General features: G+C 35.0%; 10 protein-coding genes across 13 annotated transcripts; 6 read left to right on the top strand and 4 right to left on the bottom strand.

The window, feature by feature from the left end:
- The first annotated feature begins 47 nt into the window (after nucleotides 1-47).
- On the top strand, nucleotides 48-1,701 carry LOC131647173 (UDP-rhamnose/UDP-galactose transporter 1-like). Its single transcript, XM_058917087.1, has 3 exons — nucleotides 48-582; nucleotides 770-931; nucleotides 1,015-1,701. Exons 1-3 carry the CDS (start codon nucleotides 301-303, stop codon nucleotides 1,375-1,377), a joined length of 807 nt encoding a protein of 268 aa, XP_058773070.1. The 5' UTR covers nucleotides 48-300; the 3' UTR covers nucleotides 1,378-1,701.
- Nucleotides 1,702-4,804: 3,103 nt separating this feature from the next.
- On the top strand, nucleotides 4,805-9,146 carry LOC131652653 (synaptonemal complex protein ZIP1-like). The gene is made up of 3 exons (XM_058922584.1): nucleotides 4,805-5,864; nucleotides 7,154-7,840; nucleotides 8,510-9,146. The coding sequence occupies exons 1-3, from the start codon at nucleotides 4,884-4,886 to the stop codon at nucleotides 9,083-9,085; spliced, it is 2,244 nt and encodes a 747-aa protein (XP_058778567.1). The 5' UTR covers nucleotides 4,805-4,883; the 3' UTR covers nucleotides 9,086-9,146.
- A 6,042-nt stretch (nucleotides 9,147-15,188) lies between these two features.
- On the bottom strand, nucleotides 15,189-18,531 carry LOC131652652 (histone deacetylase 19-like). Its single transcript, XM_058922583.1, has 8 exons — nucleotides 18,377-18,531; nucleotides 17,748-18,285; nucleotides 17,176-17,616; nucleotides 16,419-16,649; nucleotides 16,110-16,174; nucleotides 15,976-16,033; nucleotides 15,654-15,725; nucleotides 15,189-15,569 (listed from the first exon to the last, which is right to left on the bottom strand). Exons 2-8 carry the CDS (start codon nucleotides 18,273-18,275, stop codon nucleotides 15,471-15,473), a joined length of 1,494 nt encoding a protein of 497 aa, XP_058778566.1. The 5' UTR covers nucleotides 18,276-18,285; nucleotides 18,377-18,531; the 3' UTR covers nucleotides 15,189-15,470.
- Nucleotides 18,532-31,425: 12,894 nt separating this feature from the next.
- LOC131652651 (tetratricopeptide repeat protein SKI3-like) lies at nucleotides 31,426-47,306 on the top strand. Of its 3 annotated transcripts, XM_058922580.1 has the most exons (22): nucleotides 31,439-31,534; nucleotides 31,623-31,688; nucleotides 31,780-31,989; nucleotides 32,072-32,194; nucleotides 34,230-34,313; nucleotides 34,391-34,441; nucleotides 34,534-34,626; nucleotides 35,801-35,941; nucleotides 36,043-36,123; nucleotides 36,320-36,567; nucleotides 36,644-36,815; nucleotides 39,942-40,057; nucleotides 40,162-40,222; nucleotides 40,466-40,531; nucleotides 41,418-41,630; nucleotides 41,715-41,766; nucleotides 42,108-42,481; nucleotides 42,592-42,683; nucleotides 43,816-44,058; nucleotides 44,295-44,938; nucleotides 45,854-46,057; nucleotides 46,364-47,306. In XM_058922580.1, the coding sequence occupies exons 1-22, from the start codon at nucleotides 31,514-31,516 to the stop codon at nucleotides 46,543-46,545; spliced, it is 3,537 nt and encodes a 1,178-aa protein (XP_058778563.1). In that variant the 5' UTR covers nucleotides 31,439-31,513; the 3' UTR covers nucleotides 46,546-47,306. The 3 variants fall into 3 exon arrangements, 2 of the variants coding, with proteins under 2 accessions (XP_058778564.1, XP_058778563.1); XR_009298749.1 differs by lacking the exon at nucleotides 46,364-47,306 and having other exon boundaries at nucleotides 31,438-31,534; nucleotides 44,295-45,147; nucleotides 45,854-45,987; XM_058922581.1 differs by lacking the exons at nucleotides 44,295-44,938; nucleotides 45,854-46,057; nucleotides 46,364-47,306 and having other exon boundaries at nucleotides 31,426-31,534; nucleotides 43,766-44,004.
- A 10,144-nt stretch (nucleotides 47,307-57,450) lies between these two features.
- LOC131652650 (presequence protease 1, chloroplastic/mitochondrial-like) lies at nucleotides 57,451-65,034 on the top strand. Its single transcript, XM_058922579.1, has 18 exons — nucleotides 57,451-57,803; nucleotides 57,888-58,080; nucleotides 58,162-58,469; nucleotides 58,561-58,631; nucleotides 59,029-59,112; nucleotides 59,390-59,480; nucleotides 60,323-60,840; nucleotides 60,924-61,088; nucleotides 61,188-61,406; nucleotides 61,494-61,621; nucleotides 62,065-62,254; nucleotides 62,383-62,466; nucleotides 62,568-62,665; nucleotides 62,970-63,237; nucleotides 63,663-63,825; nucleotides 63,915-64,095; nucleotides 64,234-64,305; nucleotides 64,694-65,034. Exons 1-18 carry the CDS (start codon nucleotides 57,575-57,577, stop codon nucleotides 64,833-64,835), a joined length of 3,204 nt encoding a protein of 1,067 aa, XP_058778562.1. The 5' UTR covers nucleotides 57,451-57,574; the 3' UTR covers nucleotides 64,836-65,034.
- Nucleotides 65,035-66,475: 1,441 nt separating this feature from the next.
- LOC131652648 (protein CHROMATIN REMODELING 25-like) lies at nucleotides 66,476-82,644 on the bottom strand. Its single transcript, XM_058922578.1, has 19 exons — nucleotides 81,240-82,644; nucleotides 81,058-81,144; nucleotides 80,617-80,983; nucleotides 80,479-80,535; nucleotides 80,289-80,375; nucleotides 79,909-80,004; nucleotides 79,629-79,679; nucleotides 73,880-73,954; nucleotides 73,695-73,781; nucleotides 73,287-73,378; nucleotides 73,077-73,209; nucleotides 71,049-71,168; nucleotides 70,831-70,944; nucleotides 70,652-70,735; nucleotides 70,458-70,535; nucleotides 69,973-70,031; nucleotides 67,300-67,477; nucleotides 67,071-67,169; nucleotides 66,476-66,925 (listed from the first exon to the last, which is right to left on the bottom strand). The coding sequence occupies exons 1-19, from the start codon at nucleotides 81,767-81,769 to the stop codon at nucleotides 66,539-66,541; spliced, it is 2,781 nt and encodes a 926-aa protein (XP_058778561.1). The 5' UTR covers nucleotides 81,770-82,644; the 3' UTR covers nucleotides 66,476-66,538.
- Nucleotides 82,645-91,689: 9,045 nt separating this feature from the next.
- LOC131652647 (wax ester synthase/diacylglycerol acyltransferase 11-like) lies at nucleotides 91,690-95,180 on the top strand. Its single transcript, XM_058922577.1, has 6 exons — nucleotides 91,690-92,603; nucleotides 93,957-94,029; nucleotides 94,131-94,198; nucleotides 94,291-94,506; nucleotides 94,591-94,728; nucleotides 94,819-95,180. The coding sequence occupies exons 1-6, from the start codon at nucleotides 91,884-91,886 to the stop codon at nucleotides 94,966-94,968; spliced, it is 1,365 nt and encodes a 454-aa protein (XP_058778560.1). The 5' UTR covers nucleotides 91,690-91,883; the 3' UTR covers nucleotides 94,969-95,180.
- A 5,824-nt stretch (nucleotides 95,181-101,004) lies between these two features.
- Nucleotides 101,005-102,809, top strand: LOC131647172 (protein SRC2 homolog). Its single transcript, XM_058917086.1, has 6 exons — nucleotides 101,005-101,350; nucleotides 101,438-101,564; nucleotides 101,650-101,721; nucleotides 101,970-102,027; nucleotides 102,116-102,482; nucleotides 102,580-102,809. Exons 1-6 carry the CDS (start codon nucleotides 101,194-101,196, stop codon nucleotides 102,603-102,605), a joined length of 807 nt encoding a protein of 268 aa, XP_058773069.1. The 5' UTR covers nucleotides 101,005-101,193; the 3' UTR covers nucleotides 102,606-102,809.
- A 5,680-nt stretch (nucleotides 102,810-108,489) lies between these two features.
- On the bottom strand, nucleotides 108,490-120,074 carry LOC131652646 (uncharacterized). 2 transcript variants are annotated; one of them, XM_058922576.1, is made up of 14 exons: nucleotides 119,749-120,073; nucleotides 119,054-119,671; nucleotides 118,729-118,968; nucleotides 118,305-118,616; nucleotides 116,788-116,912; nucleotides 115,469-116,614; nucleotides 114,255-114,396; nucleotides 113,991-114,150; nucleotides 113,589-113,752; nucleotides 112,347-112,432; nucleotides 111,909-112,008; nucleotides 110,662-110,723; nucleotides 110,388-110,547; nucleotides 108,490-109,735 (listed from the first exon to the last, which is right to left on the bottom strand). In XM_058922576.1, the coding sequence occupies exons 1-14, from the start codon at nucleotides 119,917-119,919 to the stop codon at nucleotides 109,568-109,570; spliced, it is 3,654 nt and encodes a 1,217-aa protein (XP_058778559.1). In that variant the 5' UTR covers nucleotides 119,920-120,073; the 3' UTR covers nucleotides 108,490-109,567. The 2 variants fall into 2 exon arrangements, 1 of the variants encoding a protein (XP_058778559.1); XR_009298748.1 differs by lacking the exons at nucleotides 108,490-109,735; nucleotides 110,388-110,547; nucleotides 110,662-110,723 and adding an exon at nucleotides 112,160-112,277 and having other exon boundaries at nucleotides 111,913-112,008; nucleotides 119,749-120,074.
- A 3,269-nt stretch (nucleotides 120,075-123,343) lies between these two features.
- On the bottom strand, nucleotides 123,344-127,092 carry LOC131647171 (RNA pseudouridine synthase 4, mitochondrial-like). The gene is made up of 8 exons (XM_058917085.1): nucleotides 126,525-127,092; nucleotides 126,377-126,424; nucleotides 126,136-126,216; nucleotides 125,799-125,912; nucleotides 125,614-125,712; nucleotides 124,969-125,080; nucleotides 124,265-124,311; nucleotides 123,344-124,138 (listed from the first exon to the last, which is right to left on the bottom strand). The coding sequence occupies exons 1-8, from the start codon at nucleotides 127,053-127,055 to the stop codon at nucleotides 123,776-123,778; spliced, it is 1,395 nt and encodes a 464-aa protein (XP_058773068.1). The 5' UTR covers nucleotides 127,056-127,092; the 3' UTR covers nucleotides 123,344-123,775.
- Between the last annotated feature and the right edge of the window lie 16,399 nt (nucleotides 127,093-143,491).

Below are 143,491 nucleotides of genomic sequence, written 5' to 3'. Positions count from 1 at the left end.
GTTCCTATGTAATGAATGAGATGGATTTCAGCATTTATAAGATTTCGTTTGGTTATGGGTAAGAGCGGTACTGTTGGGAGTGCTTATGAGCCTTTATATGTTGTCTGTAAAGACCTTCCTACTCTCAGATGACGAACCATAGAATATAGACCATCACTTGTCCCTTTGTCTCTCCCCTTCCATGTCTGTCCCTTTCCATGTCTATCCATTTGATAAATGACAATTTGTCTCACTCTCTTTGTTTTCAGACTTGTATGTACATTCCTGTGACTCACTTATAATGTGTTTCCTAATATATAAATGTTAGTCAGATACTCATGTCTTCACTTTTCATCGCTTCTGCTTTTCACTTGTCAAATTTTACGTCATGTGTGTTCACAGATATCAAAATTAAGCATGATTCCTGTGGTTTGTGTTATGGAATGGATTCTTCACAACAAACACTACTCAAGGGAAGTGAAATTTTCAGTGGTGGTTGTGGTTATTGGTGTTGGTGTTTGTACTGTAACTGATGTAAAAGTTAACCTGAAAGGTTTCACATGTGCCGCTATAGCAGTTTTATCAACATCTTTACAACAGATTGTAAGTATTATGAATCACAATGAAAGCATTATTATTTTTTTTTATCTTTTAATCTTCATTACTAAATGATGAATATGAGAACTTAAACTCTACTGTTAAAGTTACATTTGTTAGATGATTGTATTCGTGATGATTTTGACATTGATTCTTTTCTATTATTGATTTTTTATTCACTTTTGTGCTGCAGTCGATAGGTTCTCTTCAAAAGAAATACTCAGTTGGATCTTTTGAACTGCTGAGTAAGACTGCTCCCATTCAAGCTCTCTTTCTTCTTATTCTTGGTCCAGTTGTTGATTACTACCTTAGTGGAAAATTGATAACCAACTATAAGATGTCTTATGGTGCCTTTGTAAGTTCCTTTTCCCTTTGTTAACTCTACTCGGTTATATGTTCTATTATGTATTCATTTAATATTTTCTTTAACCGCTGCAGTTGTGCATTCTTCTTTCATGCTCGCTAGCTGTATTTTGCAATGTGAGCCAGTACCTTTGCATTGGGCGCTTTTCAGCTGTTTCTTTCCAAGTTTTAGGGCACATGAAAACAGTATGTGTCCTAACACTGGGATGGCTGCTATTTGATTCAGAGCTAACTGTCAAGAATATCATGGGAATGGCCATTGCAGTAATTGGCATGATAATTTACAGTTGGGCAGTGGAGGCTGAAAAAAAGTCAAATGAAAAAACCTCTCATCACGCGAAAAATAGCCTTACCGAAGAAGAAATTAGATTATTGACGGCTGGAATAGACAAGATTCCTTTGAAAGATGTTGAAGTGGGTGAACATCAAGAAGATTGAATAACAATATGATGATGAAATTTGATGAAATGAGTGCAGACAATTATAATGTGCATATTACTTTATTTGTGTCTTGTCTAGTCGAAATGGTAGTAAAAGTTGCATCTCCTTGCACTCACAGATCCATTTTTAGTTTTGCTCATGTTAATAGAAATGTTTCGTTACTAGTTTGATTTATAATAGTTTTGAGTTTATTCATTTGGCCTGCAAAGAGATTTACGGTTATGATGACAGCCATTAGGATGTATAATGTGTACGCTAAAGGAAAGCGATAAAAAGTTCAATTATAGAATATATCAGCAAATAATATGTTTTGTAATTAAAGTCTTTTCATGTTGTCAAGTGAACACTATTTATATGAAGATATGAATGAACAAACATCTGCTGAGAATTGGCAATGGAGCAGGGTTGGGTTTTTGGCTGCCTTCATGTGTAAAGATGATAAAACAGAAACATTTGAAACGAATACCCGAGTAGTTGCTGCATATCTCATCATATCTCAGTCAGTGAATTTAGTTATTTAAGTGAGAAGTGGCAAAGGAGATGTCTTAAGCAATTGGCTTGTATGGTGTGCTCGATAAAAGTGATGGCTCCAAGGTATTCTTGATGTTTTGGAGAAAATTGATTATAACTTAAAATTTTTGAAATAGGAAAAGTCATACTTGAAGAAGAATTGGTCTTTGATGAAGTGTATTTGGGGTTTATAGCATAGTAGTAATGATCCCTGAAAAAGAGTTGGTCTTTTTGATGAAGTGCATTTGGGGTTTATAGCAAAGCAGTAAATGTAATGATCCTTAAAACAAATAGAAGGTTGTCTATTTGTAGGAGGTAATTGTAACTCCTCCTTAGTTATGGCTTTCTCTTCACTGTCCAAAATCTCCTTTTTTCCATATTTCCTTCTTCAATTATGTTAGGTTTATGGTTTGATGGATTCTCTCATGTTTCATAAATGTTTATCTCTTTATTATTGGAATTTGAAGGGATTTCATTATCATGAACAACATTAGGTTCTACTTGAAGATTAGGAGTGTGAATTAACATCTTCTATTGAAGGATCTTTCGTTTCTCCTTATTAGCTAAAGGCATTGATTTTTCTTCTACTTGATTTGAATATGTATGCAGATTTATATGATTCTCAATACTATTGATTGTTGGTTGTATCATATTGTCTCAAGACATATGGAACTGTATGTTCATAAAACACAACATCCCTTTATGCGGTAAAAGTGTATTTGTCTTGATTATATAATTTCAATCCTTTTTGTCATTGAGGATAACCAACAAACATGCATTTTTCTACTCTTTCTCCAAATTTGTTAGGTTTTTTGGATGAATTTTTCATGTAACACATGCATCCAAAGACTCTCAAGTGTTCGTAACTAGGCTCTTTCTTGAAAAGCATACCATACTTTATTAGCTATAATGGAAGTTCTATTAATGAGATGTGATGTAATGAGTACACATTCTCCCCCAAAATTATAATGGAAGATTAGATTGGAAACTTAATCGCGCAACATTCAATATATGTCTGTGTTTTTTCTTCACACGTCCATTACGTCCATTTTAATGTAGAGTAGCTACACAAAATGTCTCATAAATAATTCCTTCTAGTTGAACGTAGGCTTGAAAACTAAAGTTAGTAAATTTTATCTTATTATCAATGTGATTCTTACTGCCTTTTGATCATGTTGCAGAAACTAACGATGTTGTCTAATGTTTCAGTTTTGTGTTTTATAAGGTAGACTCGTGTTCCTCGAGTGTAGTCATCAACTATGGCGAGGAAATAATATGAACCATTGTGAGATATGTTGCGTTTGAAGCAAGAGTAATTTTAAAATTATCATATCCATAGGTCGTAATATGCTCATCTACTCATCTATTAATATTATCACCTATTGCTCTCATTTGTATGTCCTTTTAGTCTCAACGTCGTGAGATTAATGTATTACCTAATAGTCTGATAAATCGACCATTAACCAATGCAGAACAATAAGTTTCAACAGTTATAAAATAGTAAGATTCCTCACTGATCCATACTACAATATGTATGGGTATTGAACATAACCCTATCTTTAAGCTCCTCACCGATCCATACTACAATATGTATGGGTATTGAACATAATTGTATCTTTAAGCGTTAGTATCTAGTAGATGTCGGAGGTGACTTTAGTAGCAAGCAAGACTTTGATGATCGTGAAAGCATGCTTACATGGATTCGTAGGAATGCAACTAACATTGGTTTTGGTGTGGTAATAGGAAGATCGGATAATGGTACGGCAAAAAGAAACCCATTTGTAACAATGTTGTGCGAAAGAAGCGGGAAATACCATCCTCCTCTAAAGAATTTTAAAAGAGACGACACGGGTACTAGAAAATGCGAGTGTCCATTTAAAATCCGTTGTTACATGGCTAGCAAGAAGTGAGAGAGAGAGAGAGAGAGAGAGAGAGAGAGAGAGAGAGAGAGAGAGAGAGAGAGAGAGAGAGAGAGAGAGAGAGAGAGAGAGGATGACCATAAGCTTGTCCGTCATGAACTTAATGAAGAGTCGATGAACCATAAAGACTCGTACACGCGGGTATTTGGAGACGAATCTATATTTGAATCGGTTCACGAAAGGCTTCTATAAAGTTGGGGTTTCTAGGGTTGCATTACACACAAACACAAAAATAGCTCACATAAGACCATGTTCAAGGCAGCGAACATCATCCAAGCGTACCGATCCTGAACCGCTTTATCTCAGAAGGGATGAGCATGTTGTTTTCTCTCCCGTCAAAGTTAAATTTTGGAACATCCATTCCTTCGACCAACTCAAGAGGACTCTGATGTCTTTTTTAGAGGGGGGTACAAACCCAGCGAAGTCATCAGAAAGATTCAGAGGCTTAGAACACAGGTTTCGTTTGAGATTGGAGAAAAGGAACGTTGGTGGGATGATGAGGAAGGCGACGTTGATTCCGTTCTAATGATGCATGAATCAGATGACATCGTTTTAACTGTTGTAATTTCTTAGATCTCTTAGTTTTCTTAATTTTCTGTTGGAAATTTCGATGTATCTTTTAATCAATGTCGATTTTAATCAATGAACGGATCTTTTATCGTTATAAATATTGTTGTTCTGGTGTTCTGAGTATGAGTTTGTTCCGTAGATGCATCTACTGAAATATTCTCTATGTCCATCTACTGAACAAAACAACGTTAAATAAAAAAAATGTTTTCGGAGATACATCTATGAAAGTACGAGGACAATTTAGTCAATTCGATGATGCGTAAGAGACTCATAGAGTGAGATGAATTGTCTTATTTTTTAATATTAAAATTTTAGAAATACGAATATAATAATAAAATAATTTATGAATTATATAAGAAAAAAATAAATAAATATTATTGCCTGTTTAAACTTTAATATATTGTTAATTATTTTATAGTTATGCACTGCATCTGTAAGAAGTGTGGAATAGAAATCAGTGAGAGGTGAAGACAGAGAGAATTGGGGGAAGTAGCCAGTCCAACAATGGAAGGTGGAGATATGGATTCACTCTTTGAAGGGATGGTATTATTCAATCCTACCCAAACAGAAGACACCAACAATCATGCTGATGGTAATAATTCTCAAGCAACAGATGAACCACCAGTATCATCGAGTTCGCAACCCCTTGACGAAGATATCTTCTCTGACCTCACTCTCGTCGTCGATCCCGACGACGACGATCTTCAATCTCAACCTTCCCAACATCAGCAACACTCATCATCTTCCTCTTCCTCCAGAAGAAGAAAACGCCCCGCCTTGAGAATTGGATACGGCAGACACACTGTCGATGCGGATCCTTCTCCGCCTCCTGCGTTCCCTGCCTCTCCCCTTGATGATTCCATGTTTGTAGCTGATACTCGTGATGTTAGTGTTGCTAATGAATCGATCACTTCTGATGCTGCTGCTGATGTCAGTGTTGCTGGTGAATCGATCAATTCTGATGATGCTGCTGTTAGTGTTGCTACTGAATCGATCAATGCTGATGTTGATGTTGCTACTACTGCTGTTAGTAGTGTTAGTGTTGTTACCCAACCATCCGATGAATCGGAGAGTAGACAATCAGTAGAAGTTGAAACTTTTTCCGAGGAAGGGTTTCGGAAAATTAAGGATACAATTCATGAGAAGCTTAATCATGCTCGTCAACTGGTCAGTTCTGCGTCTTCTGCTCGAAAGGATGCGGTCAGGAGTAGAAGAAAGGCTCTAGAGAATGCGAATCTTGCTTCTCTCAAATACATGGAACTTGAAAATCAATTGGAAGAAGCCTGTGAAGCGGAGGATTTTGAAAGGGCTGAAAAGGTTAGCGAAGACCTTTCTGTCGCGGAGAAGGAGAAACAAGTCTTTGCTAGTTTGTTGAAAGAAGCGGATGCCTTTCTGGGTGATTTAGATTTGAAATTGCAGCATGCCCTCGAATCTCATATAGGTGCTGAGGAAGAATGTGCAATTTTACTCCAAAATTATGCAATGGTTAGTGAAAAACACCCAATAAAGTTACTAACTGGATGTAGAGTTACACTTTTTACACTTGTTAGTCCTATTTAATCGCCCACGACTAGTTTGCTCTTATCTAAAACACACACACACATTCGTATTGTCTATTCTTGTAAGAAATCTATCTATGTCTATTCTAGCCTTGTGTGTCAAGGGTGTGCTAGGAGTCGCACATTGGATAATGGTATGGTTTCAACCGTAACATGTGCTAGAATTTAGGGGTTGAGCATCAAAGTCTATGTTAGATTTGTTGTTGGATTGTCCATGCTTCAAACCCGATGGGTCTCGGAGTGATGGGTGTGTTGGAAAATTCGCCTTAATTACAGCCACTCTTGCAGTCTGTTACTCTGGTAGTTTTTCAGCCTTAGTTGCTTTGTTTAGTGGGCAGGCTTAGTCATGTATTTTGCTTATAAGGCTTGACCAGTCCTCACTTTTCGAGCCTAATTTCTAAGAAAAACCCAGTGAAGATACTTTGACTTAAGTTCATGATGTTCTCTAAACTATAATGCAAGCTAATGTGGAATCTTTGGATTAAAGGAACAAAATGCAGATGATGATCCTTAATTTCTTCATCGATCTGTTGCTTCCAGATGGGGAAACTGTTGTCATTTAAACCAAACAATGATGAAATGAGATAAGGTAACTGGTGTTGATGCAGACACTGAGGGTGGTAATGAAAGGGTTTGGACGAGGAACTATTGATACCATAATAGCAGGAAAATGTGGGAAATTGCTGAAAAATATTAGTAGAGGAATTGGATATCAATCTTTCTGTTTTTACACAATGATAACAGACTGTCTAACAGTCTGCAAAGGGATCTAACTAACTCTAACAGTTGACCGTAGCAGTTCTGTGATAATTATAGCACATGTTGAAACATCTTAACAAAACAGAGACTAGATTGCTCTCTAACAATTGTGACAATTCTGTAAAAGTTATATCACATTAGAAATATCGTAACAGAACAGATACATTAAACACATGTATGTTCCAATGATCATTTGAATGTAAACAATTAAAATCAAATTAACATAGAGATAATTACATTCCATTTCGTTGATCGGAGTTTAAATTATACTGCTAACTCCCCTTATTCTAAAACCTACAATCACTGTTCATGATAAGTTAATATGTATTAGTCCATAATCAAGTGTGTTATGACATTTTTTTGTATAATTTTGCTTCTATTTGCTGACTTATTTCTTAAGGCTCCTCGTTCAAGTTATAGTTGGAATTTCTAACATGTTTTTATTCCCTTTTCTAGAATGCTGTAAATAATGCAGATTTTTCCATGAAGAAAGCAACATCAGTGCATTCAAAAGAAATGGAACAATGGCTTTCATCATCAGAAGCCTTGGAGGTTAAAAGGATGGAGTTGGAAATTGAATCACATTTTATAAGTGAAGCTCATACAGAACTTAATAACAATATTGAGCATTCAATCGAGGATGATAAAAAAGAAAAAGAGATCCTTTGTAAAAGAAAGAGCGTGCTAATGGGCGAATTGGAAAATCTTCTTGCTTTAGTAAAACAGAAAGAAAAAGAGATCGCTGACAATGATTCTGATTTAAAAGCAGTAGAGTATAAGATAAATAATGTTGTCTCTGGATTTAAAGAGATTCAGTCAACCATTGATGTGAAGAATGATGAATTGCAATCTGTCCTTGCTCAAGTGAAATTAGAGACTGAAACATTGTCACTGAAGAAAGACGAAATTGATAACTTTCTCGTTCGGGAAGAAGGAATGGGAGCAAAACTTAGGGAATTTGCTAGGCTTTCTGAGGAGGAAGCTAAAGGATACATGGAAATAGTCAAATTAAGAAGAAGTTTGATGTCATATATATTGAAGTCTGGAGAGGATAAACTGAGACTTACAAACAATGAGGAAAAGCTTTCTGGAGAAGTGAAATTGTTTCAACAGGAGGTTTCTGCTGCCAGAGCTTCCTTGCAGGTTAATTCTTGTACTTATTTTTGTGTTTGGCTTGCAGGTTACCTCTTACACTTATTTTTATGTGTTTTGAATTGTGAGATTGGCTAAAATATGATGAATTATCACAAAAGACTCTCTACCTTTAATTTCATGTTATATCCAAGCTAAGTTAGGTGAATATAGGTTGAGAGAATGCATCACATACGATCAAATGCAAATAGCTTATTTTTGTGTTTTTATTAAACAAGCAAATGTTTTTTGATGTTTCTTTTTTCTCTGAATATTCTTTTGGTCGTTATCTCTAGATGTAATGGAACTGTCTAAACTCAGAACACATGTCGAGGGGTGAGAAATTTTTTTACCGCCCACGACGGCATTTCTTCTACTTCTATTTTTATTTACCACTGTATATAAAACTTTGTAATTTATTATATATAAAAAGCGGTCACATGTCTAACACTTTTTCATTTTTTCAATGTGTTTTTACACGATTGTGATTTCTTTCAGACCTGTGCTTAAGCACAGGTAAACACAACTAGTTTTTTTGTAAAAAAAACCCTCTTAGTGACAGTTTTGTAGTTTTCATCAAATATGTAGACACTCAAATTTAATTGTGCCTGTGTTTTTCTTTCTATGCAAAAATACAGGCTGATTCTAGTTTGTTCATGAATGTCATTATATTGTTTTTAGGAACTATCTTCAAGAAAGTCAAGCATCCAACAAGATATAGCATCCTTCAAGCAGAGGATTACTTTCATAGATAAGAGACTCCCAGAACTTGAAGCAGAAAAGAAAGTTGCCACTGCTGCAAGAAATTTCAAGGAGGCTGCCCGAATAGCTACTGAGGCTAAATCACTGAGTGTTGAAAAGGAGGATATCCAAACAGAAATGGATACGGCGACTTCAAATCTTGAAAAGCTTGAGGAAGAAATTAAAGGCACATTTGATAAATTGCAGGAGACTGAGGGAATGATCTTATTGAAGGAGAAAGAGTTAGCAATGGCTAAATATCAAAAGCTACTTTTGACAGCTGCTACTGCTAGAGCTGAAAAAAAGGCTGCCCAAGAAATGGGTGATGCAGAAGAAGCTAATCTCCTTCTTGCAGAAGCTGAGGCAGCTGACCGTGAAGCTGAGAGAATTCGATCAACATACGATTTCAAAGCGGAAGACGTTTCAAATTTACCAAAAGATTTGATTTCAATGGACCTTGTATCAATTATTGATCAAAAACAATTGGAAAAATTAGCTATCACTTCATCTGTTTAGCTGATTATCTAAACAAGATTTTAGTTGATTTACTGTAATCAAGATACGGCTGTTCTTAGAAGTTACTGAAGTGCAGCATAAATGACCAACTTTTGAGATATGTGTAATGCATCTATACATTTTAAAAAATACAGAGCAGCATAAATGAAGGAATAAGATAACTTGAACAGGTGGAGGAAGATTGATATTTTTTCATTCAATTATTACGTACAATATCCAATAGAATGATAATTACCAATTGAGATCGTGTTGTTCATATAGGTTAGGCCACAATTGAATACTAGAAAACAAACTGTTCTGAAAACTAAAAATATATTTTAAACAGAATAAAAATTAATAAAAAATTGTAAATGCAGCAATCCTAAACACAGTAGGTAGCACTTCAACTTAGTTTGCGAGAAATTTAACTGTCACCTCTACAGTTATACCTGCCACCTTCAAAGTGTATGAAAAGACCAAAATAATCTAATCTAAGTATTTCACCATTTCACATAATTTTTAGTAAATTATCGAAAATTTCAAATTTCAGGGGTGATACCAAAAATTTCACATGATATTACAAATTTTCGGTGATTTTGAAAATTTTACGGTTGAAAATCACGAAAAATTCAATAAATTTTGGGGATTTCTTACAGGAAAATTTTAAAATTTCTTGTGCTTGAGCAACATTTTGTACTGGAAATTTCAATTTCCGATAGTTCAATTTTTTTCCGAAAATCAATGTATTTATATTATCCATTGGTGAGATAGATAGAGGGTTTGCATTGATTTTAGTTCAATTTTTTATTTATTTAAATTATATTATCCATTGGTGAGATAGATAGAGGGTTTGCATTGATTTTAGTTCAATTTTTTATTTATTTAAATTATTTTTGCTCATTTAATTAAAATCATATCTGACCCATAAAAAGAACATTTGTGTGAGTTTCATAGTTAGAGGTGAAAACAAAGAAAAATGGAGTGCATAAAGATAAAGAGTCCAACACAAGGTCCAACTAGCGCAAATATGCTGAAAAAGAAGGATCTAATCGATTAGCATCTTTTGCTAGCCGATTAGTAAAGATCCAAAAACATATTTTCAGAACAAATCAAAGCTCAGCTTGCTCGCCAAGCGAAGCAAGTCCCAGCAATTATGAAGACCCAAAATAGAAAGTTTGAAGAATACAATCTACACATCAAAACCCTTCAATACACACGCTCAAACAGTCCATAAGGCTCGCTATAAATAGGTATTATACTTTCACTATCTTTTCATCCCACTCTTATTTTTCTTCTTGTGTAAATGTTGCGGCTATAAACTTCATCATGAAATCCCCAAACCAGATACCCAAAATACCTCAACAAAAGATAGATGACATCCTAGCTTCTATAAGAAACAAGTATGAAGAAGATAGAAAGATGATCATGAAAAAGAAAATCTTAAAACTTTGGTATGTGGAAGAAACCTTCATGGGAGGATTCAAACCTTACTCACATCTGTCAAGCCTCTTTAAGAGAATTCTTCACAAAAACACCTGATAGAATATACCCAAATTTAGTATGACAATTCTACACAAATCAACTCATTGTAGGAAAACCCCATGTATCATCAGTGAAAAATGTGAAAATAGTAATTCACGAGAACGTTTCGGAAAAATCTTTGAGTTACCCTTCCTATAAACTTCTTACAAAACAGAGAAACCCACCGAAATTAAAAACTTCAAATGAAGTGTAGCCCTAAACTCCCTAATAACAAATCCCATGGAAGGGAGAAAACTTCCCTTTATAACGACTCTCCTAAAATCAAAAGTTAGAATCCTTCATTACCTCCTAACAAGAATCTTGCTCCCAAAGAACTCAAACAACAACCATGTCATCAAAAGTGAAATTCCTCCTCTTTAGCTTTTAGCACAAAACATACCAACAAATTGGGTAGAAGAAATGTTTTATCACATGACCTTTCCAAAAGAAGAATCATCAACAGACTTACGATATAGAGCAATGATCACCACAATCCTAAGAGTCTTCAAAGTTGGCCTTACAGGGGAAAAGCCAATTTTATCCAACAACATGATAAACTACACCAACCTCAGACATATGATCAAGTGTTCTAAACTCAAAGATGACTAAGTAGATGAAGGAGAAGAAACTGAGGAAAGTGAAAACATAAACTTAAAGAAAGTTTGGGAAATTTTCCAAAACATACCCAAAGATGTAAAAGAGATTAAACCAAAAATTGAAAAATGACTCGTATAGCAAGAGATTTATTTTCTATGTGTTTGTTTTTGTAATATTTCCCTTTGTAATTCAAATTCAGTAATTTCTTTCTTGTATCTTAAAAATTCAATAATATAAGTGTGATGTTTTTCCTTTCCTAAAATGCTTAAACTGTTCTTGTTTTGCATATCTTTAAAAATATCAAACTACCCATGCTTGCATATTTACTTTCTCGCAAATGGCCTTTTTACCCACCTTTTTTATTTTGACAAAGGGGGAGAAGTACACTCTCAAGGGGAGGGTATATTTTCTATCTAACTCGGGGGGAGTGTCATAACTCCAAAATATATATTATTTTGTTTTCTTTTATCAACTTCCCTGAGAGATGCATTGTCAGCATCAAAAGGCGGGAGAATGTAGAACCTTATTTTGCAGGTAATATATCTTTAACCAACACATTGTCTTTTGATAATGACAACTGTAAAGACAAATGTAAAAGCATATATAAATGTCAATCATAAAAGTCAACCATAAAAATAATTGATGTAAGTCAAGCATAGAACTTAAATGGTTAAGGGTACAAACTCAAGGTATATGGTTGTGATGAATTTAAGATGGCAAATAAAGTTCTCTATCTAAATCCTCAAGAGATCTCAAGTAGTGCCATCACAGAAGATAACATCTAGCAAAGGGCTTGTAGTAGGAGTTAATCTTCTAAGTTAGTAAGTGAGTGACCTTCTGTAAAATCAAATGGTTTTTCGTAAATGTATATGGCTATAAGCGCGCACACACACACAGAAACTTTTAATCAAATACCTTAACCAAGAGAAAACATTTTCAAAAATTTATTTAAGTTGCGCCTAATAACTTAGGAGCAGTGGATATAGATAAAGGAAAATATTTTATCAATATAATCGATTAGGCCTTTATGCTAATTGATTATATCAATTAAAACTTAAGCCCTAAGTTATTTAGATAGCGCCTCAATGACGTGCAATGGCTAGAAATATCTTATTTCATTTTTGAATGACCAACAACAGTTTTTTAATGATCTAATCGATTAGGCCACAGAGCTAATCCATTAGACAACAGTCAAAATGATTAAATGAGAATTATGTTTTTGGACATTCCTCTTGCCTATAAATGGATGTCTCATTTCTCATTTCAAATCATCTAAAAATGTGTTTTGACACTTCTCTCTCTCTCTCTCTCTCTCTCTCTCTCTCTCTCTCTCTCTCTCTCTCTCACACACACACACACACACACACACACACACACACACAAAGGAAATGTTGTTTATATCCCTTGGTTGAGTACAGTTTATTTAGGGATAAAATATGTGGTTCAAAGCTAAACCCGATAAAAGCTTTGGTTGGGGATTGTGTGACCAATTCCTATATAGTTTAAAGATTATCTAGCTTTGATAATATTCCCTTGGTTCTTGGTTAGCCAATAAAACCAAGATTGGTCGAAGACTATTTGATATTAAAAATCTTCCTAGGTTTCATATCAGTCCGGTTAAAATTTTGGAGGTTATTTGGTTATCCTGTTAAACCAAAATTGAGCTCAGATATTTGGAACTTGAAAACTAACCGCCACAAGATATTTGTTTGTGAAAAGGATATTAACCACTTCAATCCACAGTTGGGAAGGGAGAATAGTCACTTCACTCTCATCAATTTTTTGGAGAAAAGACGCAAATGCCCATATCCATCGTCTTTTAAAATTAGTTGAAGATCAACCACCGTTTCCTTGTATAAGGGGGTTCGTGAGCCTTTCCTACTAAAAGCTCTCAAGTATTATTGGAAACTTGCAAGACCATGTTTTGGGAAGAGATGTGGGACCTTTAGTTTTGACCAAACCTCTATAGTTCTCGGTGTCCTCCTTCTTCCCTTATCTTTTATTTTATGCTATTTATTTCCCGCTGCTTAATATTTGAAAATAATTTTAAAACTCTGATTTAAGTTAATTTGCCAAAAAAAATCAAAACCACAAAATTCCCCTCCCTCCTCTTGTGTGTGAAGTCTCAAGTCCAACCATTTTCAGATCAAACAATCGATGCAGATGGTGACTTCATAGAAGAAGTAATGATGATGGCTGAATCAAAACCAATTTATTTGGATCAAGTCATGAATGACACATGTTGGTTAACAACCATGCAAGAAGAACTCAAAACGATCAAGAAGAACAAGACACGTGTGCTTTTCGAAAAGTCTATTAAGAAGCTAAGTGATTTGAAGTGGATCAATAAGTTAAAACTAAGGTCAAGTGGAGAAATTGCCAAGTATAAGACAATACTGGTGGCAAGAGGTTTTCTACAAAAGTCTGGCATCGACTTCAATGAAGTTTGTGCATATGTTGTGAGGTTAGAAACCACCAAGGTTGTTGTATTAACTACAACTTACAAAGGATGGAAGATACGTCAACTAGATGTAAAGTGAGAATCTCATAATGGACCTTTGAAAGAAGAGGTTTATGTCACACAACAATCAGGATTCAAAATCAAAGGGCAGGAGTTGAAGGTGTACAGGTTAAGGAAGGCTCTTTATGATTTGAAGCAAGCCCCAAGGGCTTGGAACAAGAGAATATATAGCTTTTGATCAAGGCAGGTTTCACAAAGTGTGTCTCAGAACATGTAGTGTATGTCAATGATGCAGATAAGGCTAGTTGAATCATTCTATGTTTGTATGTGGATGACTTGTTGATTACAGGTGCAGATGAAGCAGGAAAAAAAGGTCAAAACAAAACTGATGCAAGAATTTGAAATGTTTGGCATGGGAACTTGTCATGCAAGCATCAAAATCACATGTCTTTATAAATTACGATACATAAAAGGTAATATCGATCATGGTGTTTTGATGCCAAGGAAGAAGAAAATCAGCAGAGATGTAGAGGTACATGACAATATTGATTCAGATTTCAGAAGCGATCAAGACGAGAAAAAGAGTATTGTATGTTTCATATTCATGATTGGAGGTGATCCAATCTCTTGGAGCTTAAGAAAGCAAAGCATTTGTAGCTTTGTCATCTTATGAAACTGAGTACGTTGCTACATCGTATGCAGCATGTCAAGCAGTATGGATAGAGATGCTGCTAGAAGAGCTCAAATCATGGAACCTATAAAAATGAAGTTGTTTGTCGATAACTAGTCAGCTATCGACCTAGCAAATCATCTTGTGTGTCATGGTTGAAGTAAACACATAGAGAGAAGGTAACATTTTCTCAGTGATCAAGTAAATAAAGAAAAGTTTGAGCTTGAGCATTGTAAGACATTATGGCAACTAGCTGATATACTCACCAAACCTCGGAAGAAAGTCAGATTTAATGAGTTGAAGAGAAGCATTGAGATGAAAAGTTCTAAAGACGGGAATTAAGGGGTGTGTTAGAAGCTAGTAATTTATTGTTTCAGTAAGAAATTCTATGTTCGACAAGGTTGTGTTCGACCTAGTCGAAATAGGCTATGTAGCAATAAGGTGTATTTGACTCTATCGAATACAACATATGTGTCAAAGTGTGTCAATAAGTATTTGACCGAGTCAAATACTGCATTTTATGCTTTATATATTTTGGTTGCCTATATACTATGAAATAAATATATACAACAACTATATAATAAGATTTTCCCTCTTCTCAATAATACTTTTTCTCTGCTCTCTTTTTCTTCTTCATTCAATAATGACAACATTTCAAAGTATTGTTGAAAGAGACATATTTGAAGGCTTTGAAACTCTCCACGTGATCAATGAGGTATGTTTTATCTTGACAAATTTTCTAAAAATTCATTTCATTGTGAAGAGCAACAGAAGCATTTAGTAGACTGCAATTGTTTTGTTTAAAAGAAAAAAAAATCTCCACACTTTTACATTCTTCACTTTTACAGGATAATACATTCTTCATCCTAAAGATATCCAACAAAGAGCTCCTCACTTTTACAGGATAATTTAATAATGTCTTACAGCTAACAAAGCTCAAGAAAAGGAAGAAAACCAAGCATCACCATTAGAGATGATATCTCAGTTTAATCTTACAGTTATAATGACATCAAAAGCTATACCAAGTTTGACCAATATCAGTTTCCAGATGAAGCAAAATTTTGAAACCCAATAACATCAATGAATGCCGCCATACAGCTTGTAAGAGGGAACTATAATTTATAATTTACACGCCGACAGACACTAGTTCTCATGCTTCATCTTGGCTTGTAATCGGAATGCTCGGCTAATTTATCTTGCTCTTCTTTTATGAACGGTTCATCCACTGCCATTGAATCTACGCGAGACCCTGTCACCTGAAATGAAAACATGTAGTTTTAACAACACCGGACTGGTCCTATAGATACAAATTTTTGTTTAATTAAGGACAAAACATCAACCTTGGAGCATGCAATATCCTTGAAAGCCGTAACGGTGTCTCTTCTACTGTCTAGATGATTATGATAGCTTTCCTGAAAACAAAACAAGTTCTAACTTTGTTAGCCAAAAAATGATTAATTTATAGAAAGTAGCCTTTGATCAAAAATCCACTAGTATTCGGAAGAATCTTTCATGGCTGAAAATTCTAAACTTTGGCAACAAAGTCATCAGGAAAAGCATTAAAATGAAATATTCCTCTCATTATATTCACTATATTGTACTCGTTACGTATTAGATTTGATGCTATCATATCATGACAAGATGATTCAGGTTGGGACATACCGCGTCTTTATGCTCAGCTTCAGCATATTCACTTTTCACCCTTCCTGGAAGAGAATTGCTGCAAAGAGAAAACTGTTAAGAACCTTGATTGACAGACTACTAAGATGGGACTCCAGAAACACAAGAGAATGTACCTATCGACATCCATGTCAAAATCAGGATCCCATCTTTCATCTCTATCTTCGTCGTCTTCATCTCTCTAAAGTAAACATTAAAAATTGTAACAAGTTCTCCATTATTAACACAATCCTATTCTTTCAATTCAATAATTGTAAATGCCAAAAATCAAACCTAATTGTAGATGAACAAGAGTTTTCACTTTTAGAAATACAATGTATAATTCTCAAGACACATTTCAGTGTGAGACCTAATATGCATGGAATCTACCCAAGGGCAATGGAGTATTAAAAGTGTAAAAATAATAATATATATACAAAATCAACCTCTTGAAGTTCGGTATTTGGTGGTCGCTCCTGGAATGGTACACTTGGTGCGTGTTGAAGCCGAGATAAATTCTCAAGAAGTTTTGATCTTATATCATCCAATAAAGGTCGAGAGTTTTTGTTTTCCATGTTACTGGGAGCAACGTGAAGAGCATAGTCAGGACCAAAATATTCATAATACTCATGTTGGGGCATCTTATCATCTAGTTCAATCCCAAGAGCAACGCCTGTCTGATCAACATTCAATAGAGTTAATATAAAACGGTTGCCTGCATAAAAAAATAGAATATTGCATTTTGCACGCATATCAAATATAAAGCAAACCAACACTCAACAGTGCGGCAAATTGGTTCTAATCTATTAGATTTTAAAAGGACTGCTAAAAGTTTGAAAACACATGAAGGCATTAGTCCATTTGTAACTCTTTGCTATGTTAGTTAGATGTTTTTGTCAATAAGGAATTCTCCTATTATATCATTCCAAATTATTGTCGTGATTTTGTGTTTACTATGATTCCTATTACTTGCTGAATAAATGCAAGCTATGTTGTCAATAGTGTGTGATAGTGCCGCTATAGCGGCTTAGCGTGGCGGAGCAGCCCCTCACTGTCGCTTCACTTATCTGCTACCCGCCTTACAGAGACACGGCAATAATGGTCAAATAGCACCTTGATGACCACTATTAAGGATCATAAACAAACTAGGAAAAGTGAAATTTATCAACAATAAAGTAGGAGAAGTGCAGGACTGCAAAATACCTCATAACACCAACATCGTGCGACATTTCTTATCGTATATCCCCCTCCACCAAGCAACAGAAGAGGAACATTAAAGGATCTCATATATTTGACACACTCCGCATGGCCTTTGATTGAAAGATTGAAACAACCTAACCTGTCTCCGGATAAAGAGTCAGCACCACATTGCAATACCACGGCACCTGGTTTAAAAATCTCCATCACCTTTCCCATTATCGGCTTAAACAATGAATGGTAGGTCTCATCATCAATTCCATCATCTAACGGAACATTGAGCGAATAATATTTCCCAGTACCATATCCAATATCACGAACATCTCCTGTTCCCGGAAAGTAATCCCCAAACTTATGAAACGAAACAGTCATAACCCTATCCGTAGCATAAAAGGCCTCCTCGACACCATCACCATGGTGGATATCAATGTCCACATATAAAACACGCTGCCCAATCACAAAGGAAAATCAATCAAGACAATATTTCAAGCCTTAGAATTTACGCAAATGTTAGTAAAGGAAAGAATAAAATATCAATAAATGAACACAAGATAACGATAATGAACACGATAACGAACCTCGTGTATCTTAAGAAGTTCCAAAATAGCGAGCACAATATCATTCACATAGCAAAACCCCGAAGCCTCGCATTTTTTGGCATGATGCAATCCACCAGCCCAATTAATAGCAATATCAGAAACACCTTGGTTCAATCTAAGAGCACCACCAACAGAACCACCAGCATACGTCTGACAAAAAGAGTACAGACCATCAAAGACAGGACAGTCTTCACCAACATTAAACCTCTTCAACTGTCTGAGCTGATCCTGCTGTGTCTCTGGGGTGATACCCCTCAAAAAAGCGACATAATCATCGGCGTGAAACTTGCAGAGATCCCGGTCTTTCGCGGCGGTGGGTTTAATGACTTGCATATGTTGAAGCAAGCCATAATGGGCTAAAAGAGCATGTGTCATTCTAATACGATGTGGTTTCATAGGATGACCCTGTCCGTAGTAATAGTTACCAACTTCTGGGTCGTAGAAATATGAAATCTTTCTCTTGACACCATCTGGACCTGATGGAAGGGAGTTACCTCCACTTTCCATTGTATCTAACCTAATAATGATAATATTAAACAATAATAGTCTTAGAAGATGCAACTGATAAAGAGAGAAAAAACAGTAGTCGAATGAAATCGAAAGGTAACCTGAGATGTGAAGGGAAAGGTGTGTAATGTATGTGAAGTAAGTCTCTTGTCTTGCTCCTGTTTTTTTTTCTTCTTCGATCTCTCTAGATGCGTCTTGTCTTGTGTTTGTGTTTCAATGTTTGTGTTGTGTTTTTGTTGAGGGTTTGAAATGTTGCTTCTTAGTAATTTATTTCTGGCTGTCGTCAACTTGGAAAATCTTCAATTTTTTTAGAAAATCATTTTATTGGGCTCTTAAATTGGGCCTATCCCTAATGCTAACCAAAACTTTAGGGGCTGCTTTGGGGTTGCTTTATACACCTTAAAAAGGTTTCTCAACCCCAGTGAAAAAATCAAAATTATTTTTAGAATTTAGATAGGTATCTTCAGACGCATCTCATTCACATTTGTTTTTTAAGTCAGGCTCTAATACGAAGATGAATCTCCGTATGCTATTTTAATCAAATATGCGCTAGAGTTTCTTCTCCTTCCTCACTTCTAAAATACTCTCAAAATTCCAGACTTTTAAAACTCTCAAAACCTCACAACTTTCAAACTCTCTCGACTCACAAACTATCGAACTCATTCAACATACTTCCAAGTTTCTACCATTAATATTCAATCGATCAAAGATCTCAACATCAAACTCACATTTAGTAAGTTTATGATTTCTCTATACTATTTTATCTCTATATACATTTGTAAAAATTGAGCATTAGGTTATGTAATATGGAGTTTAAATATGTTATTTAAATGAGCAATGTGTTTGGTAGGTAGTATTAACAATCAATGCATTTTTTATGTTCGATTGGACTGTATTTTTGCCATTTTTTTCATCAATGAGTTGTAGAAAATTACGAAAATGCATCTCCATATTTGTTCAACGATTTGATTTCCAAAATCTTAAGTTGCATTTTCGAATTTTTCTATTTGTATTGTTTGGCTTCATTTCAATGAGTTTTGTTTGTATAATGTGTGTGTGGTTTAATTATAAGTATTATGGATGATAACCAAGCTAGATTTAGGCACGACAGAGTTGCGCATCATGTCTCGGTTCAGAGGGAAAGTGCTTAATCATTGTAGGCATATGTGTGCTCTAGTTCAGTTGATGCATAGTCGTTAACTTCTAGAGCTTATGCATATCCTCCTTCGTCTTCCCGTACGAGGAAGGTGTCACCTAGTAATGCTCCAAAAGCCCTAGCAATACATGTTGATACACCTGAGGTACCCAAGCCATCCAAGGCGGCGCTTTAGACACCCGAGGTGTTTGGAGAAGGAACGTTCGACTTACCGTTGTTGCCTCTATATCTAGGCCATGTTGTCAGACATGTGAGGGAATGGTAGGTAAAATTCAATTGTATTCATTATATGAAATTATTTGAAACACATTTTTTTTATAATATTTCAAGTTTCTGAAGATGATTTATTTTCCTGCAGGACTATGATACTTTAAAATGCATCAACAATGGTTGGAAGATTGTTGGTGTGTCGCAATTTACTAAGTAGTAGTTTCAGTATGTTATGCAACTATCTGGGCTCCGAGACTTGTGTTGGACCAGTTATGTTACGATTAATCATGGTATGTTGTTTTCGTTTGCATAAAGATGGCACTCGGTGACCACGTATTTTTATCTTCCACATGGTAAGATGTCCTTCACACTAGACGATGTCTCATGCCTGATGCATCTTCCAATCATGGAAAGAATGTTATACCACGCTAGGATTGACAAAGATGATGTAGTGGAGATAATGGTGGATTATTTGGGAGGTGACACAATGGATTCCTTACAAGAGTTAGAAGCCACTCGAGGGTGTTATGCTAGGTTTCGATTCCTGGAGAGGTTGTATGCACATAAGGTGCATGCAACAAAGCAGGTCGCTGATGATGATGAGCATGTTATGCACCATAGAGCATACGCATTGAGAGCATTGTTCTTGTAGAACAATATTGATAACCACCCCGATGCGGGTTGGGAGAGGATGCAGAGAAGTAATGTGTTTCTCATTTTTAGATTGCTTGCCTCTCTATGGGAGAGGATGGCTCTACTTATGTTGTCTTCCCATTATGGTATAATTCCCGTCCTTTATGACCATGAATGTCATGTTTCATTGGTGATCGTTGGCATTCAATGTCGTTCAATGGGGTCATAATTGATTTGATTAAGGGTGGTGCTCACAGGTGGCGACCTGGGGTGCGGTCTGGTAGTCACCCTATGGGCGACCTCTAAGGGGAACCTTTGAGTGCCCTGACTAGACGCCCTTGGGGAGGTTCCCCTTCAAGCAAGGCCCGCAGCGGGTCCATGTTTATTCCATTCCAGATATTTTCACCCTATGCTTGAGTTCAAGTCGTCCCTAGTCTTCTAGAAGTACATGGCCCCCAAGCGCGGGGCGTAGAAGGGCAGAAAGGGCGTAGAAGGTTGTATGCACATACGGAAGTACACACATACTTGTTGTACTTGGTTGGCACGTCCATTTTTTTGGACAGATTGTCGTTTATGTAGATGTGGTTTACCTGAGATACTTCGCTGACTTGGAGAAAATCCATGAGTACAAATGGGGTCGCTTTTTGGTCTACCTATACTCCAAGTTAATTAAAGGTTGTATTTGGAATACCAGATAGATGAAAGGCACTTGCACACTTTCATAACACTTGACCATTAATAGTGATTCATATGTACCATTTTTAGGCTTGGATCCTTCAACACTTTCCACGCATATTCGGCTAGTCATATGTTATGACCTGCACTAAAAATATGCCACATGCTCATGCATTCGCACCGCTCAGAAGGAATCAAGCGAAAAAGCCATCCATAGTGTATATAGACCGCTTAGCAGTAGAGGATATATACTTTCAGACGTACATCGATCACCATTAGACGCATCCCTTGGACGACATAACCTCCTGCTCTAAATGGTTGACTTATGAGTCACGTTTGATGTGTCTACATCTTCCTGAGCACGTAATGCAACAATTTGGCTACATGCAGTTTGCTCCTAAAGACTCATTTGATTATGCTCCTCGCTATATGGCACACAGAGATATAAATGCCATGTATGATGTTTTTCTTAATCATTTGGTACCGAATGAGACACGAGATACCCTAGCTTCTAAAGATTAGAGTGTTCCATACGACTATATCTAATGGTATTTATGGGTGTCACATGGACGTTTTAGAATATCCACTTAGGCCATTTCATATGGAAATACTCGGTAAGGAATTGGTTAGGGCATACCATGTTGTTGATGTGTTGTCTAGATGTCAACATATCATGGATATTACGCAGGCGGTTATAGACAGATGAGTCTTTCCGAAAGGCTATAAAGGGAGTGACGTTGTAAATGATATCCTTGACGAGGCACCATTGACACTACGGTATATGAGACAACATAGGAATAGGGGCCACAGGTACAACGTACCCGATAGTATATAGTATTTGTATTAGGAGCATTATTATCATCTGTATTTTATTTAGACTTCATGGTAGATTATGGATTTATTTATTTATATATGTCATTTCCATATTATTCGATAAATGTATGGTTTAATTTATATAAAATTTAATATGATAGTATAGTTATAATACATCATCAATTACATCAGTGTATCTCTAAAACAAAGTCAAAATTTACTGTTAGGTGTGAATATGAAAATACGTGTTCGTATTCTACTTAGGATGGATTCAGAGATGCATATTCAGATCCATTTATCTCAAAATGAATGTGGCTTAGTTAGAAATGCATGGGGTGCGTATAGGATAGATCCAAAAATGCGTCTCCAGACTAAATTTTGGAGGAAATAGGGTGAGACTCACTTTATGACGTGTTTTGGTGTGAGAATGGTGCGTCCAAAAATGTACATCCAGAATCTAAAGAGCAATTTTGGATTTCCATATGGTACTTTTCCACCACTTAGGATGGGATAAGCAATACTCATTGCTTATTGAACTCTAGTGGTGTTTATGCACCCTTGTGAAAAACCAAAAATGCTCTTATTATACGGATATGCATTTTCAGACGCATCTTATCCACACTCGTCCATTCGTAAGTGAGTCACACCCTCATTTTGCAAAAAATTAGTACAGAGATACATGTTCATAAAAAATACAGAAATATACATTCAAGCAAATTTTTAGCCTAATACGCGAAAGACCTTCCCCCTTCCTCGTTTCCAGCAAAACTTTCTAAGTCACTTCTTAAGTCAAAAGCGAAAGATGTGTGTGAGAATCCCAAATCCACCATTTTTCAACTTTGCTCAAATTTTATACTGCATTGCGCCTAATCTATCAATCACTTTTCAAGTCCCTTCAATCTAATTGTTTCTAGTACTCCCATTTGATAAAAAATTTCATTTCGCTCTTTTCTATTTGTGATGCATGCATTATTAAATAGGTAGACTATGTTGTTTAAGGTACATTGTTGAATAAGTAGTTACTCTCATAGTTATAAGGTTTATTTAGGCATGTGTTATCTGTCATTTTGTGTTTTGTGTGTTTTCTGCCATTTTTGCTTTTTCATGTTTCAGTAAAATACAAAAGTGCAATTTTGAATTTTGTCTGAATTTGATTTTCTAGAAATATGGAAGTGAATTTGTGTATGATGCTTGCATTATTTGATTTTGACTGCCTTTCATATGGGTTTGATTTATTATGTTTTGTCTGCTTTGTTTGGTTTAATTATATGTAAAATGGATGACAACCAAGAACGACTAAGGCACGATAGAGTGTCTGAACATGCATTTGTTCATAAGAAGAGAGCTCGGCCCTCGTGACCACTAGTTGGTGCCAGCTCATTTGATGCGGGAGCATCCACTTCTAGAGTTCACGTGTCTTCCACTTTGTCTTTTCATAGGCAAATGTCACATGTAACTTCCCCTGAAGCCCTACCACTCCATGTTGATGCACCTGTTACCGATGTTGTCGTGCCTAAGGTTTTTGTATGAGGCCCTTATGACATGTCATTACTGCCTTAGTAGGTAAACCATGTTGCTAGGCACATGTGGGACGGAGAGGTGAAATTTATTTATATTTATTGTTTGAAACACATGTGTTGTAATATTTAATATTTGAACTTTCTAACGATGATGTGTTTTTTTGTAGTATTGTGATGCTTTAAAATGCATCAACCATGTATTACTGCAACAACAATATATAATGAAGGAATACACTAAGTATTCTGATTTAGTTGCAGCCTTTCTAGTGGTAGAACAAAATAACGAGCTCCTTATAAAAAACCACCAGGCACGACCCATAAGAACAATGTCATATCCTGAAACTAATGCCACGACCTTTAATCGTTGGCGAGGTGGCTTTAATCGTCTTAAGATACGTGGTGGTCATATTCGTTTTGATGGTAATAATTGTCATGCTCATTTTGATGGTTACAATCAAGGAGGATATCATGGTTGAAACCTTTTTCATGGTCGAAACCATTTTCGTGGTAGAGGATGTGGACGAGGTCATATGAATAATTATAGATCCCCCATATATGTCCAAAATAATTGGAATCGCAAAGGAAAGGGTAAGTATATCTGAGAAGGTCCCTCAAGAAATGCGGAAAGAAAGGTCACTGGTCTAAGGTGTGTAGAACACCAGAACATTTGTGTAAAAGACAAATGACATATGTTTAAGAAAAGGGAAAGGAAGTTAATTTTAATGATATTGAACCCAAAAATGATAATACATATTTTGAGACTGTCGATTTTGTTGGAGGTGAAACAGATTAAGTAACTATTTAAAAATATGTATTTGAATAATGTTTGGTGTGCTTGTTTTATATTTGAAATATGTATCAACTTAAGAATTTGTATGTTATTAAGGTGTATCTTATGTTTGCATGAAATAATAATGTTAAATGTGTTGTTAATTTACTCTGTTTAATCTTATTTCAATTTTAAGAAGGTTAGACATGAAAAATGTCAAAGACATTTGCATTCCAGACAGTGGAACTACACACACATTCCTCAAAAGTGGAAAATATTTTACTAAAAATAAATCTCACTAAAGGTATAATAAATACAATCTCAGGTCCTGCAGATTTAATTGAAGGAACAAGTAATGCTATGTTCATATTATCAAATGGGACCAAATTTGTCATTAATAATGCTTTAAACTCTCCAAAATCAAAGAGAAATATGTTGAGTTTTAATGACATATATTGTCAAGGATATGATACTGAAACTGCAATTGAAGGTAATATGAAATACATTAATATTAATTATAATATTTTGAGAAAAAAGAAAATTTTAGAAAAACTACCAAATTTGCCTTCTAGATTACATTACACATATATATGTGAAATTGAATGCAACTTTGTAGTAAAAGAAGATCCCAAAATTATGACTTTATGGCATGACCGTTTAGGTCACCCTGGTTCAACAACGATGCGTAAAATAGTTGAAAGTACACATGGTCATCCATTGAAAAGTTAAAAACTTACAAAAGAAGATAGACCACGTGGAGCTTGCTCTTTTGGCAAACTAATAACAAAGCATTCATCGGGCAAGTTTAAAACAAAATCACCTTCATTTGTTGAAAGAATTCAAGGAGACATATGTGGACCTATCCATCCACTGTCAGGACCATTCATCTATTTTATGGTATTGATTGATACATCTAGTAGATGGTCACATGTATGCTTACTGTCAAGTCGTGATATGACATTTGCAAAATTTCTTGCACAAATAATTAAACTTAGAGCTCAATTTCCTGATTATACTCTAAAGAAAATTAGACTTGACGATGCCAGTGAATTTACATCTGAATCATTTAATAATTATTGCATATCAATTGGTATTACTATTGAACATCTTATTCCTCATGTACATACACAAAATGGTTTAGTTGAGTCATTAACCAAACATCTTCAATATATTTCTAGACCATTAATAATGAGAACTAAACTACCAGTTATTGCTTGGGGTCATGAAATTTTACATGCAACACTTATCTGTCTAAGGCCAAGTGCTGATCATAAACACACCCCTTATTAACTTGCAACTGGTAAGGAACCAAATATTCCTCATTTAAAGATAGTTGGTTGTGCAGTATGTCTCAATATCACCACCACAAATAACAAAGACGAGACCTCAAAGTAGGTTAGGTATATATGAGGGGTATGAATCACGTCTATTATTAGATATCTTGAACATTTAACAAGTGATGTTTTTCAGGCAAGATTTGTTGATTGTCATTTTGACGAAACAATATTTCCAACTCTAGGGAGAAGAGAATAAAAAACTAGAAAATGATATAACATGGTATGTACCTCATTTATTATATTTGGAACCATATAATATATCGTGGGAAGAAAATGTAAAGAAAATAGTCCACTTACAAGATTTAGCAAATCAATTGCCATATTCATTTATTGATTTGAAAAGAGTAATAAAGTCACATGCACCAGCTATAAATGTCTCAGCTAGGATTGAGATTTCAAATCAAAATAATGTAGCAAGTACATCTAAGGCACAATTGAAGCGTGACCGACCTATGAGATCAAAAGTAAAAAATCCCCGAAAAAAGAAAGGGAATAGAAAAGGTGAATTTGATTGAAAGTGATCTTGAAAAGACACTAGATAATGATAAATCCACAATTGAAAAGCGTGTTCTCAAAGAAGCACAATATGATGAAAATGAGATCATTGATAATGAAACTGAAAATAAGAATGATCTCGAGATTTCAATTAATTATGTTGATACATAAATTTTGTGGAACCGAAAAGGTATGAATATAAATGACATATCTTCTTTCTCCATTACATGTAAACAACATCAATTCTCTGTTATCACCAAACTTGGGGAACCTTAACGTCTTATTAAAATAATTAATATGAACATAGTTGAACTCCAACCAATTCATACTAAGAATCGCGTCGATTTGGGGCAAGGGTAGACACACCAAATCCATCACAGAACTCTTATCAAATATAGTCAAAGGACATCCCTTACAAACAAAAGTAGTAGTAACATAACCACTAGCCGGAGTATCTATTACAATACTACCATTCATAGAAGACAGTTGCAATCCCAACATAGTAGCACAATCAAGTGAAATAAACGAATGAGTAGCACCAGTATCAATAATAGCAACTACAGATGTTCAAAACCAAACCGGCCCAGTAGAAAACTACAAACCAAACCAAACCGAAACCACAAAAAACCGCATTTAGTTCGGATTTGTTTGGGACATTTTATAACAAAACTGCACGATTCGGTTTTCGGTTTGTATTTTACAAACCGAATCAAACCGAATTAAACTGCATTATGTAACAACTAAAACTTCACTTATCCCACATCCAACCCAAACTAAAATCTATTATACCTTAGCCTTCGAATTACAAATGATTTTTCTTCCTCGCACTTAACGTTTCAATTTAAGTCTTATCAAATCTCTCTTATCGGTATCGCGCCTTTTGCCCGTCTTCTTTTCCATGTACATCCCGCATATTCTTCTTTAGTATCTCATATCTTATGTTCTTTATTTTTCATCTTCTTATTTTTATTCTACCGTTCTCTCTTCCAATTACGTTTTTATTGCATATTTTCTTCTCTGATCTCTCCTCTCTCTTGTTCTTTCTTTTTCATCTTCTCAAATATTTATCTGCTCTGTTTTTCTGTTTAATTTTAATATTTTCGATATTGTTTTATGCTACTATATTATGTTTTTATTCCACTTTTCTCTAATCTTACTTTTACATATTAAATGAAAAGTTTTTGTCCAATTGTCCAAATACGATGCATTTTGTTGTTATTTGATAAGCATAAATGACTAAAGACAAAGCTATATTGTCATCTATATGTGTATGTATGGTTCAATATTATTTTTTTTGTAAAAAACTGAACCAATTCAAACCGCATTGGTTTGGTTTGGTTTCCATAAGCCAACTGAACCGCACACTTTTTTCTCTTGCGCTTCAGATGATTTTTAAAGTCAAAACCGCTCAAACCGCACCGCGAACACCCCTAATAGCAACCAACCACCATACCTATAACATTGGACAGAAGCAAGAGCTCCTCCCTCACTTGTCTTCTTCCCATCGGAAACCTTCTGTTTCCCTTTCTCAGCAGGAGCATCACAAGGCTTCTTACGATCATGATGGGGTTTTCCTCTATTCTCCTCTAGACTCTTGTAGTGAGCCGAATGAGCAATATTCTCTTCATAAATTCAACAATTGTTCACCAATTCCGTAAACTTACGGATCTGCTGATATCCAATCGTCCGTTTGATCTTTGGACGTAACCCATTCTCAAACTTGATACACTTCGAAAACGCATTCGTCTCCGTACTATAGTGCGAATAAAACTTCACAAGCTCCACAAACTTAGCAACATACTCAATGACTGTTTAATTCCCTTGTTTCAACGCAAGGAACTCCATCTCTTTCTTTCCTCAGACATCTTTGGGAAAATACTTCCTCAAGAACTCTCTCGTGAACACAACCTAAATAGTCACTTCACCAATAGCTTACAATCTCTGACGTGTGCCAACCCACCAGTCATCAGCTTCTCCATCCAGCATATGAGTATCATAACGTACCTTCTGCGCCGCATAATAGTCCATCGCCTTGAAGATCCTCTTGATCTCCTTAAGCCACTCTTGCGCCCCATCAGGATCATACTTACCCTTGAAGGTAGGCGAATTCTCCCTCTGGAACGTACCCAGGCTACATGATTCATCAATCCCTCCAGCATTATGCTAATTTTGCATGGCCTGAGCAACATCCTCCAAAGCAGCAGCAATCACAACATCATTTCTTCCAGCCATACTCTATTCACACTAAAATTAACATAAAGGTTAGAAATAATCTAACGACAGTAATCCAAATGTCACACTACATACTCAATGATCTGGTCGGACCAAACGACCTGATCTGATACCACTAATGTAACACCCTTCTAACCCACAAAGAATATTCGCAATATAATACGAATTAACATCAAATAAAACCACCAACAAGGGTGTCACATCGTCATAAAAGCTTCACAAACAATAGTACTACTCCGTAACACGAGTTCTCAAAAATTAATTTCAAAATTATATCTCATTCATCATCATAAATCAAAGCATGTTATCTCACAACGATTCATGAGTTACAACTCAAAGCATCAACATCAAAATGTAATTCAACTCAAATAGTCAAAGAGAACATAATAGTTCCAAAACATAACGACCCCATCCCTGATGCTACGTATCAGAGCAAGACTCCCTTCAATCTAAACAACAGTAAAAGGACACCATGAAGCTATCCTCAAACCTCAACGGACTACTCCTGAATACCTGCGCGTTACCCACGTGGAGGCAACATTCAAACAGAAAGGGTGAGTATTTCATAATCATTATGTAAGACATAAGGAATATATATAGTAGTCGTAAAAAATTGACCAACCATACATATACTGATACAACGTATCCACCATGTACGCATACTTACCCACACCTGCACATCATCACCTATTTACAACATCACCTTACGGTTCAATCATAATTATCACGTTGGTATTTCACATTACAAATAATCAATATCATCAAATCATACATCATCACAATAGTGCAATGCAACAACAACATACTCATGCATGTGGTACCAATTCATCACTGATGACTCCGTCATCATTCTCCAAATATCCCCACCATAAGATTGATTTCTGCTTGGAACCGTAACACATTACAAGGTTGCACTCAATCCGCACAATGGGATTAAAGGCCGTCATTGGATCAAGGTCCTACAACATCACTAGACTTTCGTCCTACAATTATGCTGTGAATGCATGATGCTTAACGTCACAAAATCAACGACCAGGACTAGTCAAAATGGAATCGTCATAAAGTCATTATTCAAACATACAACTTCACAACATCTTGCTCAACTCAACTTCACAACAACATTCACTAAAGTTAAGTATATAAACACAAAGATTTACCAAACAGAGTTAATACAAAATGCCTCATAAACCTACCTAAACATGCATAATAAATTCCGGAAAATTCTCTGAAATTGTAATAAAATATAAGCTTCCATGTTCTAAAATCATTTTTAAAAAATATTAACTTTCAATTCAGGCACCCACGCTAAGCTCACCTTGTACCATGCTAAGCGCGATACCTACTGTAATCAGACCCATTTTATTTCCAAGAGCATGCTAAGTGGGTTCTGCAATTTTGCAAAAAATTCATGCGCGACCTACATCAGACCAGGCCCAAACTTTTGGCCAAAAACCTGTTTTAACATGTATTCATCATTGCCAGCTTAAAAGCACAATTATCCATTTATATCCCAAGATTCATTATGAACCTTAAACCTTCAAATCCTCAACAATGGTGGATTTGATTCTAAAACATGTTATCATATACCAATACAACAAACAACAACATCATACATCACATAAATCAGGCAAACCAAAGTAATTCATCATGGTAGTTCATCAACATCATCAAATTCATCATAAAATTCCAACGCAAAGCCAACATACAATTATCAATCCCTTAAACCAAACATAATAACCCCTCACCTTAGATTATTAGCCGAATTAATTCCCTTTTCGAATTCCTACGGTTGACCTTCTCTCTCCTTCTCCTTTTCTTGCCTTAACTCTCTCTTCTTTCACGTTTTCTCCAATTCTACGTCGAAGGGATAATTCTCCTATTTTTCTCCTTTTTACCTAGTCAACATTAGGGCCCTCATTATGAACTTCCTCATTTTGCCCTTACTAACTTATCTCACAATATATCTTATTTTATTTAATTAAATAATAACAATGCTAATTAGATTATTTTATATTATTATTCTAATCAACACCTTAATCCAACTACCCCACACACATCAACATGAATATCATTAATAAATCACCCTGACTCATATAATCACATCAAAACATCAAATAATAATTTAAATAATTAAATCAAAATATCGGGTGTTACAAAAAAACTCGGGTGCATGTGGTACAATAGACTAAGTGAATATTTATTTAAAGAAGGCTATGAGAATAATCCTATTTGTCCTTGTGTTTTTATAAGAAAAACAATATCCGGATTTGTAATAATTGATGTTTATGTTGATGATTTAAATATCATTGGGACTACTAAAGAAATCAAAGAAGCGGAAAATTATTTAAGGAAAGAATTTGAAATGAAAGATTTAGAAAAAACCAGATTCTGCCTTGGTTTACATATTGAGTATACTAAAAATGGTATATTAGTACATCAATCAAATTATACAGAAAGAGTATTGAAAATGTTCAACATGAACAAGACAAATCCTTTGAGTAGTCCAATGATGGATAAAACACTTAATATTGAAAAAGATCCTTCTAGGACTAAGGAAAAGAATGAAGAGGATCTTGTCTCGGATGTGCCATACTTAGTGCCATTGAGGCACTCATGTACCTTGCTAACTATACAAGACCCGATATAGTTTTTGCTTGATTATACATATGCATGATATTAGTCAGATCCACATAATGCTAAATCACAAACTGTATATATATATATATATATATATATATATATATATATATATATATATATATATATATATATATATATATATATATATGGTAACACTGCAATATTATGGAGATCGCAAAAGCAAACACTTGTAGCAACTTCTTCAAATCATGTTGAAGTAATTACCCTTCATGAAGCAAGCAAATAATGTAGATGGTTACGATCGGTAACTCGACATATCCAAGGAGCACATGATTTACCAATTGATAATAATCCAACAATTTTGTACAAAGAGAATGCTACATGTGTTACTCAGATGAAAGAAGATTACATAAAAAGTGACCGAACCAGGCATATCCCTTCGAAGTTTGTCTCATTCACACAAGAACTTGAAAGAAACAAAGAGGTTATTTATGTTATGTTGAGGGGAGCATAATATTGTACTAACTTGCACTATTACCTCTACAATGCTATAAATAACATACTATGAGTTTATGTAAAAATGCAACAATTATCCAAGTAAAATAAATTACTCCCACACTCTCTACAACATCTCTATTTTTATAGCTTCGGATTTTTCTTAACAAAATTTACTTAATTTAATTTAAAAAAAAAAGCTCAAAAAAATACTATTAAGATGTGAAAAGGTGATCTTGATATTACTTGTATGTTGGGTTTAAAGCTCAGTGTTCTCCAGTCAAGACCTAAGCCCTCTTACCATGGCCTCTCAAACCCCCACAGTACGTTCCCACTTCTTCTATCATTACACTTCTTCCTCTTTCTGCGGTGCAATGTCTCCACCTCTCTCACCAATCGTTCTTCTTGCAGGATGAAGAAGATCTCTTCCGACGCTTGCAGGATTCCCCAGACGACGCCTCTCTGCATTTCGACATTGTCTGCATTTCACCCCTTCTTTACTTTTCTTTTCTCCCGTTAATTCACTTCTAATCAATTATATTAACATACATGATGGATGATGATTTAGGGTTTACTGTTATGGAATAAAGAACATGAAGAAGATGCAAAGGAAAAAGCTACTCAGCATTTTATTCTATCGGCCAAATTAAACCCTAAAAACGGTGAATCTTTCAAATATCTCGGCCATTATTATCGATGTGTTTCGCTTGATGCTCAGAGAGCTCTCAAGTGTTACCAGCGAGCAGTTGCTATCGATCCTGATGATTACGAGTCTGGGGTATGTAAAGTGATCCAGTTATTTATCTTCTTTTCTGCTCCATTTTAATGGCTCTTCACTATGATGAATGCTTTCCTACCAGGAAGCTCTGTGTGATTTGCTTGACCAAGAAGGAAAGGACAGTTTGGAGGTTGCAGTATGCCTTGAAGCTTCTGAAATGTCACCACGGGCTTTTTGGGCTTTCCGTAGATTGGGTTTCCTGCTGGTTAGTTTTTTCAATTTCTTATGCTTCTCTTCCATTTGTTAAGGTGGAATCGCAGAATACACTTTCTTTTTCTGTATGTATATTGCAAGAAACAATTAACAAAAATGGGATTGTGAGAAAAATTAAGAGAATGTTCGGAGTAAAAATGGAGAGAATGGTTTGCACTGTATTGCTTCATATTTCATTAACTGATTACAAGAGTTCATTTAGTATTTTAGACTAAGGATCCAAGCTAGAACATTTCAGTTTCAGTACATCAACAAATGGAATATTCATTCCATATTCTTGAAGGTAGGAAGACAATGGACTTTGTCAAACACCCGCAAAATAGTTACCATATTTGCAATACTCTGTGGTAGGTGGTATGGATACCGTACACGTTACGTTTCCTTTTCTAAGTAGTGGTACTCGAGGGTATACATAGTGGGTACGCACGCTATCCATACGATATCATGATGATAAATTGAAATCACACTAATTCCACCTTTAAAAAAAAGGCTTTCCTGAACCGCAAATTATTTTTCTATAACAAAAAGTACAGGGGGTGGGGGGATTTGGAAACACCAGAGAACCTAATTTGCGAGGGAACAGGGTGGAGTCTTGGGAGGCAAAGTTTTTGGAGGAACAAAGAAGAGCAACAAGAGCTGTGACGATAGTAGGTCAAGGCATAATGGTGTTGAGACACATTTTTGAGCTAGGAAGATTGGTCAAGTGAATGTGACTAGTGCGTGACTTTGAGACTGCTACAGTGGCGTCAGATTTGCTGGCTAGTCATCAATGATAGCGAGTGTTTCGGATCCTTGTTTTGTCTTTTAAGGATAATTGGCTCACTTGATTTTATTGTTGTGATACCATATAAGAAACACAATTAACAAAAATGAGAATAAGAGGACATTTAAGATAATTGATTTGAAGTGAATTGCTTCAAATTTCGTTTATCAATATTCAAAATTATGCTTAGAATAATCTGTAATTATTCTTGTCATTATTTTGCATTTATTGCTTTAAGTCTATTTAAAGAGACCCTGTTGTGTAGTTGCAGTTGAAATACACGGTTTCCACCATATGTCTCTCTTAAGTTCTTTCTAGGAGAGTCTCATGACTTTGTTCCTAGGCTGCAAAAAATACCTTATCTATCCTAATGACTAAAGTAGAGTCCCAGAGCATGGTTGAATAGATTCAGTTCAGTTCTTGAGGATTTTAGCATGGTTCGCTAATTCGCAATAAATTCAACCATTTGGTGTTTGACAGACATTCCTCTACTAACCTATGCATTTATCTTGTTGTTTATGTGGATGACATAATTTACATTGTTATTATTGAAGTTGTCCGGAGTGATATTCAGGATTTCAAGCTACATTTGTTTCTACTACACTTCTAAAAACCAAGGACTTAGATTATATTAGTGAGAGTTATTCCTCACTTTGCGAGTTAGTTTTATAGGGTTAAGTTAGGCCCTACCCAACTCTAAAACAAAAATTAATAGTAAATATCTCGTCAAATTAGACACCCCCTTCAATAACATTTGGTGTTTGAGAAACATTCCTCTACTAACTTACGCATATATCTTTTTTGTTTATGTGGATAACATTATTATTATTGGAGTTGGCCGGAGTTGTATTCTGTATCCTAAACGGCATTTGTTTTACACATCCAACATCCAAGGGCTCAAGTACTTTTTGTGAGGTTAAGTTAGCCGCAACTCAAGCTCTACGATTATATAATTGGAGTTATTCCTCAATCCTCACTGTGCAAGCTAGTTTCATAGGGTTGAGTAAGTCCTACCCAACTTTAAAACAAAATATAATAGTAAATATTGTCCAATCAAACACTTTCTTAAAGAACATTTGCTAATTTATGGTCCTAGTTAACAAATGCATTCTGCAGCAAGTACTTTTAATATGAAACCAGATCAAATACTTTCATTTTTGAATTTGTAGAAATTTTGCTGACAATCTGATTATATCCGGATTTAATCTCTATTGTTATTACATTCGGTTGATACCTGCCATTAATTTCTTATATAACTTAATAGGTTCATCAAAAGAAATGGTCTGAAGCTGTTCAGAGCCTCCAACATGCTATACGAGGCTATCCTACTTGTGCTGATTTGTGGGAAGTAATATCACCACTCTTTCCTTCATTATGTTTCCATTCTCATAGATTTTTTTAATAAATATTTTAAAAAATTGTTAGGCTCTGGGACTTGCTTATCAGCGGCTGGGCAGGTTTACTGCAGCTGTAAAGGTACCTCTCTGCTTAGATTTCTTTTATATTTAAGAATTGATGATTAGATAATTGATCCCTCGACTACTGTTTTACTTTGGATTATCCATTAGTCTTATGGCCGCGCAATCGAGTTGGATAATAAGATGGTCTTTGCTTTGGTTGAAAGTGGAAATATCTCGTTGACACTTGGTCAATTTAAAAAGGTACATTCTGCTAATTATTAGTTGTTATCTTGATATCTTTCTTGTACACAATTCTTGTTCTCAGCGCTTCTCTTTATTCCTTACATTTATTTTCTTTTAGTGTGTTGCAGTGATGGTAGTATGATGATTGAAAGTATTTGATATGATCATATTTTAAGGAGCTTAAAACATTGATTGAAGAGAGCATTTATTTGGGAAACATTAGTTAATTTATGAGAGTTAGGTTTTTATGAATAAAAAGTGATTTCTATTGGATAAGTTAGGTCCATCCAATCCATTAAATGAACTAATAAATGTCCATTAAAATGGACTAATAGATGTCCATTAAAATGGATAATGAGGAGTTGATTTTTAAAAAACTTATGGATCCAAATTCGTAGACGACAGATGGTTTAATTTTTTATCCCTTCATTATTATCTAGTCCAACATTCATCTGTTCCATCCATTGGCCACTCTTCTTGAGTATAAAAGAAAACTACTTCAAAATTGGACTATGTTTGGTTCAAAACTAAGTCAAAGCAGATTCTAAATATTAAATGTTTTGACAAGATAGTTTGGTAAGTTTTTTTGACTCAGAATCACCCATGTAATCACCATATCCTGTGCAGTAATCCAGTTTCGCTGCTGTCATTGTGTATTGCTGTAGCCCCGGCTTCTCCTATCTCTTTGCAAACAATCACTGAGAAACTCGATAATAAACATTTTCCTTCTCTAGAAATAGCAAGTTGACCCACTCCTCGAGACACAATTGCATAATTTCCTTGTTAATCTTCTAATTCCTTAATTCTTCATTGAAAGTGACCGTGGTTCAGGATACATCAATCTTTACTATCTAGAGAGCCATATATGGCTTAAAACAGGTATCAAGAGTTTGGTTTAAGAGGCTAAGCTGAAGGCTATTCTGCTGGTTCTAGGGTTTAAATCAAATTGGCGCGATCTTTTGCTTTTCATTTAACTAATTATGCTCACATTGTTTATCTACTTGGTTTTTGTAGTTCATATTATATTATAGTCACATGCAATTTGTCTCAGTTTTTTCAGTACTCAATTTCAAATTACACTGATGAACCAACTATATACACCTCCTTTGTATGATGTTGTTTGATTAGTGTCTATCTGTTTCTGTACATTAAAGAAATATGTAAAATTGCTTCCTTGCCTTTCTTCATGAAGGGGGTTGAACAATTTCAACAAGCTTTGGAGATTTTGCCAGATTGTGTGCCTGCGCAATTTGGACTTGCTTTGGGGCTGCTTAGTTTGGCAAAAGATTGCATTAGCATAGGAGCATATCAGTGGGGAGCTTCATTGTTAGAGGTTTTTTCTCTTTTGTTCTTTTTAATAAATGTACAACATTTGTTATTTAGTTGAACTCCATTTTGGCAACATTTAGTTAAACCCCGTTGAACTGATTGCAGGAAGCATCCGAGGTTGCCAGAGAGAGTGCTCGTTCTTTCACGAATATCTCATGTATTTGGAAACTACATGCAGATATTCAGGTATCATTTTCTTTTTCAGTTTTCAAAGGTTTCCATTGTTTAAGAAAATGATTTATTTTCGGTATTATTGGCTGAAGTAGTGCTTAAATATGTCAATAAGTTGGTATTACAACTTGGAGTTTTCTTCACTGCTATTTTTAGGTATTATTTGTTGCTCATGTATTATTATATGCTATTTTATTTTGATCTATGGTAGCTTGCATATGCAAGATGTAATCCTTGGATTGAGGAGGTCCAACAATTGGAATCTAATAAGGAAGCCTTCAGTGCTTCTATCAATTCTTGGAGGAAGACCTGCTTTTTGGCTGCAGGACGTGCTAAATTTTCATACCAACGAGCTTTACACTTGTCTCCATGGCAAGCAAACATCTACAGTGACATTGCAGTAACTTCAGATCTTATTACCTCATTAAGCAAAAATTACACACAAGACTCAAGTGCACGGTATGATCTATGTAATTTGATTATTTTTAATGATCTTTTCGACCATTGTGCTCCTTCAACTTAGTTGTTTCAGCAGGCAGCTAGCAGAAAAAATGTCTATTGGAGCCTTGCTACTTGAGGGTCACAATTATGAGTTCTGGGTGGCATTGGGGTGTTTGTCTAATCATAATGAACTAAATCAGCATGCCTTGATCCGAGGACTGCAGTTAAATGTTTCTCTAGCTGTTGCTTGGGGATATCTTGGGAAGGTACTGTCTCATGACATCAGTAAACAGTAAAAATCCAACTGGGTAGCCATTTGTTGTAAAGTAATGTATATAGAACTCTTTTCACATAATAGCTTGTATATTCCTACAATATTATTATTTTCTTTATTAGGACTGATTTAGAAATTTGCATAAGCCTGTAAATCACCTATTATTCGAACTGTTATTTCTGATTGGTAAAGAATTAGAATAAAAATCTTGCCAAAGAATTGTGTGAATAATATTTGGAGGTTTGGACTATTATTCTTTCATCTCTTTCATATTGATATTAGAGCTCCTGTTTTGAGAGTCTTTGCTCCGCTGTCATAGCATTCATTGCTGACCCATCTTGCAAACCTAGATTTTATCGCATGACCTGTTTTTCTGTGTTTTCCCCCATAACCGTACTTTTTCCTGTGTTTTTCGGCAAAGACAATACATGCAGAACCCAGCAGAAGCCCTGGATAGGTTTGAAGTCTTTGACTGGCCAACCTCAGAAGTACTGTTACCGAAAACTGCAGTATCCATCTGCTGACATGTGCCACCTTAGGTGCTGCTGTTTATACCAAAATGGTCCATATCTGGTCGTTGAAATTTCTTATCTTCATTTCAGGCACTAATAGGCATAGCTTATGGTTGTATGTCCATGCTCCAGATGTCTAGTCTTAGACGTGATGGGATGAGTTAAAGAGTCCCACATGGAATTCGCCTGATCATATGTTTATAAGTGGAGGAAATCCCCACCTTACAAGTCTATTTTGTAAGGTTGAGTTAGACCCGACCACAATTTGACGAATAGTTACCATCAATAACCTTGGTTGGTTAATTTGTTCCTAAAATTAAGGGATCTTGACAACGATATTGTTTCTCTTGTATTACCTGTGCAATTCTTTGAAAGTAATACTAGAAATTTAGATTCAATAAAATTGGTAGAAAATTTAGATCCCAAGGTGGGGAGGGAGTGGGGTATCCTTATGACAGTTAAGAGGGGAGAATTAGCGGTGTTCTTGTAGAAGATATTAGAATATTCTCTATTTATTATTAAGATTTGGTTTGTTTTATTTAAGATTTGTTTTGTTTTATTTATTGTTGCTTATATTGCGCCCTAATTTAAGGAGCTGACATTATGTATTTCTCTAGTGAAATAAACTTAGTTGACCATAATATTTTCAACGCTCATAAGCCGCACAATTAGTTTGTGGAAGACTCTCACTAGTTTATCCTATGTATAAATCCTCTATGACTGACAACCATCCTACTGGTGGTACAAGACACTCTCCAACCAAAAGCGTAGGAGGAAGGAAGGAGCCGTAGTGGTGGTGTTGGAGGACCCAACGCAAGCAACACTTGCGTTAGAGGAGGAGAATTTATGCCATTCACCAAATTTCTCACAAATTTAGGCTTCACCCATAGACTCATCTGTCCACATACTGACCATCAAAATGGTGTGCTAGAATGCAAACATAAACATATTGTTGACCCTGGCCTCACCTTACTCAGTCACGCCTCCCTTCCCCTTAGGTGTGTTTGGGCTATATGCAAAGCCAAAAAGATCAAAACTTTCTCCACAAGGAGGAAAGTTGATTGTACTTGTTTATATTGAAGTCATTATTGTTACATAAGATGATTTGACTTAGAGAGAGCTGCTCACGGAGAAGTTATCAGCAAAGTTTGAAAGGAAGGACTTTGGGCAACTATAGTATTTTTTTGGAATTGAGGTGGCCTCCTCAAAGCAAGAAATCTTTATCTCTTAGAGAAAGTATGTGCTTGATATTTTGTAGGGAACAAGCAAGCTTGAATGCAAATCTGCAGGTGTTCTCCCTGAGCAAATCTCAAAATATGTATGAAGATGAAGGTGTCAAAGCTGACAAGATCCTATATTCGAAATTAGTGGAAAAGTTGATTTACTTGGCACAATCTAGGCCATATTTGACTTATGCAGTTAGTGTGGACAAACCAATTCATGCATGACCCGAGGGTGAGACATTTGCGAGCTTTAGACCGTGTTCTACAATATCTTAAAGCCACATCAGGGAGATTTTTAAAAAAGGTAGAAGCCTAGGCAACTATAAAAGCATAATAATATACAGGTGCAAATTACGCAGGTTTAGCGAGTGATAGATCTACTTCAGGCTATTGTGCTCTCATGTATGGGAATTTTCTTGTTTGGAGGAGTGAGAAGCAAAGTGTAGCAGCTCGTTCAACCGCTGATGCGTGATGTAGAGCTTCGGTACAAGGAATTTGTGAGCTACTGTGGATGAAAATTGTACTACAAGATTTGAAGATGAAGTGTGAAGGTCCTATGAAGTTGTTGTGACAGTTTATCAACCAATAATATTGCTCATAATCCTATTCAACCTGACAAAACAAAACATATTGCAATAGACTGACATTTCATTAGAGAGAAGCTAGATAGTGGATTGATAACCACAACCTACATTTCTTCAAGGCATTGGCTTCCAGATGTATTAACGAAGAGATTACTGACAGAACGTTTAAACCAACTTGCTTCCAAGCTGACAATGATAGATATCTATTCACCAACTTGAGGGGGAGTGTTGTAAATAATGTATATTTGAATTATTGGTAATACTTGTGTTCGGCCAGTAATCAGGTCCATTAGGTTTAGAATAGTCTATTAAATTGGATTATTGCATGCAGTTTATTCACATCTTTGAAATATATCAGACTTCTTTTTTTACAATATTGTATTTATAGCTTTTAAAAGATTAATATTTGTAACTCAGCATTTTCTTACTTATTTGTGATCGTCATTTATTAGGATTAGTCTGACTAGCTTGACCTTTCACTCGTTGAATAATATTTAGTATTCTTTTCTCATACATTTCCTTTATTAGGATAGAGTCCTTTGTGCCTATATATTAGCACTCCATCTATAAATTTAATAAGTGAAATACAATTGTTCTCTATTCTTTTCAAGTGATTCACCGTAACACCATCCATTTCTTCCAATGTACACCATAGATACAAGTGGTTGTCTATCATAATTTAGCTCGGTAACATGACAATTTTGCACCTCTGAATTAATGTTGTGATGTTCATCATCTTACGAAAGACATCGCAATTTCTTTATGTGGAGATTTCAGCTTGGTTTTGTCTAAATTTCAGTTGTATCTTAAAGCGGATGAAAAGCAATTGGCAAGGCAAGTATTTGATCGTGCGCGAAGTATCGATCCCAGCCTTGCATTGCCATGGGCAAGCATGTCTGCTGAGTCTTATGTGAGGTAGTATTCTAGTGTCATTTATCTTGACATACTCATGTAGCATGTACATGTTAATTTAGTCTATTAGTTTACTAGTTTTCTAACTACATGCTATCTTTATGTAGTAAGGAGTCTGCACCAGACGAGGCATTTGAAAGCTGTTCCCGAGCTGTGCAGATAATGCCTGTAATTTACTAATTTCTATGACTTAACATGCAATAAGCTGGAAACGTGTTTGTATTTTCCCCTACTGTCGATGTTTGCTATTTATTTATCACCACCCTTAATTTTAGCCAAATATCAATATATCAAGAATTTTCCTCTCAATACCTGTTTTATAGCTTTATATGGCACACATTATTTTAGGCAAATAATTTTCTCTGGCATAGAATATTTCCTGATTTGAATTATTTGTTGGTTACTGTGCAGTTAGCTGAATTCCAAATTGGGCTAACTAAGCTTGCTTTGCTGAGTGGCCATCTTGCATCTTCACAGGTTAGATTATATGGTTGATTAATGATTTTTGGTGCTGATCACACATTTTCTTTTGCCTCTTATTAGTTTGCGATGACTGAGAAGAAACTGAGAAATTGTGGGAAAGTTTGCTCTGAATTTTGTTCTGTATTTTCTGATTTAACCTCTGGTTATAGTGGAATATCCAACACTACAGTTATAACTAAACTGACTAATGATAGTGATAGTTGTAGTCAGCAGCTATGACCTCTACAAGATTGTAGTCAAACTAATGTTCAGATACAAACTTAGTGAGTTTGAGCTATACATCCTGCATTACATAATTACTGGGAAAGGGGACACACTCTGCTCTTGGAACTTGGCTGGGTGTCATAGATTTGATGTGGATGTCTTTCTAGTGGCAAATGGCCATTGATCTTAACGTGGCACATTAATAACAGTCAGCTGTTTTCTTTTGCTATGTCCAATTGTCCAATTCCATCTGTTTATTTCAGGCATACATGTTGAATTGGACCGTGACCAAGAGTTATGGTGTTCAAGTAGTAGACAGTAGGTTGGAAAGGATACTGAAAGCTTTGAAAGGAGTCTGTAGCCCTGAGTTTCTGTTTTTGCTTGAGCCAAACTTGTATATTCCACAGGAGCATTTTGCAAACTGTATCACAACAGAACTAATTCTAGATCTTGTAGAACCTCTTCCTTAACCTTAGAAAATCCTCTCAAAAAGGGCTCATAGAACCTGCATTAGTGTGTACTGTACTCCCTGTTTCTCAATAAATTGAATCCTAGAGACCAAACTATAATGAGTTTAAGATGTATAATCTGCACTAAATGATGCTCCTTATTACACCTCTTAAGTAACAACTGACTACCTTGAATATCATGCTGATGCCGCATCTAACTGTCACAGGTTTTTGGAGCTATTCAGCAGGCTGTGCAGCATTCCCCTCACTATCCTGAATCCCATAACTTACACGGACTGGTATGTGAGGCTCGAAAAGATTACAAGTCTGCTGCTACATTTTATAGGTTAGCACGCCATGCAGTTAGCATTGGCTCAGAGAGTAATCAAAACTCACATATCAGGGATATTTCTATCAATTTGGCTAGATCACTTTCCAAGGTAGATATACTAGGCATCTTAGTCCTATTTATTTTATAAAATCCTGTGATTATGTTCGTTAACTCGATACTTTTTTTTATTTAGGCAGGGAATGCCGCTGATGCTTTGCAGGAATGTGAAAATTTGAACAAAGAAGGTTTGGGTTCAAAGTTTATAATTTCATTGTTTAGAGTCACTATATTTAATTTTTTTTTTTTCAAAATTGTAAAGCTTATTGCTGGTTGAATGTTACTAAAATTATCCCCGTTCTGTCCAAGTTTTCTAACTGATTTTTGCTCATAATTCCTGAGAATGAATGAATCATGAAGTAAATTAAAGCTGTGTATTAATTCCGCATGTAAAGCATGTGAGTTGAGCATGCTATACTTGTGTTATGGCCTGTGTTATTTGCATAAACATTTTTTATTGAGGATTGTGTAAAAAATCATTTTAATTTTTGTCATCCTCTTAACACCTTTCTATGGTATGTGGTTCAAGGGCTGCTTGATGAAGAAGGTTTCCAAGTGTATGCTTTCTCGTTATGGCAACACGGTGAATATGATTTGGCTCTCTCTGTAGCTGGGAGTCTTGCTTCAAATCTTTCTTCTATGAAAAAAGCATCTGTGGCGTCATCCATTTGTTTTATCAGTAGATTAGTGTACTTCATATGTGGACTGGATGCAGTCATCACTAGCATTATCAAGATGCCAAAAGAGCTATTTCAGAGTTCAAAAGTTAGTTTTGTTCTGTCAGCTATCAATGCTCTTGATGGACAAAACCGTCTTGGATTGGTTGTCTCAAGTACCCGGCATTTTCTCAAATATCAAGAAGAAATTTCTAGGATGCAATTTTTAATAGCGCTTGGGAAATTGGTATTTTTTCAGCCTCTTGATCTTGATTCCTCCTGTCTCCTCAATTTCCCCATAAAAAATGTTTTAAAATGTAGACGAGATGTAAAAATGTAATGGTATGATTTTGACAGGTGAAAAATGGATCTGATTGCCTTGACATTAGAAGTGGAATTGCCTACCTCAGGAAAGCACTGCACATGTTTCCTAACTGTAATTTGATGAGGTAGATTTTTATGAGAAGATTCGTACACAATAATAGTAATTTGATTTAACCGATTTTAAGTTTATCAAAGTGTCTCCCCTAATACGATTTCACATTATTTATATCTAACCAATCCCCTTCCAGTCCCTTCTAAGTTCTAACTAATCTAGTAATTGAGTAACTAACAAAACAGTTGTCCTTATTCTGCACTAATGATAGATCCTAAAGTAATAAAGTGAAAAATCATTGATAGGATCTAAATATGATGTAATTGAATAACCTTGTACTCCAATATATAGTACTTCATTAGGTCAAGTACTAGTTTAATGATAGGTGAACTCTTCAGTTAGTTAGTTTGATGTACGATCAGGCTATATTGTATGTGTAAATAAAAGGAAGAACATTAAAGAGAGCATCTTGTTATTTGAAAGAGTTAAGGCCTTTGACCAGGGAGGTGAAGGTTCGCAACTCACTATAACAGTGTTTTTTGTTCACCCTTTTTCTGTCTAATATATTTCAGTTTATAACTGTATCAATTAGTATCAAACTCTTCTCTTGGAGCTGTGGGGATTGGTCTTGAAAATGATTCCAACATTTGATGAAAGGAGGTTTATTGGGGCCTGATCAAGATAGGGCTATAATTTGGGGCTAGGGGAGTATCAGAGGTGATAAAGTTACCGTAAGTTGTGACACTAAAAAAATGTTATGGACGAATAATTTAAAAGGAGAAGCTTGATTAATTCTAATGGCTTGTGTTTAGACTCGTTCCTAATCCTAAGAGTGGTATCAGGTATGGTGTACTGTTTCAGATAGATTTGTTGTATCTTGGGAAATAATACTTTCCTTTAGTTTCTCTTGTAAATTGTGTTCATCTTTTTTAGAAATTAGGTTGGGCCTAGCTCGACTCTACAAAACCGGCTTGGGATACCCCCACTTAAAAACATATGTTTATGCCATCTCTCTGTACTTACTGAAGCGTATTAAAAAGTTTTATCTTTTATTTTCATACTTGATAATACCTTACCTTCCAAGTGTTAGGAAAGTTTTGTTGGTCGGTAACCTCTGCCCCAAAATTTTACCTGTGCATTTTTCGATGTTGCCAGCTTTGTGGAGTTTGCTAACATCCTATCTGTTGCACATTTCACCGGGACAGGAATCTTCTGGGCTATCTCTTGCTATTTAGTGAAGAGCTAAACAATGATCATATGGCAACTAGGTGTTGTAATATGGACAATCCTGATATGTCTGATCAAGAAGGTTTAAAATCAGCCTATGATATTCACGGCGCTGGAGCAGTTGCTTGCTATGCCACCGGCAACAACAATCCAAAGTTTACTTTTCCAACTTGTTCAAAGAAGTGTTCCAGTCATCCACGAGCTATCAAATCCCTGCAGAAGTACTACTTTTATTTCCCTTGTAACTGCCCAGAAATTTGATCCCATTTTGTTATTGTTTAAAATTCCTTCGCTAGGCTATGAATATATCACTGCTAGGTCAGATTGTCTTTTATTTAAATCAGAAAAATAAACATTCTTTTTCTATGATTGTAGAGCTTTCTATTTAAAGATATCGAAGCACTATTATTCCCTTGACAAGGATAATCATTTTATATTTCTCGCCTCAAAATTGCAGATACATTCATCAGAAACCATGGAATCATGATGCCCGCTACTTGCTTGTTCTTAACTATCTTCAGAAGGCACGTGAACAAAGATTTCCTCAACATCTCTGTCGTACACTAAATCGTCTAATTCAAGCTGCCCTTTCAAATGAATTGTATAGCAAAACAGAAATGAACTATCAATATAGGCACTTCCAACTTCTACTTTGTGCTTCTGAGATCAGTTTACAATGTGGGAATCACACGAGCTGTATTGCTGATGCTAAAAAGGCTTCTCAACTTGCGCTTCCTGATAATTATTTATTCTTTGCACATCTACTATTGTGCCGTTTGTATGCCATGAAAGATGATCATCTAAATTTTCGGAAAGAATATGCAAGGTGTTTGGAGCTCAGGACAGATTGTCATATTGGTTGGATCTGTCTCAAACTTATGGAATGCCAATACGAACTGGAGATCGATTCAAATGCCATAGACTTGAGCTTCGAAGAATGCATTAAAAGGGATGGAAATTCATGGAATATGTGGATGGCTGTATATAACTTAGTGAGAGGAGTGAATTTGTTGCAAAAAAGGGATTTAGTCTCAGCCGAAGAGTTTATGGCACAGGCTTGTTCATTGGCGGGTTTTGAAAGCTGCCTTTTTCTATGTCATGGTACGTATTTGCGAGAAAGCTGACAGTCATTTCTAAAAGGTGTTTATCTACCAACCGTTAGTTGGTCTAGTGGTGATTGGCGCTAGACTTGGTATGGAGGACTACGGTTCGATCCCCCGCAACTGCGATCGGAAGGGGGCTGAAACCACTTGATGCCAAAACTGACCCCCGAACCGGACTAAACCGGTGGTGATAAACCAAAAAAAAAGGTGTTTATCTATAGAATATTCTGAATTTCTTAGTTAGTTATAAAGAGGTTGATCACCTATATATAGGTGACCTTAACCAGCACAACCTGAGTTATCCTGCACTAAATGCTGAGCTGACAGTAACTAACTGCCCAGCTGGCATAACTAACTTCTAAACACTGTAGCTTGTCATGCAAGCTACTGGTATTTTACAATCTGAAACTCTGGCAGACTAACTGATACAAATCAGTTTCAACTAAGTGATACTCAATTCTCTTAGGGTGAGCGCTTCAAAAAGCTCTCGCTTGAATTCTACATAGTATCACGTTACCACTTGAAATTTGAAATACTTGGTGAATTACTTCAATTTGAATTGTAGACCAAGAAATTGGCACCGAAGTTAACAATAAGGTTTTTTAGAGGATAATAAGAGATGTTAAGGGTATGTTAATATTTATATTATGGAAAAATTTATCTGATATTTCATGAGCATACGGTATGATAATTATTCTTATGTCCTGTCTTACAAGTATTTATTGACAAGTATTTTTGTCATTAGCTAATTTATTGCCCTCAAGTCCCAAAAATTATTTTATTAGAATAAAATCCATTGATCGTTTTTTTTTTGTGTGAATCAATTGGCAGTATCTCTGGATCCTTTTTGCTCTCATTTTTGCAATTTTTTATATCAATATCCATTGGATTATACTGTTTTATTTTAAATCAGGTGCCATCTGTATGGAGCTTGTCAGGCTGCATAAAAGTCCTCACTTCTTATCACGGGCCGTTAAGAGCCTTACCAAAGTTCACGAGCTTTCCCCGATTCCCGTGCCTTTTGCCTCAATATTATTAGCGCAAGCAGAAGGAAGCCTTGGTTCTAAGGAGAGATGGGACAGAACCCTCCGTCTTGAATGGTATAATTGGTCACCAGGTTCGATTTCTATGCTTTTTTTTTTCTTTCTGAAAATTATAATTTTTAAGTTGTGAAGAACAGAACTATAAAAGAGTGTCATTATAATTGCATATTGGGGCTGCGATGTGGGGTTATTCGTATCAACCAATTCAATTAATCAAACTGTTAACTTGGTTGTAAGGTTGAGTTGGAATTTTTATTTATTTATCAGCGGACTTCCGACAGATGAGCAGAATAACATGCAATAATGGATATTTGGTTTTTTAGTATTCAATAATTGCTAACCTCTGTATGAAACTATGAATGTCTGCTTCTTTTGTGTAGAAATGAGGCCTGCAGAGCTCTACTTTCAAATGCATTTGCTTGCAAGAGAGTTGAAAGTTGGGCTGAACTCTAAATCAAGCACGGAGTCCTCTCAAAGTCCTCACAGATGGGTTATTCGAGCAATACACATGAACCCTTCTTGCATGCGATATTGGAGGGTTTTACAGAAGCTTATGGAATAATCTTGAAAACAGGAGGAGCAAGTTTCAGGTTCTGGAGTGATCGGCGTCTGTATATGTTTCATATCTTTGACCAAAGAAAGAGTTAATTGATAACAGATTGATAGCGATATAAGACCGATAAAAGACCACTTGCCTATTAAATTAACTGGTTACTTGTCAGCAAATGAATCTTGCAGATGTCTGTAAATATTTGTGGATTAATCATGCAAGCATGTTAACCTAGCACTGGATGTACAATGTAATTTCTGTAGTAATATTCCATTTCTAAATTCACATATGATAATTGTTTGCAACTTAAAATACAAAAGCATTAAAACTTCTCGAGTACACAAGATGGACATTACCAAGATATTTATTTAAATCACGTTTCTCTTCCCACATATGTTTTGAACAATACTGAGTTTTACAGTCACTGAACTTTCATGTCCAAGGTGCACCTAGTGGATCTTTTTGCGAAGGCTGTTAAGGTGCCTAACTCAAAGAAATCCTAATTAATACAGGCTAAGCATGGTTAAGAAAATCTGTATGTTATATCTCTTTTCTCTTATTTTCCTATCCTCTTGTTCCCCTATGCATATAAAACCGTAACTCTATGTGCATTAAGAGTAGAAACAATTCCTTTTTTTCCATCGCATAAATAGAAAGCAAAATCTAGCCTCCTCATTGCCGTTGTAGAAATTGCTCCTCCTTTGGATACAATCACTGTTATCCTAGCATTTTTCTTGTAATAACTATGTACTTTCATCAATGACGACTACCAATCTTCCTCGAGTGAGTTTCTATTCAATTGTTGTGATTCTATTTTGCTTACATTTTTTCATTCTTTTTTTTTTTTCTTTGTGTTTGTGTGTTTCTCGAAGGATTTGATAAATTGATAAATATATATTAATATTATAGTATATGTTAATAATAGATTAAATCATGAATGACATTTTTTTTTGAATTTGAGAGTCTTTAGAGAGAAAGTATAAGAGGATGACTAACCTTATTGTCGTCTAGGTTTTGGAGAGTATCTTAATTGTCTGATGCTACAAGATTCAAATGGCTAAATGATAGGGGGCACGAGTTTCTCATTGGACCTAATTAAATGATTTCACCTATCATTGTCCACTTAAACACAAAAGTCAATCAAACATTCTATAATTGCTAAAAAAAGAGTACATATGTGTAGTAACCCTGCGCTGATAGAGGTTGCTAGAGGCTATAGAGTTTATGGTGGTTAGGGAAAATTTACGGTGAGGAAAAATTGTATTTCATGGGTGTTGGGGAAAATTTACGGTGAGGAAAAACTGTATTTCATGTATTTCAAGGGTGTTTTATATGGGATTAGTTATTACAGTACATTAGGAACTAATAACATGTATCATTAGATGAGTTAGTTAGCTATGCTCTAGTCTCTAGTTATTAAGTTGTAACTAACACAATGCTTAGTTGTCATTGTAAATTTAGCATTAAGAGCATATTAGTATTTCTATAAATTCTAATTATGTAACTAACTTTACTAATTCAATTACATTCAATACAACATATTCATTCTTTTCTCTCAATTATGCAGTCTTTCTCTTTTTCTAATATGGTATAATGAGCTTATGATCCACCATACCCATGGCTTCCATCGCAAGGTGGAAATCCTTCGCAAACAGTTGATGCTTCTCCTTGAATAACGCGTTCAAAACGTTTGCTCAACAGATCAACATCAAACTTGACAACGCGAATCACCTCTCCTGGAAATAGCAGGTTGAATGAATCATCAGAATTCCCAAGTTGCATCTCATTCCAGTAAGCCACTTTACAAGAGACAATCAAGTCTACTTTGAGTTTTACCCTGATATTTACCATGTAAAATCACAAGCTACATATAATGTTCTATTGCAAGGAGCACTTGGAAAGGATGGGCTTTATTCCTTTGGTTCTCTACAAGCATCTTCTCCTCAAACTATTAAGCATTCTACACCTATTGTTTATGCGTTCACTAGTAATACATCACAATAAGCTGATTTGAATTCTTGTGTAAATAAACTTGCCAATACCTTAGGGCCATCTTTGTATGCTCAATATCATAATATATTGGATCATCCTCATCATGAGGTACTCAAATCTATTTTATCAAGATGTTACATTCCTATTCCCACTTAATTAAAGCTTGATCTTTATAATGCTTGCTGCCTTGACAATGTTCACAGATTGCCATCCTCTCATTCTACTACAATTTACCATGCTCCTTTTGATTTGGTGTTTGTTGATGTATGGGGACCTGCACCCATGGTGTCCTCATGTGGATACAAATATCTAGTAACATGTGTTAACGCATTTACTAAATACACATGGACATTCCTACTTAAGCTCAAGTCAGAAGTATTTTCAGTATTCACTAACTTTATTGCATATGTTAACACTCATTTTAAATGCCAAATCAAAATTACAAAGCAAGGTACTATTCACAAATTGACTTGCCCAACACTCACCATCACAATGGTTCACTATATATAAAACATATACATGTGGTTGAGACTGGTCTCACCCTTTTAGCTTAAGCTTATCTCCCTTTGAAGTTTTGCGATCAAGAATTCCTAGCAACAACCTATCTTATTCATAGAATGCCAATTATAATTTAGACATGAACTCACCTTATCTAACTCTACATCATATTGAACCAGATCACAAGTTTCTAAAAGTATTTGGTTGTGCTTGTTATCCCAACATCAGACCTTATAATCCATATAAATTTGTGTATCACTCCAAAGAATGTTTATTATTGGGATACTCATCTCATCACAAATGGTACTAGTGTTTACCTTCTAATGGAAATATTTGTATCTCTAAAGATGTAATCTTCAATGATATCAAATTTCCATAGATCACCATGTTTCCTTCAACTTCAATGGCATCTACACCCATAACTCATGCGACAATTCCTATTCCATTATCCTTCTCAACCTTTAATACCTCCCCCATTCCTACCTCATCAACCACAAATAGCTATACATAAGTTAACACTCCTCTTAGAATTCACTCAAGCTCCTCTCAAGGTAAAAACTAGTCTTTAAATTCCTTGCCTTACCCTATTTTAATACATGATGGTCCTGATGCCTTAACTCCTAACTCTATTTTAGTACCTGAGAGATCTAACTCTATACCTAACTAATTTGCTAGCTTGCCTTCTCCCATGTCTCCAGCCTCTACAAAGCACACTAGTAACACCCTGTATTCCTCTGATACACCCGCTTTATGATCACTAAGGCTAAGGATGGGATAGTCCAACATAAACTCCATCTTACACTTCTTCTCACAGAACTTGAACCTACCTCATACAAAAATACACTCAAAGATCCTAAGTGGCTTGAGGCCATGAAAGTTAAGCATATAACCTTAATAACAACAACATTTGGACTATAACATTATTTCCACCTAACAGAAGAACCATTGAGTGCAAGTGGATTTTAAAGATTAAGTAGAATCCTGATGGATCTATTCTGAAATACAAAGCCATGCTTGCGGCTAAAGAGTTTCACCAAGTGCAAGGTTTTGATTTTCAATACTTTTTCTCCTATTGTGAAACCTGTTACAATCAAGATTATTTAAACTCTAGCCAACTATAGATAGTGGCATATCACTAAATTAGATATGAATAATGCCTTCCTAGATGGCATATTAGCATAATAAGTGCATATGCAGCAACCACCAGACTTTCTTAACACTGACTCATCACTGGTGTGAAAAATCACAAGGCCATTTATGGTCTGAGGCAGGCACCCAGGGACTGTTTTGAAAGACCAACTTATACACTTCATAACTTTTGATTTCACACAAGAAATGATCCATCACTTTTCACACCCAACGAGCCCACTCACACTACATTCAAGCTTGTGCATGTTGATGACATCATTGTTACAGGAAACTAGGTACTATTGTCTACTTGTTAGGTATTGAGATACCACATCTCTCAAATGGAGCTCTTTTTCTCTCTCAAGCCAAATATATTAGAGACCTCTTAGCTAAAGATAACATGAGTGATGAGAAGATTTTTCCTACAACCATGGTGTATAATCTCAAGTTAACAAGACCGGGCTCTGATTATCTTTCAAACCCTATGTGGTAGAGGCATTACAATAGGCCATAATTACCTGACCAAAAATTATCTACTTAATAAACAAAGCTTGCCAAATTCTGCCTCAATCTATCCAGAGCCATTGGGCTGATGTGAAAATATTTTCGAGAGATCTAAGAGGGACCTTGCATCGTGGTCTGCATCTTTTTCTAGCAAGTATTGCTACCTTTATGTATATCACTGCCTTTTCTATTGATGACTGAGGGTATGACCTAGATGATAGGAAGTCAACATCAAGATCATGCATCTTTCTTGGTACCAATTTAGTGTCTTGGTGTCCCAAGAAGCAAACTTTGGTTGCTAAGTCAAGTACATAAGTTGCATACATAAGCCTAGCCAATAGAACAGTAGAGGTTTTTTGGGTTCAATCTCTACTTGCATAGCATAAAGTTGGCACTCTAACACCAGTTCTCCATTATGATAATTTAAAAAAAATTGCTCTCTCTCTCTCTCTCTCTCTCTCTCTCTCTCTCTCTCTCTCTCTCTCTCTCTCTCTCTCTCTCTCTCTCTCTCTCTCTCTCTCTCTCTCTCTCTCTCTCACACTCACACACACAATCCCGTACTTCATGCAAAAACTAAGCACATGGAGTTGGATATTTTATTTCTAAGGGAAAAAGTCATCAACAAGACTTTTTATGTCAAGCACATTCCAAAAAATCTGCAAAATTCCGATCTCCTAACTAAACCTTTGTTTGCATTAAGGTTTTTAGCCCTTAGGGATCAACTCAGAGTAGTATATAAATCTACTTTGCATTAAAAAGGATTGGCTTCACTAAGAAGACCTCTCAATTTTAAGGGGGAGATTAGAGTATATTATAAATTAATTTACATGTATAACTTGATGAGTTAGTTAGCTACGCTTTAGTTATTAAGCTGTTAGCTTTAGTTATTAAGTTGTAACTAACTCAATGCTTAGTTGTCATTATAAACTAAGCATTAGAAGAATATATGTATTTCACGAGGGTGAGAAGCTCTGTATTTGGGGTATTTTCTATGAATAATGGATTGTCCCTCTCAACCGTAAAGTTGAAATATTTAAAGAGGTCTATGGATCTGGATTTGGTGGATCCTAAGAAATAGTAACCACTTCACCTTGACTAGAGAACTTGTTGACTGCCCACTTCTTAGGGAATCATGGTCATGACTTTTTCTATGCGGGGTTATAGACTGTGTACTGTAACCATCCATATTTCCCCTCTGGGCGAGCCACCTACTGAGCATGAATTATTCATAGGCAACATATTGTAGGGCTGGTTCCCGATGAGGGTTGATCTCGTATCACCCTATTCTGGATCTTTATAAATATATCACTACACAGTCCCTTAAGCACAAGGGCTTTCAAAAGGTGAAATGATTAAGCTCATCCTCCACATAGCTTTAATCCATTCATTCCTTTCGGTTGATTCCTGTGGTTAGGGGTTAGTCCCTCAGCTAGGGGTGAGTTCCTCGATTAGGGGCGATGTTGTTAGTAAAAGGTGAGTCCATAAGTAAGGGATACGTCCCTCAATAAAGGGAAAGTCCTTCAGTAAGGGAAGAGTCCCTCAATAAAACACGAGTCATCAAGCCCTTGTTAAGTGTCTCTTGTCTAGCTAGTGTGTCAGTTGAGGGATATCATACATCAGTTAAATGATTTTTATAGACATCAAAACGTCGGTTAATTATGGAGACTCGATCGTTTAGTGGGAAAGAAGCATGTGTGGCATTTAATGCTGCTCATGATGATTTTTTTTGGGAAAAACAATCTAGTTTCTTTCCTTACATGTGTCCTTATCGTGTGAAACCCCTTCCACTTCTTGCAGCAATTGTGCTACTAGGCAAGTAAATTGCTTGTGCTATTCGTTTTTACTTATAAAGGGCCCTGTTTTGCTTTTCAACAAGACATTTTCCTTTCACTTTTAGAATTTCTGCTTGTTAAATCAGGGAAGTTTCATAGGTGCGATAATGTTTCTCTGACCTTTAAGCCAAGATATGAGAGGGGAAATTACGGGTTTCCTTTAGCTCTCAAGGATCAAAGTACTACAACTTTTTAACCCTTTCCCTTTCAACAAAAAATGATGTCCAAGAAGAATGCTAATCATGTCCATGTTCAAGATATCATATCCTTTTATTATAACGAGGGTAGGATTATGGATTTCGTTAAGTTCTTAAGGATCAAATTACTACAAATTTTAACCTTTTCCCTTTAATAAAAAATTGATGGCCAAGAAGAATGCTAATCATGTCCATGTTCGAGACATTGTATTCTTATATTCTAACTCAAACAGGATCACGTGGTTCTGTTGGAATATTGGGTTCTCAAGTACATGGCACGAGGATGATGCAACCTTTGAGTTCTGTTCGTAAACGGAAAATGCTAACATGACAAATTTTGGTGGTTTATCTTCCTCTTATTTTTACATGCATCTCACTGTCATTCATGAATTAAGGGTTTTAATACCTTCTATGCCTTTTGAAGATGACTTTCTGAAGACTGCTTATGTCACCCTCCCAAATCATGCCTAATATTTGAAGCATCATTAGGGCCTTTGAGAACACATATTGTCATGTGGGAATCCTCCCCACCGTCAAAAAAATTCATTTCTTTTTATGGTGTAGAGATCATCCTCGTATATGGTTGGTTAATTCTACAATTTTTGGTGTTTGTTGGAATCCCGTGCAGAGTCTTATAAGGATTGGAAAGATAGACTTGTGTGGGTTAGAGGACAGGATGACACTTCTATGGTGATCACGGAGGCGACTGGTGCTTAACACTTTCCTTTGTCGTGGACAACAAGTCGCTACTCATCAAAGGAATAGACTCCACCGACCTTTCTCCCTTTGAGTGAGAGGTAATATAGGTAGTGTGATGCTTCCTGCTTATGAGCTCTCGTACTTGAACACCCTGCTTATGAGGTAATATAGGTGGATTGATAAAGATGAAAACATATTATTATGGTATATAGAGATAACTAATTTGAACAAGGAGACAATTACTTCTGTTTGATTTTTAGTTGTTTGTGTCCACTACCACTGATTTATGAAGTATGATGAATAAAATGGTACATCTTGATGGAACCTGTACTTTCTGGTCTTTTTACTTCCATATAGTCAATTATAGATCTCAATATTGAATTCCAGTTATTTCAAAGACTTAATTGTTTTATTTAAGAAATTTTCATTTTATATTTCTCTGCAACATATTATAGAGTTAGTCTCGTATCGCCATATTCTGGATCTTTATAAATATATCACTACACAGTCCCTTAAGCACAAGGGCTTGCAAAAGGTGAAATGATTAAGCTCATCTTCCACATAGCTTTAATACATTCATTCCTTTCGATTGATTCCTATGGTTAGCGGTTAGTCCCTTAGTTAGGGGTAAATCCCCCGGCTAGGGGTAAGTCCCTCGATTAGGGGCGATGTTATTAGTAAGGGATAAGCCCCTCAATAAAGGGCAAGTTCTTCAGTAAGGAAATAGTCCCTCAATAAAAGACGAGTCATCAAAGCCCTTGTCAAGTGTCTCTTGTCTAGCTAGTGTGTCAGCTGAGGGATATCAAACATCAGTTAAATGATTTTTATAGACATTTAAACGCCAATCAATTATGGAAACTCAATCGTTTAGTGGGAAAGAAGCATGTGTGGCATTTAATGCTGCTCATGATGATTTTTTTTTGGAAAAAACAATCTAGCTTCTTTCCTTACACGTGTCCTTGACGTGTGAAACCCCTTCCACTTCTTGCAGCAGTTGTGCTACTAGGCAAGTATATTGCTTGTGCTATTGGTTTTTACTGATAAAAAGCTCTGTTTTGCTTTTCAAAAAGACATTTTCCTTTCCCTTTTATAATTTCTGCTTGTTTAATCAGGGAAGTTTCATAGGTGCGACAATGTTTCTTTGACCTTTAAGCCAAGATATGAGAGGGGAAGATTACGGGTTTCGTTTAGCTCTCAAGGATCAAAGTACTACAACTTTTTAACCTCTTCCCTTTCAACAAAAATTTATGGCCAAGAAGAATGTTACTCATGTCCATGTTCGAGATATCATGTCCTTATATTCTAATGAGGGTAGGATTATGGGTTTCGTTAAGTTCTTAAGGATCAGAGTACTACAACTTTTAGCCTCTTTCCTTTAATAAAAAATTGATGGCCAAGAAGAATGCTAATCATGTCCATGTTCAAGACATTGTATCCTTATATTCTAACTTAAACAGGATCACGAGGTTTTGTTAGAATGTTGGGTTCTTAAGTACAGGGCACAAATATGATGCAACCTTTGAGCTCTGTTCATAAACGGAAAGTGCTAACATGACAACTTTTGGTGGTTTATCTTCCCCTTATTTTTACATGCATCTCCCTGTCATTCATGAATTCAGGATTTTAATACCTTTTATGCCTTTTGAAGATGACTTTTTGAAGACTGCTTATGTCACCCTCCCAGATCATGCCTAATATTTGGAGCATCATTAGAGCCTTTGAGAACATCTATTGTCATGTGGGTATCCTCTCCACCGTCAAGAAATTCATTTCTTTTTTTTGTGTAGAGATCATCCTCGTATATGGTTGGTTAACTCTACACTTTTTGCTTGATAGGTGTTTGTTGGAATCCCGTGCAGAGCCTTATAAGGATTGGAAAGATAGACTTGTGTGGGTTAGAGGACAAGATGACACTTCTATGGTGATCACAGAGGCGACGAGTGTTTATCGCTTTCATTTGTCGTGGACAAAAAATCCTCTACTCATCAAAGGAATAGACTTCATCGACCTTTGTCCCTTTGAGCGAGGGGTAATATAAGTAGTGTGTTGCTTCTTGCTTATGAGCTCTCGTACTTTAATCACCCTGGGTTGAGAAGATGTCGACATGATATAGAAGTACCATGATAAACTTCATGGTATGGATGTAACCTTCTTACTGACTCTCTTCCTTTTTGCTTTATACATTTTGACGATTTCGTTTGTAGAGGACATGTCTAAAATCTCACTTGTTGAGAGGAGAGAGCGCTTGGCTCGAATGCACAATGAACAATGATTCACAATCATCTCTTTTGATTACCCTAAAGATTTGATGGCTGCTAGTAGAAAGAGGCAGGGCAAGACATCTTGTGATGACGATGTTTGCCCTAACATTTAATATGAAGACTAACATATGTTTTGGTGTACAAATGAGTAAGAAGAAAACATCCACGTGTAAATTTGAGAGAGGTTTCCCGACTATAGAAGTGAGGATTAAAGATTTTATTGTGGGTGAAGTGGTCAAATATGAGAAAACATGTTCCAATAGTTAACATACTTTCATACAATTAATATCTGACACTTTTGACTTTCTAACACTTAAAACTATTAAAAATTTAAAGATTCATACATAACAATATCGTATTTCCTAAGAAAATAAACATGATATTTAAAAAGATTGTTTTGTCCTTAAAAAAAGTAGCTGCAAATTTTTTAACAATTTTCTTTATATTAATATTAATCTATAATTTTTATTAATAAATATATAGATTATTATATTAAAGTTGGACAGAGTATTAGACTTTGTTTGGCAAGTCATATTTTGAGCTTATAACTTATAAGCTCGTATGATAATAAAAGACTTGTTTGGTAACAGTCTTTTCATCACGAGCTTATAGTTTATTTTACTAGTTTATAGCTTATTTTTCAGACGCTATTTTAAATAGCATTTTAGCTTTTTGTCATGTGGGTATCCTCTCCACCGTCAAAAAATTCATTTCTTTTTATGGTGTAGAGATCATCCTCGTATATAGTTGGTTAACTATACACTTTTTGCTTGATAGGTGTATGTTGGAATCCCGTGCAGAGCCTTGTAAGGATTGGAAAGATAGACTTATGTGGGTTAGAGGACAAGATGACACTTCTACGGTGATCCCAAAGGCGACGGGTGTTTATCGCTTTCATTTGTCGTGGACAACAAATCCTCTACTCATCATGGGAATAGACTTCATCGATCTTTCTCCCTTTGAGCGAGAGGTAATATAGGTAGTGTGATGCTTCATGCTTATGAGCTCTCGTACTTGAACACCCTGGGTTGAGAAGATGTCGACATGATATAGAAGTACCATGATAAACTTTATGGTATGGACGTAACCTTCTTACTGACTCTCTTCCTTTTTGCTTTTTACATTTTGACGATTTTGTTTTGTAGAGGACATGTCTAGAATCTCACTTGTTGAGAGGAGAGAGCGCTTGGCTCGAATGCACAATGAACAATACATCACACGATCATCTCTCTTGATTACCCTAGAGATTTGATGGCTGCTAGTAGAAAGAGGTAGGGCGAGACATCTCGAGATGACGATGCTTGACCTAACATTTAATATTAAGACTAACATATGTTTTGGTGTACAAATAAATAAGAAGAAAACATGCACGTCTAAATTTGACAGAGGTTTCTGAACTATAGAAGTGAGGATTAAAATTTTTATTGTGGGATGAAGTAGTCAAAATATGAGAAACCATGTTCCAATAGTTAATATACTTTCATACAATTTATATTTGACACTCTTGACTTTCTAACACTTGAAACTATCGAAAATTTAAAGATTCATACATAACAATACTTCCTAAGACAATAATCATGATATTTAAAAGTATTGTTTTGTCCTTAAAAAAAAAGTAGCTGCAAACTTCTTAAGTTTAACAATTTTCCTTATATTAATATTTATCTATAATTTTTATTAATAAATATATATATTATAATATTAAGAATGGACGGAGTATTAGTGGTATGACAATTTTCTTAATAAAGAAAATAAAATGCTACGTTGAAAGTGTGTAAATTATTTGCGGGTTTTAATTGACGAAAATTATTGTAGCTGTAATGAATACACGAAGGAGCGAATGTAAATGAGTCGACTGAATATATACTAGATAGGAAAAGCGAAAGAGAGATACTAGGTTCGAAGATTAGAGTTAACTTCATTCAGTTCAATGGAAAGAGCGGCACTTGTTCGTTCTCTTTCCCTCACCAGCACCAGATACTTATGCCGCTGCTCCGTTCTCTTCCCATTCCCATCCACTCTCACTCCATCTAGGTTTTCTCCGCCACCTCTCCTCCGCCGCCACTCAACTTCCACCAGATTGCGTCTCACCTCCTCTTACTTCCCTAACCGCAATCGGAGCCATTTCTCCACGAGAGCATCCCTTGTTTCTTCTCCAGGTTCATTATCTTTTCATTTCCATCTTAATCAATAACAATTCATCATAATTTTTAACTGTTTATTTATTTATTTATTTATTCTAGATATCGGTGGTGGCCAAGTCGTGAACGATGAAGTTGCTCGTCAACTCGGTTTCGAGAAAATCTCAGACGAATTCATTCCAGAATGCAAATCCAAAGCCGTGCTCTTCCGCCACGTCAAAACCGGAGCTCAAGTCATGTCTGTTTCCAATCAAGACGAGAATAAAGTCTTCGGCATTGTTTTTCGAACTCCTCCGTCAGTATTATCTATCTTCAATCATCTATAACTAACTATCTATTTATACTCACAGTCACTAATAATCAACTTCAATTACAGGAACGATTCCACTGGTATCCCTCACATTTTAGAGCATAGTGTACTATGTGGATCCAGAAAATATCCTCTCAAAGAACCGTTTGTTGAGTTGCTGAAAGGAAGCTTGCATACTTTCCTCAATGCGTTTACATATCCGGATAGGACGTGTTATCCCGTCGCTTCCACTAATACTAAAGATTTTTATAATCTTGTTGATGTCTATCTCGACGCAGTTTTCTTTCCTAAATGTGTTGAGGATGTTCAGACTTTTCAACAGGAGGGTTGGCACTATGAGCTCAATCATCCTTCGGAAGATATCACTTACAAAGGTTTTTGCTAATGAATGCATTTTTCGGTCATATATGGTTATTTTAGTTTTCGAATCGAATGGTTTTTACTCATTTGTTCTTGTTGTTTCAGGTGTTGTGTTTAATGAGATGAAAGGTGTTTACTCTCAACCAGATAATATACTTGGACGAGCTTCTCAACAGGCCAGTTTAATTTTTTGTATTGAGCTCTCTTTTTTTTGGGAGCCTTGCATTTTTTACATGTTATCACCTTCAATTTTTCGATGGTCATACTTTAAACATTCACTTCATTTTTGGTGTCCGTCCCTATAATAGTGTTTAAAAATACAGTCATACAAATATTTCATTCCTTGATGTAGGATTTGTATTTAAATTTGTGTTGGTATTTGTTATGCAATTTGTTAGCTCCCCCCCATTTTTGAAACCAGGAAGCATTTCATTCACCAAATTCATGTTAAATATACAATAATATTCTGTCAATTTCAATTTTATGTTTCTAGTACCAATTGTGGCATTTTTTTTTGTAACTTAAGCCGTCTGCGTTAATTATTTATTATGGTTATATGTTACTTTGATTCAGGCTCTTTTCCCAGATAACACATATGGCGTTGACAGCGGAGGTGATCCTCAGGTTATTCCAAGGTTGACATTTGAGGAATTTAAGGTTTGTTTTAAGAATAAAGTAGAAAACATTATTATGGTATATAGAGATAACTAATTTGAACAAGGAGTCAATTACTTCTGTTTGATTTTTAGTTGTCTGTGTCCACTACCACTGATTTATGAAGTATGATGAATAAAATGGTACATCTTGATGGAACCTGTACTTTCTGGTCTTTTTACTTCCATATAGTCTACTATAGATCTCAATATTTAATTCCACTTATTTCAAAGACTTAATTGTTTTATTTAAGAAATTTTCATTTTATACTTGATGACAGGAATTTCATCGCAAGTATTATCATCCCAGCAATTCACGAATATGGTTTTATGGAGATGATGATCCAAATGAACGCCTCCGCATCCTAAGTGGTAATAAGAATTGGTTTAACTTGCTCTTTAAATGTTGAGGCTGAGAGTCGGGGAGAGTCATTTGTAATGCTCTTGTAGATCCAACCCAGACTCCTGAGAAAAATGAATGACTTAAAGCATGGGGCCTGACTTGTTGTGCAAGCCCATTCTCTGACATTGATCAGGATATTGTTGGGCTACCCTGTACATACTTTTTAACCAACAGCAAGTTGGGTCTTCACAGTTTATATGCCAAGCCTAGCTCCCTCACACATTCTATGTCAAATATAAATAACAAAGATAACCTATGGATAAGTTTGAACTCCTGATTTGTTGTTTAGTATTTTTTTTTAGTGGAATATCTTATCCTATTTCCAATTGTACTTCACATTCTCTCTGATTTTTCTTTATAAAAATTTGACTACCTAGTTTTTGAAAGTCTAAAAGTTATGGATGTTTATGTTCTTTGAAATATTGGAGACAGGACAATCAATTCTACGACTTGAATTGTTGTTATCTTCCCTTTTGAAATTATATAAATACACTCACTTTAGAAATTAAAACCAACACGAACCTGTGTTGATTTCAGCGTTGAAGACTGTAAATTGTCCTACAGCTTCTTTTTATTTCTTGGATTTATTTCCCTTTGGATTTATATGTTGTACTTCGTTTATTTCTCTGCCACACTTGATTTGTTCACTGTTATGTTTACTGATTGATAACTGAGAATATTATTAGCATCATGGCATGGTTGCTCTGTTTTCTGTCTATGCTCAATATTTCAGATCAGTTATGAAAGATGAGTTTAGAGTTCTTACCTGTAGCATATAGCCGCTAACTTAAGTGTCTTATCTGTTATCCAGAGTATTTAGACTTGTTTGATGCAAGTTCATCCCCAAACGAATCGAAGATTGAACAACAGAAACTGTTTTCAAAGCCAGTCCGGGTTGTTGAGACTTATCCTGCTGGGGAGGAGAGTGATTTGAAGAAGCAAATGGTCTGTCTTAACTGGTTGCTCTCCGAAAAGCCCTTGGACTTGGAAACTGAGCTGGCATTTGGTTTTCTGAATCATCTTCTACTGGGCACTCCTGCTTCACCGCTGAGAAAATTTTTGCTAGAAAGCGGGCTTGGTGATGCCATTGTTGGTGGTGGGTTAGAAGATGAACTACTGCAGCCTCAATTTAGCATCGGAATGAAGGGTGTGTCAGAAGATAATATTCATAAGGTAGAAGAACTGATCGTGAGTTCACTTAAAAAGTTGGCTGAAGAAGGTTTTGATACAGATGCCATTGAGGCTTCTATGAATACAATTGAGTTTTCTCTCAGAGAGAACAACACTGGGTCATTTCCCCGTGGCTTGTCCCTCATGCTCCAGTCCATTGTAAGATAAGCTCAAATTTTTGTGTGGAAAATATGCGTCCTCTGTTGACTGAGATTTATAATTGTTTTGGTTTGTATATTTAGGGTAAGTGGATTTATGATTTGAATCCCCTTGAACCACTGAAGTATGAGAAACCTCTCCAAGACCTGAAATCTAAAATAGCAAAGGAGGGCTCTAAAGCTGTTTTTTCTCCACTAATAGAAAAATTCATCTTGAACAACCCTCATAAAGTTACTGTGCAAATGCAGGTATTTATTTACTTATATTAGCCTTGAAAGCTTGTGTTTATGTGAGAAGTCATTTTGCTCACAATATGTTATTGATTGATGAAAAAAATTTCTTGTCAGCCTGACCCTGAAAAAGCTGCTCGTGATGAAGAGGCGGAAAAAAAGATATTGCAGGAAGTTAAAGCTAGTATGACAACAGAAGATCTGGCAGAATTGACTCGTGCTACTCACGAGCTTAAGCTTAAGCAGGAAACACCTGACCCACCAGAAGCTTTGAAAACTGTTCCTAGTCTTACTCTTCAAGATATTCCTAAAGAACCTATTCATGTTCCTATTGAGGTTATCATTGCTTTCCCTTAAGTGAGAGTTTTAGTGTGTCTTGAAATAGCCTGTAGAGGCTCACAACGACTTGCATGTTAAATGTAGGTTGGGGATATCAATGGAGTAAAAGTTTTGCAGCATGATCTCTTCACAAATGATGTCCTTTACACTGAAATAGTATTTGACATGAGTTCATTGAAGCAAGAACTTCTTCCTTTGGTGCCACTATTTTGGTAACTATGCAACCTCTTACGGATGTTTACATTTTGTTCCCGTCCATCTATGGTTCCTAATATTGCATGCTTAGTGTATTTTTCGAATAGCAATTGGTAGTTATGTTGTTATTGACCTTCCTTGGTATGGAGTTTCATTATTTTTATTTAACTTCAATTCTGAAGATGCTTGTTCTTCTTAGGTTCCGTGCTATTGTGATGTGATTCTATAAAACAAAACATTAGATTCTGTCATGCGCTCCTATCCAAATTCACTACTGGATTGTTTTGGTTCTCAACATGTTTCTTAGTACTACTGATGGCAATAGATCTATTTATTTTCCTTTGATGCTTTTATTCTTCTATTCCTCATTCTGTGTATATCAGAAGCAGCTTCTTGATAGATATATGACAAATCTAGTATTTACATGCTCTGTACCTCTTCCTATGTTACTTTTTGACAGCCAATCATTGCTGGAGATGGGTACAAAGGACTTGACTTTTGTCCAGCTAAACCAATTAATTGGGAGAAAAACTGGAGGGATATCAGTTTATCCATTCACATCATCTGTGCGGGGCAAGGAAGATCCATGTAGTCACATGATTGTTCGAGGAAAAGCCATGGGTGGACGTGCTGAAGACCTTTATGACTTGGTATATTTTTTTGCCCAAACTTTGAACATTTCCTGTTTCAAGTTCAACATTCAATGCTCTGCGTTATTAGCCTAAAATATCTATTTTCATCATGTTAATCATAATTTCATTCTGCCACTGAACTCCAGATTAATTCTGTTATTCAAGACGTCCAATTTACAGATCAACAACGTTTTAAACAATTTGTTTCCCAGAGTAGAGCAAGAATGGAGGTAATTATCAAAATGTTTTCCGTGAATGAGAAAAGTGATAGACAGTCATTGTGCAGAACCTCCATACTTATTATCTATTTTGTGCATTTGTCTTTTGTCAGAACCGGCTTAGAGGCAGTGGTCATGGAATTGCAGCTGCAAGGATGGATGCAAAACTAAATGCAGCTGGCTGGATGTCGGAAAAGATGGGTGGTCTCAGGTTGGAATATTATGATAATCTTATGATTTACTGTGAGAAAACCTTTATATTCATTTCTCTGTCATCCATTCTTGTCATATTAAATGCTTCTAACACTAGTCTACTTATTGACACCTAGACATTATCTGTGCAAGGCTTTAGAATCTTACAGTTTTCCTTTTTAATCTAATCTTTATGTTCAATACTGAAATAGAAGTGTAATTCCTGTTGTGTATGCATTGATTGTATTTTTGTCATATACTTTCTAGCTACCTTGAATTCCTTCAAACTAGCATTGATTGTATTTTTGTCATATACTTTCTAGCTACCTTGAATTCCTTCAAACTCTTGAAAAGAGAGTGGATCAAGATTGGGCTGATATCTCATCATCTCTTGAGGAAATTCGCAAAACTGTATTTTCTAAGCAAGGCTGCCTGATAAATATCACCGCTGATGGGAAAAACCTTGCGAATACGGACAAATTTGTGAGCAAGTTTGTTGATTTGCTTCCTAATAACTCTCCCATTACTACAACAAATATTTGGAATGTTAGACTTCCGTTGACAAACGAAGCTATTGTGATTCCTACTCAGGTAAGATTGCTTCAGCTGTCATCCTTTATGTACATAGTTTTAAACTAAATTTCTTAATTGGGCCCCCGGAAAAAAAATTCAGAGACCTATTTAGTCCCTGAGAAATGAAAAATAATTATTTGGTGCTTAAGAATGTCAAATGTGTGTTAAATTAGTTCTTTTAGGGGACTTGTTAGCACATATTAGTATTTAGATACTAATTCGACCCACATTTGACACTAATAATGATAAAATTGGTATATCATTTCTCAGAAACTTTATAGGTCTCTGTATTTTAATCGGGGATCATTTTGGGTATTCACCCACAATTTAATTTTTGTTATGCGCATTGCACAGGCAGTGTAGTTATCTTTAAGCCCTAGTTTCATTTTATTTTGTTGCATTTAATATTTGTTTCTATCAGTTAATCATGTTTCTTTCTACAGGTAAATTATGTTGGGAAAGCAACCAATGTTTATGAGGGTGGTTATAAGCTTCACGGGAGTGCATATGTTATTTCCAAATACATTAGCAATACATGGTTGTGGGATCGTGTACGGGTTAGTGGTGGGGCTTATGGAGGTTTTTGTGATTTTGATACACATTCAGGTAACTTGTTTTATATTTAGGTGTAATCAATAGTTATTGAGTAGTATGCTTGCTATCTTGCATTTTTACCTTTTTGTTTGTTTTTCTAGGGGTGTTCTCCTTTTTGTCGTACCGTGATCCCAACTTGCTGAAGACACTTGAGGTCTATGATGGAACTGGTGACTTCTTAAGAGAACTGGAAATAGATAATGATACTCTTACAAAATCCATAATCGGGACCATTGGGGATGTAGACTCCTATCAACTTCCTGATGCCAAGGGTTATAGTAGGTATGAATGATATTAATTGATAATTGATACTTTTTTTGTTTTTTTTTTGTTAAACTATTAATTATTCCTTCTAAATTTGCAATTGTTGCTGTTTTTTATTATAGTTATAAATTATGCTTGCGTTTCATTTCGTTGCAGTCTGTTGCGGTATTTACTGGGTATCACAGAGGAAGAAAGACAAAGGAGACGTGAAGAGATATTATCTACAAGGTAAAGATTCTGTTTGAATGATGATCCATGTATGATAAATGACTTTTTGATCTCTCTGCTAACGATAAATCAAAAATACAAAATTTCAGTTGATTTTATGTGTGAAGATTGTATAATTTTACATTTAGTTTTACTGCTCCTAGAGTCTAATCTTCCAGAATCTGATAGTTTTAAAAGTCTTGAAATATTTCGCAAGAGGACTATGCCTCCTTATTTCCCATGGATGCTGCCATTCACTTATGGCAGAAAGAAAAAAAATAATAATAAAAGGAATATGAATATTTGTTTTTTGACCACTACATCAACTGTATATGTTGCTTGGAAAACTTGGTGTTGAGTCATGTGCTTTGCAGTGTTCTTATTCTGTTTTATTTTTTTATTCCCTCAGATTGGAGGACTTCAAAGAATTCATTGGTGCAATGGAAGCAGTTAAGGATAAAGGGGTTGTGGTTGCAGTGGCATCTCCCGATGACGTAGAAGCGGCAAACAAGGAGCTTTCCAACTTCTTTCAAATAAATAAAGCTCTTTAGGTTAAGGATTTACTCTGCAAGGATTGAAAATTGTATCTTAATATAATTTTCCATTATTTTGAGATAATTATTATTCAGAATTTTTTTTTTACAGGTGTAGATTGCAAACTAGTAGTTTATTAGCTAGAAAGTTTCTTGTATACTAATTGAATATACGGAGAATATACAACAAAAAAATAAAAAAATTCAATTTAATATTGATGACTTCTATAGTTCGGACCACCATCGATCGTTGAAAACCGTTTGATTGTGGAATTTAAGATGCAATCTTGTTGATGTTAGTTTGTTCATTAGTTGCAATTTGGTTTTTGGGATGTCTTAAAGTTGGTGTCAAGGCTAAGGTTGTACAGTAGGTTCTAATATTTGCAGGCATGGAGCCTAAAATTTGTGTGATACTTATTGAAGAATGCAAGAACACCCACCCTATTTAACAAATACATGAAAACTCACAAAAATGATTTATTTTTAAATAGCTTTAAAACATTATGTTTGAAGGTCCTTACTTATAAGCAATACAAAATACAATACCTAGGCCACATCTCTTATCAAGTACTCTTAATACCCTCCTCATGTTTCAGGACCAAACAGAAGTATCGCACAACTAGATATGGAAATCTTGTAAGCATTTTCCATATTCCATAACATGTTTCCATACTTTGAAAGTATCGCACAACTAGATAAGTATCTATTTGCCATGGAATAGTTAGCAGCCATAATAAATGAAAGAGTTTACGTTGCTTTAGGTTTGATGTTTCATCCTTTTCTTTTTAGCTAAAATTGATATTAGACTATATTTATTCTATAATTATGAGTAGCATTTGTCGTAAGTAACCTCAAGTAATTTATAACCTATATCATTTTTATTTTCTGATACCAGTCTTATTGTGCTGCGAGATCCAACAACATTCTTATCATTTCTAACCTTGCATTTGGGGCAAAAGTCTCAGAGTTAAAGCCTTGGTATATGGTGCGTTTACCCATTTTTGTCAGCTGCAGCTTCTTCATGTCCTTGTGCTCCATGACAACAACATTGCATCTTTAATACAAGTCTGAAAGTGATCTAGTTCCTCTAACAGGTTCCTTAATCAAACATGACCACCTGATATATGGTGCGGTTAATTGCTATTCAAAAGTTTGGTCTGACCTGACCTATTCACTTCTATCGGAGGCCACACCAAAACCTCCAAAACATACTAAAAAGGAGCCAATCCATTTGAAAGTTCTAATTTTTAAGTCGAGACAACCACTCATTAACTTATGATTCTAAAACCCTTAAAATAAAATAAAATTAAAACAAATCTCATATATTTAATAACTTCAATGATGGTACACAATAAGATTTAGTGCAATGAACAAGTTATATGATTGATATATTAACATGTTATATGATTCCTCTTTTAATCACTCACAGTATCTTTAGAAAAAGATACCTCTAAACTAACTTGTGTTTGGCCGAGAGGTTACTAAGGTGGATCACAAATTACTCCATCATTTGAGATTAAACTTGTCTGTAATCAAAACTTATTTAGATAAAGCACATTAACCATTTAGACTAAATTTTTGTGAGAGGTAAATGTGGCATTTTATAAATAAATAAATAAAAAAGGTAAATTCTATAAACTTATGCTGACAATGTGACGTTAAATTCCAAATAGGAAAGTGTGCATAAATCAAACCAAACTTGGGCAAAAACTTATGAAGTATTACTCAAAATCATCATCACTGATAACAACATGACATATTTTTTTCTGTGATACTTCATTTAGAAGAGAGTGCTCATCATTGATATCAGCAGGGCATGATCTTTTCTGTTTCGATATTTCATTTACAAGAGAGTTTTTGGTGTTCGATGCTACATCTATGCCAACTTTTTTGGTAATTTCACAATTCGTTGCTTCTTTCTTCCAAGCAATCGAAGATGAATGAGATGCAGAACGTAGTGGTACTAACTTATTATGTGAAGAAAAAGGAGTAGATTTTCTCTCAACGTTCCGCCTAGGCCTGTGTAATTCCTTTTTCTGTACTTTGGGACTCATTGAGTCAACCGGTACCAGCTTTCCGTCAACTTGGTTTGTAAAGACAAAAGTCACCTAAAATATATAGAAAAGCAAGTAAATTCAATTGTGTTAAATAAGATATGGTTATTGAATTGAATTACTTTCCAATAAATAATTTTAAAAAAAAGAAGCAAGGATTTGGGAACGAAAATGAGTAAAAAAACAATGGCACACACACCTCATCTCCAGCTGAAGCCTGAAGGATACCATCTGGTACAGAGGCTGGGGAAAAATGATGGCCCCAACTACTTAAATCTTCTTCCAATGGATTCCCTACCTGCAAAATGAAGTTTACAAAAGAGTCAAAACCACAATAATTTGTTGTGTATAGATGAAATGAAGAGTTGAAAAGAAAGCATCCTACACAAAAGGGAAGGAGTTTTTATTTAACAAAATATATACACAACCTGCTTTTCTGATCTTTTTAAATTCCCTAAGCAGCCTGAAATTTCAGCAAATCCGCCTATATCAGAGGTTTCTTCATCATCACCTTCGCAATTAATCATTGTCGATAAGACATCAGTGTCTTGAGGCCCATCATATGTTTGACACCGACTACATCGCATATTTTCATGAATCTCTGACCTAAAGAAATATAAACAAGCAGACATTAGAATGAGAGGTTATAATAGACAGTCTGTGAATATTGGAGTGTCTTTTAACGCTAACAGACGATCGACATTAACCATGACTAATTGAATTGGTAGAGGATACAGACGAAAAAATAGATATCCAAATGGAAATCCAATCTCCTGGAAATAGTATATCAGAAAACCGGATCCCTATCTGTTAGTTTTCATTAGAGCATCGTCATTATTTTAGATAATTATAATTACTATTAGTAGAAATTATTCTGTATTAGCTGTCACGGGTTCATTTGTCCAGCTCAGGTAGTTGGTATTAGCTTTTAATTGTAGATTAGCATTTGTTCTTTGATAACAATTGAAATATCACTCATAAATATTTTCTAGATGGTGTCACGAGCTCCCGATTTTGGGGTCTTGCTTCCGCCTAAAAAGTCTAGCCACCTTCATTGCAACCTTTTGGGGCTCATTTGTTTCCTGTTGGTCGTCACCTACTACAACAAATTCCCGTTTGTTGTCACCCTTTGCATGCTACCGCCAGTTACCATTTTCGCACTGACAAGTTAGTTTAGTAAGTGACAAAAGCAAAGTTAGTTTAGAGGCTACAAGAAAATAAAAATTATCAACTAATTATACTAATTATACTGACAAGAAAATAAAAATTATCAACTAATTATACTAATTATACTGACAAGAAAATAGTTTAGTGAGTGACAAAAGCAAAGGTAGACCTAGGCTACAAGCAAAGCCAAGAAGATCACACTATTTTCTTAAACATTTTGAGGGAGGTAAACTAATTATACTTCTTGTTTATGCTGATAATAATATTGTTACAGGAGATGATCTCACTAAGAGACATCTGCTTAAAGAGAAATTATCAACAAAGTTTGAGATGAAAAACCTTGAGCAACTCAAGCATTTTTTAGGAATTAAGGTGACATATTCAAAAGAAGGTATTTTGATCTCTCAAAGAAAGTATGTGATTGATCTTTGGCAAGAAATAGGCAAACTTTGATGCAAATCTGCAAGAGTCTCTATTGGGAAAAATCACATAATGAGCACTAAAGAGGAAAGGGCTAAAGTTAACAAAGTTTATCATCAGAGATTAGTGGGTAAGTTAGTATACTTAGCCCACACTAGACTGAACTTGACATATTAATGTTGTGAGTCAATTCACGCATTATCCAAGAGTAGATTGTGTTCTGCAATAACTGAAAGTCGGTGTGGGGTGATGACTTTTGTCAAAAGAGGTGGAAACCTAACTATGGAGGCTTATACTCATGCAGACTATGCATGTCCAGTGAGTGACAGGAGATGCACCCCATGCTATTCCACATTCTTTTGTGGAAACCATGTTGCTTGGAAAAGAAAGAAGAAAAATGTAGTAGCTCGATCAAGTGATGGGCCATAGTTTAGAGCTATGGCACACGGGATATGTGAGTTATTATGGATGAATATTGTGTTAAATGACTTTAAGATAAAGTATGAAGGCCTTATGAAGTTGTTTTGTGACAGCAAATTGACTATTAGTATTATTCATATTCTGGTTCAAAATGACAGGACAAAACACATTGAGATAGACTTACACTTCGTCAAGGAGAAGCAATCCATGGATTGGTAGTAATGACCATCATTCCTTTATGGCCTCAATTGACTGATGTGTTAAAAAAGAGACCAACAAAATAATTTAACCAACTTACTTGCAAGTTGGGAATGATAGATATTCAAAACTTACTTGTAATTGGCAAGAATTAGTTTGTATTAGTTGTCATAGGCCTAGTTTTCTGGCCCATGTAGTTGGTACTTTACTTTGATAACTAATGAAATAACATTCAAAAGTTTCTTCCACACTTGTCTTTCAAAATGCTTGTCATACATCAAACAAATAAAAGTATGAAGTTGAAAACTTTTAGAGTATCAAACAGAGATGAAAGCTAATGACATACGCTCTCTATCTACTTTTATTACATCAATTTTCATACAATCAGGCAGATCCACTGGAGCAAATAGACTTTATTTCTATAGTGTTAAGAGATGTGGTTGGGCCTAACTCATCCCTACAAAACTGGCTTGTGGGTGAGGATTATCCACTTATAAGGACATATTCATGCCATATATTATTTGATGTGTGACTCTTAATGCACCCTCACACCCAAGACTGAAAATCCGAAGCGTGGAAATAAATTGTGGGTGTGGTCTACCGGATCTTAAACCGGTTTGTAGAATGAGGATTGCCCCACTAATAAGAACGTGTTCAGGTCATATATTGTACAATGTGGGACTCTTAAGATATATAAATTTGAAATATTTATGATTAAAATTAGAATTGATCGATCTTAGTATGCAACATCACGAAAACTTTGATAGACTGATCCCAAATTTTAAAGTGCCACCAACACCAACTAAATAGATTATCTTTCTTTTTTTTCATTAATTTCAGATATCACAAGTTCATAACAAGAGAATACAGAGATCAAAAGGAAAAGAATGTATTACTTGACGTTCTCATCAAAAGTAAACAAATTGCGAAGATCCTCTGTCGAAAGAAGATTACCCTGAAAATCATAAATAGATTATGTTAAAAAATGTGGATGGACCTAACTCCTCCCTACAAAAACGACTTTTAGGGTGAGGATTGCCCCACTTATAAGGACATGTTCAGGTCATATATTATCCAATGTGAGACTTTTAACCCACTCCTTCACACCGAGGACTAGATATCTGGAGCATGAAAATAAATGGTGGGTAACCCGATAGCAAAAACCTGATAGTAAGTGGCCACCGGATCTTAAACGTATGTTAAGAAATATGGATGGGCCTAATTCATCTCTACAAAACTGACTTGAGTGAAGATTGTCCCACTTATAAGTACATATTCAGGCCATATATTATCTGATGTGAGACTCTTAACATATTATAACAAATGTAGGATTGTAAAGCATGGAATAGGTAGCATCAACTTGAATACATGTAGAAGCAACCTGTGCCGTAGCGCTGTCATTTTGCTCCCGCTGAATAACCTTTTGCAACCCTTCTTTTGACATTTGACGCTGGTAGACCTACAAATAACTTAATAGAGTCAGTAGCAGAAATAGCTCAAAGAAGGAACAGATACTGAATCAATAAACAGCACAAGATAGATTTCTATTTGTTCAATCATCACAATAATGTAAACCTTTTCTTCTATTGTTCCGGTACTCAAAAATCTATAAATATAAACTCTTTTCTTCTGTCCATCCCTCCACACTCTTGCTGCAGCCTGATTATAGGAAAGAATTGTAAACAAATGAAAATCAGGTAGAGTGCATATAAAAATTTCAGCTGTTACAATTGAAGCCAGTGCCAGTGTATTACTTGTTTATCATTGGCTGGATTCCAATCAGGATCAAACAAGACCAGTCGATTTGCCCCAATCAAATTGAGTCCACAACCACCAGCCTTGCTGCTTAAGAGAAAAACAAATTCATCCTGCAATATGACAATGTTTCTATCAAACATAATTGCATGTATTGGTGAAATTTCAAGGAGAAGAAACAACACTAGAATTGGAAATTTCAAGGGGACCCATTTACCTTAGACGGGTCATTCAAGCAGTTGACCAACTTTTGCCTTTTACTGATTGATGTAGCGCCATCAAGCCTCAAGTGAGGGTACCTTTGTTCCCGACACAATTGAGCAAAAAGATCAAGAGTCTGTTACAGGGAGATAGTTTAGGGTCGCAGCAGAGAAATAGAACAGCAACAAAGGTAGCATGAAAGATTCAATTAGCCACGAGGATGATTGAGAAAGGTGAATACACATCTAATTGTACGGTTGTGAGCTTGAATCCATATATACCTTGTAGAAAAATATAATTGTTGCTGTTGGGTTTCAATGTTTTATTCACTATTCCTTTAATTAACTATTTTTTTATTAGTATTCAATGCAATAACTGAAATATTACCTAGCAAACTTTTTTGCCTGATAAAACCAGAGAACAATCACAAAATGTCACATTGCATTTTCCTTCATTGAGTTGATTTATTTTTTTCTCTAATAACATGGTTGCCAAACTTGGGGCCTATTATAGTAGGGATAAAATCCTATTTTTCCTCCATGATTGATTGCATGTGGTTCCTTGATTCAACTTGGAATCTACTGATAGAAAACATAAAGGAACCCCGCAAACCAACTGAATTTTCATTGAGACAAAAAAGAGATCGGGGTAATATAAAATTAAACAAAAGGAGCTTGTGAATATCGAGAATAACAGTGATCGAGAAAAAATGTTTTACTGATCCTCAAGCCATGATGACTACATGCTTTTTATGTAAAACTTTGTTCATTATCATTAGAACTTAGAGCAGAATTAGGTCAGCAGTATCTGTTAAGAAGAAATAAGGATGGTAGACCTTGACAATTAGACTTTGACAGTTAAACATTACCTCAACAGTGTACCACTTCCTTTCCTTTGTTAGTTAGACCTTGACATGTAAAATTAATATTTGTAAAGTTGTTGGATTCAGTTGCACTCTAACTTCTGGAGCAGAGGATAGAGGGAGAAAATGTAGGAGAAAGCAATTAGCTGATCGGGTAGTTTTCGGTGGGAGGGATCAGGTACTCAGATCACCAGAACAAGAGGAGTCAATTCGATAAAATTATTTTTCTTCTTACTTCTGTTAATTCCTATTTTTGAGAACAGTATATATCTGACTACCATTAACAGTATTTCAATTTTCTAACAAGGGCGACACTATCAACACTTAATGCAATCTAGATTCACCCACATAAAATTGAATAATATATGTGGTTTATATCTGTTAAGTTAGATAAAAAAAACTTATGCTTTGTATGAACAGAGTGTCTCAACTAAACCACAGAGAACTGGATCCAACCTGATCATCAGTATATATATAAATTCTAGTAATCATCGCAATTGCATGCTAAGTTCTAACCCCCGGTAATACATGTATACAGTAATATGGGTACAGCACATTGACAGATAGATGCTATAAGGGTGTGATTGTTGGTTTATCGTCAATTAAACATCCAGAGGATAACAGGAGAAAGGACTAGAGTGCCATAAGAGGATGCATTGTATGACAACGCACCTTGAGTTAACCTCAAAACTACATACAATTATTTATTTCAAAAAAACAACAACCAAGCCTTTATTGCTCCATTAAAAGTGATAGACTATATCGACTAAACATATGATAAATCATATTTCTAGCCAAACTATTGACGTCTAAGTTTTACTTAATAGTTTTTCCTAAAATTTAAAAGGGAAATGCTAACGAGTGCCCTCAGAGGAATGGTTAAGCATTTCAAAATAGTAAATTTATCTCGATAATCTGCGTATTTAATGCCTTGAAAATTGAAATATTAAACTTTCTATAAAATATTTTCTTTTTTTGGAATGCTTAACCATTGCCCTGGGGGCACTGGTTAGCAAGACCCAATTTAAAATTGTTCATTACATAAAAAATATATGAATCATCTCAAAAAAGTACGGAACTCTAATCATTCTAATCATTTGAACAGTTGTATTGGTCAGCTAGAAGCCTAAACCTACTATTGAAAAATAGTTCCAAAACATAATTTTTCTTGTTACCACATGCCTGAGTATAGTTTGAGACAAGGACAATACGGTCGTCTGTTCTCTGACGTAATTGAGCAAGTAATCTTGCCAAGACTTGCATTTTACCAGAAAGCTCAACCCAGCCTCCATGCCCTCCTGTCCCTGATCCAGACCTACAAATTATCCCCCATAGAATGACTAAATTGAGGCACCAAAAGTATAAGTCTAACTGAAACATAAACTAAACTACCTTCCAGATGACATATTTGGAGGGAAGAATCGGATGCAGTTCTCAAAACCTGAAGTTCCTGGACTCCCATTTCGTATGGTATCATAGATGAGCTGCAAGACATTATTGTTGTGAGGAAAAAAGTGTGTCCAGAACCAACGAAACATTAAAGGAGGAGATGGTTTCTTTCAAAATTATTAACAAAGGATCTTAGGTTTAAAGGAGGAAATGAATGAAAATAAATTATTACAGATAGTCTTCTTGCTAATTACAATGACACCCATAGAAGAGCTTCACATACTACTTTTAACATATAAGGAAAAAACTAACTTAGTTAACAAAGTGTATTTTGTCCAAGCATATAGATAATAGCAATAGAAAGAAACCCCTCCTTCACTCACCCAAAAAACAAAAAGATTTAAATCATACCTTAGGATGATTGCATAACTTTTTTAGAGCTGTTATGTAGGCCAAAATCTTTGACTGCTTCACTTCTTCATTAATCACACGTTTAACCTGCATTTGAAGAAACATATTTATCTAAGCAGGCTCGACAACCTTGTTATGGTCAATCTTATGAAAAATGTGTGTGCTCAAACAAAACTGGACATTACATTTTTGGATTGTATAAAATGTTTATATAGATCTGACTGTAGCGGAGTCAACTTGCAGCAAACAACTTCAACTATCTGTACAACAAAAGTAAAAGATCATGGATATGAGATTAAGAGGACCAGATAATTATCAATTACCCATACAGTTTCTGTGGAATAGTTAATACAGAATCAAATGATTCTGTTTGTACAGCTCATTAAGGATTAGGATTAATGTAATTAATTAGTTATTATTTCCTGTTCTTTTCTGTAATTAGAATCAGCATTCATGGGAAATTAATTCCCTTGATTCTTAGGTCAGATTTCTCTTTCAAATTCTGCCTTATGCAGTCTATAAATACAGCATATGTAATTCTCATCAAATAGTAGAAAATATAAAATATATTTCTATATGGTATCAGAGCACGATCTGAACCATCCCTAAACTAGTGCTGCCAAACGATGGAGGATCCCAAAGCCGATGAATCACTCAAAGTGGAGACTGGATCATTTCCGACCAGTTCACACGAAGGGCTCACTCACCTCATCACAGGCCATAAATTAAATGGTCAAAACTATACCCAATGGGTAAGGTCAGTCAAGATCTTCCTCGAAGGAAAAGGAAGGGAAGGCTACACTACAGGAGATTCTAAATGTCCCGAAAAAGGAGACAAAAACTTTCAGAAATGGAAACTTGAGAACAGCCAAGTAATGTCATGGCTGCTCAATACCATGACAAATGAAATTGGTGAAAATTTCATGTTCTATGACACTGCAAAAGAGATATGGGATGCAGTGAAAGAAACATACTCAAATGTTGACAATACATCTGTCATATTTGAGATTAAAAGCATTCTTCATGACCTTCGACAGGGAGAATCTTCTGTTACTGAGTATTTTAATATACTTAACAAACACTGGCAGCAACTCGACGTATATGAAGAGGTTACATGGTGTTGTACAGAAGATCAAAAGAAGTATAAGGAGCTGGTGGAAAAAGATAGGATTTACAAATTCCTATTAGGGCTAAACAAGGACCTAGATGAAGTTCGTGGAAGGATCCTTGGAACCAAACCACTTCTCAAAATTCGAGAAGCCTTTTCAGAAGTGAGAAGGGAAGAAAGCAGGAAGAAAATCATGTTGGGAACACCCAACTCAGTTTCGTACAGCGAGAGCTCTGCAATGGCAGCAAGAGGGAATCAGCCCCGGCCACCACAAAAGAAAACCCGCCCCTGGTGTGATCACTGCAAGAGACCAGGCCACACAAAGGAAACATGTTGGATCATACATGGAAAACCTTCGGAGACCAAATTGTTCAAAGGCAAGGAGGGCAGAGGTAACACAGCATTTAACAATCAAGAAGCTGAGGTATACTCTAACTCATCTCCTTTTAGCAAAGAACAAATGCAGGCTCTTCAAAAACTCCTTCAGCAAACCATGTTAACTGCAGAAAAAAGTGGTACTGCTGTAGTGGCTCAAAGAGGTAATTACTTACATGCTCTAAGCACTATTAAGGAAAAAACAAAATCATGGATTGTTGACTCAGGGGCTTCAGATCACATGACTGGTGATTTTACTTTGTTTAGTAGTTATTCTCCATGTCCCTATAACTATAATGTTCGAATAGCTGATGGTACACATTCTAAGGTCATGGGTAAAGGGTCAATTGTCATTTCACCAAATATTACACTTGACTCTGTTTTGTATGTGCCTAAATTGGATTGTAACTTGCTGTCTATTAGCAAGATTACAAGAGATTTGAAATGTGTTACTAAATTCTTCCCTAACTTGTGTGAATTTCAGAATTTGGAGTCGGGGAAGACGATTGGCAATGCTGAAGAGTGTGCTGGACTCTACCTCCTTCAAGTGGAAAAATCAGAAGCAAAACTCAAGAATAATTATCATGTTGCAGCTGTAGTTTCAAGTGATGATAATCCTGTAATGATGTGGCACTATAGATTAGGCCACCCAAATTTCATATACTTGGAAAAAATGTTTCCCTCTTTATTCAATAAAAACAAGGAATATTTTCGGTGTGAAATTTGCCAATTGTCTAAACATACCCGAAACCATTACCCACCCCAATCCTATAAACCCTCCAAACCTTTTTCATTAATTCATAGTGATGTATGGGGACCATCACGAGTCCGCAACATTACAGGCTCGAGATGGTTTGTCACCTTTATTGATGATCACACACGTGTTACCTGGGTGTTTCTAATGAAGGAAAAATCAGAAGTAGGGAGAATATTTGAAATTTATCATAAGATGGTACAAACACAATTCCAAAGCAATATTCAGATACTTAGAACTGACAATGGTCGTGAGTATTGCAACCTTGCTCTAAATTCCTATCTTCAAAAGGTTGGAATTGTTCACCAAAGCTCGTGTGTGGACACCCCCCAACAAAATGGAGTAGCGGAAAGGAAGAATAGACACCTTTTGGAAGTGACTAGATCAATCATGTTAGCCACAAATGTCCCACAACACTTTTGGGGAGAAGCTGTCCTTTCCGCAACTCACCTTATAAATCGAATGCCCTCCCGTATCCTTAACTTTAAGACCCCACTCTCCACACTTCAAAACCTATTTCCAACCAGCAAAATATTTTCCTCTATTCCATTAAAAATATTTGGATGCTCAGCTTTTGTCCATAACCTCAACCCTCACCGAAGCAAATTAGACCCAAAATCCATCAAATGCATTTTTCTTGGTTACTCCCCTCACCAAAAGGGATATAGGTGTTACTCTCCCCATACCAAAAAATTTTACCACACTATGGATGTAACCTTCTTTGAAAATCAACCCTATTACACCAAAAATGGTATTCAGGGGGAGCATATCGTAAATTCAGAATACCAACTTTTGCCTCTTGAACTAACCGAACATGACAAAATCTTACCAGACCAAACCGACAACACTCAATCAGCCGAACCTATGCCTAAACCAGCTGGAAAATTACCAGAACAAACCTCTAACATTCAGCCGAGTGAAAGGACAAATGAAGTTATGACGGAAACAGGACCAATTATAATCTCAACCACATCTCAACAGGATTGTGATCCAAAAACAGGTAATTGGAAGGGTTTTTGTTATAAAAGAAGGAGGAAGGAGGTAGAGTCAAGCATATCTCCAATGCAAGGCCATGAGTCAAACCAGGCTCTAGAAAATGAAGTTCCCACAGGTAATATTCTTCCTAACTCTGAACATGTTGATACAGCAGATATTGATATTCCTATTGCTATGAGAAAAGGGGTTAGAACTTGCACTAAACACCCTATTGAAAAATATATCTCCTATGGTAAACTATCACAAAGTTACAGGTCCTTTGTAGCAGCTGTTGACAACATAGAAATTCCAAATAATATTCAAGAAGCATTGCTGAAACCTGAATGGGCAGCAGCTGTAACTGAAGAAGTTCAAGCACTTGTAAGAAATGGCACATGGGAGATCACTGCTATACCAGAAGGGAAGAAAGCAGTAGGATGCAAGTGGATATTTTCAATTAAACACAATGCTGATGGGAGTATAAACAGGTACAAAGCTCGGTTGGTTGCTAAGGGATTCACACAATCATATGGGGTGGATTATGAGGAGACTTTTGCACCTGTTGCGAAGCTCAATTCTGTCCGGGTTCTACTATCTCTGGCAGCAAATCTAGATTGGCCCCTACACCAACTAGACATAAAGAATGCATTTCTAAATGGAGAGTTAGAAGAAGAGGTATATATGCAAATTCCTCCGGGACTTGAATCACCTGGAACCTCAAACATGGTGTGTCGACTTCGCAAATCTCTATATGGCCTCAAACAATCACCAAGGGCATGGTTTGATAGACTAACAAAAGTTGTCAAGCAAGATGGTTTTGTTCAATGTCAAACAGACCATACTATGTTTGTCAAGCACTCTTTGGATGGGAAGATAGCTTTGTTTATTGTCTATGTTGATGATATCGTAATTACGGGAGATGATGATACACAAGTCAACCAGTTAAAGAAAATTCTAGCAAAAGAATTTGAAGTCAAAGACTTGGGACAACTCAAGTATTTTTTTGGGATGGAAATTGCACGAACAAAGAATGGTATTTCAGTTTCTCAAAGGAAGTACACTTTGGATTTACTTCAAGAAACAGGTATGCTTGGATGCAAAGCTGCCAATACTCCCATAGAACAAGTAAAAAGGAGTGAAGACGACGATGTACCAGCTAATAAAGATAGATATCAAAGTCTAGTAGGAAAACTAATCTATCTAACACACACCAGACCAGACATTGGTTTTGCTGTAAGCATGGCTAGTCGTTATATGTCAAATCCAACTGAAAATGACATGAGAAATGTGAACAGAATTCTGCAATACCTAAAAGGTACGCCGGGCCGAGGACTTTATTTTCAAAAGAACTCAAACAGAGGTATTGAAGTCTACACCGATTCTGATTGGGCGGGATGTTTATCTGACAGGAAATCGACTACAGGCTACTGCACATTTGTATGGGGTAATATGGTAACTTGGAGAAGCAAGAAACAATCTGTTGTGGCCAGGAGTAGTGCAGAAGCTGAATTCAGAGCTATGTCACAAGGTATTTGTGAAGGAATTTGGCTTAAGCGAATGCTAGATGAGATCAAAATTCCTACCAATCACCCCATGAAGATATTATGTGATAACAAGGCTGCTATTAGCATTGCTAAGAACCCGGTACAGCATGATAGAACAAAGCATGTGGAGATAGACCGACACTTCATCAAGGAGAAAATTGATCATGAAGTTATTAGTGTTAACTATATTCCATCATGCCAGCAAACTGCAGACATTCTAACAAAAGCCCTTTCAAGGAACATATACGAGAATATCAGATCCAATCTGGGTATGATAGACATCTACCACCCAGATTGAGGGGGAGTGTGGAATAGTTAATACAGAATCAAATGATTCTGTTTGTACAGCTCATTAAGGATTAGGATTAATGTAATTAATTAGTTATTATTTCCTGTTCTTTTCTGTAATTAGAATCAGCATTCATGGGAAATTAATTCCCTTGATTCTTAGGTCAGATTTCTCTTTCAAATTCTGCCTTATGCAGTCTATAAATACAGCATATGTAATTCTCATCAAATAGTAGAAAATATAAAATATATTTCTATAGTTTCTTTTTGTGTGCTTTATTTAAGGACCTTTTCTTCAGTCAAGGTAATAATATATATGTACACAAAATATATGTTTAAATATTTCAATAATAACATTGGCTGAAATCTACCTTCTCGTGGAATAAAATGTCAACGCCAAATCTTAAAAATGTCTTCGTAGGAAAAACTATTTTACATAATATAAGCTACTGGGAATTAACAAAAGCCTGAAATCAGCATAATTATATCTAAGGAGATTTATTTAGATGAGCAACTTCCGTGGGATTAGATTAGACTTTAGCTTCAACTTGTGTATGACACAATACAAGGTATTTTTACTAGATGTTCTCATGCATCTTGAGGGATTGGAAAGCTTTGATTCGTCGATTTTTTTCTTTCTCTATTGTTTACTTTACTTTTTATCTTGATGAAATTATATTTTAGCATATCAAAAAATGTGTATAGTTTTGAATCTTTTGATTATCTAATGCATGGCTTATGGAAAGAGACTTTTTTTAAGGATACTACAACTGAAAATGCAGAAGATAAGATTCGATGTATAGTAATCATAATTTTATAAAGAAAAAAAGAATATGTGATAGAATAATGCACTTTTCAGTTTGTTTGGCAGACAAAGGAAAATACACTACCTTCGGTGGTAAATGATTTGATAACAACGCATTAGTCCGTCTTAGTATGAACTGCAAAAGCACACTGACAAGTCAATTTCAGGAAAACAAAAGTATATTTTCTTGACAGACAGAATACACAGTAGCACTACATTGTCATTTAGCTATCAGTTCTGTATAACACTCTTTTTAGTTTACTAGCAGGATTGTAACATCAAGGACTAGTGATTGATATTAATACAGCTCTCTGAAAGTACACAATAGAATCTAATTTGCATGCACATCCAAGAAAAAATATTACCTGGTTAACTTTGGCACTTAATTCTGCAGTGCGTTCAGCACCGAGTTTCTTCTCTTCTGCAGTGGCAGCAGGTTCTCTTCCGCAAATTATCGGTGCCTTTATGATGCAGTGCATGTAAGCCACAGTCAAAATCAGAAAAACATGAGAAGAGTAAACTCATTCTAGCATGATAGATTCTGGAAGCTTTTTGAAGTTAGTTTGACTTGTTGTTGTAGTAATAACAATAAAAATATGTTGTACATGCCATTGAATATTGACTTTTATTTGACAACTGAATAAGTCCTTCCTAGTTTCTAGTATATTCTGACATAATATGAATTATGAACTTAAGTTTAGAAACAATGTGCAGCCATGATCTAAAATGTAATGTATAGATGTACCTCAAAATAACGTCGAAAATGTGCAATGTGACCCAATACTCCAGGATTAGTGAAGTTAACCATTGCAAAGAATTCTTCTAAGTCATTCTGCAAGTGGCACATGCCATACACATTTAAAATAAAATAAACAAAGACTTGGGATTGTAACTCACAGCACAATGCAGACACCTAATCATGCATAGATTCTCACCTGCAAAGGAGTTCCTGACAACAAAACTCTACGTTTGCACGGGAGAGCAGCCAATGCCTAATCCAAGAAGTATTTGTGAGTAACTCAGAAACATGCCTATAAAGAGGAGGGGGGAAGGAGATTGAATAGTAATAGTACCCGGTTTGTTATTGTCTGATCATTTTTCAGTCTGTGAGCCTCGTCACATATGAGGAGATCACACGATCCACTATCACTAAACTTGGACGAATGCATTCGAAATGTCTCATATGAAACAATGAGCACCTGCAAATTGCTTCGGGGACTCGTAAAACTGTTAATCCCAGAGATAACATCTTCTCGCGTGCTTTCACATAGAGCAACAAGGTGAATCCTTTCTCCAACCCACTTCTTTATTTCAGCTTCCCAATTGCTAACTAGACTGGTAGGAGTGACAATGATAGCCTTTCTAACCATAGGTTTCCCATCAAAGCCTTGACAAATTAGAGTGTACAGTAATGTAATGGATTGCAGTGTCTTCCCCAAACTGCGCGGTCAGAATCAAAATCAGACCTAGGTAAGTGAGTGGGGAGAATTCAGAAAAGAAGAAGAATAAGTTACCCCATATCATCTGCCAAAATGCATCCATTGATATCAGGAGTATCACACAGTCCTGCTACACAGTCAAACATAAATTGAACTCCTTCTCTGCATCAAAGAAATTGAAAGGAACAAATAGTTATTAGTATGACTATAATTGAAGAAAATCGTTAAAACGAGATGAATTGAGATTGATTACTTACCTCTGATGCGGACGAAGGAAGCGAACCAGCAACGCATCAACTGATATTGCTGTGAAATTAGAATCAGGATCAGGAGGATCCTCATGAGGAGGTTGCCAGAGTACAAGAGGCTCAATTCCAGGGGGCAAGGGTGAGGGTTTCACTTCATCCTCATGGACTGGGACATTCAAATTCAACTCCAATAAAGGCGAATGTGTAGGGTTAGGAAGAGGAATAGGAGTAGTGGAACCCCATGGGACAAACCTTTTGCGAGCAGAGAGTCTACGAGAAAGGTCTTGATTGTTGGTGTAAGCAGCATCGGATGGAGGTTTGAATGGTTTTCTGCAAACGGCGGCTCCGTTGGTACCTACTGATAACACTCGCGGTAGCAACGATTGTCTCCTCACGATCAGGTTGCCTTGGATGAGTGCTTCTACATTTTGAGATTTTCGCTGTTCGACTTCATTTTCAGCGTCGCCGGAATCGGTGTCGAAATCGGGATCGGAATCGGAAGAAGACGGCGACGACAACACTTCTTCTTCGTCTTCCATTTGGATTCTAATTCAATTATCCTTTGCCGCCAAACTGTATACTCTCCCTCCTCGCTCAAATACAGCCCAAAAATAAATCATTTTTAACTTATTTTATTATATTATTATTAATTATTAATTAATTATTAATAATAATAATAATAATAATAATAATAATAATAATAACAATAATAATAATAATAATAGAAAAAAGGCTTAATTGCACTTTTGGTCCCTCCATTATCCATTTTTTTCATTTTTGATTCCCCTATTTTAAAATCCGGAATTTTGGTCCCTAAACTATGATTTTTTGAGAATTTTAGTCCCTCTGCAAATCGGAGGCCAATTTTTTATGACATGGCACTCATTTTTTGACGTGTCAATGTCAACTCATTTAAAAATTAAATCCAATTCTTTTTGTAATTTCATATATAACTTTATCATATTTTAACATATTTTCATGTTTATTAATCAAATAGCATTATATATAAAATAGAATGATATTAAAACCTAACATTTGCCAAACACGTCGCCTCCTTCATCTTCTCAGTAAAATCAAGGCCTCCTTCATCAACTCAACAAACTCATCACGTCCTTTACTGGTTGATCGTGTTCTATCAGATCCACAACTTATTCTTCTTCTTTTATCTTCTTCTCCAACCATGTCCGAAACAAGATTTTCCTTTGCTTCAACAAACCAGTCGGGTTTAAGAAGAGGGATTATGGCGGCGATGAAGACGGAATTAGTGATGAAGATGAAAAACCAGAGATGAAGACGAAGGGCAAAGAACCTGTGAAACAACTATGGCGGCGAATGAGCTTTTGGAAAACGTAACGTGAACTGAAGGTAAATTGAAATGAAGAGATGAATAGGAATTGTAATTAGGTTACACTTAAAGAAATTAGGAAAATGAAAATAATAGGTTACTTTATTATTCTAAAAAATATATAATATGTAAATTAAAAAACATTAAAATATATATGAAATAAATTAAATGAGTTGGCATGTGACACGTAAGAAGATTATGCGCCATGTCATCAAAAATTGGCCTCAGATTTGCCGAGGGACTAAAATCCTCAAAAAATTATAGTTCAGGGACCAAAATTCCGGATTTTAAAATAGGAGGATCAAAAATGAAAAAAAATGGATAATAGGGGGACCAAAAGTGCAATTAAGCCTAGAAAAAAAAGAGTATGCACTGATAGTGTATAATTTTTATGTAAAACTAGTTTACACTGACATTGCAGCCAGTACCTTTAACTTCATAGTAATTAGAGCTGTCAAAATGGGCTCGGTCCATCGGGTCGGCCAATAAGTCCAATAATTTAGCGTGGGCCGGGCCATAAAATACCTTAAAAAACACGACCCTGTCTTTTTGGGCCAGCCCACCGGACCTATGTTTTTTATGGGTTGGACCGGGCCGGGCCAAGCGGGCTTCGGGCTGGCCCATTAAAAAAAGATTTTGGTAAATTATGGGGGGGAAGATTAAGATAAGATATGATTTCATAAATGTGTTTTCAAGTGATAAAGAAAAGTTAAAAAGGATGAAGATATATTTTCAAGATGATGTTGTCAAGGAAATGATTGTGAGATGGAAAGAAAATTTGATAAGTATTGGTGATAATATTAAGTTACTTTGTGCTTTTACATGGATGATTTTGTTGTATTCATATATATATTTATGGATAAATATTTTAAACATCACTTATATACGCTTTTTTATGACTATCTACTTATGTTGTGTTGCATTTATCCAATACATCCTTTTTATAAAATAAAACTATAACATTGAAATACGGGCCGAACTGTCCCATCGGGCCGCACAGGCCTTTGAAAGATGGGTCGGGCTCAATTTATGTGGCCCATTAAGCAATCGGGTCGGCCAGCCCATTTAAACACATTAGCCGGATCGAAGCGGGCTGGGCCGGGCCGGCCCATTTAACAACTCTAATAATAATATACTAAATACTTATTATTATTTATATTTTGGCATTTGTATTTATTTTAATCTTGATGTTTTTATGTCAATTTAGTCATGTAACTCAAGCTAATAAGTACAAAAATAGAGTATTTGCTATAAAAATGTTGATGTGACACTTAATGAGTTTGATGTGGTTGTTATGTTATGAAATGTAAGCGTGACTTTGGCAAAACATCGTTTTGGAAGCTATCCTAATTTATCTTATAATGAAAAATACCATCCTTAAGGTTTGTGTTGACGAAATTCAAAGGATTCAGCGCATGTTCATATGGGGAGATATTAAACAGAAAAGAAGATTTCATGCGGTTGGTTGGGAAATGATGACTAGGTCTAAAAAGAATGGTGGGTTAGGTTTGTGAAGGTTGAAAGAGACGAGTTTGCATTTTGAAATTAGGCAAGAAAATTCAAGTTGGATTGCAGGAGCTCTGGTGCAAAGTCTTGCTTGTTAAATACAAGTGGGATGTTGTTGACGGTATAGTTGTTGTTAAGGAAAATGATTCTCACCCCTAAAAAAATATTGTTACATCCTGGCCTTAGTAAGATACTCACAATTGGAGGAAAATTAAAGATGGCATGAGCATGGAGTCGTCTAAGGATGCTTGGATCGAGGAAGGGATGCGATTAGTATACGACAACATCCAAATTCTGGATCACATGAAGAGTGTTAAATTGTTTGATATGGTGAAAGAGGGTGTGTGGAATTGGCAGCTTTTGTCCTCATGGGTTTCGATAAACATTCTAGTTAAGATTGCAGCAATCCCCCTTGACGATAGCAACGGTGCAAATATGTAGGTTTGTAAAGAGAGTGTAATGGGGAGGTTCTCGATATTGGAGATGTATCATGCACTGTGTGGTTTTGATAGTGATGATATGGATGGTACCTAGCATATCATCTAGAGGTCGAAGGTTCTTGAACGTATGAGAGCGTTTGTTTGGCTTGTCAAACATGGTAGAATGTTGTTGACAAATGTTCGAAGACATCGCATGGGATTAGGTTATGACCATTGTGATTACTGCCACGAGTTCCAAGAAACGACTTTGCATGTGTTACATGATTTCTCCCTAATAAAACTGTTTTGGATAAGAGTGGTCATTGTGATTGGATTAAGACCATTCTCGTTTTTTCACTAGAAGTTTAAATGATTGGAGTAATTTGAATTAGGAATGCAATAATGATAATAATTCAGCTGGATAGTGGAGCAGCTTTTGGGCTATGGCTTGCCATTTTGTTTGGAGTTGGAGAAACAAGAAGAAGTATGATGATGGCTTTGCGCATCCTTCCAAGCAAGTGGAGTTCGTCAGACAAAGGTTAGAGTGTTATAGCTTCTAGCTCAATTGGTAGTGGGAATGGATTGAACATGTACTTGAACCCTATGGTACATGGTTCGATTCCCACGAAAGGCAAAAACTCTACTAGTGAGGGGGTAGAGAAGATCGTGAGGTGACAGTGCCGGGAACGTCGAAGGCTCGGGCTGTTACAGTGACAACCCTCACCAATGTGAGATGGGATTAAGCTTTTGTTGGGAATTGTTTGTGTGACCTGGTCCATTATGCACTTAAGGTCCACCAAGGAAGAAATTATTTATAATTAATGTAATATCTTAATATCTTAATTTGAATATTCTAACTATGATAATTTTGGGTTGGCGGACTAGTCTATTAGTTGCCTTAATTTGACCTAATTTTATCGAGTAAGTTACAATTGTGAGCAGACTCTATTGACTTTGAGTTACAGTCTGATCCAATCTTGATGACATGGCCCAAAATAGGTCAGGCACGTAGAATTAAGCATGTTGCCATCTAAAAAGAGAATTTCTCTTTGTACCCTTATACCTTCTCCAAGGCCCCTTGGTGAAATATAAAAAATACCTCCTGTTTATAGAGATATATCTCCGAACACACCAAATTCTATTTTTTACCAAAATTTATTTTAGAGATGTATCTTCGAACCTAAAACACACACATCATGGATTTGCAGGTATCTCTCACTAATCTGTCTATTCTACTATCTTCTTTTCGAACTTTGTTTTTCATCAATCCTTACTCTAGTTTTTTTTATAGACGGTTTTTTAGATCTGAAACACTGTTTGTTACTATTACTTTTATTTAACGGGGGTGATAAAGTTATGATAAAAAATATTTTCTTTGTTTTTGATTTGTGGGTGTTCTATTGATATTTAGTTGTTATATCAGATTAAGTAACAACCTTTGATTTATTCGTCTCTGTGTGGGTGTTTGTTGTTCTTTTGTGAATTATTATTGTTGTTAACACATTCCTATTCATTGTACTTTATACAAAATTTGGTGATTTGTTCAATGTTAATTATGAAAAAATTATGATATTCTCATGATGCGAATCAAACTGCTTGCTGAATTTTATATTTAATTAGGAGATGCATCTCCGATTTTTTTATAATCAATTCAGAGATAAATTACCGAACTAAAGTTAAAAAAAGGTTTGGTGCGTTTAGAAATGTATTTCCGAATAAACTCAATGGTATTTTGGATTTTTCAGATGCGTCTCTGTTAGTTGGAGATTTCGACGATCAAAACAAGTTGTTAGACTATGTGTTTCGAAGAGAAAATAAGAGAGAGTCATGCAAAGATATTTCTTAGAGTCTCTTCGAATAAGAGCTTTTTCTTTGCATTGAGCTGAAGCTTCTACTGGAAAGTCTTCGAGATGTTTAAAACGAAGATTGAAGATATTTGTAAAATATTTCGAAGGGTGTACGCATTTTAATAAGTCACGTGGATCGCGTTCCGAAGGCTTCGAGCGGGAATATTTAAATTTCAAAGTAATCCGTTTAGCCAAAAGGACGCGTGGAAGCAACATGGCATTTCGTTAGAAAAAGACCGTTAGGATCGAATTAGTATAAATATGAGTCTTTTTATGTTAAAAAGGGGTGTTCATTTTGTACAAAGTTACTCAAAATTGCTCAAGTATCAAGTGTGAGAGAAAGAGTTTGTTGAGAATGTACATGTAACAACATTGTTATTCCCGTATTGTTTTCGTTTTATTAGTGCAAATCATTTGCATATTTTTCGTCAAGTTATGTCTTTTATATTTACAGTCGAAATCCTTTAAGTCTTTCTTTAAAATTTGTTGTTGCATATTCCATTGTCTTTACACTAGTTGTAAATTCGAGTACCTTTTTAGAATAGAGTCAAGAAGATGAATTTGATCACTAAGACAAAACCACTTAGGCAAATGTCATAGGATCAATCTAGTCGATCTTGTAAGTTACCAAAGATATACATAAAAATTTGAAAGACTAACGGTTGTTTACCAGAAATCACTGTAAACAGTTTCACTGTATAAAGATATAATGAGAAATTTGCATTTAAAAATATATAAACCAAAGTCCACGTATAAAGATATAATGAAAAATGTGCAATTAAAAATATACTCCTTATATTCTTATTTATAAACAATTTTGAGAGAAGACCCATTTTGGTCCCTCACAAATATTACACGAGTCAAATTAGTCCCTCACAAAAAAATTGACCCAACTTAATCCATTACAAAATTTAATCAGATCATATTAGTCTTTCTGCTAATATTTTTCTCAAATCGGTTTTTTCCTACTTCTAAACCGGTTCTTTACATACTTTTAAACCGTGACTGGACTGACACGTTGGATTTTTTATTTTTTATTTTTTAAATACTAAATTAATTTTTATTTTTAATTTTATATTTAAACAGTTATCAATGAATAACATCAAGAAAACCAAAATTATTTCTTATAAAATAATTTTTAAATAAGTAATTTTCATGATTTTTACTAATATTAACAAATTTTATACATAAATTTTTATCAATAAGGTCTCAAATCCAAGTCCCTTCAAGTTAAATGATTTTCACTTTACAACAAGACAAATCAATTTCTATCGTTAATAAAGTGACTATCATTTACAACTAGAAAAATCAATTTCTATTGTTAGTAAAGTGACTATTATTTACAATAAGAGAAATCAATTTCTATTGTTAGTAAAGTGACTATCATTTACAACTAGATAAATCAATTTCTATTGTTAATAAAGTGATTATCATTTACAACTAGACAAATCAATTTCTACTGTTAGTAAAGTGACTATCAATAACAACTAGACAAATCAATTTCTATTGTTAGTAAAATGACTATCTTTTACAAATAGACAAATCAATTTTTATTTTATTAAATTGTCTGTCATTTAATCTGAAGAGACTTAGGTTCGAGATCATATTGATACAAATTTTGTATTTTTTATTTTAAATTTAGAATTGTTTAAGATTAACCACATGGGTCTAAGAAACAATTTTGACTTTTTTATATTATTAATTTATAATTGTTTAAAAATGAAATTAAAAATAAAAATTTAAAAAATAAAAATAAAATAAAATCTAACGTGACAATCCAGTCACGGTTTAAAACTAGAAAAAAACCGGTTTGAAAAAAATATTAACAGAAAGACTTATATGATCCGGTTAAATTTTATAAGAGATTAAATTGAGTCTATTTTATTGTGAAGGGCTAATTTGACTCGTATAATATTTGTGAGGGACCAAAATGGGTCTTCACTCAACAATTTTTAACTTTTTATATTTATTGAATAAATGATATATCTAGTCATTATATCATTCAAATACAATATTTAATGAATGAATTAAAAAATCAAAATTTATTTATAAATAGAAATGAATGGAGTATAAACCAAAGTCCTCCTAACAACACGTGAAGTCTCTTTAAACAACACATTGTTAAATCCGCTAGAAAGAACCTTGCCATTTAAAGTGTATACAAATTACAATACATAATAAAGTTTGTTAGAATTGGCATACATCAAGTAATGTCTTGCTACATGATTAACACGTGCTGTTTACTTTGATGTATCACAGTCTGCTTTCACGACCGATGCTCCATCTTCTTTCAAAGAAGGATTGAATTCAGGGGCGGAGCTATAGCCCAGCGAGCCCGGGCACGCACTCGGGCTCAATCCTCCCTTTCGTTGTATACTCCTCATCTAATAGTTGATTTTTTAGACAACATTATAGGCAAAATTAGTAATTTTTAGACAAAATTAAGGGCAAAATTAGTAAAAACAGGGTGTAAAAGTTTTGGACAAAATTAAGGGCAAAATTTTTAGATAAAATTAAGAGTAAAATTAGTAGAAACAAAGTGTAAAATTAGTAAAAACAAGGTATAAATTTTTTGCCGTGCGCCAGTGATTGAATTGTATCCTTACTCAACTATCTCCAACATATCAAAATCTCCTTCTCTGAGCAATGTTTTGCTCTTAATTTTTCACTAGTTAAAATCAATCTTTTTTACTACAGTAAGAGACTATTTCGTGTCACATTGATTTACGTAAACTTTCTATAATCATTCGATTAAAATGTTTTATATACTTTCAATGTCTTCGTCACCTAACATTAATAATCCTTATGAGAAAGCGATGTGTACTTGTAACATTTAAGTTAATAAATATGTACAATCGTTTAATAGATAACATGTGTGGTGTTTATTGCATTGAAGTAGGAAAAGTTTAGGAGTTTTTAAATCCTACACGGCATTCTATCTACAAAAAATAGAGTTAGGAACTAAGATTTTCATGTGACCTTTTCATTTGACAATATATTGATTATTGAAAGAAAAAAATAGCACGTAAAAAGATTTAAAAAAAAAAATTCATGGTAGCTCCAATCCATAATGGACGTACTTAAATTAAATGCAGCGGGGACCATGTGAGGTTAGAAAGAAGAATCGAAATGAAGAAGAGAGATTGAATTGAGAACGGTGTTCCTCCACATACACAAGTTTTACTATTTGAGTTATCCTTCCTCCTTCTATCGCTATCTTATTTAATTTCTCTGTCAATATTTCCCAATTCATTGTAGTGCCGCTTATTAAATTATCATCCATGAATACAATCTCTCTTCCCAAGAGGAACTTAATGTATGCCAAGAGAAACTTAAAAAAAAAAAATCCGTTTCAAAATAAGTAGGTATTCTTATTATCATTAATATAACACCACTATAATACGAAAAAATAATAAATTAAGAGTATTAAATACTGTAATTAGAAGATAAAAATTAAAATTGTATTTGAAATTAAAAGTGACAATTATTTTAGGACAAATAATTTTTATAAATGTGAAATTTATTTTAGGTTTAATAGTTATATACTCACAGTATAAAATAGTTTTATACTGTCAACCAATAAGAATAAATTACTCAGACATGTCATATTGATAATTTAAAATTTAGAGTCTGATATAACGAGATACATGGTAGTGATTGATTGAGAGTGTAAAATAATTTTACAATGTCAATGTATATTTTATTTTCTCTTATTTATTTATGAATAGGGATGAGAAAATGTCAGATTGATTCAATCTATTTAAAATTTAACTCGATCTATTTAATAAAAATTTAAATATAATTTTTTTAAAAAACTTATTTAATTGAATAGATTAAACTTAAATTATTAAAAAAATTATAAAATCTTATAAACCTACCTATATATTTATATAATATATATATATATATATATATATATATATATATATATATATATATATATATATATATATTGAATAATATACAAAATAGTATATGAAAAGTCTTATTATCTATGTAAAAAAAATTAAAATGAAATAAAACATTAATACAAAACCGACATTCAAGTCAAATCAACATTTTAAAAAGATTAGATCAGACAAAATAATATCATCTATATAAATAAAACCACATTTGTTGTAAAATTTAAATGATAACAATATTTTTTTAATAACAAAATCAATCATACTAAAAATTGCATCCATTGATTTAGAAGAAATAAAATTATTATTTATAAATCTTTGAATTCTATTGTTAATAAATAAAAAGTGTAAAAAATAAATGGTATGAAAATATGTTGATTATCGAAACATATTTTTTATGTTTGAATATTTTATTTAAAACGACTTTGAAGACTGTCCTTTTTCTATATAAAATATCCAGTTTCCAATCTAACTAATAATTTTTTGTTGTCAAATCTACACGGACATATTTTTTTTATACCGACTAATACACCAGAACAATTGCCCTAATTGTCAATCATTTGTTTGTCACTACAAAAATAAATCATTTAAATAGATTAAAATTGAGAAGCACTATGACAAAATAAAAATAATTAAATGAAGTTTGTGAGCTAAATAATTTAAAGATAAAATGTTATATTAAAATAAAAATTATTTAAGTTTGATAAATCTGAATTGACACATTGATAAATTTAAAATGATAAAATAAATTTGAGGAAGTCTTCTATACTTTAGACACAACATTGTACACATAATTTGTATGTAATAAATTACAAAGTGATAAATTTTAAAAAAAATATGTGTATTCAATTTATTGACCATAAATTAAATATATTAATTATTTAATAAATATACAAAATAAAATTTACTTTTAATTTATCAGGAAAGAAGTAGAAATAAAAATAATAATTAAGTAATATATACACTTATTTTAAATAATTATATGAAGTGCCCAAATTATTAATACTATTTACGTCTGTCCCAAGTAAGGTTTTTTTTTTTTTTATGGATTCATATAATTTTACTATTAAAACCCCTCTAAGGTGATGTCACAAAAATCTTATAAGTAATTAGTTATAAGCTTTCCACATTAATGGCATCTAATTAGAATGTCACTAGTTTCAATTACAATTAGAATGTCACATGTAATAATGAGTATTAAGATTTTAATAAATATAATATTATGCATTTGACAATAAATATAACCTAAGTACAAAATGTCACTAGTTTGCATTTGACAATACATTACGCAGAAATTAATTAAAATAAATGACATACTAGTATTTTATTAAAAAAGTCAAAAAATTTATGATACAATTAGCTAGCAGTATCCATCCATATTGGTTGCAATTAAATTGAATGCATTGGGGACCGTGCTTCGAGAAACACAACGAATCTCAACCAGCCATCCACCCTTCCTTCCATCGCTATCTTTTTCAATTTCCAAATTCACTCTATTGAATTATCATCAATCAATAGTTACCAGGAGAGTTAACTGCTGTATACAAACAAAATTCATTTATTATTTTTTCATTTTAAAACAAAAACCACTAACCGATTCCATTCAAACTTGTAAACCAATTTTCCAAGAAAAGATGGATGGCGGTGGCGGCGATGACGATGAACCGCTAACCCCCGCCGGAAGGCTGTTCCTTCAACCGGAGATGAACCAAGTAATCCACTGCGTCGTTGGTTTAAAGAACAAAGTCGACGTTGAATCAATTATGACCGAAATTCACAACTCTCTTATGCTTCAGCATCCACGATTCACCAGCCTCATGGTTCGTGACCACCGTGGCGTCGAGCACTGGCGTCCAACCAAAATCAACCTCGACCGCCATGTTCTCGTCTTCGATAATCCAGTCTCCGACGCCGTCGACGATCAATCGGCAATCAGCGAGTATATATCCGATTTATGCACCACACCGAAACTCAGCATGGATAAGCCACTCTGGGAGATCCACATCCTCAAAGCACACAAGTGCCTCATATTTCGAATTCACCATTCGCTTGGAGACGGAATTTCACTCATGTCAATGCTTCTCGCAAGCTGTAGGAAGCGCGACGATCCCGACGCGTTTCCAACGCTGTCTATTCCTACTGTTAAATCTCGCCGCAGTTTGTGGAATCTTGTAACGGCCTTATACTTTTCTTTTATATATGTGATACAATTTATATTCAGGTGTTTATGGATTCGTGACCGGAAAACCGCCATTTCCGGTGGCGATGGTGTTGAACTTTGGCCGAGGAAGATTGCCACGGCTCGTTTTTCGTTGGAAGACATGAAGACTGTGAAAAGTGCCGTTCCTAACGCGGTAAAAAATTCTTTACCTTTTTCCTTTACTAGTAAATATATGCTCAAATTATGATTTTCATTCTATCTATTTCTACTCATTCATTCAAATTATTAATAGTACGATTATACTAATAATAGTAATAATATATAAAAATAGATGGTGAGTAGGTATGTAATAACGGATAGAAAATAAATCATGCTTCGTTGGGGGCCACAATTTTTTTTCTTGTATTAAAATGTGTGTGAGGTCTTACTAATAGGGATGAAGTCAGTCAATATTAAAATAACCAATTCCGTTTTAATTTAGTTTGATTGAGTCGATTAATTTTCGGGTTTGATTATTGTCTACACATTATTTTGTTTTTTAGTTTATGCAAACTTTGACCGAAAAAGGAATATTATAGGAAGAATTTAGTAATGGCTAAAAGGTAAGTCAATTATCAGATAGTCAACAATAGACAACCGCAACTGTACCAATACACTGTACTAACCGATTTATTTAATTTTATTAACTATACGATTGAAACGATCTCTAGAGCTCCTCCCTGGAGCGGCTCCAAAATATCTGCCCAAGCTATTAACCTGAAACATGTATGCTGTAAAATATTGTTGGAAAGAGGATTATTTATATCTTTGAAATAATGCACCTGAGTCTATAGCCTATTAATCTTTTTGACTTGAGGCTTGGCAAAAAGTGTCCATACAATGCAAAACACATTGAGCCTGTTCAATGGAGGCTTCTGCAATAGTTTGGTTTAGTTAAATTTGCACCTTAAGGACATAAATTCAATATAATCCATTAAAAATTGTAGTTTTCTTTTGTTTTTGGTTTTTCGATTATTTTATGTTGTGGATTAAATTGGAGATAAACATGTTGGCTTGATAATACTCTCTTGAAAGTCTTTTAAAATCTTATTAAGTTCTTCTTGATGGGCACCTAAAAAAATGTGTTTGTCCAATAAGTTATTAGTAGTGCATAATCTAAATAGAGGAATATAGTATTAATAAGGTGTGTGTAAGGTTGTTTCCATAGCCAATAAATAACTTGAGAGTAGTCACTAGCATTTTTCTTATGTTAATAATACTTAATATCAAGTGTGTGCTTATAAACTCTTCATTAGTATTTTTGCTTTTACGACTTTACACATATAGTGGAATTATTGAATCGAATGGGATTCAGTTTCTGTCTCTTTAGAGTTCACATATGAAGAACCGATCGACATATTTTAATCAAAGTTGTCATCAATGGACATGCCTTTGGTTTGTTGCACTTAATCTGGATGATAATGTGACAAGATACAACCTTGTTTTTGCAATATTCAAGTAATGTTTGAGAACTTATTTTCCTTCTTGTGCTGTTTTTGATTTGCAGACCATAAACGATGTTCTATTTGCAGTTATATCATCCGGAATATCAAGATACCTGGACTTTAGAGAACCCAATGGTAAATTTAAAAGACATTTGAATAAACAGATTTTTACAGCTGCTCTTTCTATTTTATATACGCATAAGGTGAAACAATTACCACTGTTTTTATCCTCTAAGGGCTGCGAGACGGTGTTCAGCTAACAGGGTTAGCTATGGTTAACTTGAGAAAGCAGCCAGGATTGCAGGTCTACTATACTTTATACAATGTTTTTATTTAGTAATAATGGTTCTAATTTGTGCTTAGAAGATTATAATGTTGATGTTGGATAATTATTAGGAACTGTCCAATTTGATGAAAAGCAATTCTGGCGCAAAGTGGGGCAACAAATTTGGTATGATCCTACTGCCTATATATTACCACAGAAGCAAGAGTACAAATCCTGTAGAATATTTGAAGAGAGCTAAAGTAATGATTGACCGAAAGAAAAAATCTTTGGAGGCCCATTTGTCATACAAAATTGGAGATTTCGTAATGTCCACTCTTGGTCCAAAGGTGCATTTTCTTTTTTTTTTATGATGGATTATGAATTACTGTGGGAAATGTGAAGTATTTATTATGATTATTTGAAAATTGCAGTTTGCTTGCTTGCTAAATTATAGGATGCTCTGCCACACTACCTTTGCATTCTCAAATGTGGTTGGCCCTCAAGAAGAGATTATGATTGCAGGCAATCCAGTAACGTTCTTAAGGGCAAATAATTCTGCCTTGCCTCATGTACAGTACAGCAACCCCTTAGCTAACTCTGTTTTTCTTCATAGCATAGAGCATTTGGTTAATGGGTGGTGGTTTTTATTGATAATGTAGGCACTTGTTTTGCTTATGGTGAGTTATGCTGGAAAGGCAGACATGCAAGTGCAGGTGGCCAAAGACATCATTCCGGATCCTGAGTTTCTTGCCAAGTGCTTTGAAGATGCATTACTTGAATTGAAGGAGTACGTTACAGCCAAAAGTTGACATTAGAGTTCGAGAAATTGTATGTGGGACAACAAATGCTAACAGACATGCATGGCAAAGATATCACAGCCATGAATTATACACACTTGTTCACGAGGAGTAAAAATAAAATTTTCTCATATAGTGAATAAAGAGAGACCCCTAAACTAGATGTGCTATCTGATGTACTGTTTTATATTATAAAAAATCATCAATTATTAATAATAAGAAAACTGGTGCCTACATATACAACATTTGAAATCATGTGAGAAGACTGATGTGAAAAGGCTGATCAACAATTTTGAAAACATGTATGTCAATAGTGCTTGATTAGAGAAGACAAATGGTCATTGTAATGTTTTAAATGCGATTCATTCAATACTAGGGATGGCAAATAGGTAGGGTCGGGTGTGGGTTTCACACTATCCAAACCCGTATTCGAAATCACCACCCGAACCCGAACCCAAAGAGTAAGACTATTCGGGTGGTAAAATAACACCCACGCCCACACCCGTTGGGTTCGGGTTTTTTCACCCAAATCCGAACCCGCAGCAAAATACATAAAATATATTTTCCCACAATTTTCAAATATATATATATATATATATATATATATATATATATATATATATATATATATATATATATATATATATATATATATATATATATATATATATATATATATATATATATATTAGCGGGTGTGATTTTGGATTTCGGGCGCGAGTTTCACACTACCCAAATTTGCACCCGAAATATTGGGTGGCACCTAAATCCAGTCAATTCGAGTTATCACCCGTTGACTCGGGGGGTTCGGGTGCGAGTGGACCCTGCGGATTTGGGTCTGCATGTCATCCCTATTCAAGATAATGAACGTATCACTTAAAGATTCATGAAGACAAATGGTCATTAACAATCACTCTTGTTGATGGTTGCGGTCGCGGTTGCGGGTGTTGTGATTGCGATTATTCTTATTGCTGCAATGCGCTTTGCAGCCGTTGCTGCGTGAATTTCGATTGAGAGGTGTGTTAAATACGTTGTTGAAAAACACATGATTTTAAGATTTTTTAGTACATCATTAAATTGAGTTTTGAAATTATGAAATTATGAGTTTTGATAAAAAATTCTTGAAGAAATATGGAAGAAATTGTCTGATGGGGGTTCTGAATGCAGCTGAACACGTGCTTTTAAAATCACAGTTCTATTGCGGATGCGGTTGTTGAGTCTACCGCATCAGCAATATTGCGGCTCCAATTACGGTTGTGGTCTGCAGTTTAAAATTAAGCTATTCACATACATGTTTCAATGTCTTCATCATCAATTAATGGACATGAGGACCAGTATTCGGAGGATAAGTACTGCCTAAAGATACATCTTGAAGCCAAAATGAGGATTTAAAGGCCAATCCTAGATTGCAATTTTATTACCATCCAACTCGACGACAACCCGACACAAACAGTCAAAATTAGGGGGAATTTCCCGAAGTTCTTTGAGGACAGGCTCATCAAGTGCCTCGAGGCCAACATAAACTTGTTTTCATGCTCCCCCAATGAGATATCAGACATCGAATCCAAGGTGGCATGCCATCAACTCAACATCAACCCTTCTGCCAAATACGTCGCAAAGAGAAGACGCCGCCTATCACCAGAGAAGGATGAGGCTACCAAGAACTTAGTGGACGAACTCATTCAAGTGAATATTATCTCAGAGTTGAACTACTAAAAAAGGCTCTCAAGTGTTGTGCTAGTGAAGAAAGCAAGCGACAAGTGGCGTACATGTGTCAATTACACTAACTTGAACCGAGCGTGTCCCAAATACTCGTACCTTTTTCCCAACATAGACAAGCTAGTTAACAACTCATCCAACTGTGTCTTATCCTTCATGGATGCCTACTTTAAGTACAACTAGATCCCCATGCACGGAAGAACCGAAATAAGACAACATTCATGACAGAACACGACAACTACAAGTACAATGTTATGCATTTTGGTTAATGTATGCATGTGGGACCTACTAGAGAACGATGAACATGATATTCAAGAAAAAAATTGGAAACATGTTGGAGGTTTACCTAGATGATATGATAGTCAAATATGGAGAGAGAAAAAATACACAAAAGCCACCCCAGGGTAGTGTTTAACCATGTAAGTCAGTTCAATAAGAGACTAAACCTTGAGAAATGCATGTTCGAAGTCAAGACTGGCTAGTTCCTTGACTTCTACCTCACTGAAATAGACATGTAAGCAAATCCAGAGAAGTGTGACACCATCATCAAGATGGAATATCCTTCCATGAAAGTGAGAATAATGAAGTTAAATGGTGTCCTCACCATCCTTAATAGATTCATCTTCAGGTGTCCAACACACCCTTCTGTTCTACAAAATCCTGAGGAGCGGAGTACAATTTGAATGGATACCATGATACAAACGAGTCGTCACACATCTGAAACACACTTTATCTAAACCCCCAGTCTTATCGAGACCCATGAACGGGGAGACCATATTCATCTACTTGACGGTCTCAACAAAAGCATCTAGTGTTGTCTTTGTGAGAGAGGTCTGCACCGACCTGGGCTCAATCTACTTCATCTCCAAGGCCTTAGAATGTCATGAAACATGATATTAGAAGGCTGCCATGGCTTTGGTGGCAGCATCGAGAAAATTGAGGCGATATTTCTTAGCCCGCTCAATAATGGTCCCCGCTTGCCAATCGTTGAAACATATATTATTCAGGTTAGACCTAGAAAGGAGAATACAAAGTGGTCCATCGAGATCTCAAAGTTTTATTTCTACTTTGAACTCAAGAAACCTCAAATTGCAAGTAATTGCTGATTTCATTGCAAAACTCACTTCGTCCACAAATGAGCCCTGCATGAATTAGAAACTCTTCATTTATGGGTCATGAAATAGCAAGGAAAAAGAGGTAGTTCTCATCCTCGAGAGCAACAATGGGTTGGTAGTAGAAGTTTGTATTGGTATAAGTACAAATGCCTTACTAGAAGGGGCACCAAAACATTTTCTTCATAGGCAATGTAGTATGTCACCCTTGTGAGAGGTCCGTAGCCGTCCATTTATCACAACAAGCGCCCATCATTTGGTTATGGCACTAATTTTCTATATCACTCACCTCTCTATGAAAACGTCAGAATGATATGTCCCTATCCATAATGGTATGTGAGAGAAGTTCAAAAAGGGGGAAGCCATATTCCCCATTTTAATATAGGAGGAACTACTTGTTTTCCACGCTCTTAAGAATGAGTATTACTTTCTTGGAGCCTAAGGTTTAAGCCCAATAGATTCCTATAAATACCTCAACATGGGAACATTCATTTCACTTTGAAAACACCACATACATAACTTTTCACCATTCATGTGTGGACTTTCTCTAAGACCACAACGACCTTAACAACCTCTTACATCCCAACACAAGAAGGGGTTATTACATGTTATACTTTCAGCGAGTACAAAGTTTATGTCTATTTAAATTTCCCCACCACCAACAACTAAATTGAATATAAAGCCTGTATAGTCGGTCTCACCTTGGTGTCAGAAATTGGAGCATATATAAGAGGTTAACATACCCGACTTTAGCACAAAATTTGTATATAAAGCCTGTATGAGGTTGCACAAAATTGATGTTCTCTCTCTTCTTTACTACCCGACTTTAGGAGTAAATGAGTTTTGACATATCGAAGTTTCTTCTTTAGTTTGATGTCATGCTTAGGATTGATCTCCACCCCGCATTCGAAGTTATGTACAAATTTCGTAAGCCTTTTCTTTAGCCCTAACTCCTTGACAAATAGCCAACTTACTTGAAAATGTAAGTTCCAAACATGCTAGAAAATGGCCTCGAGACAATCACTTAGGGAACTTATTCTTACACTTTGGCGAGGCTTAATGGCACCCCCGGACACTAAAGAACCCAACTTCCTTAGCGTGGCTCATCAAATGCTCCAAGGAATCGTTAAAGATAGTGATGTTTGAAATATCTCCACATTATTCCAAGTCACGTTCATTTCCCCTCTCCGCCACGAATGTCCCTTTTGGGGTCTCACAAAGTGTTTTGTGTACATCAAGATTGAAATGAACAACAAATAAGAACTTATCCTTGAAATTATTTAGAGTGTATATGTATACCTAAAAGAAAATTATGACTCTGCTTTAAAGAGAAAAAATCTCGAGGATGGTTAGGGTCAACAAACTCCTAAGAATGTGGAATAAAACAAATGATAAGATCAATATGAAACTACTTTTAATTTATTTATACCATTATTGGAATGATTTCACACACATATAACTTGATAGACATAGTTGCGAGGAAGTAATCCCTTGGTGGTTAATCGCACTAATCTCGAAGTCGTTGTTCAAAGATAAAAAAGACAACCATGAGTCATACATCTGGCCAGTTCCTCCAACCAACACTTCACCAAAATGAACCTCTGCATGTTGGGGGTCATCCATGGTATTTTCGGCAATAATGGGGTTAGTCATCTTGACTTTACCAAAACTAATTCCTACCCCGACCCGATTCATGTTAAGGTATGTGGAATAAGGCTTTTTATCATTGAAATTGATCACTACTGATTGGGTGTCGTGGAAGAAACGACATCACTAAGATTCACCAATGACATCACTAAATCCTACCCCGACCCGATTCATGTTAATGCAGGTGGGATAAGGCTCCTTATCTTGGGTTCTTGATGTGCAAACACAAATGAAAACTCATAAATGAAAAGGGAGAAAAAAAGAGAAATACCTTAGAATTAATGCAGTTTGCTTGAAGAAATCAGATGAAGAAGCAGAATCATTGAACAAGTAATCCGAATGCGAGAGCCTCCAGCCATAAAAAGGAGGTAAATGAAAGCTCTTTCTGATAAGACTCTTAAAGAAAAGAAGAAATAATAATGTGTAAACAAAATACAAAGTAATTTCTTTATATGCAAATTAAGCATTAGGTTCAATAACCATGTCCAATAGAAGATCAAAGATTCCATCCAACGTCTCAAATGGTGTCTCGAATCAGTAACTGCAGTTGAGTGCACCTAAGTGCGTCGTCTTCCTCTCCTAGCGAGACACATGAAGCCCATCACCACATAAACATTTCATCAACCCATAACACATTTAATATGTGTGTTCCCTATGTAACTGCTCCCACTTAGCAAGAAAGTTATTCTTAATGAACTAGGTTACCACAGTTCAGATTCATGGGCCAGCCCTACATTTTCCTGCATCAATAGATACTAGTACCTAGTGAAGAAATTAGTTCGTCAGTTTGCAGCAAGTAGGCACAAAAAATGTCTACTATAACCTCTTCAACATTCGTCAATGTCCCTCTGAATCTTTGAGAGAATTTCGTGACCGCTTTAATGAGACGACTATCAATGTAGTCCACCCCAACCAAGAGATGTTAGTGAGATCATTTCAAAATGGAGTGAGAGCAGAGAATTTTATTGAATCCCTTGCCCAGAGGTTATTGGCCTCCTAAGCAGAGGTAGTATTTTTCACGTTTGTGATCAAAATTAATACATATTTTAAGAGGTATTAAGAGAATCTTATGTTTGATTTATAATTAATGGCTTAATGCAAATTTGTTTATCAAAATTTTTCTGTTAAAATGATAAATTAAAAAAACTCCTCTTAAATCCCAAGGCTTTTATAATATTAAAAATGAACTTTAATAATTTTTTTTTTAAATAAAATCAATCTTTATTTAAAGAGAATAATTGTTACGCACCGACGTCTGACAGTGTAAAATATTTTACATTGTCACTTCATCACAACCATTCACAATTGATATTAATTTAAAAAAAAGTCAAATTCCTAAAAAATTTAATAACTATAATTTATTAACAATGTAAAATTTCTTTCCACGGTGTATTACAATTAAATTCTTATTTAAATTGTAAATTACATGAAATAACATAACTTATATTTTATATAGTGTGCCTTTTCATTTCAATTTTGAGGCCAAGTTTACAAGTGCGACCATTTCTTAACGAGTAAGTCTATTTTGATTATAAAAAAAATTAAAATCTTAAAAGTTACATCTTTCCTGGTATTTATTTTTTGGCCAAGTCATAAAAGAGGATGAAGGTTTATTGTTTTGATTTGTAAAATAGGAAAGAAAATAATTATACGCGTGAAGAGATAAGAAAGAAAATAAATGCCCACAGTTTGAAGAACGAAAATTGAATCAGTATAAGTAAAGTTGTGGATCTAAATCAGCATATTCCGAACGAAAACAATGTCTTCTGGAACGGTAGCGGGGATTCAAGGCCAACCTTTGGAGGTCACGGTGGTTTCTTGCGCGAAATTGAAGGATACTGAATGGATTTCAAGACAAGATCCCTACGTTTGTCTTGAATATGCTTCCACCAAATTCCGAACCAGAACAAGCACAGGTTCGTAATTCTTCGTTCTTATTGTTGTTGTTGTTCTGTGACTTTGACCGTTGACTTGAATTTGTTGACCTGATTTGGATGGATCAGACGGTGGAAAACATCCGGTGTTTCAAGAGAAGTTCGTGGTGCCGCTGATTGAAGGTCTTCGTGAACTCACTGTTGTTGTTTGGAACAGCAATACTGTCACATTCGATGATTTTATCGGTACCGGGAAGTAAGCACTACTAATTCTCTTATCTTTCGATTTGTTATTCATAATTTGGTATTCATTGATTGTGGTTGATTGATTGTGTTATTAGGGTTCAATTGAACAAGGTTTTGTCTCAAGGATTTGATGATTCTTCTTGGCCACTTCAAACTAAATCTGGCAGGTTTGTATCAATTCGTATTCATAGATTTTGTTTAAGCTGCCTAGCACTGACATCTCTGAAAAATTGTCTATCTGTGTCAAGGTCAGTCTCAAAAAAGTGTGTTTGTATCGAGGTCGGACACCTGCACCAATACTTGTGATTAGCTTAATTTATTTATTTTTTCCAAAATTTATTGGTGTTGCCGTGTCAGTGTCGCGGGAGGTCCTTGCTTTATAGTGTTTAAGTGTATCTTTTCCCTTGCTTGGCAGACATGCAGGTGAAATAAAACTTATATTGCATTATGCAAATGCCAAACTAAATCAGCAGGTAACTATTTGTTTATTCATTTTTAGTATTTGAAATTTGGAATTGATGCATGCTATGCTTAAGTGAAGTGAATGTGTTTGGTTTGCAGAAACTAGGCTCCTCCTCAAGCCATACTCCTATTTCCTATGCGGCGACACCCGCAGGTTCCTCTTACTACCCACAACAGCAGCAGCAGCCATCATACTCTAATTATCACCATCCAACACCTGCTCCTGCTCTTGCTTATCCTCCTCCTCCTGCTTCACATCATTCATCTCCCTATCCACCACCCTCATCCTATCCATCAATGCCATCTCCCTATCCACCACACTCATCATCACCATATCCTCCTCCCCACTCAGCTTATCCACCACACTCATCATCACCATACCCTCCTCCATACTCAGCTTATCCTCCACCTTCGGCTTATCCACCATCTTCATACCCTCCACCTGCAACTTATCCTCCACACGGCGGTAACTAATTCTCCTAATTCTCTGACAACACTTTCAATTTTCATATCATGCTTAATTCATTTTCTCCTTACTAATCGTATCCTCTTTTTTCTTTCAGGAATGTACCCTCCACCACCATATTGACGCAGATCTCTTACTTTAGGAGATTAGTTTGTACAATCTTGCCTAGGTTTCCTGCATAAGTTTTAATTTTGTAGCCATGATTGACGTGGATTAGTGGCACCATATCAATTGTTTATTATATGCTCTAAATTACAGTAAGCAATTGGATATTTACTCATCCATCTTTGGAATGAACACACTCTATATAGTACTCCTTATTTTTAATTTTTCTAAAAAGGTTTTTGCACACTTTCAATGGAAAGAATGTTAATTCTCTACTTCAAACAAGCTCAAATCTATAAAGTAACATTTGCTACTTAAAAGGTCAAACCATTAGAAAGTATTATTACTTGATACGAATATTACAAATATACGGAAATTTTAGTTGAAAATTGGTTTCTTCATTAAGTTTTCAAATATTAATGGAAGTGGGAAATTCCATTGCATTGGAAATTATTGAGAATTAAAGTTTGAGTTATGAAGGGAAACGAGATGGATAATTTCAAAGGTGTTAAAATGTGAGAGTAACATTAATACATTCTTTGAAGAGATCACTCTATATAAAGAGTTAAAACTCTTATTAAGTGTAAGGTTAGTGTGTTTGATATCACTTGCTTTGGTGTGAGTCGTGAGTCTTGCGAGTGATACAAACTAAGATTTGTTGTTGGATCATATTATCACACAATTTGTAAACTATCTGGAGAAAGCGATACTGAGAGAGAAGATTTGCGCTGTTTTGATGAGGATGTCTCCAAGACATTTATACAAACATTACAAAATGATCGTGACACAAAACACACAATCCAAAAGCAAAAAATCGCGCTTGTAACCAGCTACGCCAACTTCAAAAGTGTCTTTTCCCTTTTCAAAAGTGTTTTTCACCAAGCTCTAATCGGTTACACCTCCGTGTTAATCGATTACATCACTTGAATTATTTAATTTTCAAAGTCTTCCATGCTCATCTTCAACATTTTGAACACATAATTTGTGACTCCCTTAATCAACAAATTAGCAACTTGGTCCACTTCTACAATATCTCAATCTCAACTTTCCTTCACTAACAAGCTCTCTCAAGTAGTGAAACCTCATTTCGATATGCTTGCTCCTCCCATGTGCGATTGGGTTCTTAGCAAAATTAATAGCGGAAACGACGTCAACCAAGAGCATAACAACCTCACCCTCATTGTTGCCCTGCTCCTTCAATCGATTCATTAGTCACACGGCTTGCTACGCACATAACGAAGCGACAATATACTCGGCTTCACAAAACGAGAGTGCAACTACTTGTTCATTCTTCGAACACCATGAGATTAGTGTTCCATCGAACATAAAGATGTATCCAGTTGTAGACTTTCGATCATCTTTATCTCCACACTAATTGGAATCAGTAAAACCAGGCAAATTGCAATTTCAGCTCGTATCCGCTGCAGGAAAGAGAATTCTGCAACCAATAACACCTTTGACATATCTTAAGATTCTTTTTACTGCTGCCAAGTGAGAAACCTTCGGCCTCTCCATGAATCAACTAGCATTACCGACACTAAATGCCACATTTGACCGCGTATTGCATCAGTAACGTAATGATCCAATCAACCTTCTATATTGAGTTGGATCTACGTTATACTCCTCTTCATTCTTAGACAGTTGCAACCTTAGTTCAGCTCGTGTAATGACAATATTACAATGCTTCATTTCACATTTCTCTAATATCTCGAGGGCATATCTCCTTTGATGCATAAGCAGACCCCTTTTGAACTTGTGGAATTTTATGGCAAAGAAATATGTCATGATACCAATGTTTCTCATCTCATATTCTTTCATAAACTCGCTCTTGAACTTCAAAATACTTTTCTCGTTGCTGCCCGTGATCAACAAATCGTCTACGTATAAACAAAGAATGATTATCCCTTCATTTGTATCCGTCTTCACATAAATTCCATGTTCGGACACACATTTCTTGAAGCCAACCTCAATTAAGAAATCATATATCCTTTTGTTCCAAGCTCCAAGAGCTTGTTTCAATCCATATATCGTTTTTCTCAACTTGTAGTATCTTCCTTCTTGGGTTTTCACAACAAAATCAGAGGGCTGTTCTACATACACTTCTTTTTCAAGCGAACCAAAACTAATTTGAACAAATTAAAGAACAACAATAAAAAAGTTAAATTAATTCAAAGCAAAATCAAAATAATAGAACATAATAACTAAGATAAAATTCAAATAATTAAGAATACATAAATTAGATAAGATAGAATTACTATAAATAAACAATACAACATACTTAATTGAACAACTATAAGCAAATTTGAGTTGAACGATGACAAACAAGTCCTAATTTACAACAACAAACAATATTAACTTGACAATAGTCACTATTGAGCCGACTAACGTGACTATGATTGAAAGAGAGAACGTGATGATAATGGAGTGTGATTAAAAGAAAAACTATTATAGAGTGATAGAATTTAGACGTTTGTATGGTCGTAGAAAGAACAAAGAATTTTTTGCGATTGAGGAATATTTTAAGTTTTGATATTAACATATTAGTTTATTTTTTTAAAAAAAAAATACTAGTTTGATGCATTATTTTGAAGTGAGATTTTACAAAACTGATTTTAGCTCTTTGGTTTGAACGCTTTTGAATGGTTCAATCCTGTTTTACTCCGGTTTTGACCAACTAGCGATTTTGAAAGGTTAATCGAGCCAGATTCGACTCTAGTTTCTGGTCCAACCAATTGAACTGGTTGGTTCAGTCCGATTTTAAAACATTGTCGCTAATATCTTATCTAAGATTTAAAGGTCCATAAAGAATCATACATGGGGCTATACGTAAAAAAAGAGCAATACAATAACATTGACGATGCTCTTATTCCTTGTGTTAACACTGCATCACAAGAGGAAAAATGTATGTGCTTCCTAAAAATGAGTCATCTTATAAAAAATGCATATAACAATGTCTGTATCGATATGATAAGATATCGTTTTTCAAAGAAAAAATTCCACTTCAAAGTGATCCACCTTAAATCTAATCAGACACATTATGTGTATTGGATGGCTTTGAAAATCATGACTTCCCCTTAACGAACATCTCATTCCACAAAAGAAGTTGAAACTTGGATGGATATTTTTTTGAATAGGAAGTCAGAGTTTACCAAGTTGAGTGATATTGAAAGAGAATTCAATTAGGAAAATTCAAAGGGCGGAACCACCAGTAGATATAGGCGGCGCATTTTATATTTTATCTTACAAATGCTTCATGGATGTAATGTTAGTTTGGTATTTTCATAAATGTAATTCAGATATATTTTGACGTGTTTAAATGTATATCTTACATTGCTTGTATAAACATTGGAATTAAGGTCTTTATGTGCTTGTATGCCATAAAACAAGTATTGTTAATTGGTCTATTGGGAATGAGGATTAATCTTGATTTCAATCTCTAGAGACACACATGAGGACATGCCTTTTTGTGTTGCTTCATACATGATAAAAATGGGGGCGAATTCATATTTTAATCCCGGTAGACACCATGGTACAAGCTTGCTTTTGTCTTCTTTGTATGTAATAAATATGGGTTGAATATGAATTTCAATCTTCAGACAAACTCTTGGGACATGATTACATTTGTATGGTCTAAAATGAATAAATATTGGTATATTGAATTTATTTACTTCAACAACATGAGATCTCCTTTTGAATTTATGGTCACAGAGAACAACTCTCTTATGGATCTAAAATCCAAAGTCGAAAATCTCTTACACTATACTGATAATCAAAGAGGGGCTAAGATAGAGTATCGTTCATCCGCAATTGATAATGAACAAGAGATTAGTTTCTATAAGTTTGAGTTGAAGACAAATGCGGATGTAAGTTTTATATGGAGTATATTTCATCGTTACACTATTAAGTGTCCAATCAAAGTGGATGTGACACTTATGAGAGAAATTAACGATATTCTTAAGATGATGAAACATTTTAAATCATCTTTTGATAATGGAATGTGAAGTTAATAATTATGTTGCATCAAAGTTATGTTAATGTTACTTTAGATCCATGGTAAGTGATGTTATATACTCTCTGAATGTAGTAACAAAAATATATGTTAAATCATTTATGAACTCTATTTATGTGATAACAAAGGGGTGATTCTAGATTTTAAAATCCATATATACCCCAAGCACAATATTGCTTATGTGTACTTTATTCAAAATAATAAAAGGGTGAAATTAAATTTCAATATTCGAACAAACTCTTAAGACTGTATTGGATTTTTGTGGATTTCAATATTCAAATCATTAAAATAATATCAAAATAATTTCAGCACATGGAAAAGGAGGACAAACATTCCAAGGTTTGAGTTCCTTCTTTGAACATTGAGACCACACATTCAAACTTAAGAAATGTGAAAATGAGATTTACCAGAGTGTTGTAAATCTAAGTAATGATTATTCACTATTTTTCTAGAAGTTTCTAAGTCATATTTATTATTTTCCGTTCCTTTTTAAGTGTTATTTTTTGATTTTTTACACATATCAAGACAACTAATAATTGTTATTTTTTAAACAATAATTATTTTTTTGTCTATAATATTCTTAATTTTTTAATTTTTTTCTCTCTTTTTATAATAAATGACTAAGAATAATTTTGATAAAACTACCATCATTACTTCTATGAATTTAGAAATGAAACTTAAAAACAAATTTTTCTCTAAAAAAATGATATTTATAAAGGAACAAAGAGTATAAATAGAAGAATTTGTGAGAGTTTCATCATTCCACCAAAAAAGAAAAGAAAATTTAAAAGTGATAGTGAAAAATAGTGTAACCTCTTTGAGAGAAAGATGGCCTTATTTTCATCATATTTTGGTGAGAGTTGAAAAATACTCCCTCCGTGTCAAATCAAATTATAAGAGAAAAAAAAAACAAAATCACGCTTATTAAGAAAAGTAAAAACACACTCATTTGACTTATTCATTTGACTTATGGTTTTCTTAAAATAAAGTGCTTTGAAAAATGTTAAAAAAATTCTAATTGATTGTTGGTTATAGAAATGATGCGAGAGAATGTAAGTTAAATGCAATTTGCATTTAATTTTATCTTGAAAGAAATGAAAGATGATTTTTTCTCTTATATTTTGGGACAAGAAAAATGCATTTTTTCTCTTATATTTTGGACGGAGGGAGTATTAGATAGCATCAGAGTCAGGTGAGATTGAGGGAAATGGATCCTCTGCTGCATTTCTTCTACTCTATTTCTAGCCATTAGATTTAATCTAAACATTTAATTTTGTCTATTTTAAAATGCAGAACTTTTATCTCTTTTTTTTCCACCATTGGATCACAGCAGAATAGGCAGCAGGAAAAAACAAGCTGGAGAAGATCCAAATTCGAGATTGAGAGATATCTTTTTGTATCAAGAATCGTTTGTAATCATATTATTTTATACTTAAATTATTTTACTCGATTGACGCTTGTAATTTATCTCTTCCACATTGAGAGTATTTTTCAAGTAAAAATTACTAGTTTGATTTTACTGTTGTATCATCTTTGTTTTTATGGGGAAATTATGCAAATATTTCCCAAAAGAAAGAGATAAGATAAAAAAGATTTGAGGAATTAGATCGATATTATAAAATTAAGATGAAAGAGAGAGAAGAGAAAAATAAGTACAAAGTATTCTTAAAGTAAAAAAATCCATCAAAGTTAATTCATTAAATTGATTTACACTTATTTATTTTGTTTAGTTAATTAATAGTTAGTTTTAGTGTTTGCAAATGATTAATTTAATTATTATTTTACTTTTTAACTACATTAATTTAATTAAAATAATTTTAAAAAATACATTAACTAAAGTAAAATTTGATAAATCAAAGGTTGTGTAATTGTGAATTGAAACATAAATTGCTTAATATATTTGATGTTAAAATAGTAAAGGATGTTTTTGCATAGAAAAACACTCTCAACCGGAGATAGGTGGGTGATCTGTTTTCTTTAGCATTTCAAAGTTGCATTGACCCTATAACTTTTGCATGTGAAGTTGTGAATTATGATGATTGAAAGTTGATCTTCTTGTAGAACAATTTATCGACAAAAATATGGTTATAGAACAATTCACAAGTATGCACTTATATTGCTAAAAAAAATTACACAATATCTTGATAACGTTTCTACTTCTCATTTTAAGCTCACTTTACCAATTACACATTTAACTTATTAAAAGTCACTCACACCAAGACTGGACAACTTTTTGTCTTAGAAAAAATAGCAAAATGATTTTAGGCAGAGTCGCCTCACCCTTATCTTATTTTGCATAACATATTCCCTTATATCAAGATTTCTCCCTCACAAATGTGGCTCAAATGCTACTCAAATGAGAACATTGCTAAAAAAAGAGGTAACTAATTTTAAGCATAAAGGCATTGCTAAAATCAAGTCTTAGAAATAAATATAATAGTTTTTACTTAACCTTACTTAAAGATATGAGAGCAATTGGGTAAGATGATTTTGATGGAAGAGCTAGGTCTAGTGAACATACTTTGACACAACATAAAACATAACCTTCAATAAAAAAGATCAAGAACTAAAGAGAATGAGGATACTATTTGAAAAGGAACTTAAAGTCATGAAAAAGAGAAAATCTTACCATGAGAAACAAAAATTGTGAACCATGAACCGAGCTGAATATGATGCATTTGATACCAATTTTTTCTCCGTTTCTTTTCTTTTTACAAAATTAAATTGGAAGTTGTCATTGAGAAAGTAATAACCCATACATTCTCTATGTACATAATCTCAACCTGAAGTTGGCAAATTCATGGGACATAATGTTACTTTCACAGATCCAATGCTTTTTTTTTCAATTTTTTTTTGCGTTTTGTATTTTCTTCATCAAAGATATAAACATGGGAATACCGTATACCCCCAGCCACATACCAATGTTGACCTTTCAAAGCAAACTTTCATTCTTCGTCGCAGCTGGAAAAATTCAGGCGGCGTAGTACCCCATCCCATTGTTAACATCGGAATAATATTCATTATAGTTGAGATATTCCCAAAAACGAGAAAGCCCAAAATTCACGTGCTTAGGTTCCTTGACATAGCAGAGGTGCAATTCATTTAGACTTCTATCAAACTTCTGCTTTATAGAAAGGACCTGCAAATAAATTAAAACAGCTGGTCAGTTCTATTGTTTGGAGTATAGGATCAATTATTTGAGGACATAACCTACATGTTCAAGAATAGGATGTTCCATTTTCAAGAGGACCTTTTTGGCAAATCTATTTATAATATATAAAATCTGATGCACTAACGTGAAACATCGGCAATTATAACCTTTGAATTAATCTTCATCATCTTAATTGAACCTGTGTACAAATTGTATATTCACCATACAACAACCGAACAATTGAAAAAGAACAAAGAAAAATAAATAATTTACAATAATTTTTCACTTATTTCAGATTTTTATGATACAAGATTTTCTTTTATCTTATTATTTCTCATTTTCATGAACATTTTCACTTATCTTACTTATTTCACATCCCACATTTTTAATAACTTTTTCAGACTTATTTCACATTTCCAATTAACATTTTACTATTTATTTTTAGTTCATAAACAATAACAAAATCTATTTCAATATTTTCACACTAAGACCAGTGAACAATAATGAATCGCAAAGTCTAAATATGACTCCAAAATGGCAACAAAAAAAAAAGTTTAATATTTTCAAAGAACAGCTTAGTATTTAAAATTTTTTTGAACATCTATTTTAATTAAATTCCACTTAGTATGCATGGTTTTACCTGGGATATATTGACTGTGGAAAGTTTTCCTAATAAGTCTCCTCGATCATTTCCAATATCCCAAGCACCTATTGTAATACAAGACCGGAAATCGAGTGCACATTGCAAAATGCTCTCAATAATGTTGCCCACAGCCTTTGTTTCATCAGACAGGAAACATCTGCAATAACATATACGTAAAACTCTTATTTACCATCTGAATTTAAGGAAAATAGTTTTAGCTCTGTAGCAAGTGTCTCTATAAATGATAAGCATCAATTGAATTTAAACTTACATTCTTAATGAATCAGCAAGATATTCCGTGTGCACAGACTCTAGATCCATCATATCTTTCACCTGCAAGAATGGCGGGAGTATCCAAACCATTGGTATAGTGATTGAATTTCGAAGTCATATAGATCATCATATCTAGACTGGTAGAATATTTTAAGAAAGTGTTTGGTTTTTTTTTCCTTCCCAATTATAAGAAAAAGTCACAAATTTAAAGATATATTACTTGATAAAATTACTCTAATATCCTTAACATATGTCTCCTAGCAATCATAAATTTAATACAACTACAACAATTTATTTTACTAAATGGAGTCGGCTACATGGATCAAATTACACCATAAATTAATGTTCTATGCAATACGCTAATACATGTTTCTATCTAATTTGTTAATCTCGGAATCCAAATTGTTTGACTCCTCTCTATCTAATTCACTCTCCTTACAACATAATCTACAAATCTTCTCTCTACACGCTCAAATCACCTAAGTCTATTTCCCACCATCTTTTCTACTATAGGTGTTACCTCAACACTTTCTCTAATATTGACATTTCTAATTTTATCTCGTACAGTCATACCACGCATTCAACACAACATCCTCATCTTTTCTACACTTTATTCTCGTGTTGATTCTTAACCACTCAACATTCTATCTCTTACAATATCTCCAGTCTTATTGGTGTCCCCGATAAAAGTTTCTCATATATAATTTTAATGATATATAAAATTACAAAGAGGAGAGGGGGGCAAAAAGTGTAGCAGCACGACCCAATTTCCTTCGAAGAACCTTTAGCATTAAGCTGAACACCACCAAGAGGCCAAAGACACCTTATCCAATAAAATTAAAAGAATAAGGACAGTGAGTAACTATTCCAAAGCAGACAGTCTAAATTGCACAGCCCAAATTGCCCTTGCTAAATTTTAATCTAACCAGCAGAAACTGTTCCAAAGCAGAGGAAGCTAAAAGCCTAGATCCTTACAGGATTAGAATTGTATTCCTATTAGTATCCGTAGAACTAGATTATGAATGAGATGTGAGTTAAATGCAACCTAGGGAAATATGCGCCGGATCGAGATGTCTTTTATCAAGCACCATAGGGCACTATATCAGCAATTATGGAAAATAACGATTTTGTGCTGAAAATAGCTACTTACTAAGCACCATAGGGCATCAATTTCTACTTTGAAGAAAAAGATACACAGAAATGAAACTAAATAAATAACTGCCAAATAGAACCATTGGCTTCAACCTTGTGCCGAAGGGAATGAAGAAATCTGCACCATGACACATGTGATAATTGTGATTCCACATATTGCTGCAAAGTAGATACAAAATGGCTGATCTGGTGCCTGTCAATGAAAGGGGAGCAAAGGATGCATAAAAATACCAATATGCAGATAAAAGAAGCTCCTCTTCAATATTCAAAATTTATAAGAGGAACAATTTTAACCAATGCCCTATGAATTTCCCTTTATAATATATGGAAAATATTCTGCATACTTCTATACATTGGTATCAAAGATTTCCTGGATTTCATCAACGACAATGTCCCCTCCTAAACCACATGGTCCTAACCTCCAAGGCTCCTTACATTAAAAATGATAACATGACATGACCCCTGAAGAATATCACATCAAATTGAATATACATAATAGTCCAAGACTTCCCAAAAAATATCCGTACATACCTCATCTTCATTAATATATTAAGATGCCCTGCCCCATGCTGGCGAATTTCAGCATTTAGATCCTTATTGGTTGTATGTGCCATATCCTGTTCACCCAAATTGAAAGAAAATAAGCACTTTCAATAAAAACAAAAGCCCTTAGACTCCCTTGAAAAATCAAAATAAAAGTGTGATTCTAAACAATAGAAGCATTTGAGATATCAGATTATATACTTCAAAATGTAGCTGCAGATTTATGAAATAACAGACTCTCCAATATTGTAAGAAAAGTTATTTGTATGTACATAGAAACATGCAAGGCACTTTGCAAATTAAAAGAGAATAATAAAATAATAGATTTTTTAAGGAATATCACAAAAATACACTTCTAGATAAAAATTGTTGAGATCCAACATAGAGCAGAGATATGCACAAAAAGTCCGTATAAGACTTGAGCAATCCTCTTCCCTAAAGTTAATTTTTGGGGTTGAGTTAGGCTTGGCCCAAATATTGAGATGGTATTAGAATCAATCTAAGATATGGTATGGCCAAAATTGCAAAACTAACACTCCAAATGACTAATCCAATACACGAGGGGGGATGCTGAAAACTTGAAAAACCACATCAACTAAAGATACAGCCAAAGTAGTCCTTCTTATAAGACTTTGACAATCCTCACCCCTTGAGCTAGTGTTTGGAGTTAAGTTGGGCTTAGGCCAAATTCTTCGAAAAAAATTAAAGCAATAACCAATAATTAGTTACTCCTCGACAACTCTTTGGATATCTTTAACTGATAAGTGGTCCACAGTTTTAAATTGGAAATTTCCTGCCGATAATTCCTTTATGTGACATCCCGAATTTTTTGTATTAAATGCACCCACAGATAAAGAAGTCATTTCAGAAATAGAAACAAAACAGAGTAAATGCACATAACAATCTCAACCAGAATTCCACACTTATACCAGTAGCTGTTTATCTCACAGTTAAAAAATAAAAATGCAAATAAGTAGTTAAAATTACAGAAAGCTCATTTCAGAAATTATGGCAATGTTGTACCGTAGTATGTTTATTGATTGATCCATCCAAGTTATAACATTGGCATGTGTCATTTGTCATTTCTACTTCAAATGTTAGAATTAGCCCACTCGTTATGTATTTCAGAGACAAAAACTCACAAACTTTTTAGATATACAAAAAATAAATGCAAATACACACAATATTAAGGACTGGAAAAGAAAAGGGAGATATTGCAAGAAATCACACCTTTAGGGAGCACCACACATCAGTCAATGAAAATAAGGCAAGCTTCACTTGTATCAAAAAGCTGAATATATCAGCATATATTTTTAAAGCCGCAGGTGTCAAAATAATACAGAGTGGCCAATCCACGTGGTAACCCAGTCCTAAGAAATCGAAAGAACGGACCCCTGCCATTATTTAAGAATTTCCTTATCAGATACATAATTTTACCGTCCGCCGATGGGTGGGGTGAGCATGTCAATGAAAACATTCATATAAGTAGGAGGGGCATATATTGTCCTATGTAGTTAATTTGAAATTATTTGCTAGTTCATTCTCAACGTAGTGAAAACAAAATACTGGTTCTCTAGGAAAAGATTGAATACAAACTAGGGGCAATTCCTTTCAGTAGTAGTATGGATGTACCGATAGCAGATGCCGAAAGAGGTAATTTCCCATGTCCTTTCATGTACACAAACAACCTAGCCTTATTGGTGTCTTGCTCACAAGAAGACTTCTGAATTGACAATTCAAGTAGGTCTTGAATTTCTGGAAGTCTCTCACTAGCTTCTGTAACAGACCACTTCTGTGGTTTCAAGTAAAACAAACAATGAGTAAAGGTGCAGTATAGTCAGAACTCAAAGCTATGAAATATTATGCAAGTCATTGCCAATCAAAATTTAGGAATACATGTCGCCAAAGTGACAAGATAAACAAATCTGCCCAATCTGCTAATTCCATAAAATGATACCGCCGCAGTGCTAAAAGATGCTCTTGCAGCTTAAATGCCTCCTCAAGCACGTTGATGATCAATTTGCTGACATAATTGTATCTGGCATCGTCAAGGACATGCAAACCAACCCATTGAATTTTGAATATGAGAAATTGTTGATGATCTCATGTAATAATGTATTTATAATACTTATTCTACCTTGTTCATCTATCAGCTTCCACATATAAATTCTAAACATGGCCAATAATTAGTATTGTCCCTCTCAACATATTACATTTTATACAGTCTTACTGCATAACTTGCCCCTTGGTTGGTACAGTAATACTCGGGACAAAATTACTATGGTGCATTAGTTATAAATGGCATCAAATTATTAATGTAGCTTGTTTGTCCCACCTAATGGGGTAAAGTCTACTTGTTTTTGAAAAAATATTTAAGCACCACTGAAGCATTCTATCATTTCAAAATATAAAATAAAAAAAATTAGAAATATTTGCATTTCTTGTGATTTTTCTAGTTAATTGTATAACTTCCTAACCCATTCCAACAGCAACTACGCCAAACAGTCAAATTTCTTTGATTACGATGCCTTCCAGTAGATTGATACATTTCAACTACATCAGTAAAGAAGCAACTGAGGCTGCATTAACCAATTTACAGAAGATGATAAAACTGGCATGACAGATGCATGAACAGCATCGAAAGGAGCCGGATATTCTTAGGTGCCTAAGTCCACATCGAGTTGTGGGGGATGCTTTGTTGAGTATTTATGTGGTTTGGTTCTTCCTCCTTGATAACTAGTTTTTAAGGGAGGGTTCCATGAGTGCTTGGATACCTATCAATTAGTATCAGAGTTGGTTGTCATGTCAGTAGCTCAAAAAGGGCTATCTACCGAAGGGTTGACCAAAAAGACTAAGTAAAGCATCGTAGAGTGTAGCTGCCAGAACGTCGGCTATCACTCTCTAGGGCAGTACTATGATAGAGAATAGTATGAGATGTTTGGTGCAGTATTTAAGTGGTGTGGTTCTTCTTTGAAGGAAGGATTCCCCAAGTGCTTGGATACCTATCAAGTATCATGCTGAGAAATAGAAGTTATAGTGGAGTGAAATATAAAACAGCACACCTAAACCATTCAACTATATTACCAGAATGAATAAAAAGATAAGGATACTGAATCATGATTTCCTGAATTAAGCACTTGTCAATTATAATATCAAGTGGCAGCTCAAATGTTGACAGCAAATTCTGCTTTTGAGTAGTGTCACAATCAACAGTTTTCCTAAAACTGCCCAGCAGACTTTCCCAGCTGCTCCCACCTGATGCATCTGTTGAAACATATTGCTTATGGTCTACCACATCCAGTGAAGCATCAAAACAATATTTGGGAACATCAACCAACCCATCCTCATTCCTGTGGCCAATTTCTTCATATTCATTATTCTGATTACCATGAGTAGATGCACAACTATCCAAAGGATACGAAGATGTGTTTATACGGATTGAATTGGTTGGTAACTTGTCCATATAAACCTTGCAAGGGTCCTCTACAGTAGAAAAGTTGAAGTACGGCAAAGTTTGTGCATGATCTACTTTGCATTTTTCCCCTTTCATACTTGTCTGTTGAATCAAAACATTTCTAGTCAACATTAGGTTCATACTAAAGGGGTTAATGCTAGGAAGATTGCCCTGATGGCCAACTTTTAGTGGTTGAAAAGCACCCAAACATGAAGCTAGTGTATCATTGACAGGTTTATCCTCACTCAAGGTCTCCCTGCTCAAAATATCACCAATGGTAATATGACATAACTGGGAATAATTCAGGGGTTGCAAGTCCTTTTCTGTAATCTTTTGCTCAACACTTCTATCATCATCAAATGATTTTTTCAGTAAGTGAACCATTGATGAATAACTATCAATGCAGCTATCTCTCTGTAGAATACTGAATTTACTTGAGCACCTTGAATTCTCAGGATTTAGAGTATCAAATACACTTGATATCATTCCCTCATTGGAGGACTTCACCAAATGATCGACGGCAACCATTTTATCACATATTCCATGTGAATCACTGCCTGATTTTTCATGATGACGGGAATTATGTATTGAACTACTTAAGGTATTAATCTTCAAGAATTTTAAAGCAGTTAGATGACTTTGTTGCCCTGCTATTGGGCAAGGCCAACAACTAAGCTGATCAGACTCCAATTGCTCCTCAGTGCTGTTTAAGGATGAAGTTTCAGATGAATCGTACATATCTTCCAGCAAAGAGAACTCGTCTTCTGTACTTGACACATCCGAGTCCAAGTTATCAAATCCCCTGAGAATTTCTACAAAACATCAACGAAGAAATAACAAAGGGAAATAAAGGTGCAAGGATAAATGACTATTATGCCAAGTAGAGAATAAGAGAAACATGATCATTAGTGCATACATCTTCATGCGCACACATTTTTCCTAGGGGTGGGAGGAGGGGGATGAAAGTAAGATTACATTTTTGAAGAACTTTTATCTGCTGTTGGACAGACAATAGGTTCGTCTTCTGACAAGAGCTGGCTGAGTTTGTCTAAAGTCCCCCCACCATTATCAAAAGAAGGAACTGGAGTAGGCATAGGTACCTGCAAAAGGAAATTCTTCATGTGTGAGAATAAAAAAACAGAAAGAAATATGCACCTACTCACAATAGGAAGATCAGTTTTCTTCCTGCTCTCCATCTCATTGCTTGGGTCCCTACAACAACAACAACAGCCAAGCTTTATCACAGTAAGTGTGGTCGGCTACATGGATCAACTTTTGCCATAATGTTCTATCCAGAACCATGTTTCATTCCAAATCGTTAATCCCGAGATCTTTCTTAATAACCTCTCTTATAGTTTTTTTAGGTCTTCCTCTACCTCTAGTTGTTTGACTATATTTTTCTAGATCTTTCTAACTCTATTTTTTGGGTCCCTAATGAACCCAATTGTATACTCCTTTTTCATGTGTCACATCCAAAAACTAATTGTTGATCAAAATAAAGATAAAACAAGATCATTGATGGGAGTGGGACCACGATGAGACAATTTTATTCCATACAAGACTGTTGCATCATTAATATTAAATAATGATGATGTATTCTGGAACATAGAGCAGTAACATGACGAACTGCAGAGTGCAAACAAATGTTATTACTACAAAATCAATGCAAAAATCTGAGAACCATTGCACTTCTAAGTAACAAGCAATATATAACAATTAGAAGAAAACAACAACTATTTCAACTCAAGACTACACAACATCCAGATGGCAAGAATTACGGTTTCACCCAGTTTAAAGAAATACACAATAAATGACATAGTACAAAGTAAGAATATAAATAAAATTTAAACTATATCTGCTGTGCCGAAACAAAATGTTTAATGTTAAAAAAATATGTATATTATTCCCCATTAAAAAAACGAAAAAACTGCATCTAAGGTGAAGGATCGCCTATCCCTTGTAAGGACTATTTTAATTATATCTCTAGTGATGAGGGATCTCAACAAATACCAATAATTATTCTAATCAATTAGGAAACAAACCATGAAAATAACTAAGAAATATGAAAAGAAATCATAAGATATAATCTAAGATACTCTAAAGATAATAAGACCCAAATAATCTAGGATTTTTTTATATCATCTGACATAAACAAGCAGGGAAAGGGAAGATCTTAGCACAGACATTGTTTTAAAGAAATAATGGGACACATTTAGTTAGAAAGCAATCCAAGAATTTTCTTCCTTACTTATGATGTTCAACATATATTCGTTTTAATTGGATTTGCTTACTGATTTTGAAAGAAGAAAAATAAATTGGATGCCCTTCTGTATTTCTTCTTCCATTGGTGCTTTTAAGAGAAAATCTTGATTTTTGGCCTTGCAATTCTTTTCTTTTCTTTTGGAAATAAAATATTTATTGCTATCACAAACACAAAGTAAATGGAATTGAAAAATGCATTGTACAAAAACCAAAACTATGGAGTATGATACCTGCTGATATCTAACTTCTAAGCTGCTCAAAAGGCTTTCAATTTTTTCATTCATCCTTTTATAGTAGCTTTCTCTTGCAAGCACCATATTTCCTATAATATCTTTGCTGAAAGTCAGTGGAGAAAAATAAGGCAGACTATTGCTTGAGAAGCCACTCCAGCAAGGTAGAAAGTCGTCACAACTATGTTTTCCAGCAGCAACGTCAATGCACAGTTCAAGCAATTTCAATAGTACTTGAAGCTGCTGACCAGCTCTAACAAGTGGAACCAATAACTCCTTGAGAAATCCAGGAACGGAAACTCCATCTCGCAACTGACAATACAAAGTCTCCACTATGAGAATCAATCTAACAAAGCGATAGTACGATATCATACATACGGAAAAAAAAAACAGTTTGGAGGTGGTCAGCACACGAAAGAATTACCCTGATACTCGCCGATGGAAACTCAACAGAATTATCAGCTTGAACGTGTGGGAATTCAACAGAACTACCAGCTTGATCTTGAGAATTAGACGAAAAACAGTCTATATTTTCAACAATAAACTCCTTATAGGGATCATGGATTTCCGCTTTGAAAATCCAAGATCTAATGAATCCACAATATGGTTCACACGATTGTAGAAAAAGAAACTTGAGCAAATCACAATGAGCAGAATCCGCAACCTAAATTTCATAAACCTGTAAAGATCAGAAGGTATTTTGTTTTCTACAAAACGAAAAAAGTTCACATTCAAATACAGTGTCTGACCTGTAATTGTGCATACAAAAACGTCAACAAGTCCCCCCCTCTGGAGAAGTTACAAAATTCAGAAGTAGCTTTAGTAACCAGATCCTCAAAATCAGTATCTGAAACACAATGACCCCACTTTTGCAGGTTACATATGCTCGCAAGTGCTTCAATCCGAACCCTAAGTTCGTTCGTATGCAGAAACAACTCCAGCAGTGTAATTTCGGAATGCGCAACACTCTTCAAACAACCAGAGAAATCAACATGTTTGGAAGAACGTCTGAAAATTACAGATGCCTGGACTGTATCAAGACCAGAAATGTATCCTTCCAAGACCTTTCCCACAGCCACAGCAAATGCTTGGTTAACAAGAGTATAGGGAGGATCGGAAGGGTCTTGATTAAAGGTATTTGTGAAGTAATCAACAAAGTGACGGAGAAGGAAAACGAGAGAGCCGGTGGAAGCTATGGATTGAAGTATGTTTGACAGAGAGTGAGTGGTGGAGGCTCGATTCCAGAGACGGAGGGAAGTTGTGTGAGGAGGATGAGATGAAAGAATGGGAGATAGGGTTTGGATTGTGATGAGAGATGATTTTATACCTAGCAAAGCGTTTGTTGCTAGCCTCACCAAACTTTGTTCCTGAAAAGGAAATTGAGTTTGAAATTAGGTGTTATGGTGAAAGTGAAGAAGAGAAAAGGAGATGAAATTGGACTTACTGATAGAGTGGAGAGAGTTTGGTTTGATGATGAATTTGAAGAAGGAGAAGAGGAGCGTGCACGAAGTCCGCTTTCGGAGGGTAGTGATTCCCAGGTTTTTGGGGGAAGCCATGGATTATCGTGGATCTTCAAATTGTCCAGCAATGATGCACTCGATGCCCATTCCATCATTCACTTCTGTTTCGCTTTCGCGCTAATGCAAATCTCAATCTCAGTTCAGTATATTAATTTCCAATTCCGTTGTGGTAAAGAAAGGGCGCTCAACTTTTTCAGATTTTTTTTAAATCATGGATTCACATATTCGTCCTCCTCTTTGCCAGTACCTTACTCAGGTTTTTTTTTTTAATTTAAAAATAGACATTATTTTGTTCGTAATTGATATTTTTATTTTATTTTATGATATTCGTAATTAAATTCGAGAGTAGATTATATTTAAAACTAAACTAAGTCGTGTGTAGACTACGAGTAAAACTTACTAGGGCACAATTAGAAATTTTTGATTTTTTTAAACCAAAAGAATTTTATTAAGCAAAAGGAAAAAAAAAAAAACACAAATGAGACCAAACCAAGATTCTTTAAGAGCAAAGTTAAAGTCTAGAGGTATCATCATTGTCTAACAAGAATTCTCTTACAATATTAGTATGAACATGATTCTACCGAACAAAATGTTTAGAATTTAATCCAAGGTCACCCAGAAAATCAACACAAGTGTATTTTTGACAACTAAGCTAATGAGACTTGATTTTCCAAGGAACCAGAGTAGAATTAGAGAAAGTTTTCACAATAAACAAACAGTCCGTTTCGATCCAAATTTTCTTCCACCCAAGCTCACTAGCCTTTTTAATAGTAACGATTGCCGCCATTAATTCTGCAAACTCAGAATTTCCCGGACCAAGATAAGCGCAAAAGCTTGTAATATGGTTGGCACTGTCATCTCTGAAAAATTCTGCCACAAGCTATCATAGTAGGTAAACCTCATATATCATCTGCTAACAAAAAAAATCTTCAGCTTATATGTGGAGATATTTAGAAGAATGAGAAGTTTTTTATTGTTTAAAATAGGGATGATAAAATGGATCCGGCTTGTTGGACATGCCCGTTTTATTCCCATTTTCTGTAGGATGGACTAAGATTAAGCTCGCAACCTCTAATATGTTCGCCCCGCTCCGTCCCTATTTTTTGTGGGCTTTTGTGAGCACGAGCATTTACATAAACTTTTACATTTTAGGCCTAAAAAGTGCAAAGCCCGCGGACATTCTCAGTCCCACCCGTATTTTTTTGCGGGGCAGGTCAAGGATTTAAGTCCGCGCCCTTATTATATCTTCCCCGCCTTGTTCTGTTTCTTTTGTGGGTTTTTACGGAGCGGGCATGCCCGTTTGTCACTCCTAGTTTAAAGTAAGACTATAGTTGACTAGCCAATCTGCACCACGATTTCTTTTGTTTCAAGAATGGTTTGAACTTGACTTGACAATTCTTTTAAGCCATGTCTCTGATGCGACAGACTAATGCCGAAAACTTGTGGTTAATCACATAAAATATCTTTAAAAACGAAATGTTAACGACACCCTAAAAGGTTAATACTAACACATTGACACTGTCCCAAATCACTTTGTTGACCTTATCTATAAAAACTTTATAATCATTCATGACCACCAGATTCGTAATTCTTTCTTGTCAAGCTAGCATCATTAGTAAAAGGAACATGATCATATAGAGTAACACCAGACAATACAAGAAGAAAAAATGTTAGATGATGATGAAACAAAACAAAAACCTCAAGTGAGATGTTTAATTGATAGATGATAAACATTTCATAATCTTCTCCTTTTTAATGATGACAAAATATATTGACGAGAAGTTTTTGTTTGACACTCGATGCTACCCCTATCTTGTATATCTCCCCCTTTATTTTGTAATTCATATTTGGTCTCTGGTATCCGAAAAATTAACAGAAACAACCATCTCTTCTCTCCCTTTTTGACACTATCAAAAAGAAAAGGAGTAAAATTCAAAGTAAAGTAATATAGGAAAAAGATATATCATATATTAAAGTACTTATCTTATTCACAATGATTCGATTTCAATATTGATAATAATGTTGATGCGCTTCTAAGGTGATTATGTTTATATCAATGAAGTGCTCTTTAAAAATGTCAATCTTTTCAATTCATCTTCAACCAAATAAAACTTTAATCTTACAATGTCATATGGTCTTATTATATCTTGAACCACCAATCTAAATTTTATAATTGTAGCCATGATCTCCCAGTACACCTACAATATAGAATTACAAGTTCTTTTTAGGTATCCGATTTTATTTGGGTCCTCTTGAGTTAGTTACTTTCTAAACACATACACAATTGTCATTAGGAATATCAAAATTTCTTATGTAACAAGCATTATGAGCATGACCTTTTGTATTGTGACAAAAACATGTAAGTTTAAAGAAATTTTTATCTTTAAAATCATAAGATTTTATTTTAAACATAGGCCTTCTTAAGATGAATTATAACTTGGACTTTCTTTGATTCCTCGTTGTTAAGTTTTGGGAATCTCTTAATACACCCTTATATGGGTGAAGTAAATCTCAAAATGTTTTTCAAAAATGCATATTCGAACGCACCTAATATTTTATTTTTAGGGGATTTTTGGATATGCATATCCGAAATAACCCAATATTCCGTCTTTAGGGGATTTTCGAATATGCATATTCGAACTACTGGAGTGTTAAAAAAATTAAAATCAAGATGTATCAATTTTATTATCTTATTATATACAATTTATATAAATATAAATATACCCTAATATGATCTCATTAAACATATGTTTTAATACAAAAAATACCTATAAATAACTTATACGTAACAAAAAATTACATAATATTTTTTATATTAATAAATTAAAAAATACAGAAATATATACCATAATATGGTTTTATTAAACACGTACGAAAAATACAATAATAAAAACAAATATTTTTCTATATTATATTAAAAATGATATTAATATTTTTATTACATATAATGTGTTTAAAGAGACCACGTTATGATATATTTTTTTATACTTTTTAATTTATTAATATAAAATCATTGTATAATTTTTTATTACTATATTATAACATATGTTTAATTACCATATTATAATATATTTATATTCAAATAAACTATATATAATAAGATAATATAATTAACCCAATTGATATACCTTGATTCTAATTTTCTTAATACTCCATTAGTTCGGATATTCATATCCGAAAACCTTTTAAAGACGAAATATTGAACTGTTTTAGATATGCATATCCAAAAACTCCTGAAAATAAATGATTAGATGCGTTCGAAGATGCATCTCCGAATTAAAGAGATATTACAGAAATTTCGCTAGGCCTCTAAATTATTGCTATCCTTAACAAATGAAAATCCTCATCTAATATAAAGTTTTATAAAACAATATTGGTTCTGGAGTCCTCTTTCATTTCTCTCATTTCTCAAAAGAAAGAAAATAGAGGATTCAATTTATAAGAGGAAATTAAAAGAACAAAAAGAATTAACAGATGAAAAAGTTTAATACACTATCAAAAATTTTGTAAATGTCTTTTTACATACAGTTCTCATTTCTTTTGAGAAATAAAGAGATACAAAATTTTGTAAATGTCTTTTTACATGGAGTTCTCATTTCTTTTGAGAGATAAAAGAGATATCAACTCACAATAATGTGAACCAAGCATGCAAATGCAATAGAGTTGAGGTGTATCTATCAACTACAATAATGTCGACTATATATATACACCTAGTAGAAACAAATAGTACAATTTTATTCAAGAAATGACAATTTATGAATCTCAGTTCAACCTTTGGAAAAATGCAATGCCAATTGAATTCCCATGAGAGTTATGTTATAACAGATACCTCAACTTATGTGCGCAGCTGATCATTTGATCGCATCAAATTGTTAAGTACAATCTCCAATGGAAGAAATTACCTAGAAGGAACCAAGTGAATTAAAAAGACTGCTACACTTCGATCATAACTCACGAATTTGTCACATCCCAACTCTTTTTCATGAATGGAGGCAAATCCGCTTCCAACTCAAGTGCTTTAACCGCTGAAAGGTCATAACTTAAAGCTGATAGTGATTGCACATTTTGCAGTGCTTGAGATATATCAGGCAAGACTATTTGCTTGCAATGAAGATGTAAATGAGGTCGCTTGTCAGAGATGCTACCCTTGTTCATGTTAAGGCCAAAAGGTAGTGCCTCTTCCTTCAGAAGCTCCTCAGTTGAGTCCTCCAGATTAGACAAATCAAACTGTCCCCACTTCTTATGAGCTTGCCATCCATATTTGTAGTCCCCAACTATTGGTGTACCTAACACCTCGGCACAGTGGACCCGGAGCTGTGGCACAATTGCACACAATTAGAATAGAAATTATGCGGATGCAGCAAATGAATTGATTAAACATTTTAAGTTGTGGCACCAAGATCAAATAGTAATGATTCTTCCATTGTTTCTATTATTTACCTGGTGTTTTCTACCAGTTAAGGGGGAAAGCTCCAACCATGTATAACCTGCATCATTAATGGTGGCATAAGTAGGTGTTGCCAACAGAGAAGATCAAAGGAGACATTTTGAAGGAAAACTCATCATTACGAAGGGGGGAGGAGGAATGACGCATCAATGATTTTCAATATTTTTAGGCTCAAACGTTCACAACTAGGTCTGTTGTGATAAATATCATGTATGACAACATCTATTGGCACAATTACTTGTGTTCAGGCTAATTATATTTCTCAAACATGAAATTAAATTTAAGTCTCACTTCATATACAACTATCAGCTCTTTTTTGTGTCTGCTTCTTCCAATAACACGTGATGATGTAAAATTGTTAAGCTAAATTATTTAATAAATCATTTGTAAATTCAACTAGTTTGAAAGCATGTGTTTTCTACATTTCAGTAATTCCATAAGGAGCGATGTTGATTATTGCTTTTTATATTACCAATAACATTTTTATATTGACTAGTCATTAGCAGTAAGAATAATTTGAGAGGTCAAAACTAAAGTCCAAATAAGTTTAAAAATGTCAGTCACTACAAAAGGGAAAAAAATAAGCTGAACTGCCAGAACACAAGTTCACTCACACTTACTGGGACAATCACGAATGTCAACCTCTAAATTTAACGTGATTTAAAACTCAAAATTTAAAGTAAACTTCAATACCAACCATGAGATGATGATGCAATCACCCGGTACTCTGTAATTGCATGTTGGGGTGATAACGATGTAGAATTGTCAACTATAGTTATCCGATCAGATTTTCCGTTGTCAACCACCACCTGAAACCGAATGAAGGGTCACAACATCATTATTCACAATCCGAGAAACAATTTATATTTCATTAAATCAATTATCATTTACTTTAGTACATGATGCTAATTAAGATTAAGCCTCTACGAGCTATTGTATATTGTAGCTGTAAGGCCTAAGCACTCACGTGATAGCGGAGAGTTCATTGCAATCGTTGTGTATATGAGGCCACATCTTATGGAAACTTAAATTTAGTTTTAAACTTATTCCCCTCGCCCACAAGTAACGTAAAGCACTACTTAGTAAAAAAAAAAAAACGTAAAGTACGAAGGAAACAGAGGCTAAAATAGGATTTACCAAGATAAAATACCAATTAGGTGTTTCAAATGTTAGACAGTTTAGATCTAAGACAAAATTAAGATCCATTGCAAAACTTTTTCATTTATGCAGACACTATTATAAGAAACTACTTTATTTTGTGGAGACAGATTCAAATATCTTGAAGGATTAGCCAAATGAACAATTCTAATAAACAGTGATGAAGCGTCAATATGGATACAACCTTACCCAGTGGAGCAGTAACCATCCCCCGTGAACGTCTAGGACATCCGAGCACCAGTGCCCAATACTTTCTTTGTAGGATTCTCTTTTCCGTGCCAATCTATTTAAGATTGAAGGGTAACAGGTGAGTTAATAAATGAAATCAATATACCAACTTAAATTTGTGATTATTATACCAATACCCACATCATCTGAAGCCATGGAAGTTTTCTCGCGGAAGATGGAATGCAGAACTGTAGTACTTGTCTTTGTTCTTCCCATGACGAGAATTCCAGAACAGTCTCTGTCTAGTCTATGCACCTAACATACCATATTACTCAAGTATTAATCTAATATATAGTTGCCTTCAATGATATTGGATGATATAAGTAATTATAAATTCACAATAATAATTACAGAATCCCCATTGCAAATATGAGCAAGTTGAATGCTTGATTATGTTACTTGAAATTGATTTATTACTAAAAATTAGCAAGAGAACAACAAATTGAGTGTTGAATGAATGCAAGTGAAGAAAACTTACCAGACGAGGGGGTTCAGGGGAATCATAATTTAAACATGATGCAGCTACAGCATCTAAACTCCATTTGATATTAATGCCACCCTATTTAAAGAAGAATAGAGATAAGTGAATATTAATATGAATGACGAGCATGAGTGGAAGAGTTATATACTACAAAGTACCTACACCCGAAACACGACAGCGAAACTGGTAATAATTTGAAAAATGAATAAACAAGGTGTCGTGCTAAGAGGTTATATACCTGTACTGGCATTCCGGGAGGTTTGTTGAGGACGAGGATCTCAGGATCCTAAATTTGAATTCAAAGACAAATACAACAGATTAAGATAGGTTGAGATAGCGAAAAGAAAAGATAGAGTAAGAAAGTGAAGCAAGTTGAAATGGGGAACCTTATAGATAACAATATCACGGATAAAGTTGATTTGTTTGGCGGTGAGAGTTGGAGTGAGGGGAGAGTCGGGACGTTTGGGCGGTGGAGGTGTTTGTTGTTTGACAGAATTTGGAAGAAATATACGATCGCCAGGGTTCAAGGTGTCTTTGGGAGTCACCTTTTTGAATTTATGATCTTGTTCTTGTTGTTGTGGTGGAAGCATTCGAACTTGTTTTAGGCGGAAGAGTTTGTGGACGAGGGTTTTGGGTAGTTGGGGGCAGCAACGAGTGACCCATTTGAGGGCAGTGGTGGAAGTGGAGGAGGAGAGTTGGTTGGAGGAAGTGTTGATGGTGGTAGTATTCACAGGTGGAAGTGTGAGCCATTTGGAATTTTCGGCGGAGGAATGAGAGTGACGAGTGAATGACCTAAGGGCGAGTCGGACAGACATGTCAAGACTCAAGAGCGGTGCGGAGTGATGATGGCCGCCGGCTAACATCAACAAACGAAGCCGCGTTGGTGGTTGGCTGCTGGGATCATTTCGGGCTTTCATTCTTACCACCGGTCCAACAAGCTACGGCCCAGTTCAAATGGGGGAATTTCTTTTCGTACTCTCAAGCCCATGGAAAAGTAAAACATATCATTTATTTTCGGAGATCATCTCCGAACACATAATTTTTTTATTTTATTTAATTTTAGTTTAAGAATGCATCTTTAAATTTATATCTAATATATTTATGTACGAGGACACCATATTTAATACGAACCAAAATAGAAAAATTGTTAAAAAAATAACAGTAACAAGCAATTTCGGAGATATATCTCCGAAACATATACTAAGATAAATTTAGAGATGCATCTTCAAACTCAACATATATTTTTTTCAACTCAAGCACAATGTTAATGCAAGCAATAAGGGATGAAATGAGTTAATTTTATCTTAAATTACAATTTTTTTCTCCATTTAATATGATAAAACACAAAAATGGTGATTTGGAGTCGAAGAGTTAATTGAGAATGATAATTTTTTTAAAAGACTTGATGGGCCTATGCAGGTTGAAAGTCTTGGTGGAAAGAAATTGAAAAATATTAATGGAAAAAAATTGGACCTTTAAAAATTCGGGCCCCTCTGCTATAGACGTAGCATTTCCTGCACTTGCATAAGACCTTGTACAAGACCGACCCTGGCTGGAGTGTTGGGAATATATAATAGGGTTGCGACGTAAGTTGCACCCCGCAACTCTTAGAGCTGCCGGGCTTAGCGAAGTTAATTTCACCCTACAACTCCTGAATTTGACGTGTGCATTGCGAAGTGAGATGCATCCCACAACATCTGCAAAATTCAGAACGCCCACCTGCAACACTGACGCCCCAATAACTCTACCATTTCAATTTCCACCCTTTTCTAAAAAAGACTTGATGGTATTTTAAATTTCAAAACGTTCACCTATCGATGACGTGTCGATAATTACATTATTTAAATTTCCACCAAATTTTATAAAAGACTATGGGTGTTAAACATTTCGCAAGTCACTTTTCAAAAAATTTAAATCTCCCACCAATATTTTTGCAAGATAAAAAAATAAATAATATATATTTTTAAGTAATTTACGTTTTTTTTCCGAGGTGGTTAACACCCGGCAAAATCACCCCCTAGATCTGAGGTTTTCCTATAGTGAGAGAATCATAAATATTAAAAATAGAAAATTTTGTATTGAGAAAAACAAAAGAAAGATGGTTTCTGAAGTTGCCAAGTGGACATAATTTCTAGCATGTTTTATCCTTTAGAGCTTAAATTACATGAGGCAAATAATTGAGAAATTTTTGACTTGTGCTAAGGTGTGTGAGTGACTTGCACCAAATTTATAACAGACATATCATACTTTTATTGACAGAACCACATATGATACTCAGAACTGTACAGATAAGGTATTTCTCTGACTTTAAAGAGATGCATATACATCCAATCTAGTAATAAATATATAGAAGATTCTTGCAAGAAATAAACATGATGCCAAATTATTTAGTGGATGTCATTATTTCATTCACTATGCGCATGCACTTTATGAGTTCTAGAGACATGAAAAGATTAACATAGGGTAGTTAGGGTTGTTCAGAGTTGCATATACATATAGCATGCTAAAAATGCATGTGCTATGCACTTGAGTGAAGTTTTAGATGTGAACTGAAAAAGAAACAGTGAAGCTGCATGCATATGAGGCAGGTTGGCCCAGACTGAAAATAAAATGACCAACGAAATTCAGTCTTTAAATAGGAAAAGTATAGTTAAAGTCATCTGCATGTATGCATGCATGTTCCGCTCACTCATGAAGGAGGGATCAATATATACAACAAGACTCATATTTAACACTGTTTCAAAGTGCTCATCTAATTACACATTAATTGTTTAAAGAGAAAGATTACTAACTAACTTAAAATTTGAGAGCATATTAGATAGAAATAATTGTGAATTGGAAGTTCCAAATACCCAATCTCTTAAGCTTTTGAGTGAATATATGGTATCTCTATCACTTATTTGAACATAAATGATATGTTTACACTATAAATGACACTTACACCGTATTTCTATACGGTTTTGTTTTTTTAAAATTTTTAACAACTATTTTTACTTTTCATGACACACACATCATGTGTGCGTCAGCCATGCACATGTTATATACTATACGGTGTAAGTGTAATTTGATTGATTTTCAGTGTACAGATAGCAAACCTCTTATTTGAATGAGTCTTTTGATCCAATCTGTGAATTCTTCTTCTCGTGATGATTCATCACATAACACATTCATTTCTAAATATACTAAATTTTGCTTTCAGTCACTTAAAATATTTCCTTTGAACTTTGATCATCCTAAATATTAGATTATGTGGCACACTACATGATAGACTTTATGTGATTGTACATACACGTAACAATGACATCGTATCAAATATGCTAACATGACTTGTTATGTGACAATTTTAATCATTATATATATATATATATATATATATATATATATATATATATATATATTTGATGGCTGAAATCGTTAAAAAATGAATATGAAGATTCATATTGAAACTTATAGATATATTATATTGTATGATGATTAGGGATTGTTCACAGCAGCGAAAAGCCCTATATAATAGAGTTTTATGGTGGTTTTAGGAGTCCTGCTCACGTGAGATAAGAAACTCTGTGGAGGGTTGGTGTGCTTAGGTATAAGCTTGAGGTGTGTGATCAATATGAGTTATGACCGGGTTTAGCGCTATGCTTTTGGATGTAATGATCTCCCTTTCCTCCCTTGAGAGGAGGAATATTTATTGAGACCCTTTGGGCCTAGGGTTTGGGTGACCTCGAGTGGTGAAAAATGCTTCCTCATAATCAGGAGAAGTTATTGACCACCTATCCTCCAGAGAATAGTGGAAGAATCACTTTTATTTGACTAACGTCTTCACTCGTCATCAATAAGTTGGGCGAGTCCTTGAATTAACGACTCTTGGGCGAGGGCGCTCTAGTTTATGACCTTCACAAATATAACATTACACAGACTTTTAAGCATAAGGATTTTCTTAGGGACGGAGTTTTTTTAAGCCTTTTTTTCATTCAAAGTGTGCCCCTCGTCTTACCAGTGAGTCCCTCAACTGAAGGCGACCATATTTTAGGGGTGAGTCCCTCAGATATGGGTGAGTCCCTTAGCCAAAAGCTACTATATTTAAAGGGTGAGTCTCTCAACTGAAGGCGGCTATATTTAAAGGGCGAGTCCCTCAGTTGATGGAGACTATATTTAAAGGGAGAGTCCTTCAGCTATGAGCGAGCCCCTCAATTGAAGGCGGCTATATTTAAAGGGAGAGTCCCTCTACCGAAGGTTTATTTGCACAAGCCCTTAATTTGAGGGATGAGTCATCTGCCATATGCCATATGTCTCTTGATTAGCTAACAAATATCATATGAGAATGTCAATCAATCACTTAGTTTGTCACATTTAGTTTTAATTAATGTAAACAATGATGACTTGTTTTTCGAGACCCTAAACCCTGGTGGCACGTGTCGGAAACATGTTGAATTTTTCCAAAAACCATGGGGGAGTCCAAAGGAACCTTTGTGGCTTACACTATAATAGATTTTGTCTTTCATTTAATTTATTCCATTTTTTATGCTTTTATAAGCTTGCCTGAACTACTCAACTCCACATATCTTCGTTCACCACCTTCTTCCAAGTATGCATATTTTTCTTGCTTTTTGTATTGAATAGGTTTTATGAGGATATACTCGAGACGAGATTTTGTAGGCTAAGCGTAAGGTTATAGATTATTTTCCCCTCTCTTTTGACAATTACGACAGTGGTGGTAATTCTTTTTGTTCTGCTGCTTTCTTAAGAACAAAAAATATAACGTGTACCTCCTTCTTCGTGTCCAAGGATGACAGAGATGTTGAATCTTGGTAAAATTCTAAACAGATCCTCCTTTTCTGATTGATATGTGAGTTTTTTCTTCAAAGGATAAAGACAGAGTTATTCTTGCTCGTCGTCGGAAAAGGTGACCTCGCATATATCTCCTCTGACCCTCATTTTTCATATTTCTACTTCTACCCCTTTTCATCAAGGATATGTGGGTTCTTTTCCCTTTTTCCTCCTTTTTCATGGAGGTCTTGAGATTCCTTAATATGACGTCCTCCCAATTATTCCCTAACAGTTGGGGCTACATTAAGGCTTTCGAGATGGTGTGGGAGGACCTAGTCATCACACCGATTGTGGAAGTCTTCTCCTCCTTCTACACCACCAAACTAGCCAAAGGTAGTTGGGTGTATTTAAGTAGTTAGCTTGGGAAAACCCTTTTTGAGTCTCATTCCAATCACCACAAATATTAGAAGGATAGTTTTTTTTTGTGAGGGGGCGAGGTGATTCCCTCGGGGTGCTGGGAACTGACGACACTCCTATTTTTCCTTTGTCCTAGACAGATGATATCATGGTGATCAATAGATACGAATGGGCCTTCCTCACTCCCGAGGAGAGGATGACTATCCACTTTTTGTGGCAGTTAGACCATATGTACTTTTGCAAAATGGTTAGACTTTGGTTGGGGTGGAAAACATATCGCCGCCTACTTAGGTAAGTCACCTAATGTTTTCCCCTTTTCAGGATTTTTATATAGTGTCTTTGACCCTTGTGTGTTGTTTTGTAGATCAAATGGAGAGGATATATGTTGAGGAGAGAAGACAGAGATGAGAGAAACTTAAGTCTTCTAGCTCAACCGCCAACAACCCCCGGAGCCATTTAAGGGTTTCAACGCAAGTGGCAGAAAAGGCCTGCATGAAACCCGACTTCAGATTCGCCTAATGTGAAGGCTCAAATGTTGGAGGAAGGCTCCTTCCGCTGCTGTGATAGCACTCACGTGTCTCTTGTAGGCGAGGTTTCCCCTCCTGCTACTTTGTGGAGAAATGTTGGCTTCGAAACCCTCCGTTTCAATAATTCTCACCTCCCTTTTCTCCAAGGAGTTCCTTGCTAATTACCAGGCCCTTCGTTTTATGCTGAATTTGGCTATTGTGAATATAAAGGATAATCCTTTCTGAGGCACTCATGTTACAGGATGTCGATCGATAAAAGCATGACAAAGCTGAGAAAGAGCTGGAGGAAAAACTTCGAGAGCACAAGGGTGCTTATAACGAGAACCAAAGGCTATTGGAGTCTCTCCAGGAAGACAAGGAAAAATGGGAGAAGAAGATGGCACACATAAAAGCCAAGGCCCATCAAATCTCTGTTAATAAGGAATCCTTGGAAAAATCCCTAGATGTTGCTCTCCTTTGCAAAAAGGATTATGAGAAAGAGGTGTTAGAGTTTGCTGAAGAGGTAGTGTCTACTTCTGGTGTCTATTTCGAGCATACCAAAGAGCAAGTCCTCTAATACACAAGTTTACTTGACATATAATCAATTTATTGCTTTGATAACTAAAATCAATATGATTAGAGAATCTAATAGTTGGTGGTTGGACATTGGCTCATCTCATTATGTGTGTTATGATTATGCAATGTTCAAAACATATACGACTATGAAAGTTTCGTTGAGAGTTGCCCACACCATTAATGTTGTCAATATTGGATAAGTTGAGCAGAGTCCACCTCTAAAAAGACTTTAATCTTGAATGATGTCATGCATATTTCAGAGATTATAAAGAATATTGTTTCTGATTTTCTTCTAAAAAATACAAGGTTTAGTCAGTCTATTGGGGTAGATTTTTACACAATCACTAAGAATGATATTTTTGTGAAATTGCTATGTTTAAGACTTTTGTGAATAAATTGAAATTCAATTTAATACGAAGATTAAGAGACTTCTTAGTGATAGAGTAATTTTATATGATTTCAGTTTATTTAATGAATTTTATAAACAATATTGAATTGGACATGAAACGACTACACCATATTCTCCTGAAATGAATGGTAAAACACATAGAAAGAATATAACTCTCACTGGTGGAGGAAAATTTTATTGACTATTTGCTATGCCTTAAATAGAGTTCCCAAGTCTAAAAATAAGATCACTCCTTATGAGATATTAAAGAAAAGACAACCAAACTTGTCTTGCTTTAGAACTTGGGGTTGTCTGGCTTATGTTAGAATTCTAAATCCGAAGCAAATTAAACTCGCAAGTAGAGCCTATGAATGTATATTCATTGGGTATACTACAAGAAATAAGGTATATAGGTTTTATGATCTAAATGCTAAAGTGATCATAGAATGAAATGAGGTTGAATTCTATGAAGACAAATTTCCTTTCAAATTGAGAAATAGTGGGGGCACTAAATCAAATTATTTTCCTGTGAACATTCCTTAAGTCCCACATCGCTTATTTTTTATTCATTGGTTAGCTTACTTCACTATATAAAAAATTCACATGTTTTATTCCAAAACACACCAAAATTTTTTTTTGAGTTTTTCCTTCCTCACTCTCATAACTCTGCGTCTTCCGAATTGTTGAAGTGGCATTTTCTCTCCCTTTCTTTTTACTCCTTGAATTCTCTTTAGAGATATTATTTTAATTTCTTCTTATTTGAGTTGAAAAATTATGAAGTACTCCCTCTGTCCCAAATTATAAGAGAAATTCTCTTTTTTGATTCATTGAATAATTAATGTATCTGGTCTATAAGCAGACCAGATACATTAATTATTCCATGAATCTAAAAAGTGAATTTCTCTTATAATTTGGGACGGAGGAGTATTATTTTTAAATTCTCTTTGGAGCATTAATTGGATTTCTCCTCAATTGAGAAATTATTTTGAGTGGTCAAATGACCATTATTGAATTCTCTTTGAGAATTATTTGAATTTTTTATCATTTAAGAAATTATTATGACTGGTCTAAATATCAAATACTACGAGTGATATTTATACTCTAGTATAAAATTGAGTTGTTTTATTCTCATATAAAATTGAGTTGTTTCATTCTAGAGGCGACGTTGTTGAGTGACTACTTTACATAACTTTGAACTATATCACGAAACACACTTTAAAGAGAATGACTTTGACTTAGTCCGTGACTCGAGCCACTAATTTCTTTAGTGATAATATTTTTCAAAACCTTAAAACTAACCAATTATAATTCGTTGCTCTATAGTATGTGAGATAAAAGTATACAGTGTGTATATACAGTTGAAAAGGCAATAGTAGTAGCTGCGGAAAACATGCGGTTCATGCATGTAATTAATCGCCTATTCAGTCAGTTACTTACATTGGAATAAACTTTAAACAGATATCTATTTATAGAATGAATGTCACTATCGCACAAATTGGTTTGATTGCTTGAAATTTGTAAATTCCCCCTACTGTCCGGGTTCAATGTCACTTAGTAGAAAATAGGTATATGGGAAATAATATTTATCTCATTTTGATAAACCTTACCATAGTAAGTAATAAGATAATATATGCTCAATATTTTACATCAAATCAACTTTGCGTGGTCTTAGGTAAACCCAAGTATAATAGTAAATTTAATAAAACTTGTTGTGCAATCTCACATGACAAATAATTTGCATTGCTTAAGAACATGACAACACTATAAATAGGAATGCACTATGCTCATTTTTACATATCAAGTATAGTGAAGTCATATATATAGGAGTACATTAATTCAATTGCAATATCACATACACCTTGATCTGAGAATTAATAATGGTTGGACTTGGAAGATTAATTTATGTTATTATTATTTTGTTTGGGGTGACATGCTTCCAATTCCAACATGGGATGGCTCGGCCATTGCATGTTAATGAAGAGAAGAATAATGTTGTCATGAGCTTATTATCATCAGCAAGAACAATACTGCTGGAGGAGATTAACAACTCTGGTCCTAGCCCTGGAGAAGGCCATAAACCAGATCATGTAAATAATGGCTATCACCATTAGATTCATTGATGGTACTACCTGTGGTCTTAGTTATGTTATTAATATCGTATCTTAACTGTGTTCGTTTTTTAGTGGATTAATATATCTTAAATATGTATGCATTAGTTGTCATCCTTGTTTCCAAGAGTCATTCTGATATTCTAACTCTTACTGAATAATGTAATCTAGCAGCATAGCTAGTAAAGCTCATACATATGTACTAGTTTTTGTAAAGTCAACAAAGTTAGGAAAGGAATGTGGGGGCTTATTTGGATGGCAACCACGTGGTCCATTTGGTTAATTCGGAACGGTATTTGTTTCCGGAATGACGAATAGAGTGTTGATAACACGGTGTGGAATGTAAAGATTCTTGTTTGGAAGTGGTCTTTTTGGGAGAAAATCTTAAGTCCAATTATAGTTTTACGACTTCATTAAGGATCCTTTATTGTTCCTTACGTAGCTAGAATTGGTTGGGTTATTGTCCGCTTTTGTGTAAAAAGGATTGGAGAACCCTTTGTTCTTCCTCTTAATGAATCTTGATTACTAGAAAAAAAAAATATGTACTATCTATTTGCTTAAATGTATATATTAATTGTCATACTTGTGTAACAGTGTTTTTTTTAATTAGTTATTTGGCCAAACACCAAATGAAAACAAAAGTGTTTTTAAGGATTCCTATTTTTTGTTTACATATAAGAGACTTCATTATTTTTTTTAATAGCACAGCATATATAAAAAAATGCTGACTAGTGCTGCAGAGTACTTGTACGTTAAGAGTTTGAAAATGTAAGCTTCCTTGTATTTAATTTTAGAAATAAAAATAATTGACTTTTTAAAAAAAATAATAAAGTCTATTTTTTAAATTACATATATTTAATGTATTGAAAATTAAAATAAATAACTTATTTAAGAAATATTTTTTTCGTTTGAAATGTTTAAATAGTATATCTGAAGCATTCGTTAGTACTACTCTAAAAAAAATATAGACATAAAATAATATAAACACAAGCGGTGCTTAGAATTAACAAAAACCAATAAAATCGACACAAAATAAATGTTAGAAAAAAAATAAAACAAGCACAAAATAAAGGCTGGAGAAAAATAAAACAAGCACAGAACAAACCAATCGGTCCATGAGACTAAGTACCAACTCAATACTCACAGGTGTTTATGGGTGCAGATCAACCCGCGAATCTGATGATCCAAACAAAAAAAACCATAAATAACACGAATCTGTTCATTTTCGGGTATATCCAACCTAACATGCAACAATTCGTATAATTTTGATTTGGGTATTAGGTTTAAGTTTCTTAACCCGCGGACACGTGGACGTGACATCAATTATTTTGTATTTCTTATTATTATTTTTATTAAATATATTAAATTAATATCTCTCTAATAACTACGATTTTGCCACACAAATTTTTTTATTCAACATCACTACTACTACTACTACTAAACCAATAAATTTACAATCCTAAGATTTAAGTGTTGTTTCTTATTTTCTTTTGTATCATTTTCAACTTATATATTTTATGAAAATAACTTGTCTTGTAGAATTTTCTACTATTATCAAATGTTATCTCATTTGAATGAATTTATTAGACATCATATGATATGTTTCATCTAATTTAAGTGTTAGAAATGAATGTAATTGTATCGAATTATGTTACAATTTTTTTATAATTCAAAAAATATCAAAAAATATTTTTTATTTAAAATACTACCAGTGAACCCAACATAACCCAACCCATAAATGAAAAGGTTGGTTTGGGTCGATTTTGACCGTAAAATTGCGGGTTGAACGATGAATCCAATCCATTAAAGTTTCAACGAGTTAGGTAACAAGTTAGACCAAACTCGGTCTCAACCCAACCCATGTACACCTCTATATACACCAAAATAAAAGCAAGAACTGAAGAGAGTAAAAGTCATCCGCCTCTTGAGCAACTGAAGTAGCTCACTTCTAGAAGATATGAGTTGAAAGAAGGCAAAACATGACCGCTTACAAAAAATAGAGTGGAGCAGTTAGCCACCCAGCTCACACCTAACCTCGAATATTGTTGAGTGGGTCCTATTCTTAATCTACAAATAGTGGGAAGGAAATGAAGCATAGAAATAAACTCACTTCAACGTCAAACTAATAATCAAATGCACCCATTGATTAACCGACAAACTTTCCTGACACGAAACAATTTTATTTTGCATTTTTTAAATAATTCAGACCACTGAATGTCAAATCGAAAGCAAATTTAAGCGAGATTTATTACTTTGACCAAACCCCTGAAATTTCTTAGTGTGGCAAGGACCCCCCGTAGGGATCCATCATTTTGATTGCCTCTAAGGGCAACCTTCTTCCTAACATTTTAGTTTTATGCAAAAGGAGTGAATAATGATGCATATTCTTATGAATAATAGAGCGAAGTGCATCATTAAAAAACCTCGACCCGTGGCAAGTATAGAGGGAAAAGAGTGCACCCACATAAATGACAACATATCCTTACAAGCGACATAGACCTACAAAATTACCTAATAAATAACAAAGCAAATAAATGTCGGTAAAGAAAATAGACGAATGTCGGCAAAGTACGTGGCATCATAGGGCATTCCCTCCGAGTTTTAATCTTCAATCTCATCGCCAATGTGAGAGGGGGCCTTTTTGCCTTTGAAAGTTTTTCCTGGTGGCTTTATTCCTGCATCAACCTTCCTGGTGTTTTCTCCCAGGGTTCAGACCCTGTTAAGCTTGAGGCTACATACGTAACATTTCTTGGCACTTTTCTAATCTCCATGGATAACTCTTATCTGTTTGTTTGGGAGCGGGTATTTCATGCACAAGCGCAGAGTGGAAAAGGCGGCGCCCAGATAATTAAAATTGGTTGCTCTATAATCATATTGTTAGAAGAGGTGGCATGAATAATCAAATATCTAATCTTAACCTCCTTTGAGTGCTCCTGCGCTCCAAAGGTGATCCTTAGCGTTATCTAGCCCTTCGCCTCCACTTGCTCTCCATAGAATCCAACTAGCAATCCTCTGAAAGGGTTTAGGTCAGCTAGATTGACGCGAAGCCTCTCAAACGCTTCCCAATATAGGATATTTGCTGAAATTCCTTAATCTGCGAGAACTCTTATAATCTCCCACTCATCATATCTAATTGTAATGACCATGAGGGTGTCATTGTGCGGTGGATGCCAACTTTATCCTTCTTGGAGAAGCAAACTTTTGTTTTTGGTGTCTTGGTCTCGCTGCTGCCTACCTTATTATAGAGGTATTATATATTTAATAGTTGGAAGGTATATCTTCTACTAGTGGAGCTAGTTTTCTCACATCTGGTAAATCCTCCTGCAATAGTATTGAGCATGTAGTGCACAACTTTGTTATCCTCACCTGTGGATGCCTCTTTTTCTCTTTTGGGCCTGGGCTCCCCGTGTCGTCTCACCCGCGCGAGTCTGATCCGCCTGACCCTTGACATGAGTTGCCTTTTACATATTTCTTGAGGTGTCCCTCATGAATCATCCGCTCAATTTCCTTCTTGAATTGATAGCATTCTTATGTGTGGTGTCCTTTAACTTACACCATCTACTTGATTCGGGCCATATAACGTCTACATTTGGGGCTGCATGCGAAGGGATGTTGTGAAGGTACCTCACGTCAAATCTGCTTGCGACAAGTGTTAAGAGGCATGAATCTCTCCATAATCTTGCCTACTTTCTTGAATATAATTTTATTCTTAATAAGAGAGGTATATATTTTTTCCTCCGGTGATGCGAGTTTTCGGAGCCGGAAACACTCTCTTTGACTTCTTGCGCCTTTTTTTGGTGTTCCTCTACTCTCCTTCTTTATAACACTCCGCCTTGGTGACCATATTTTCCAACAAACAGGATGGATTTTGGGCGATAAGTTCATTGAAATGTCTCGTCCTAAGACTGTTTTGGAACTCCCCTGCAAACATCTCTTGGCTAGGGGGGAATACCTTTATTGTAGCTTTGTTGAAACACTCGAGGTAGTCCCTCCCTCAACAACTTTGAGGGACCATGTCGTATGTTGAACAAGTTGGTGGTCAGTATCTTTCTGTGTCTACTGGCGGCAAATTGGTGCACGAGATTCTTCACCAACTCCTGATAATTGGCGATAGAGGCTCGGGCAGACCCATATACCATCGCAAGGTTGCGTCCTTAAAGGTGTCAGACATCAATTTTCACTTCAAAAATTCAGGAACTCCAATGATGGTCATTTGAGTGTTCATGGAGGCGAAATGTTCATATGGATTAGTACGTCTGTAACACCCTGGATTTCCGCTTACCCCGCGGGGCTTCCGGCCTACCAAGCATGTCACCAGCTTAATCAATAATCCCCCCTAGGTCCGCTTATCGGCTGCCCAGGAAATATTGTTTTTGCCTTCCGCAGGAATCGAACCACGTACATAGGGGTTAAGTACGTATTCATAGCAATTCCTGCTACCACTTGAGCTACTAGCTCAAGTGGTAGCAGGAATTGCTATGAATACGTACTTAACCCCTAGGTACGTGGTTCGATTCCTGCGGAAGGCAAAAACAATATTTCCTGGGCAGCCGATAAGCGGACCTAGGGGGGATTATTGATTAAGCTGGTGACATGCTTGGTAGGCCGGAAGCCCCGCGGGGTAAGCGGAAATCCAGGGTGTTACATTAAAAGGCGCCTTTTTAATGTAACACCCCGATATCCGCTGCACGCATCAACCGTGTCGGCCAACCGAGCATGTTACCGGCTTAATCAATAATCCCCCCTAGGTCCGCTTACCGGCTGCCCGGGAAATATTGTTTTTGCCTCCCGCAGGAATCGAACCACGTACCTAGGGGTTAAGTACGTATTCATAGCAATTCCTGCTACCACTTGAGCTACTAGCTCAAGTGGTAGCAGGAATTGCTATGAATACGTACTTAACCCCTAGGTACGTGGTTCGATTCCTGCGGAAGGCAAAAACAATATTTCCTGGACAGCCGATAAGCAGACCTAGGGGGATTATTGATTAAGCTGGTGACATGCTTGGTAGGCCGGAAGCCCCGCGGGGTAAGCGGAAATCCAGGGTGTTACATTAAAAGGCGCCTTTTTAATGTAACACCCTGGATTTCCGCTTACCCCGCAGGGATTCCGGCCTACCAAGCATGTCACCAGCTTAATCAATAATCCCCCCTAGGTCCGCTTATCGGCTGCCCAGGAAATATTGTTTTTGCCTCCCGCAGGAATCGAACCATGTACCTAGGGGATAAGTACATATTCATAGCAATTCCTGCTACCACTTGAGCTAGTAGCTCAAGTGGTAGCAGGAATTGCTATGAATATGTACTTATCCCCTAGGTACATGGTTCGATTCCTGCGGGAGGCAAAAACAATATTTCCTGGGCAGCCGATAAGCGGACCTAGGGGGGATTATTGATTAAGCTGGTGACATGCTTGGTAGGCCGGAATCCCTGTGGGGTAAGCGGAAATCCAGGGTGTTACAACGTCCATCAAACTTTGCTAGAGCGGGTGGCTTAACCCCTTCAGGGACATGCACTTCCCATATTTCGTTTGAAAGTGATTGGAGTCATGCACCTCCATCTCCTTTGGGGGTTGGTCTCTTGCTATCGTTGTCAGATGTTGAGGATGTTTTCCTCTAAGTTATGATTCTCATGGTGAAGTTCATCCATGGAAGCACGCATCTCCGTCAAAGCATTGACATCACTACTACCACCAGTGCCCTCCGGTGTAGGGGTGACCATCTCTAGTTGACCATGACTAGAAATAGATGGGTATAGGGAAAAAGGGTGGCACTGAGTATGGTAATTATAACGGAAGGTGTGACCCAAGTTAGTTTTACCACAGTCTCACGTTGTGCTCCGTTGTATTTGTCAGAAAATATAGGTGTGCGTTGTATCCCTGTGTTGGCAAAGGATACTTAGAAGCCTTAGTAAATGGTGGTAGTTATGACTCTTCTGCTGCGGAAAGAGGTCCAATATAAGTGTTATGCTCGGGAAGAAGTATTTATAGAGGCCTCTTAGACCTAGGGTTTAGGAAATCCAAAAAGTCTGCTTGAGAGTTGATTTTTGAAGGGTTTTGGAAGGAAAGACTTTGGAGGGTTACGTCTATATTTTGAAATGTGTTTGATATTTTAAAAATGTTTAAACAAAAATATGATTGTATATGTTGATATATTATATTATTTTTTTAACTTTTAAAAATATCACACACATTTCAAAATATAGACGTAGCCCTCCAAAGTCTTTCCTTCCAAAATCCTCTAGAAATTAACTCTCAAACTGACTTTAAGAAATGATAAAGGAAAGCTTCTTGAGATGGTTCAATTTTGGAAAGAAAGTTAAAGTTAGAAAGGGAACGGAGGGAGTGGTGTGGTTGGCGGTTATTTGGACTCTTTGATTGGTTCGAAATGGTATTATTTTTAGGGAAGACACGTGGAACATTTCAGACATAGTTTGGGATGTGAAAGCGTTGGTTTGGAGATGGGCTTTTATCAAGAAAATTACCCAACCCAATTGTAATTTTTACGAGTTTTGTAAACATCCTCTTCTTCATCTGTGTAAGATGTAATTGGCATGTAATTTTCTTCTCGAGTTTTAGCTCGCTTTTTGTAATTGCTTGGAGAACTTAGGTTCTCGTATTAATATATCCCTTGCTTACAAAAAAAAACCGCTCCCCCAATACTAAAAAAAATTGTTGACTACCTACTTTTCAGGAGGTCGCGGTGAGACTTTGTCCTAGTGGTTAGTGGTTAGTGTTAAGATAATAGTATTGTACACGTCTTTTCTTAGAGCGAGTCCTACATGACACACAAAGATCCCGCCAAGACGATACTTCGTGGAACGGGGCTCCGCGGATCGCCCTTATTTGAGATTCTCATTAATGTATAACTAAACTCACATTATGAATTATTTTACAATCTCTATTTTGTTTTATTTATTACTATCTCTTTTTTTTTTAACATCACTAGTAAAAGATAATTTTGTAAAGCAACTCATAATTTTTTTCCTTTTCATACAAATTTAAGTGTTTTTTAATTTGTGTAAAATAGCCCAAAAATCATATAATTTAAAATAGAATAAACATATTCAATACTATTGAGCTATTAATTCTATTTTATTATACACTTAAATATTTTTTAATCTTTCTGCATTTTAATGAATGAAGAGAAACAATATTTTGTTAAAATAGATAATGTACATATTAATTAAAAACAAAATTACAATATGTTAGCTATAGATTTCAATTGCTACATTAATTCAATTTCAACGAGAAACTAAAATTGAGAGTCACATACACTTCAAGTATTGGCTTTCTACAATCAGAAAGACATGAATTCTTACTGTCTATAAACAAAAAAACATACAAAAAAAAAATCTTGAATCAGCATGCATATATATATATGAGTTCAGTGACCACGTCCTCTGTGGCTTGGCCCAGAATAAGCCCTGTTGATTATTAAACTTAGCATGGATGGAGCAGATTGATATTTCAGAGGTCTCATCCCTTCAACTTGTATGGAGTGTGAGAGCAAGAAGAAGATAAATATCATTAAAAAAAGTGCAAGAGAATAATAACCCTGCTTCATTTTGGAACTGCAAGATGTACAAAAACGTACACAATATATATTATAATGGAATGGTGTTGTTGTGTTAAACAAGATGAGTCTTGTTATATATATATATAATATATAGGAATGTGTATGGAAAATGGATGAATTGTTTTGTTGTTTATTGACTTGAATCATTTGTTGTTGCGTGGTTGGAAGGCTATTAAGTTTGAACAATCCATAAGCAATACATTTCAGTTTTGAATTCCTACACGGCAAAATGTTTTATTTATTTTCATAGGAAAAAAAGAGTACGGTTTATTGACTGTTGAAGGATTTATGCCTTGTACACTAATAGAATATTAGGAGTAAGTCAATTTACTATGTTTGCTTTGTAGTTGGTGAATGCACGTGGCTTTGCAATTTGACTTTTTTTCTTACTACTATTATTAAAACCTAAGTTACCAACTAAATTCTCACTTTGACAATATCTTCCTATTTTCCCACCTAAATTTAATTTCAGTGTGTTTCCTGTGTTAATACATTGGTCAATAAATGTGTCGCTCACAAAGCATTGAGAGGTTCACACTGTATATACTTCTTTGGACGGTATGCTACCATGAATTAAGAAATGAAAGGATCATAATAAAAAATGAATGATTATTATTTTTTATATATTGAGGTAAAAGTGAGCAATATTTAAGGTTGAAAATTGTGCTGGATACTAAAAGTCTTTAATAAAAAACAATTCTACTAGAGTCCTCAAATTTATGCCTACTAAAAATGCTTTTGTTGCTCAAAAGATAAATACTATAAGCATACACTAGGATGCACTTGTTAGGTGGTCTTCATTCAAACTGAATCGTACAAACATCTAGTTGAATATTATATGTGATGAAGTGATACAATTATTTTAAATTGGGGATATTAATTAATCACTGAATTGCTGGATCGAGTCTAAAATATTTAAAAGTATGAATTATCCAAGTTGAAACATAATGAAATTAGTTTTCTAAAAGAACAAATTGCTTCAATTTAGACCGGTTTAATTGTCAAATTTATATGG

This window comes from Vicia villosa, linkage group LG2 (assembly GCF_029867415.1).
Source record: "Vicia villosa cultivar HV-30 ecotype Madison, WI linkage group LG2, Vvil1.0, whole genome shotgun sequence".
Taxonomy (NCBI): domain Eukaryota; kingdom Viridiplantae; phylum Streptophyta; class Magnoliopsida; order Fabales; family Fabaceae; genus Vicia; species Vicia villosa.
This window is presented reverse-complemented; position numbering and strand designations above follow the sequence as displayed.

Bases quoted from the DNA above. Each gene is read 5' to 3' on its own strand.
- LOC131652650 (XM_058922579.1), top strand. From the start codon at position 57,575: ATGGAAAGAGCGGCACTTGTTCGTTCTCTTTCCCTCACCAGCACCAGA. The intron at 62,666-62,969 runs GTTGGAATATTA...TATACTTTCTAG, and splicing joins GAAAAGATGGGTGGTCTCAG to CTACCTTGAATTCCTTCAAA. The intron at 64,306-64,693 runs GTAAAGATTCTG...TTATTCCCTCAG, and splicing joins GAAGAGATATTATCTACAAG to ATTGGAGGACTTCAAAGAAT.
- LOC131647171 (XM_058917085.1), bottom strand. From the start codon at position 127,055: ATGAAAGCCCGAAATGATCCCAGCAGCCAACCACCAACGCGGCTTCGT. The intron at 125,913-126,135 runs GTAAGTTTTCTT...ATGGTATGTTAG, and splicing joins CCCCTGAACCCCCTCGTCTG to GTGCATAGACTAGACAGAGA. The intron at 125,713-125,798 runs GTGGGTATTGGT...AATCTTAAATAG, and splicing joins CTTCCATGGCTTCAGATGAT to ATTGGCACGGAAAAGAGAAT.
- LOC131652646 (XM_058922576.1), bottom strand. From the start codon at position 119,919: ATGATGGAATGGGCATCGAGTGCATCATTGCTGGACAATTTGAAGATC. The intron at 114,151-114,254 runs GTATTCCTAAAT...TTGAAACCACAG, and splicing joins TCTTGTCACTTTGGCGACAT to AAGTGGTCTGTTACAGAAGC. The intron at 113,753-113,990 runs GTACATCCATAC...AAATAATGGCAG, and splicing joins TCTTTCGGCATCTGCTATCG to GGGTCCGTTCTTTCGATTTC.
- LOC131652648 (XM_058922578.1), bottom strand. From the start codon at position 81,769: ATGGAAGACGAAGAAGAAGTGTTGTCGTCGCCGTCTTCTTCCGATTCC. The intron at 79,680-79,908 runs GTAATATTTTTT...GTGCTTTTGCAG, and splicing joins TAAGTGCCAAAGTTAACCAG to TTCATACTAAGACGGACTAA. The intron at 73,782-73,879 runs GTAATGTCCAGT...CTTCAAATGCAG, and splicing joins ATTTTATACAATCCAAAAAT to GTTAAACGTGTGATTAATGA.
- LOC131652651 (XM_058922580.1), top strand. From the start codon at position 31,514: ATGGCCTCTCAAACCCCCACA. The intron at 31,990-32,071 runs GTATGTAAAGTG...CTTTCCTACCAG, and splicing joins CTGATGATTACGAGTCTGGG to GAAGCTCTGTGTGATTTGCT. The intron at 41,631-41,714 runs GTAGATATACTA...TTTTTTATTTAG, and splicing joins TGGCTAGATCACTTTCCAAG to GCAGGGAATGCCGCTGATGC.
- LOC131647173 (XM_058917087.1), top strand. From the start codon at position 301: ATGTTAGTCAGATACTCATGTCTTCACTTTTCATCGCTTCTGCTTTTC. The intron at 583-769 runs GTAAGTATTATG...TTTGTGCTGCAG, and splicing joins CAACATCTTTACAACAGATT to TCGATAGGTTCTCTTCAAAA. The intron at 932-1,014 runs GTAAGTTCCTTT...TAACCGCTGCAG, and splicing joins AGATGTCTTATGGTGCCTTT to TTGTGCATTCTTCTTTCATG.
- LOC131652653 (XM_058922584.1), top strand. From the start codon at position 4,884: ATGGAAGGTGGAGATATGGATTCACTCTTTGAAGGGATGGTATTATTC. The intron at 5,865-7,153 runs GTTAGTGAAAAA...TCCCTTTTCTAG, and splicing joins TACTCCAAAATTATGCAATG to AATGCTGTAAATAATGCAGA. The intron at 7,841-8,509 runs GTTAATTCTTGT...TATTGTTTTTAG, and splicing joins CTGCCAGAGCTTCCTTGCAG to GAACTATCTTCAAGAAAGTC.
- LOC131647172 (XM_058917086.1), top strand. From the start codon at position 101,194: ATGTCTTCTGGAACGGTAGCGGGGATTCAAGGCCAACCTTTGGAGGTC. The intron at 101,565-101,649 runs GTAAGCACTACT...TTGTGTTATTAG, and splicing joins GATTTTATCGGTACCGGGAA to GGTTCAATTGAACAAGGTTT. The intron at 101,722-101,969 runs GTTTGTATCAAT...CTTGCTTGGCAG, and splicing joins CTTCAAACTAAATCTGGCAG to ACATGCAGGTGAAATAAAAC.
- LOC131652647 (XM_058922577.1), top strand. From the start codon at position 91,884: ATGGATGGCGGTGGCGGCGATGACGATGAACCGCTAACCCCCGCCGGA. The intron at 92,604-93,956 runs GTAAAAAATTCT...TTTGATTTGCAG, and splicing joins AAAGTGCCGTTCCTAACGCG to ACCATAAACGATGTTCTATT. The intron at 94,507-94,590 runs GTGCATTTTCTT...TGAAAATTGCAG, and splicing joins TGTCCACTCTTGGTCCAAAG to TTTGCTTGCTTGCTAAATTA.
- LOC131652652 (XM_058922583.1), bottom strand. From the start codon at position 18,275: ATGGAAAGTGGAGGTAACTCCCTTCCATCAGGTCCAGATGGTGTCAAG. The intron at 16,034-16,109 runs GTACATTCTCTT...TTCTCTTTGCAG, and splicing joins TTTGACATGGATGTCGATAG to CAATTCTCTTCCAGGAAGGG. The intron at 15,570-15,653 runs GTTGATGTTTTG...TTTTCATTTCAG, and splicing joins AGGATATTGCATGCTCCAAG to GTGACAGGGTCTCGCGTAGA.